The sequence below is a fragment of the Diospyros lotus genome, chromosome 9 (assembly GCF_014633365.1).
Source record: "Diospyros lotus cultivar Yz01 chromosome 9, ASM1463336v1, whole genome shotgun sequence".
Taxonomy (NCBI): Eukaryota; Viridiplantae; Streptophyta; class Magnoliopsida; order Ericales; family Ebenaceae; genus Diospyros; species Diospyros lotus.
In genome coordinates, this window is record NC_068346.1 from 13,588,593 (window position 1) to 13,722,015 (window position 133,423).

The 133,423-nt window shown below is 38.7% G+C and overlaps 4 protein-coding genes across 7 annotated transcripts; 3 read left to right on the top strand and 1 right to left on the bottom strand.

Moving 5' to 3' along the window:
• Positions 1 to 3,639: 3,639 nt before the first annotated feature.
• LOC127809572 (urease) lies at positions 3,640 to 61,515 on the top strand. The gene is made up of 19 exons (XM_052348449.1): positions 3,640 to 3,806; positions 3,927 to 4,072; positions 4,987 to 5,060; positions 18,895 to 18,940; positions 19,267 to 19,372; positions 21,431 to 21,573; positions 22,385 to 22,495; positions 23,476 to 23,639; positions 23,771 to 24,146; positions 24,242 to 24,350; positions 24,704 to 24,843; positions 32,110 to 32,247; positions 32,349 to 32,440; positions 33,369 to 33,498; positions 33,577 to 33,735; positions 39,021 to 39,188; positions 40,219 to 40,353; positions 60,923 to 60,994; positions 61,079 to 61,515. The coding sequence occupies exons 2-19, from the start codon at positions 3,947 to 3,949 to the stop codon at positions 61,298 to 61,300; spliced, it is 2,511 nt and encodes an 836-aa protein (XP_052204409.1). The 5' UTR covers positions 3,640 to 3,806; positions 3,927 to 3,946; the 3' UTR covers positions 61,301 to 61,515.
• A 755-nt stretch (positions 61,516 to 62,270) lies between these two features.
• Positions 62,271 to 68,206, top strand: LOC127809571 (lipoxygenase 6, chloroplastic). Of its 2 annotated transcripts, none has more exons than XM_052348447.1 (9): positions 62,271 to 63,015; positions 64,248 to 64,525; positions 64,628 to 64,865; positions 64,956 to 65,288; positions 65,440 to 65,573; positions 65,677 to 65,784; positions 66,325 to 66,623; positions 66,912 to 67,178; positions 67,310 to 68,206. In XM_052348447.1, the coding sequence occupies exons 1-9, from the start codon at positions 62,631 to 62,633 to the stop codon at positions 68,064 to 68,066; spliced, it is 2,799 nt and encodes a 932-aa protein (XP_052204407.1). In that variant the 5' UTR covers positions 62,271 to 62,630; the 3' UTR covers positions 68,067 to 68,206. The 2 variants fall into 2 exon arrangements, with proteins under 2 accessions (XP_052204407.1, XP_052204408.1); XM_052348448.1 differs by having other exon boundaries at positions 62,280 to 63,015; positions 65,488 to 65,573.
• Positions 68,207 to 95,109: 26,903 nt separating this feature from the next.
• On the top strand, positions 95,110 to 125,956 carry LOC127809981 (uncharacterized). Of its 3 annotated transcripts, XM_052349195.1 has the most exons (5): positions 95,116 to 95,865; positions 96,624 to 96,711; positions 96,793 to 97,055; positions 97,594 to 97,900; positions 124,509 to 125,233. In XM_052349195.1, exons 1-5 carry the CDS (start codon positions 95,413 to 95,415, stop codon positions 124,649 to 124,651), a joined length of 1,254 nt encoding a protein of 417 aa, XP_052205155.1. In that variant the 5' UTR covers positions 95,116 to 95,412; the 3' UTR covers positions 124,652 to 125,233. The 3 variants fall into 3 exon arrangements, with proteins under 3 accessions (XP_052205156.1, XP_052205155.1, XP_052205154.1); XM_052349196.1 differs by lacking the exon at positions 124,509 to 125,233 and adding an exon at positions 125,726 to 125,956 and having other exon boundaries at positions 95,110 to 95,865; positions 96,624 to 97,055; XM_052349194.1 differs by having other exon boundaries at positions 95,118 to 95,865; positions 96,624 to 97,055.
• A 2,649-nt stretch (positions 125,957 to 128,605) lies between these two features.
• On the bottom strand, positions 128,606 to 132,144 carry LOC127809216 (uncharacterized protein At3g61260). Its single transcript, XM_052347977.1, has 4 exons — positions 131,569 to 132,144; positions 130,451 to 131,412; positions 130,256 to 130,337; positions 128,606 to 128,998 (listed from the first exon to the last, which is right to left on the bottom strand). Exons 2-4 carry the CDS (start codon positions 131,224 to 131,226, stop codon positions 128,789 to 128,791), a joined length of 1,068 nt encoding a protein of 355 aa, XP_052203937.1. The 5' UTR covers positions 131,227 to 131,412; positions 131,569 to 132,144; the 3' UTR covers positions 128,606 to 128,788.
• Positions 132,145 to 133,423: the final 1,279 nt, after the last annotated feature.

A 133,423-nucleotide genomic window follows, 5' to 3' on the forward strand; every position in this document is an offset into this window, starting at 1 on the left:
TATATGCATGATACTTTTCTGGCTGAAATTTGTATAGCTGAACCATCTAAGTGCATATCCTCTTTGTTTGATAAATACATATGCAGGGACTTTTGTTATTTAGTTAAGCAGCTAAATGATCTGGACTTCTGTTATTTGTTTCACTATGTTAATTTTTGGTTTGATCTGAAATTGTTTATTAAATCCCAGATAAGAATATGAAGTTTCTGTGATAGAATGGCTGAACCAATCATTACCAGCCTTTATATCGTAGCATGTTTTGGCAGTGAGGCAATTTCATATTTGAGTTGAGTGGCTAGAGTCCTAAATTCCAACCCTGTCCAATTCATTTCACGTTGGTTGTACTTTTCTCTCCCCCTGTTTATAAGGAAAAAATTATAATTAAGTCTTTGACGTCATTCCATTTCCTTAGTCTTTTAGTCTTTTCATCATTTGAGGGAGGGGGCTGAAGATTGCTTAAGTAGGGGTTTTATGGTGTTTTTTTTTTCATTGAAACTAGATAATGATAAATAAATTATTTTATTTATTTGTTTTGTCTTACTTTGAGTTCCCATATCTACAGTGAGACCACATCAAAATTATGCAAGAGAAAAAAATATATGTTTAAAATTTTCTATCAATTTTCTTGTTGTTAATGTAGGTTTAATTCATACAATCCGACCAAACGTCATTGGTTTAGGGTTTAGTATACTCAAGATGTTACTAGCACTTGTCCAAATGCTAGTATTAGTGGTGCTAAAAGGTCGTATACAATGTCAATAGTGTCTTTCTCTGCGAAATAACAAAATGTGATGAGGGGAATGAGAGTCTTGTACAATAAAACTAATGGGGTCATGACATATAAGGTATACTATTTACATATATCAAATTTGTTGTTATTTGAAAATTTAAATAATTCATCGAATTGATTGTATATAGTATTTGTTTGTATATGATCATTAAATATCACTCCATTATTTATGCATGCCCCAAGGCAAGTAAAAAGCTTAGCAGTTGTCACAGGTGATCTTGGCTTTAAATCACCAAGGTTGAAATGGCAAGGAAGGAATACAATAACTGCCAACTAATTTAAGCAGCAAAAGGTCGACCAATTGTGAAGACAACGATAACAAATGGAGCCACCTCAACTCAAGGATCAAGTGCAACCAACCAACCAATAGGATAGAGACATGTTTCAAATATAAGTACTGAACAATATATGTAGACCGTTTAGGCCCAATCTCGACCCACCTTTCGAGCCCAATTTGGCCCTTTCTCAGCCTCTCCCTCATGGCCCGATTTCGGGCTATCCTGGTCTTGCGCCAGCCTACCGCAACATCATTGCAGCCTCTACTAGGTATTCGTGTGCCCGCTTAAATCTCATCATCAATAATGGCAAATCCCATCCACATTAATGAGGGTTTTTTCGACACTATGTTGCCACTTGGGAACCCCTCATCGGCGCTAGATATTTAGTTTCATCACCTGCAAATGCACGACGCATGCAGGACGTCTCCTTTTCCTATATCAACCAACTTTCTTCAGAGTTAAGGTATGTTCTGACATCTGACTTACGATATACTAATACACTGTCCTCTCTTTACTCTCTTATTCACTCGAGCGTCGGAGTGCTTGCAAGTGCCAACTGTCCTTCGGACAGACCCGTCGCCAGAGCCCGCGCCTTGCCGTTGCTATCCCGCCTCTGATCGTCCTCTTTTGGTCAGGAATTAACAATATGTAATTAAATAGTGTAATTAGCACTTAATGTTTATTTTTTTATTTAAATTATTAGGTAAATATTGAAGCCTAATGAGGGATACTTTGTGTTGAATGTTTGATTATGAAATGGACGCATGCCTGATACTTGGTATTGAGTTTGATGTAGAAATTGTTTTGAATTAGGAGTAATTTGTTTGACATATAGGTCTATGAGAAAACAAGGGACTAAATTTTTTCATCACATAATTCAATATGAATAAGTTCAACTTGATGTTTGCAATACATAATCAATTTCAACATTTGCATTCCAATAAATGTAGCTGATAGTAAGTAACAAGAAAAGACATAATGCCAATTTTTTCTCCAATCTCTCCCTCTCTTTCTCAAGCTCCTTCACTTTTTTCATTAGCCCATTAATAACATACCGTGCATAATCAGGCATGAGAGGATCATGCCACCGAAAAGAATTGCACGCTTCACCCCTATGTAACTCAAGCTCAAGAAACAAACCCAAACATTAGACAATAAGATATTACATTATTCAATATGGAAAATCAAATTAATTACCTCATATCGACAACAACCATAAAATTGTCTGTTGACATTCACTTTCATGTATGAAAATTCCAAAATTGCAAAAAGCCCACACGTGCTCCAACGGATTGCATCCTTGACTTTCCATGTCTACTCCTACAACGAATCAACATCAGTTGGGGTCGGCAATGAGGAAAAACGAGCCATAGTTGGTTGACAACAAGAAAAGTGATAGATTAGTTGGCGATAAGGAAGGTGATATGTCGGTTGATTGTGAGGGATGCAAGAAGTTGATCAGGTGATAGGGAAGTGAGAGGTTGGTCGGTGGTGAGCGAGGTGAGAGGACAGTGGGGTCGGTTGACATGATGAAGGAGGAAGCAAGCGAGAGGCCAGTCGGTTGACACAATGGAGGTGAAAGGTTGGTCTCACGGTGGCACAGGAAATGAGGAAACATGCGAGAGGTTGGTTGGTTAGTTAGTCTGTAGTTAACGTGAGGAAGAGGAAGTTCTGTCAATTGTCGATGGAAGGAAGAGGAAGCACGATTGATCGATCATCTTCCTTGCGCTTTTGAACTGTCGATCGTTGTTGACAACAAGGAGGAAGGAAAATAAATGACAGATTGTGCAAGTTTTAGCCATTGGAGCTTAAAATTGATTTTTTATGTTGGGCCTGTTTGTTGCAGCTTAAAAGTTGTAACTTTTAGCTTCTAGTTTTAAAAAAGTTGGGATGTAGTATTTGTTTCAACTTATGGAATTCTAACTTATAGCTTCTACTAGCTTTTAGAAGGGGTAGAAGCTGGCTTTTTCAAAGCTGGGATACCCCAGCTTTTACAACTTCTGCTTAAATAATTACATTTTTGTGACAATTTTGCCCTTATTTTTAACAAAGAATTACCCTCTTGTCTACGCAATCATGGATTTTTCTTCTCCACCGCCATCTCCATTTTCAAATCTCTTCCTCTCTCTCACCATCTTCCTCTCTCTCTATATTCTAATTAATTTTTTTATAATACTTAAAACTTATATATATACACTAATTAATTTTTAAATTATCATTCTATAACTACTAAGGGTATTATGGACAATTATACAAAAATAAGTTATTTTACAGCTTATGATATCAAACACCACAACTATTTAACTACAACTTCTAAGAAGTTGCAATAAACAGGTTCATAACTTATTCTAAGTTTTAAAAGCTATAATCTAAAAAGCTATAAGCTATAATTTTTTTAATTAATTTATAACAAACGGAGCCGTTGTTTAACTATTGGTGATTTCACAGAGTGCGTGGTTGATCCGAAATTGAAAGTTGAGGTGTGTTATTTGTTGCAAAATTAAAAATTCAAGATATGATACATCTATTTTAAAATCGAGGGCCAAATGGGTGCAAGTGCAGACCCGTTGGACATTCATGTGCCTTTTACCAAAAAGTTAATTTAAAATTAAATTGACCGTCTTCTTCTCAGTGCTCTTCCGCTCCATCACAGTACTCCGTGACCGTCTTCTTCTCCCTCGCCCTAATTTCAACTCTTCGTCACTCGGTATCACCCTCGCAGCCAGGGCTTTACAACTGTAATGCAAGCTTTTTTTTTTTTTTTTTTCCAATGATCGACATTGATGCCGTATTCTTTGTGATTTGGATTATTGGTAATCGCGTTTGATTTCAAGATGTTTGTTTGTCTTGCTCGGTAGTCGGATTGGGAATTCGCGAGATGAAGCTAACGCCGAGAGAGGTCGAGAAGGTTGCTCTCCATAACGCCGGGTTTCTCGCGCAGAAGCGCCTTGCTCGCGGACTCAGGCTCAATTACCCCGAGGCCGTGGCGCTTATAGCAACACAGGTACGTCCAGTGTCCGACACTGATATATAAGACTCATCCCGGATCTGTTCAAACTTGGGTACATGTTGTAGCTTCTTAAGTTAAAGTCTGTAAAACCTATTAGATCCACTTGAAGACGTTTAAACTACTAGCCCTTCATTAGGGATGTCAACTTTGTTCCTTTTTATGTGAATCTAACTTTCTTTTGTCTTCAAGGTTACTTAAGAATACTGAATAAGCTTATTCTGAGGGTGTTTGACTTACCTTTTTTCCTGGTTAAAGGGGGATTAAAAACTCCCTAAGCACAGTCGTCAAACTCTACGCTCATTTACGTAAAATGTATGCATGTTGGGATCCAGAATGCCCCTAACTACATGATGTGTTTGGTTTGAAACTTTTTGTTGTTTGAGCTGCACATATACACAAGTGAATGATATTCTGATCTGAAATTTTGTTTTTGTTGAGATAACTCTTGAAATTCTAGTTTGATTAAAATTGTTATCTTAACTAATAAGATTAATTTGATGGAGGAAATGTTTCTCAGATAATCTTTATCAAATGATGATTTTAATTAAGGGATTAGGATGGCGTTTGGGAAACCTAATCCCACTGCGATTGTGATTTGTTGCCTATAAATAGGCGTGACTAGTTTAGTTTAGTGTGTTCCATAGCTTGATAACCAGAGTCGCGGTATGTGGTGCGACTAGTTATCTGAAGCCGTGAGGTTAGTTTGCTTTGGGTAGTGGATTATCCCCTTGTGATGGAATTGTGGGGCGTAGGCTGTTGATCCAAATCTCTTTTAATTTTCTGTCATTGTTTTCTCATTTGATTTCTGTTTATTGTTTTTGGTTTGCTTGATTCGATCCTAGCAGTTTCTCGATGTCTGTTCTGGAAAATTATGTTTAATGTTACAGGTTCTGATTTCTTTTTTGTAGATTTTGGAATTTGTTCGTGATGGTGACAATACAGTAGCAGAGTTGATGGATATTGGGAAACAATTATTAGGATGGTATTCGGATTTATTCTTTTATTCATATGAACTGTTATTACTATTCTTAGACTATATAGGCTATCAATTTGGAAGGTAAACATTGGATCTACCTGAAAGATGAGTTTAGATTACACCAGATACAAGCTTTGTTGAGGGAAATTAAAAAATTAATCTTGAATGTTTCATGCTGTGAGATTCTCAGGGAAAAGAAGAATATTATTTAAAATGTTAAAATGGTAATATATAGATATATGTGTGTGTGAGTGTGTGTAAAGTACCATATGATGAAGAGAGTAAAGACCTCAATTATGTTTTGATAGAATAGATCTCTTAACAGTTAAAAATATTCAGCCAAGAATGATAAGAGCATGCTAGGAAACGGGACATGGTCCAGAAAAGTTTTTGTCAAAGCAAGAGAATAAAGAGTAGTGAACAACAGAAGATGGCTCTTGTGTTAAGTGAGATTTATGAAATTAATGCACAGGGGAATATAAATTTATTTTCAAAAAATGGATCTATTTTGACATTAATAGATCCTCCAAGATGCTAGTAATTAAATGTGGTAGCTTCCAGAAAATATTTTGTTTGTTTCTGTAGAGAAAACTGAATAATTGTATTCCAATGATTCATAATGTACATGGTGAGTTTCTCTTATAGAGGAGAAGAGAAACTACATATAGAAACTTACCATCTACAAAAAATACAGCATAAGGAAGAAATACATAGAGGATGCATATGCACACTATTAGGGAAGTTTCCTAAGTCTGACTTAGGAAACTTCTTATTCTAGATTTAGGAAGGAATCAATCTTCTAACAATATCTACTGCAATATATTACCATACACACATAGATTTCTTCGTGCGTCAATACTCCCCCTCAAGCTATTGAATGAATGTTTATCATTCTCAGCTTGCTTATTAGAGCCTCAAACCATTTGATCGCTAACCCTTTGGTAAGAATATCTGCCACTTGTTGGTCGGATGGCACATAGGAAAGCTGAAGGAGGTTGGAATCCAACTTTTCCTTAATGAAATGACAGTCAATTTCTACATGCATGGTCCTATCATGTTGGATAGGATTTTGGACAATACTAAGGGCTGATTGATTATCACACAACATTTGAACAGGTCTTTGCACCTTTACTTTCAAATCTTCTAGGATGATTTGTAGCCATAATAGCTCACACAACCCAAGGGCCATAGCCTTGAATTTTACCTTAGCACTTGATCGTGCCACAACTTCTTGCTTCTTGTTTCTCCAAGACACTAAGTTACCTCCTAAGAACACATAATAACTTGTTGTGGATCTCCTGTCAACTAGGGATCCTCCATAATCTGCATCTGTAAATCCATGTATCTTTAAATCAGTCCTTGGAGCAAAGAGAATACCTTTGCCCGGTATAGCTTTTAGGTAGTTCAAGATCCTCCTCACAGCATGCATGTGTTCCTCGATGGGACTGTGCATGAATTGACTGACTAGATTAACAACAAAGGCTATGTTAGGCCTAGTGTGAGAGAGAGAGAGATCAACTGCCCCACTAACTGTTAAAATCTTCCCTTATCTACGACCTTTCCAGTAGGATTCTCTTGCAACTTGGTGTTAGGGTCCACTGGTGTGCCAACACCTTTTCCCCCTATCAGACCTATTTCAGCTAGCAAATCAAGTACACACTTACGTTAAGACAAGAAAATCCCAACCTTAGAGTATGCCACTTCAATTCCCAAAAAATATTTTAGCACACTAAGGTCCTTAATTTCAAAGTCCTTGGCTAAATTCTGCTTGAGCAGTTGCTGTTCTTCTTCATTATTCCTTGTCACCACAATATCATCAAGATAAACGAGTAAGGCTGTTACTGTGCCTCCCAAGTGCTTGACAAAAGGAGTATGATCCCCTTTACTCTGATGGTATCCCATAGATTTGGCCTTAGAGAATCGGCCAAACCAGGCTCGTGGGGACTGCTTGAGCCCATACAAAGCCTTCTTAAGCCTGCAGGTTTTGCTTGCTCCTCCTTGCTGAAATCCTGGAGGTAACTCCATGAAGACCTCCTCCTCCAAATCTCCATGTAAGAAGTCATTTTTGACATCTAGTTGCTGTAACTTCCACCCAAAAGTAGCTGCTAGAGAGATAAGGATGCGGACTGTGGTCATTTTTGCCACAGGGGCAAAGTTCTCAAGGTAGTCTATGCCATAGGAGTGAATATAGCCCTTGGCCACCAACTGTACCTTGTATCTCTCTAGGGTGCCATCAGTCTTGCATTTTAGATTGAAGATCCACCTGTAACCCACTGGTTTGACCCCCTTTGGTCTAGACACTAATTTCCATGTCTGATTCTTATTTAGGGCTCTCATCTCCTCCAACATAGCCTCTTTCCATTTCAGATCTTTTAGAGCCTACTCCATGGATTTTGGAATAACAATAGCATCCAAAGATGTGAGGAAACTTTTATGGTTTTGGGAAAGGCGATGGTGGGATAGATAATTGGCTAGGGGCTGTTTGGTGTAGGTTCTGACCCATTTCCTTATAGCAATAGGTAGGTCCAAATCAATAGGCTCAGGGTTAGACAGTGTTGGAATGGAATTTGCTTGATGTGTTAATTCCAAACCAGGGTTAGGAGTTGATGGTGATGCTGGTTGAGGAGCCTCATTGGGCTGTCTTCTTTTGAAAACATACGGAGAGCCATTAAATCTCACTGGAGATGGCAGCTTTTAGTCTGCTTGTTCATTGTAGTTGATATTTTGAGGAGAGGAATTAGGGGAAGAGGTATGTTGAGGAGAAGGAACATAAATGAGGTTAGGGATTGCATCAATTTCATCAAGATGATTGGAGCTTGATGTTGTTGATTCCAGTGTAGGAAAGAAATGCCTAGGGTCTAGCTTGAAGAGAACCAAAAAATGGCTGAGACTCAACAAAGGTGACATCTTTGGAGACATAGAACTTGCGCAAGGTAGGATTGTAACATTTGTAGCCTTTTTGGGTAGGAGAGTACCCAAGAAGACACATTTATGAGCTCTAGGATCAAGTTTGTCCCAATGGGCTTTAGGAATGTGAACAAAACACACACACCCAAACATTTTAAGAGGTAGAGGAGAATGTAAACTCAGAAAGAAGCTAGACATTGGAAAGGACTTTGTTTGTTAAGGACCCTAGATAGAACCCTATTAATCACATATGTTGCTGTCAAAACAGCTTTCCCAAAAAATGTTTAGGGACATGGTGATGATGAAAAAGAGTTCGTGCCACATTGAGGAGATGTCTCATCTTCCGCTCAACTACTCTATTTTGTTGTGGAGTATCTATGCAGGAAGATTCATGGACTATCTCCTCTTGTTGGAAAAACTGATGCAAGTGATTGTTGAAATAATTGCTTGCATTATCAGTCCTAAATTTTTGGATGGGGGTGCCAAATTGAGTGGATATCATTTTGCAAAAATAGGACAAGACAGTCCCAATGGCAGCCTTATCTTTTCGCAGAAAAATTCAACACATGCAGGTACAATCATCTATAAAAGAAATAAATCATTTTGCCCCAGAACAGTTTGGTATCTTGGATGGTCCCCAAACATCTGAATCATTGTTGTTAAAATCCCGATTTTACGCGTACGATTTTATGATTTTACGATTCGAAGACCCCCAAACGATTCAAATCCCATGTAAAATCTAATTTGGGATAAAATCCTATAAAATCTCGATTTTACATGTAAGATTTTACGATTCAAAGATCCCCAAACGATTTTACGGTTCAAAGACCTCCATTGATTTAAGTTATAATTTATAGGATGCTTCCAATATCTCAATGTCACATAGCATCTAACATTGGAACTTATGCAATGAATTGTTATATTTTGCCTCTAAATTGGAACTTGATTTAATATTGATTGCATAAGTTCCAATATCACATAGCATCTAACATTAATTGCATAAGTTCCAATTTACTTGATTTAAATTATAATTTTTACTTGATTTAACATTGATTGCATAAGTAAATCAAGACAAACAAGTAATTAATTAATGGACCACCCAACTCCAAATCGGGATATTACTTGATTTAATCAATGTTAAATCAAGAAAAAATTACAATCTAAATCTAATGGAAGACGTTGGAAGCATACTCTAAAGAATTTTAAGCTATATTTTACCTCTAAATTACCTATATTTTACCTTTAAATTGCCTATACCAACCTGCTAGTTTTTGAGCTATATTTTAAAAGTATCATCTTTTGAATTATAATAAGGAATAATCAGGTTATTAAATGATATTAATTTATTTTCTACAAAATTATGTTATTATACACATATATTTACAAAAATTAAAGGGTATTTTTAATTATCTCTAAAATCTTACGATTTTACGATTCGATTTTATAGACCCTTTGTCGATCCCACTTAAAATCCCGATTTTAACAACCTTGATCTGAATGGATTAAATAAAATGGTTTTGATGAAAGTTTATTGCTAATCGGATAGGACACTCTATGGTGTTTAGCCATTACACACAAATCACTTTGAAAATTACTAGGGTCTAGGTTCTTGAACAAGGTAGGAAACATGCTTTTTAGCAAAACAAAGGAAACATGCTTTTTAGCAAAACAAAGGGAGGATGACCCAATCTAAAATGATGGAGCCAAATGGTGGAAAGGTCTGAAGTTGATTGGGATGAACAAGCAATCCTCAGTTGCCTCCTTTTAGGACAATTATGTCATGAACCTAGGGTTCATAACAGGTTTAAGAAGTAATTGGGGAGGAATTGAGAGAGTTATTGGGAATCAGAAGGATTCGATTGAAGTAAAATCAAGAACAGAAAAATGGGAGATGGAAATTGGACATAAATGGGGAAGAATTTAGAGAGAAATGAGGGAGAGCAGTAGAGAAAAACGAGAGGGAGATTTGAGAGAATTGTAGAGAGAGAATTAGAGTTTCATTTAATCAATTCAAGCATAATCCCCTCCTCTTACAGTAGCCCTTTTATAGGCAAATTTGACTTCTAACTGAATCATAACAGCACCTATGTGCTCCTAACAAATTGCAAATATCTCCTAACAAACTATTATAAGCCTATTACAATATTGTTGCTCCTAAGGTTATGACAAATTACTCTCCCCTTGTAAGACATACAGCCCATTTTATTCCTCAACCACACCAATCATCTTCCTCGTGTTCATGGCCTGAAATTTACACATATGTGGAGAGTAGATAGCTTTGCAGTGTAGGTCTTTAGTAAGCTGATGAATAGAAATAAGATTGGTAGCCAAATTAGGTACATGAAGTACCTGGTTGTCACAAATCGTAACCTTAGTACAACGATTTTGGTTTTTTAATGGCTGTAACTCTTTTTGTATTTCCTTTACTATTTGTAATTCCTGTAATTCCCTTTTACTACTGTAATTGGGGGAATATTTTAGTTAGAGAAATAGAGAGAGAGAGAGAGAGAGGCCACGTGCATGGGTTAGAATAGGACAAAGACGCCGGTTGCAACCGTCTGGGGAGTGATCTGTTGTGGCAGCATGCCTCTAAGGTCCTGTAAATACTTCCCAAGGCAATCTAGGTGAGCATCATCGAAAATTAAGAAAGAACTTTGAATTCTCTCTTCTCTCTACTCTGTTATACTCCTTTCTCCCTATTCTTCTTTCTATTTTTCCTCTTGTGGTTTCCTAATTGATTCACACTTAACCAGGAAGGCCACCATTGTCTCTGCTTGGCAGTGACAATTTTGGTATCAGAGCAATGGTCTTGGCCGGAGTTATTGGAGAATTCTTTGATGGCGGAAGGTACTCGCACGAATAACTTCGAGTCGTAGCTGCAGTAGTTCAGCTCGACCTTGTCCGAATTCCAGAGTCGGGTAGATCAGCTGGAGCTGGGTTTGGAACGCAACCACGAGGTGATCTTAGCTATGGATTGCAAGGTGGAGGAGCTCAATCGGGGGACTGGAGAGAAGGCTCGATGGTGCTCTATCTCAAATGCGGGAAGATAACGCACAAATGAGAGCAGAGTTGGGGGCTCAATTACAACAGTTTATGGTCATGTTTACTCGCCAAAACACGATAAGAATGGCTCTCGATTTTCCTCCTAGAGATAGAATAGAGCCTGTAATACCAGAAAATAGAAGAGACAGAGTAGTTGGGAATAATGGGATTGGAATTGAACCTAGGGGTGTACGTGGTGTGGTTTGGCCGGTTTGAACCATTTTCAGCACGCCAAACTGCTGGTGCGATTTTCCGACCAAACCACACCAAATCACATCGCATTTGCAGTCTGGTTTGGCGGTTTGAAAATTTGGTACAAGTGAGCCTTAAAACCACTAAAAATGCTATTTAAAAATGGTAAATAAAGACATAAATATTGGTAATTAAAGACAATCAAAGGTAAATAAATAGGAGCAGAAAATAAAGACAAAACAGTGTAATTCAACATACAACATTTCAACATTGAAAGCAGAAGATAACTTGTTTAGCAATGAATTATGCAATTAACCTGTTTAGAAAATAAACAAATTATCAAATTAACCTGTTTAGCAATGAATTATGAATTATGCAATCAAATTAACCTGTTTAGCAAGTTCTTGGATGGGGGAGGGGGTTGTTGGGGGTGGTTTATATAATAATATTTTTTTTATATTTTCTTGGGTGGTTCAGTTCAAAACTGAACCGCCAACTGTACAAACCGCGAACTATGTGGTTTGTATAGCATCCAAACCGTTGAACTGAATTGCCAACTGTACAAACCGCGAACCGTGTGGTTTGTATAGCATCCAAATCGTTTTCGTCCGCAAAAATAAAAAATCGATCTGTTCTGTCTGGCCAGTTTCTGCAGTGCATCGGTTTTTTTGAACACCCCTAATTGAACCAGAGGAAGATGTAGAGAATATGATGGAAGGGGGTAGAGAAGGACAGAATCACCCACAACAATTGGGATTCCCTATGCCCTGGTTGGAGATTTTGGTGTTTGATGGGAATAACCCTTGATGGTGGGTAAGGAAATGTGAGTGTATGGTTGATTGGTATAATGTGTTAGGGGGGAGAAGAGTAGCATTGGCCTTAGCCTACTTCGATGACCTGGTAAATGCTTGGTACCAGGGTGGACTAGGGTCAGGGATAACCCTACATGGGAAGAGTTTGCTGATAAGCTGTGTGAGAGATTTGGAGAGAGGAGTATGTCAGATATTAAAACAGGTGGGGGAGGTGAATACCTACTTGAGGAGGTTTGAGGAGTTGAGGTCCTTGATGATCAACAACAATCCCCATCTTTTAGAAGCTTATTTTGTGTCTAGCTTTTTGAGTGGGCTTAGTGATGCTTTGAGGCCTATGGTGAAATTGATTAGGCCTAGAACAGTGGAACAAGTGGCAGAAAGTGCAAGACTACAAGAAATGGTGGTGGAAGCCTTAATGAAGAAGCAAAGACAGTAGCATAAAACTTTAACTACGGGGACCTCGAGTTCAGGAGGGAAGAATTACAATCGAGAATGGAGGAGAGGCAACCAGGGGGTAAAAAATCCAGTAGGATTCAACTCTGGTGGGAAGTATAACGATACGAGGAGGCAACTTGGGCTTTGTTACAAGTGCGGGGATAAGTATTACCCCAGGCACTAGTGCAAACGCTAGTTACTTTTGTTAGAAGGAGATATCAGGGGTGAGCTGGAAGCAGAAGGAGACGAAATTGAAGAGAGTGGAGAATCTGGAGAAGAAGATAATGGGGAGATTTCATTACATGCATTGAAGGGAATGACTAATAACAAGATAATCAAGGTGGAGGGAAAGGTTAAGGAAAGTAACTTGTCAATTCTCATTGACATAGGAAGCACTCACAGCTTCCTAGACGAAGGTACTGCTAGGAAATTAAAGTGTCCACTTATAAGGACTCAACCCTTGAGTGTGACTGTGGCAAATGGGAGTAGGGTCTTGAGTAATTCAGCTTGCCCTGGTTTTTGTTGGGAAATGCAAGGAGAGAAGTTTGAGGTAGACCTTAGGTTGCTACAATTGAGAGGTTGCAGTGTGGTTCTAGGAGTTGATTGGTTGAAAGGGGTGAGTCCCATAAGCTTTGATTTCAATAGGATGGAATTGTCCTTCAATAAAGAAGGGAGGAGAATGACTCTTACTAGGGGAAGGGAGACAGGTACTTGCAAACTGATGACCGGGAAGAGGTTACACAAGCTATCCAGGAACAAGTGGTGCCAATTGGCACAACTATTTTCAATTGTGGCATTGGATGAAAGTCTTGAAAAGGTGATGCAAGGAGAGTTCCAACTCATTGTCAGCCGCCAACAAGGGAAGATTGAACAGGTACAACCTCAACACCTTGTTGATGAATTGTTGTTAGAATTTAAGGATCTTTTCACTAAGCCTACCACATTACCTCCTACCCCATCCTTGGACCACCCTATTAACCTTAAGCCTAACTCCGAACCTATAAACATTAGATCATACTGTTATTCACCAATTCAAAAAACAGAGATTGAAAAGATGGTGAAGGACATGCTCAACCAATCATTCATAAGACCTAGCCAAAGTCCTTTTGCCTCACCCGTCCTACTAGTCAAAAAGAAGGATGGATCATGATGCTTTTGTGTTGATTACCGACAATTAAACGCCTTGACTATCAAGGATAAATTTCCTATACCCCTAGTGGAAGACCTGATGGATGAATTACACAATGCCAAGTACTTTTCCAAACTTGACCTTCGCTCGGGCTACCATCAAATCAAAATGAAGCCCGATGACATCCATAAAATTGCCTTTAGAACGCACCATGAGCACTTTGAATTCTTGGTGATGCCCTTTGGACTCACTAATGCCCTTGTCACCTTTCAATCCCTAATGAACCAAATTTTTGAATCCTATTTAAGAAAATTCATACTTGTGTTTTTTGATGATATACTTGTGTATAGCCCCACCTTGGACCAACACATGACTCACTTAAGAACCACTTTTGAGGTCCTTAGAGCTAACCAACTTTTCATCAAAAGGTCAAAATGTGCATTTGTTCAAGGTTAGGTGGAGTACTTAGGACATTTGATCTCAGGAGAAGGAGTGAGCACTGATTCGAGAAAAGTGGAAGCCATGTTGGCTTGGCCCAAATCTACCACTGTGAGGGCATTGAGGGGTTTCCTTGGCTTGACAAGTTACTATCGCAGGTTTGTTAGGGGATATGGAGTCATTAGCAAGTCATTAACAGACCTCTTGAAGAAGGGGAATTTTAGTTGGGGAAAGGAAGTTGAGGAAGCCTTTGAAGGGTTAAAGAAAGCCACAAGTTGAGTGCCTATCCTGGGATTACCCGATTTTAGCCAACCTTTCATATTGGAGACTGATGCATGTGGGACAGGAATAAGTGCTGTATTGACGCAAGGAGGTAGGCCAATAGCATTTTTGAGTCAAGCCTCAAGTACAAGGCATCTCAGTCTTAGGATATATGAGAAGGAATTTTTGGTAGCTCTGATGGCAGTTGATAAATGGCGACACTACCTAGGGTTGGGGGGGGGGGGATTCATAATCGAGATTGATTATGAGAGTTTGAAATTTTTGCTACAACAAAAATTACATACTCAATTACAAAAGAAGGGATAGCCAAACTGATGGGTTTAGACTATTTGATACAGTACAAAAGGGGTAAAGAGAATGTGGCCACGGATGGCCTTTCGAGGTGCCATGAAGAAGGGAGTACTGCAGCCATAACCACAGTAATTCCGGAATGGTATCATGAGGTGATAAAGAGCTATGAAGAGGATGAACAAGTTAAAGGAATCTTAGAGAGGCTGGCTATTGACCCTAGGGGGGTAGAGGGATATACACTGGTGGAAGGGATGTTGAGGAACAACGAAAGAATTGTCATTGGGAACCATGAAGGACTCAAGAAGAGAATTTTACAAACCCTACATGAATCTCCTTTAGGGGGACATTCTGGAATTTAGAACACTTACAGCCGGATGAGGCAACTGTTCCATTAGCCAAAGCTAAAGGCAGAGGCGAGAGAGTTTGTGTTAGCTTGTGACATCTGCAAGAGGTGTAAGCATGAAGACGTGGCCTATCCCGATCTATTACAACCACTGCCCATACCTGATCAAGCTTGGAAAAGTGTATCTATGGATTTTATTGAAGGGCTACCCAAGTCAGAAGATAAGGACAACATTCTTGTTGTGGTTGATCATCTAACTAAGTTTGTCCATTTTATAGGGTTGGCTCATCCCTATATAGTCCAAGAAGTGGCCAGAGTATTCATGGATCAAGTGGTAGCAGTGCATGGAGTCCCAGAGACCATAATTTCTGATAGAGATAAGGTATTCACGAGCCTCTTTTGGCTGGAGCTTATGAAGACTTTAGGTACTAAATTGAAAATGTCGATTGCCTATCACCCCTAATCTGATGGGCAGACTGAGGGGATGAATCAAGTTTTGGCGACGTATCTAAGATGCATTTGTATTCTACAACCAAAGCGTTGGCATAGGTGGGTGGCCTTAGCCCAATGGTGGTATAACTCTAACCACCATTTCTCTTTGAAAATGTCCCCATTTGAAGCATTGTTCGGGTACAAACCTCCCCTTTTGCCAGCAATAGGAGGGCAACCTATTACAGCCTCGATTAAAGAGTATTTACAACAAAGGAGGGTGGTCCTACAACAACTCAAGCAAGAATTGGCATCAACCTAGAATAGGATGAAGCAATGCGCTGATAGGAGGAGAAGTGACAGGGAGTTTGAAGCGGGAGAGAAGGTATATCTAAAGCTAAAGTACTCTCACTTGAAATCCATTGCCCCAAGGTTAGTGTCTAAGCTCAACCCAAGGTATTTTGGGTTGTATCCTATAACAATTAAGGTGGGAAAGGTTGCCTATCGTCTACAATTACTTTAGGAAACACACATTCATCCGGTGTTCCATGTATCACTATTGAAGAAATCAGCAGGTGCTGAACAGGTGAGTCCAACCTTACCCTCACTTCCTAAAGAAAAGAATCAAGGCAATGAACCAAAGGCCATATTGGATAAAGGGTGGTCTACAATCAAGGGGCTCCCCTTATACAAGTTTTGGTGAAATGGCAAAATGGAGCTATGGGAAGCAGCACCTGGGAATACTTGCCTAGTCTCCTTCAGCAATTTTTGAGAGTTGCCAGCCTCCTCAGCATTTCTTGAGGACAAGAAGCTGCTAAGGGAGGGGGGAATTGTCACGAATTGTAACCTTAGTACAACGATTTCGGTTTTTTAATGGCTGTAACTCTTTTTGTATTTCCTTTACTATTTGTAATTCCCTTTTATTGCTGTAATGGGGGGAATATTTTAGTTAGAGAAATAGAGAAAGAGAGAGAGAGAGAGAGAGGCCACGTGCATGGGTTAGAATAGGACAAAGAAGGCGGTTGCAACTGTCTAGGGAGTGATCTGCTATGGCAGCATCCCCCTAAGATCCTGTAAATACTCCCCAAGGCACTCTGGGGGAGCATCATTGAAAATCAAGAAAGAACTTTGAATTCTCTCTCAAATTCTCTCTTCTCTCTACTCTGTTCTACTCCTTTCTCCCTATTCTTCTTTCTATTTTTCCTCTTGTGGTTTCCTGATTCACACCGAACCAGGAAGGCCACCATTTTCTTTGCTTGGCAGTGACACTGGTTAATAGATAAACAAGGGCTAAGGTTGACCTTGCCTTATCCTGTTTGGTGGTTTCAAGAGGCTCATATGTCTAAAAGCATGAAGGTTAGTGGTCATGTGATTAGTGGCTCCCAAATCAAGGATCCACATGTTATTCCTATCAGTTTTGGAGGTTGAAAAAGAACCAAAGTGCAGGGATTTATCTTGCTGTGCAAAATAACAAGATGCTGCTCCATCCTGGATAGTCCTCAGGAATGATTTTAGTTTGTTAATCTCCTCTGCATTTAACTGATTAAGATCAGTTCCAGATGCTTCTCCCTTGTCAATCACCTCCTCCTGCTCCTTGTTGAGAGGTAGGCCTGGTGCTTTATGTTCCTGAACCGTCCTACCTTATTCAAAACTGCCTCCTTCCCATGCGATTTAAAGTAAGTATCCCTCGTGTGTCGTGGTTTCTTGCAGTAGGAACACCACTGCCCTTCATGACTTGAGTTCTTGGTTTGAGCTTTTGACTTTCCCACTCTGAATCTTGCTCCCTCTTTGTTGCTAGTCATCAAGGCTGAACTTTCAGGACTGTGCTCATTGAGCATGCCAGCTCTTTTGTTTTCCTCACTCCTAACAATAGCAAATACTTCATTTAGAGTCTGGAGTTTATCCTTGCCAAGAATCTGAATTCTCACTTGATCGAATTCCGGGTTTAAGCTTGCCAAAAACTCAACAATCTTGTCCCTTTTGAAAATTTGATTGAGGGTGGCAGCATCAGCACTGCACACCATTTTTATATCTTAATAATGATCAAGCTCCAACCATAATCCCTTCATTTTTATTATAATAATTCGTAATAGTTAACTGACCTTGCTTAGTAGAACCAATTTTGGTCTTGATTTCAAAGATCACCGAGGCATCTTGAACCTTTGAATAGGTTTGCTGCACTGTTTCCCAGATCTCCCTTGCTGTGCTTAAGAACATGAAGTTCTTACTAATCTTAGGCTGCATTGCACTCCACAACTAAGACATTATGAGATAGTCATCAACATCCTATACTATGAAATTGGGATCCGAGTCTTTGGGTGGAGATCCAGTTAAGTGGCTGATCTTCCCCCGGCTTTTGAGGGAGGTCCTAATGAGTTGAGCCTACTGTAAGTAATTCCTACCATCTAGACGATAAGACTGATGAACACTAGGTTAGTCTCCAGTTCCAGTGGGTTGTTCAATTGGAGTAGATTCTCCAATTGTTAAGGTGGGAGCAACAACCTTGGAGAGTTTTGACATGTTCACCGAACAGATCGGTTGAACGAGAGAGAAGCAATGAAGGCTTTAGAGGAGCCAGAGGAAAAAACCGTGCAATGAAGGCACTAGGGTTCTAGGCCGATCAGGCCGTAATCGATGGCTCTGATACCATGTAGAGAAAACTGAATATTTGTATTCCAATGATTCATAATGTACACGGTGAGTTTCTCTTATAGAGGAGAAGAGAAACTACATATAGAAACTTACGATCTACAAAAAATACAGCATAAGAAAGAAATACACAGAGGATACATATGCACACTATTAGGGAAGTTTCTCTTCTAGATTTAGGAAGGAATCAATCTTCTAACAATATCTACTGCAATATATTACCATACACACATAGATTTCTTCGTGCGTCAATAGTTTCATGTCACTAAGGGTAATGCTAATGTTTAGCATTACCCTATCATTAATTATGGAAGTAGGAAACTTTGACTGAAAATATTTCCTGTGATTTTACTTTTTTAAATCAGAATTTTAAAGCCTAGCAAGGGGAGAGTGAGTTGAACCAATGACCTAAGAATCCAACATACCTCTGGGTTATGTAGCTCCTATTTTCCTGTAAAATTCTGTGACTAAGGAACTTGATTGATCTATGAATTCTGTGATGATGAAACAAACTTTCTTTACTTCTCTATGCCAAGACCAGGATTTTCAAAGGAAAAGAAAAATGGGAGAAAATAGAAGCTACTTATTGTTGGATAGTCAAACCAAAAAACAAAATTTTCTTTTGATAAATATCCATTTATTTTCCTCTCATTTTATAAGCCAACTGAAAAGTGAATAAATCTAACTCCAAATACTCTCATTTTCTTAGCCAAAAAAAGAAAGAAATAAATAAATAAAGAAGCGAATGAGTCTAGCTTCTACTCCGTCATTTTATTTTCCTATCTTCTCTCTTTATTCTTGGTTTAATTCTAAATCCTAGTTACAAACATAGAATAAGAGTTCTTCCCTTGGTGACAATTACAGGATCTGAAATTTTTCTTTTGTTAACAGGAGACAAGTTCTTCCAGCTGTTCCACATCTTTTGCATACTGTGCAGGTACAAAGAGTATTGATGTTTTGAATCTTACTAAATCTTCCTTTTTAAGTTATTATGGTACAATTCTAAGCAATTTCTCCAATTCGCACCTGCAATAAATGTGACAGTGATCAACACATGCTGAAAAATGTTCTTTCTTGTTCTTTGTTTTTATATATTTACCCTGAAGGCACTGTATCATCTGCTTTCTTTAAGGGAGTTTTTTTGTTTCTTTCCTTTCTTTCCCATTCTATTTTCTTTTGTTTTCTTGTTTATCTACATGTACAATTCAATTTTGTTTTAATTTTATTAATTAAACAAATATTAGCTGCTGATCCTACATTTAGGTTGAAGGGACCTTTCCAGATGGAACAAAGTTAATCACCATCCATGATGCAATAGCTAGTGAAAATGGAAATCTGGAGCTAGCTTTACATGGTTCTTTTCTTCCAGGTATGGGCTTGGGTTCCTGAGCATGACTATGTTGTGTTTGATTGTATCATCATGTTGCTGAGCAAAGGGCAAAAGGCTTTAATATCTGTGGTTCCTGTGCTTAGAAAAATGTTAATATGTATAGAATGAAACTTATTCACTTTATCCATGAAAAATCATTCTCATTATTAAACTATATGTGGTCAACTGACTCAAATCTTTTCCATCCGGTTACCCATTTTCTTTTGTTATTTTTCATGTGATGAAGCTGTTGTACATTCATTTTTCTTTATCTTCTTCTATTACTGGTCTATTTTCACCAAATAAATAAGCACTCTTTTCCACTTTCAGACTGGATTTCATTCTTCACCTGCTTCATTGTCTTTTCTTTTCTTTTTATATCAGCATAGCTCTCTTCTTATTTTTGTAACTTTTCTGGAAAGCTGTCTAAAGCAGTGAACTTAATAACGCTAGACTGTGGATACTCTGAAAAATAGTGATGTTACGGATTACTTCAAGTTCCATTGTTGCACTAGCTAAGATTTTGATTCAGATAATAGGTGTAAGAAGTTTGTCTGTTGTGATATGGGAGTTGAGTGTATTAACATAGCTTTTCTCCTCATTGTAACATTTCCCAAAGACCTGGCAAAGTGTCTACTGCTATTTACGAATAGTGCAGGAATTTGTAGGTGGATCAGATTGAGGCATGGAATTAACACTTGCCTTTTTGAAGAATTTATGAATAGTCCTGTAGTTATTTGTCACTTGAGGCTTACTGAAATTGATGCTGATTGCCCATCTCATGTAGGAAGGTTAATTTTCTCCATAGCTATCTTAGACTTCTTATCCATCTAATATGATATTTTAAATTCAGTCAATGGTTGATACCTTGAGGAGAGTAAGGAGCTGTTTAGTTGTGGAAAATGATTTCCAGTTTTCTATCTCCATTTTTCAATAAAATCTCTGTTTTGTGCTGACAGGCTGAGCCTGGCTCGACCTGTCTCTTTAGGGCCCATGGCTGAGCTTGGGCCATGTTGGCCCAACCTATTTGGCATCACTATATTCTACAATCTCATCTCACTCATGTCTCTCTATTTCTCTCCACGCTCTTTGCCATTGCAATGATGAACTTATCAATGGATCTGGTTCTGGTGTAGACTTGGACTGGATCTCATTAGGATATATGGACCTATTACTTCTAACCCGATTAGGATCCATAGATGGGCCTGCCATGATGTTGAAGATATATGCTGACTAGGCTTGCAAAAAAGCCTGCTAACAAGCAGAATAATGTACATGACTAGAATATTGTTCTATGTTTTTATACACACTGATAAAAAAGGGGCGATCCAGAATATATTGCTATCCCATGAGTGTTTGAAATGTCATGGGCCTGGGTATGACTATCCATATAAACATGTTTAAAGGGGGAAAACAAATATAGTTTAGTTAATCACTGAGATTGAGCAAGTCAGACAGAAGGTCAGTTGATGTTACCTTTGTTATCCTGAAGTTGTCGATCTTGCGAATAAACCTATTTGCTCTATTGGAAGTATGTGACCCTCCAACTTGAATTTTGTACAGACTTTAACCCGTTGTGAGTAGCTTTGGAGCTGAATCCTCAATATTTTAAATTTACCCCATTGTCCCTCTGGTTTGTGGAGGACTAGAGGTCATCTAAGGGAAATTTGAACGCTACAGCTGCATGTACATGTAAAGCTTAGGCAGTGGAAAATGTTTATGTACTTCCTTTATCCTATTTGTGGTGTGCCTTTTTGTTTCTCCAATATTTGCACATCCACTCCATTGTCCAACAAGTAAATATTCAACATCAACTGGTTTTCTAACAAACACAAATGGATTCGAGGGAATCCTTCTGTCCCTGTGACTTTATTCATAAATTTCAATTTGTAACCTTTGTTTGATGGTTTTGTATTCTACAGGATTTGTAATAGGTGTATGTTAAAGTTGGAAGAATATGCAACCTAGCTTCCTATAAATACTGAGTGAATTGAATTTTGTATGAATAATTCCATGTTAGTCTCTGATGGGCATTGATGGAAGAATTTTGTTCTGCAGTGCCTTCAATAGACAAATTTCCCGACATGCTAGATTGTAGAATTCCTGGTGAGCTAAGTCTTGGAAGCAAATCTATTACACTTAATCTTGGAAGGAAAGCAGTAACCCTCAAAGTCTGTAACAGAGGAGACAGGGCAATTCAGGTGCTTGCCTTGACCATATAATTCTTTATTTTTATGGCATCTTTACTTTCATTCTTTGCCCGGTTTGCATCTTGCATGGCAATGCTAGAATATTGCCACTTGATTGGCTTGTCAAAAGATGCACTCATTCACAATTAAGAATGGATTTCATTTCTGACCGAAGAACTTTGATATGCAGCATATGTGTGTTTTCTTTAAATATGCATTGCACTTTTATCATATTGGGCTCAAGTGCTTTCCGTATTTAATATATTTTTCTTGCTTGACAGCATCTCGGTGACTTAGAAACAATGATGTAGTTATTCTCTTCATTGCAGTTTATTAGGGTTTCATCAAAAAAGAGTAGTTGTATCTGTTGATGGAATAAGTAGACAGGCCTTGGAATATAGTCGCTTGTGCATGATGTGTTCAGAATAGGGATACAGTCTATTCATTTGCAGGGCAATGTTGCATGGAGCCAACATTATCCTATTACTGGTGGAGAAAGTCTAAACCATTTGAAATTATCTGTTTAGTCTCATCTTGGCCTATGCTAGTCACACAGAGGCAGGTCCAGAATGAGATGCTGAATAATTTTGCTGCAACTATCTTCTACTTCCCTTCCTTTTTTAGTTATTGGTGCAACATTCACATTTGAAGAAGTAAAAGCCTATTGAGTCAACCTATTTAAAGGAGTTCAATCAAGATTATAAATTTCTAATAATTTGTTTTTTCCAGCTTCTATCTAATAGTTGAACTAAGCAGCTGTTCATCTTGTTGTATTTAAGAGGAATTTGTTGTAAAGATGATGGTGATGTTGAAAATCATTCAGGTTGGCAGCCACTATCACTTTATTGAGGTGAACCCCTGCTTAGTTTTTGATCGGAGGAAAGCACTTGGCATGCGGTTGAATATACCAGCAGGCACAGCTACACGATTTGAGGTACTACCCTGTTAACCTCTTCTGTATTTTATCTGGAATTCACCTATGATCTTTATCGACAAATGCACTGACGCACATTAAAACTGAAAAATCAATTTTCATGTTGCCTCCTGATGCATGATTTTCTTTTTGCCTGAATAATTTTCTTGGCTTCCAAGACATGCCATGAGGACATTGCCAGGGGACGTTTTGATGTGGAGACACGTCTGTGTTGGAGTAATCCTAGGAAAGAAGAAAGGGAAAAATTAACTTTGAGTTCAGATAATAAAGAAAAATATGTAATATTGATAGAGTGAAATGGAAGAACAGATGCCCTTGCTAGTCTCAAGTAGTTGGAGAAAGGTTTTGTTGAGCTAAATGGAGTTGAATCTCTATGACAATTGAAATTTGAGGGATGACCGAGTAGAAAGATGAAGAATAATAAAACTAGAAACATGTCAAATTGAAGAGGTACAACAACACCCCCCCCCCCCCCCCCCCCCCCCAAACCAACCCCAAAAATGCAGGCATTATAGAGGAAATAGCGTACGATGATTCAGTCTTGCACACCCTGTATGTGCTAATGAGGGGGAGCTATATAGTTCCATTGGAAAGCTCTCTATGAACAGGATGAAGCCAAGTGAATACGTGTTGTGGTTATAAGGGGGAAGAAATGACATGCTATATATAGAGAGTTGTACTATATATTGATGCCAAAATCTATATGGATAGATTAAGGAGATGCTTACCCATTATTTAATATTGTTTTAGATCAGAGTGGCAGATTAAGACTTGTCTAGCTTCCAGATTTGTTTGATAGAACTCAATCAAGTTCCTTTTTTGATCTTCTCTATATTAGTATTACTTTTATGCATGTCTTTCAAAATTTAATTTTGTTTCTTTTCTTTATTATTGAGTGATTCGTCATCAAGTATCTTTGTTTGCTCTTTCATTTTTTTCCCCTTGTGGATCTCAGGCTCTAGGTTTTCTTTCTTTTCCAGCCAGGGGATACAAAACAAGTCACTCTTGTAAGTATTGGAGGTAATCAAGTGATGAGAGGAGGAAACAACATTGTTGATGGTCCTGTTAATGTTGCCAATATTGCATCAATAATGGATGGTGTAAAGACAAGAGGATGTCATCATTCTGAAGAACCACAAGCCAGGTTTAGAAAATTGGCCAGCAATCTTTTGTACTGCTTGTTCATGCTTCTTTTCCTATATTACTTAATTCTAGGTTAGCTGTCTGCCACAATGGTCATGGATAAAACTAAGATGCCTGGAAATGATTTTGCAGTGAAGGTTTTGTTTCAGAACGATCTTTTGCCTGCACAATTTCTCATGAGGCCTATGTTAACATGTATGGTCCTACCACTGGTGACAAGGTTCGGCTTGGTGACACAGACTTATTTGCAGAAATTGAAAGAGATTATGCATGTTATGGTGATGAATCTATATTTGGAGGTGGAAAAGTTGTAAGGGATGGAATGGGGCAGGCTTGTGGATATTCACAAGCTGACTGTCTAGATACTGTCATTACAAATGCTGTGATAATTGATTATACTGGAATTTTCAAGGCAGATATTGGTATTAAAGAAGGTCTTATAGTTTCACTTTGCAAAGTAGGCAACCCAGACATCATGGATGGTGTACCGTGCAACATGGCAATTGGGGTGAGAGCCCATATACAGTATGCTGTACTGACTATGGTTGATGTATGGCGAGTTCATTAGTCTGACACTGGCACTTCTCCTTTTCCCTCCATCAGGTTAACACTGAGGTTATTGCTGGTGAGGGAATGATTGTAACAGCAGGGGCCATAGACTGCCATGTGCACTTCATATGCCCTCAATTGGCATATGAAGCAATATCAAGTGGTGAGTTTCTACATGACTAAGAGTTAATTGCAAAATTTCTTTTGAATGTTTATCAACTTTATCTAACATTATGATCTATTCCTATTGACAAGAGCTCCATTTTCTTAAATAACTTATTCCAGAGTTTCATTGAAAACTCAACTTACAGTTTAATCACTTACACATTAATATCTGAGTCTTTTCTCCTGAAAATAAAAAAAGAATTAGTCCACGATCAAATAGACTTGAATTGCTTAAAAGTTGGGAAAACTTGGAACTTTGAGTTAACCATGCATATAAAACAGTAACATTTAAGTACAAAATTATTTCACAAGTTCCTTGAGTTTCTCTTCTGATGTTGATAACACATGTAGGCATCACAACATTAGTGGGAGGAGGAACAGGACCTGCTGATGGGACACGAGCAACTACTTGTACGTCAGCACCTTCACACATGAAGCTAATGCTACAATCTACCGATGACCTGCCACTAAATTTTGGTTTTACTGGCAAGGTATGCTTTATTCTTTGTGATGCTAATAGTTGTGCATGTGCCCTTGTTTCCCAACCTATTTATGGTCAAGCATCTGCCTGCTGTTCAAGACTGCATGACTGAAGTTCCCAATACTGAAAGCGCATTCTCTGTCCGGACATCACGCTGATAGTGTCCATAAGCATGAACTCAAAACTCGGTCTTGAATGCGAGTCCCAGAAGAGTAACCACAAGCCATAACTCTGATACCAAAGGTGTTGGGACTTGAGAGTCAGTCCTGAAAATTCCTGACCAACGATGCCCAAGTGGCCCACTTTATTGATCCAATTTTTGGCCCAAGTGCCACTATCCCAATCCATTAGTAGATTTTTTATGTAATTATCATAGGATTTATCAGACTAAGCCTTGGCTTAATTAAGCTCTCTAATAACCATTAATCACAAAGTGCGCACGATTGAAATATCAAGTTGTCCATCATGCTAATCAACACCCAAAACCATACTAGTCCCAGCTTAGATCCCCTAATATGTGCCCTCCTTATAGTTGGCCACTATGCTACATGGATTGGGGTGTTGGATATGGGTATGTACCCAGAGGTTGGACTTGTCAATTTCATGATTTTAGGATATAGGGATATGAGTCCAAACATAGGACATGATATATGGTATATGGCATAGAGAATAATAAATCTTACTACCCTACCTCTACACTTAAAAATCTTTGATCTTTTAGTTCTATAACTAAAAATTAAGGTATGTTACTTACACATATGTGATAAAATGGTAACTAGTTAGTAGGCAATTTGGTTGATCTCATACAAACGTATATTTTAAAAGGCTAAAATCAGATTAACATAAATAATAATTCAAAACAAATTGTCAATTTTTATTTTTTTTAAATTAAAGGTAAATTAAATACATAAAGAAGAAGAATTAACAAATAGATGAATTAATAGATGGACCTGAAAATGCAAAGTCTAACACATATCCCATACTAGTACTAGTGTCATGTCATGTTGACATCAGTAAAATGCCTGAAAATGCAAATTTGGTGTAACATAGTGTCATGGTCTATGCCTGACAATTGTCCCTCTTCCTATTCGGTATGAATGGGAAGATGTTTCTAAAGGAATCGAGTAATGAACAGAGGGAAGAATGAAGAAGAGATAAGAGAGAAAGAGATTGAGAGAGAAAGTAAGATCGAGAGAGAAGGGATAAAATGAGCCGATATTCTTCATTGAAAATTCAAGAAAATGGGTAGGGAACTATTTATACAGCCTGCCAAGGAAGATTCCTTATAGCTAGGTAGTTGTAACTGTCTCTGCCAGCTAAATCCACATGCACGTGGATTCGCTAGGCTAACAATGGAAATTACAGCAGTAAATAGAAATAACAGAAAGGAAATTACAAAAATAACAGAAACAAAAATTTAAGTAATCGAAATCTATTTCCTAAGGTCAGAGTCATAGCGTGACACATAGGTTGGCCATTTAAATGCCCAATTGATTTCCCATTTGCCCCATCTTAGTGATGTTAAGTGCTCAAATTAGTGGTTAAAACGATAGGGAAAATTGAGCTTTACTAATTCCTTAAGATTCCTTCTTAAGTGATACTATCAACACCTAATTGGCCCCAAATCAAGTCCCAAACAGTCGCCTAAGTCACCCATAAGACGATAATTAGTCCATAATCCAATCAATTAATTTCCTAATTTTATGCAAATATGGTCTTAAGTCTTCCATTTTTATGCAAACCATGTACTCGAACACGTAATCAAATTGCTAAGTGTTGGAAAAAGGAACCGATATTCCGTATTAGTTTTATTGATGTCAATAATAGAATTTATATAAGAAGGTTCCTAAGAATTCTCCTATATTTTAGGATTAGATTACATTCCTACTTTTTAGAACTAGATTACTTACCTTATATCCAGGACTAGATTACATCAATTTAAATACAACGAGGAGATAAAATACAAAAATAGATACAAAAGATAAAATAATAAAAACAACCTATCTCTATCTTGATCTTAGCCATAGCTTCTTATCTATCATGCGGGATAACTCTATCTTGAAGCCTCCTTGTTGTTTACTTCTTTTATAACTTGGACTTCTTCTCTATTATTCTCGGATATTTAACACTCCCCCTCAAGTTGGTGAGTGGATGTCTTCCATTCCTAGCTTGCTTACTAGTTCCTCAAATTGCCTAATAGGCAATCCTTTAGTGAGAAGATCTGCCACCTGTTGATTAGTTGAAACAAAGAAGATTTGCAGTAGCCTGGAGTCCAGTTTTTCTTTAATGAAATGCTTGTCAATCTCAATGTGCTTGATTCGGTCGTGTTGTACCGGATTATGAGCAATATTGATTGCTGATTGATTGTCGGATATAAGCTTAAGGGGATATTGTATTTGAATCTTCAAATCTTTCAGGATAATTTTCAGCCACAAGAGTTCACACACACCAAGATTCATAGCTCTAAATTCAGCCTCAACACTTGACCGTGCTACTACTCCTTGTTTCTTACTCCTCCAAGATACCAAATTTCCTCCTAAGAACATGCAGTACCCAGTTGTGGAACGTCTATCAACTAAAGAGCTTCCATAATCAGCATTCGTGTACCATTGAACTTTTAGAATAGCTCTCGGTGCAAAGAGAATGCCTTTGCTTGGTGTAGCTTTTAAATAATGAAGAATTTTCCTTACTGCTTGCATGTGTTCCTCATTGGGGCTATGCATGAATTGACTTACTAGGCTTACTCCAAACGCTATGTCCAGCCTAGTATGTGAGAGATATATTAGTTTTCCTACCAACCTTTGGAACTACCCTTTATCTATTGCTTCTCTAGAGTAATTTTCTTGTAGCCTGATGTTTGGATCTACTGGAACCTAAGCTCCCTTTCCTCCTAGCAGTCCAGTCTCAGTCAATAAGTCAAGAGTGTACTTACGCTGAGATAGGTAGATTCCTTTTTGAGAATAGGCCACCTCAATGCCTAAGAAATACTTTAACCTTCCAAGGTCTTTAATCTCAAATTCCTTAGCAAGATTTTGTTTTAGGCCTTCTTGCTCAGTTTCATCATTTCCTGTCACAACAATGTCATCAACATAAACTAGTAGAGCAGTTACCTTATCTTTTGTGTGTTTGATGAAGAGGGTGTGGTCCCCTCGGCTTTGTTGGTATCCCATATTATTCATTGCTGTAGAAAATCACCCAAACCATGCCCGTGGATATTGCTTAAGTCTATATAATGCCTTCTTCAATCTACACACTTGCCCTTCTTTGTTATGAGAAAATCCGGGAGGTAATTCCATGAATACTTCTTTCTCTAAATCCCCATGCATAATGCATTTTTAACATCTAGTTGTTGTAGTTTCCACCCCAAATTTGCTGCTAATGATATGAGAACTCGAACTATTGTCATCTTTGCTATTGGGGCTAAAGTTTCTAGATAATCATCTCATAGGATTGAGTGTAACCCTTGGCCACTAGCCTTGCCTTGTATCTCTCAAGAGTACCATCAGCTTTGTATTTTAAATTAAAGACCCATCTGCAGCCCACCGGTTTAATTCCCTTGAGTTGAGTCACTACCTCCCAAGTTTGATTATTGTGCAAGGCCCTCATCTCTTCTAACACGGCTTCTTTCCAATTTGGATCATTTAGTGTCTCCTCCACTGATTTTGGAATAACACTAGCATCTAGGGTTGTTAGGAAGCTTCTGTAGATAGGAGAAAGGCGATGATAGGATGGGAAATTTGCTGCGGGATGTTTGGTGCATGTTCGGTCCCCTTTCCGGATGACAATAGGAAGGTCCAGATTTGGGAATTTTGATTCTGTTTATGTGTTCTTCCACGCTTGAATTAGGGGCTGCAATTGGTGTAGGCTGTAGATCATCATTAGGTTGCCGTTTCTTGTACACATAGGGTGAGCCTTTGTATCGGTTGGTAGAAATCAGCTGCTGATTTGTTGGTTCAGTGTTATTTGATGGGAAAGGCTTAGGGAAATGGTGAACATAATCATTAGTTGAAGCAAAGGGTTTTGGAAAGAAATTATCCATACTAGTTTCCAATTGAGTATGCTCCTCCTCAGGCTGAGAATCAAAAAAAGATTGGGACTCAATGAAGGTGACATCCTTAGAAACATAGACTTTCCGAGAGATAGGATCATAGCACTTGTATCCTTTTTGGGTTGGAGAATACCCTATGAAGAGTGAAGACACATCTTTTTGCTCTAGGATCTAGCTTGTCTCGGTGGGCCTTGGGTATGTGAACAAAACATACACCTCCAAAAACTTTAAGAGGCAAGGGAGAATGCAGTTTTAGGTCTGGGAAGAACTTGGTTAGGCTTTGATTGTTAAGAATCTTGGATGGGACCCTATTAATGACATAAGTAGCTGTCAAGACTGTCTCCCCCCATAGATATTTAGGAATATTATGATAATGAAGAAGGGTTCGAGTGACATTAAGAAGATGCCTCATCTTCCTCTCGGCCACTCTATTTTGTTGTGGAGTGTTGATGGATGAAGATTCATGGACAATTCCTTCGTTTTGGAAGAAGAGATGTAAGTGAGCATTGAAATAATCCCTTGCACTATCTGTCCTAAATTTTTGAATTTAAGTTCCAAATTGTGTGTGAATCATTTTGCAAAAATAGGGGAGAACAGTCCCAATACTAGCCTTATCCTTTAATAAGAAAACCCAACACATCCTAGTGCAATCATCTATGAATGAGATGAACCACTTGGCCCCCGACTAATTTGAAATTCTTGAAGGACCCCAAGCATCTGAATGGATCAAAGCAAGAGGTCTAGATGATAGTTTATTGCTAATTGGATAAGAGGTTCTATGATGTTTGGCCATAACACACACATCACACTGAAAAATACTAGGATCAAGAGTTTTAAACAAAGTAGGAAACATTTCCCTCACTAAACTAAAAGGAGGATGACCTAGGTGAAGATGATGAAGCCAAATGGAAACTCGGTCAGAGGCTGTTTTCTGGGTTGAGTAGGCTGCCCTGCAGCTAATCTTTAGGCTTAGTGCTCCTCCCTTGTAAGATATACAATCCATGTTGCTCTTTAGCCACACCAATCGTCCTCCCCATGTCCATGTTCTGAAATTTACACACATATGGAGAGAAAACAACATTGCAATTGAGGTCTTGAGTGAGTTGTTTTATGGAGATAAGGTTGTACATAAAGTATTGGATTTATTGACAAATTTGGACCAAAGCTAACTTTGCCTTTTCCTTTAATGGGAATTGTGGTCCCATTGGCAATAGTGATTTGTTTGGATGATGTAAAAGGCTCATAAGTATCAAAAAACTGGAAATTGGGTGTCATATGGTTAGTAGCTCCTGAATCCAAGATCCATGTGTTATTCCTACCAGTTTTGGAGGCTAAAAAAGGAGTAAAACAGATTTGTTTACCTTGTTGAGCCATAGAGCAGGATGCTCCTCCATCTTGAATGGTCTTCAGGAACTCCTTCAGCCTATTAATCTCCTCTTTATTGAGTTGGTTAAAATCCATTCCAGCACCAGTTCCAACACCTGGTCTTTCTTCCTTTTTGCTTCTCTCTCTTGTTCTTTGTTTGAAATGTAGTTTTGAGGGTAGTTTTGTGGAGGACCTTGAGTTCTTATATTCCTGAATCCACCAAGTCGGCTGAGGATTGCTTCCTTCCCATGTAGCTTGAAGCAAGTCTCCTTAGTGTGCCTCGGCTTATTGTAGAAGGTGCACCACTGCCCTTCTCGTCCGAACTTGTTCCGATTTGTTGATTGCTTCCATGGTTTGTTGCTGGAAAGGAGTGTTGATCCTTCCATATTGGATCCACCAAGCATGGCTCTTCTCCTATTTTCTTCACTTCTAATAATAGCAAACACCTCATTTAGGCTAGGTAATTTATCCTTATCGAGAATTTGAACCCGTACCTGATCAAACTTGGGATTTAGGCCTGCTAGGAACTCTATTATCCGGTCTCTTTCAAGGATCTGATTGAGGGTAGTAGTATCCGCTTGGCACACCATCTTTATAGCTTGGTATTGATCAAGCTCTAACCATAGGCCTAGCATCAGATTATAGTAGTCGGTGACTGTTAATTGGCCTTGTTTTGAACCATTGATCTTTGTTTTGACATCAAAGATTACGGATACATCCTTAGCCTTTGAGTAAGTCTGATAAATAGTCTCCCAAACCTCTCGGGCAGTACTAAGGAACATAAAGTTCCTACTGATATCTGGTTGTATTGTGCTCCATAGCCACGACATGATACGGGAGTCTTCCACATCCCATGTACTGAAGCCTGGGTCAGTTTTTGGTGGAGGATTCCCAGTTGGGTGAGTGCTCTTTCCTCGGCCCTTAAGAAGGGTTTTGATCAGCTGTGACCATTGAAGAAAATTCCTACCATCTAGCCGGTAGGATTGGTGAACACTTGGTAGTTCGCCGGCAACAGAAGGTTGATCCACTGGAACTGTTTCTCCAGTGATGATAGTTGGCGAAGAAGACAGATTTACTGATATTTTTGATATGGTTATGAAGGAAGAACAAAAGGATGAATGGTTTAAATGGCTGGAACCCAAAAAACGGGTGCTATGAAGGCACAAGCAATGAAGGCACGAAGAAACAAGGATTGTGCAATGAAGGCACTGGTTATTGAAAGAAAAGGCTTGGATTGGCAAGCTCTGATACCATGTTGGAAAAAGAAACCGGTATTCTTTGTTAGTTTTATTGATGTCAATAATAGAATTTATACAAGAAGGTTCCTAAGAATTCTCCTATATTTTAGGACTAGATTACATTCCTACTTTTTATGACTAGATTACCTACCTTATATCTAGGACTAGATTACATCAATTTAAATACAACGAGGAGATAAAATACAAAAATAGATACAAAAGATAAAAGAATAAAAACAACCTATCTCTATCTTTATCTTGGTCATAGCTTCTCATCTATCATGCGAGATAACTCTATCTTGAAGCCTCCTTGTTGTTTACTCCTTTTATAACTTGGACTTCTTCTCTATTATTCTCGGATACTTTAACACTAAGTATAATTTCTACCCCAAATTCTTCCATCAAATTTAGGCAAAGTGTAATTAGAAAAAAATCCTCAAGTATGAAACCCCAAATTCAAATTGAAACATGTGGCAATGTACATCAAGTACCGTATAAGAAACTGCTCTCTCTCTCTCTCTCTCTCTCACACATGTTTGAGATCACCTGCTTTCTTTTTGAAGGAAATTGTTCGTGCATGCATGTGCTGCTCATGTGTCTGTTGTATAACCTTTTTCCATTTTAGGGAAATAGTGCCAAATCAGATGGGCTTCATGAAATAATTAGTGCTGGGGCAATGGGCCTGAAGCTCCATGAAGATTGGGGATCAACTCCTGCTGCAATAGACAACTGCTTGGCTGTTGCAGAACAATATGACATTCAGGTTTACTCTATCTTGTTTATTCACTTCTTCATGGGCAAAGAATCAATAGCTTTTTGTGATAACTTATGTTTTTCATCCATCAATTCTACAAAACTCAACAGGTTAATATCCACACCGACACATTGAATGAGTCTGGATTTGTGGAGCACACAATTGCTGCATTTAGGGATAGAACAATCCACACCTATCACAGGTACAAGCTGCATTCAGCCACCTCCATTCCTCTTTCCCCCAAATATAAATAAATAAAAATATTCACCTGGAAGGGAAAAAGCAAGGGATAAATTGAAGGTTTAACCTTTCTCTGTAGACTGTTTAGTAACTCACCATTTGTTTGTTCATGTTTGAATGGATTCATATAAGCTAAAGACTTTCACCTTTAGGTATGGTTGTTGAAAATCTTGCTTTCCATGGGTGATATGGCTCCACCCTCTGAAAGAAATAAATGAGATTCCATCATTAGAAGAGTGTTGAGTTATGCTTAAGATCTGACGGAATCTAGAATCAAACACATTTTAACTTTAACATTGAACAGTAGCAAATGTATTTTATATCTTTATTCTTGAAACTCCTGAAGCATATCCAATCTAAGAACTTTGGGCTTTCTTCAAATCAGGAAAAAGGTTTTTTAATTGATTACTGAACTTAGTTTCTAGAGTTTGGGTTTACTGTTTACAAGGCATATGATGCATTAGCGTGGACACATATCCTTTCTCCCTCGTCCTCTTCTCCAAGAAAACAGTCTCAGGTATTCAACTTGATGGTCCTATTGTTGGTTCTGATCTCTTGTTGGCTTTAATTTGTTACTGCAACATAGCAACCAGAGTCTTTAATCTCATCTATAATTGAACTTGTGATTTAATTAAGGCTGTAGTGAAATTAGTAAGGTACCTTTTTCTTATGTATCTTTTTTTCTTTCCACAGATGCATATATATGCATGTGGGATTTTACTCGTTTTTATGCCCTTCCTTTTTTCCTTCATGGCTTAAGGCTGTGTAATATGGGTCTTCTTTACATCATCAAATTTACAATTATCTGTTGTCAATGCTAGGCTCCATTTTTTATTGTTTACCTTACTTTTCTCTTTTATGTATGTCTGTTTCTTGCACTCTTTGACCAGTGAAGGGGCAGGTGGTGGTCATGCTCCAGATATAATAAAAGTTTGTGGGGTAAAAAATGTTCTGCCTTCATCAACAAACCCGACTCGTCCTTTCACTTCAAATACTGTAGATGAGCACCTTGACATGCTGGTATGAGAAGATAAAGTAGTATTTATATCTTACTCATAATGGATGGATATCCTGAAAACTGTTGTTGAATGCATACAGATGGTATGCCATCACCTTGATAAGGACATTCCAGAGGATGTAGCCTTTGCTGAATCACGAATACGGGCTGAAACGATTGCTGCAGAAGATATTTTGCATGATATGGGGGCAATTAGCATTATAGCTTCAGATTCACAGGCTATGGGTCGCATTGGAGAGGTTCCCTTCTTCATTTTTCTCATCTAGCTGAATATGCTTTCTTTAGAATTTGGAGAACTAGTCCACAAATATGTTCTAGAAGACTCTGTTCGTTACGGTATAATTGGGGCTCTTCTTAGGAAACTGTGTACTCCTCAAGTTACTTTTAATGTCAGTTCCTGAAAAATAATCTGGCTTCAATGACTCAAACTTTGGCATCAGCTTTAGGGAAATAAATGCAGATACTTTTTCGTTAGCATGGAGTGTGAATTGGTGTCTAATGGTGTAATTCAAAATATTTTTTAAACAGTGAACTATTACAAAGTATCTTACTGTTTCTTTCTTTAACCAATTCCTTGTTTTTAATAAAAGAAATTCTTCCTGAAGCTTTTACTTAAGTCTAATGAGAAGTTGTTGTGACCATCTACACCAGTTTGTATTCATGGCAATATAAATTAAGACAGTTGAAAACAGAATCTTCTAATCTATGTACTAAGATTTAAATAGAATCAATTTGATTTTGTTCTCCAAAACCAATTTCTTATGTTGAATATGCTGAGCCCTTTATTCTATCCTTGTTTAAATAGCCAGGAGGCAGGAGAAGTGCTTCAAAATAACTATCTGTGGGGAGGTATAGAATATGAATTCAGATTTTGTCTAGTTAGTTGGAACAATATCTGCTTTCCTCTAGCTCTGGGAACTTTAAAGATTAGGATGTTTGGGGTGTACAATAATGTCCTTTTGTGGAAATTAGTCTGGAGATTTGTGGCTTTGGTAGTGATAATTTGTGGAAAAGGGTTCTAGATGGTAACTATGGTAAGCTATGAGGTGGGCATTTCTTAGGTGGTATTGGTACTCCTCAAGGAATCAGGTGGAAAAGGGTTGTAGTCGATAAATATGGCAAGTAATGAGTTGGGTGTTCCTCAGGTGCTACTAGTACTCCTAATGGAGTCAGGTTGTGAAGTGGTTCACAATAATTTAGGCTGAGTTAGCTAAATTGACTATGTTCCACGTGATGCATGTGGCATGAGGATTTGGTTTGGCGCAAGGTCTGATCTAGGTCATGTAGATTTCTTAACGATCACCGCTGATTCATATAGTAGAGAATAAGTGGATATGGCGCATCAAAGGAGGTTTTGTCTTGATTTGGTCACTACATTTTGCCTTTTTGGCTATGGAAGTGTTGGTTTATCCATATGAAGATGTTAGATCCTAGATCTAACAGGAGAATTCTTAGTTATTTGAGAATGAATTTGGTGGGAAAAATGAGAGGGAGAGGGGTAGAATTAGAGAATTGAGAGGGAAGATTCAAGAGAGAGAGAGAGAATTTGAATTCTTTGATTGATCTTTCATGCTTTGGTATGGCTGGGTCAGATCATTTTATACTGATCCTTAACAACAGATTGGGCGCCCAAGCAGTTACCCATCTAATACAACTTGCACCACTTGCCATGTTGGAACAGTGCTCCAACTATGCAATATACTACTTTATTCATAAGGCCTAATAGGCTGGTAGTGTTGGGAAACTGCCTTAGGAGATCTGGCAAATATTCCCAAGTGTTATCCGAGTGGAAGGAAGACCATTTGACAAGCACTTGGGTGAGAGGAGCTCCCTGCCTGTAAACAACCTGTTTGTCTAGGATAGTTGTTGGTGCCTCCCCAAGGATAGGAGGAAGTGCTTTGGCTGGCTACTTGTGTTTCGGTAGCTTTCTTGAGTAGGGAGACGTGAAATACAGGATGGATTTGTGATCCTTCCGGTAATTGTAATCGGTAGGCCACTGGGCCTATCTTTTTAAGAATCGGAAAGGGCCCATAGAATTTGGGACTCAATTTAGATATTGGTTGGCAAGTTAGGGCTTTAAGACATGGGTGGCTTAATTTCAAGTAAACTTCCTCCCCTACTGAGAATTCCCTTTCACTTCGCCTCCTGTCTGTTATTTCTTCATCTTATTTTGTGTTGTAACTTGAATTGTACCACCATTGAGCCACTGATATCCACTTATGCCACCCCTTTGGCTGCAAGAAACATAGGCATCTCAAGTAGGATTCTAAGCACTGATTAACCCTTTCCGACTGACCATCTGTCTCCGGGTGATATGTGATGGACAAATGTAATTTAGTGCCCATAGATCATAGTAATTCTCTCCAAAATAGGTTGGTAAACACCTTGTTTTTGTCAGATACTATGGAGTGTGGTACCCCATGTAACTTCACCACATTATCCAAACTTCCTGTGCTATAAAGGGATGAGATAGGCTAAGGAAATAGCTAAACTTAGTAAATCAGTCAACCACCACCAGAATACAATCCCTCCCTTTAGATCTTGGTAGCCCCTCTACGAAATCTAGGGTCACATTAGTCCATGCATGTTCCGGAATGGCTAAGGGCTATAAGGGGCTTGGGTGAGCCACCATCTCATGTTTGCATCGTTTGCAAACTTCACAATTCATCACATAATCCCATGCATACTTCTTCAGTTGTGGCCAATAGAAAACTTGCTTCACCTTCCAATAAGTATTTTGTATGCCCGAGTGCCCTCCTAGCGATGATCCATGCAATGACTGAAGGATTCTGTACTTCAATACCTCACAATCCCCAATCACTAGCCTGCCCTTGTATCTTATCTACCCATTGATCAAAGCATAGTTTGGTCTGCTACTAGCATCAATGTTCAACTGCTCCAATAACTCCTTTGCCCACACTTCTCTTTGGGGGCAGAGCATTGGGTTCCACAAACAATTCTTGAAACTCAACTAGAAGCAAATCAAGAGAATCAAGTTCTTGTACATTCCATGGAGTTTGGGGCTGGTCCTTAGTAGCGAGCATCGGTTCTCCTCCTAGTTCTATTTCCTCCTCCATTTGTTCCATCGCATGGACTAAAAATAGTTGTGCTACTTGCAATAATTTGTTTTTGAAGATCTTTTGCAACTTCTTTCCGGTTATCATCTTGCACAACCTTGCCTTCGCACTACTAGTTAATGTCATTCTCCTGCCCTCTTTTTCAAATGTTACCTCCATTTTATTGAAATCAAAACAAATTGGGCTCACATTCTTCATCCAATCAACTTCCAGAACAATGTCACAACCCCCAATCTTTAGCAATCGTAGGTCCACTTCAAACTCCTTCTCGTGCATTTGCTAGTAGAATCCCACACAAGCTGATTTACAAATCACCCTTTGGCCATTAGCCACTGTCATTGAAAGGGGGTGTGTGCCTATAAGGTTACATTTCAGCTTCCTTGTAGTACTCTTGTCTAAGAAGATGTGGGTACTTCTGCTATCTATCAATATCATTAGCTTCTTGTCCAGGGCATTGCCCTCCACCTTGATTATTTTACTGTCGGCTAGCCCTTGTAATGTGTGCAGTGATATCTCCAACTTCTTCTCCCCTTCAATTTCCACATGATTGGTATCCTCTTCTTCCTCTGTCCCTATTTCTTCCTTACTTTCCAATAGTAGCAGTCGTCTCCTGCATTGGTGCCTCAAGCAATATTTATCTCCATAGCGAAAATAGAGGCTGGCTTGCCTCTGTTCTAGGATCCTTCTTGCTAAAGGTTGAGCAGGGGTGATAATTGTCATTCCCTTATTCCCTTGACTGATCTTGCCACTTTCCTTACCGAACCCCTTGTTTCCCTGTTTGGGTGAGCCTAAGTGCGTCACTCTTCCCATTCATCTTTATTCCCTCCACCATCTATTCTTGTAACTTAGCACATTCGGCTACATACTTAATAGTCTTAGGTTAAAACATCTTAACCGTAGGGCGTAGCTCTTCGCTCAAGCCACTAATAAAGCTTGAGACAAAGTATCCCTCTGTGAGCATGGGATTTTAAATTTTTATAAGCGATTTGAGCTCTTCAAATTTGAATTGATATGATTGCACAATCCTCTTCTGTTTAAGCATGTTGAACTCCTCTACCACGTCTAACATGCTTTGATCTCCAAAACTTTCACACAAGTCCTCCACAAACTCCACCCATAGACAACTCTCCTTCACCCTACTCCACCCTTGAAACTAGGCTTCCCTAGCATCATTAAGATAAGCAGCGGCTAAGGTTACCTTCTGTTGTTCAGCCTCGTTATAGATGCTAAACATACGTTCACATCGCCTAACCCACCAGCTTGGGTTTTGGCCATCGAATAAAGGAATCTCCATCTTTGACATTGGAAATCCAGTCTGATTAGGAATAGCTGGAGCTCCTTGCCTTCTCTCTACATTGTTCTCTCCTACCACTGGGGGTTCTACCTCAAATTCTGACGATCTCTCGGATCGGTGGGCCATTCCATGCTCGTAGTATCGGTTCAAATCTCTCTCTAGGTGGGAATTCAGGAGAGAGCCTTACTGGAATCTGGCTGGTGAACATTACCGTGAATTGTTGTATCTGATCTTGTAGTTGTTGATTCTGCTCGCGCATTTGGTCTTGCAGCCAATTGTGCTAATTACGACTCTCCTCGCGCCATCTTTCCATTGCTGCTTCTATCCTTCTTTCCGCCACTGATGTCTCCAGCGTTCCATTCGAATTTGCATATCCGCCACTGCTACTGTAACTTGTTGCAATTGTGATTCCATCTGCTTCATTTTTTTTCCTTTGGCCATGGTGACGGAGATAACATTCAAAGATTGCTGCCCTAAAGTGCTCTGATACCAATTTGTCAGACTCCGGTTTTAACGAAGGAATTCTCCTCTGGAACTGAGGAGAATTAGAGAGGTTTAGGAAGAGAATTGAGAGAATTGAGGGGGGGAAGAATGAGAGAAGAGTTGAGAGAGAAGATGAATGTGAGGCAGGAAAGAGAATTCAGTTTGTATTGATTGATGCCTTCTCTTTGAATGGGATCAGAGTTATATACTGATCCTCCACTGGAAATAAGCGCTAAATTCAAAATTAGCATAACTGCCTACTTCTAGGTTATTACAGTAAAGCCCCCACTATCTACACAACATACAATTATGCCCCCCTTGCCCTTATAACTTGCGGCCACATGACAATACACTTACCAAAAAAAGGAAAGATAACCATCCTATGGGTTGTGTAGATGCATGATGAATAGAGAAGTGTCAGTAACTAAATAAATAGAATGGCTGTTTTTACCTTCTAAAACACTTACAAATCAAATACAACGGCAGCTATGCTCTAATATTTCTGTTATTGGGTGCTCTTTTTTTTGCCTTGAACTGACAGTTCAGACTTGCATGGATTGCAGACTGGTCTATCAACTCTTTATGCAAATATAGTTCCAGCACTTTCTTCCTTTGCCCATACTTCAATTTTTGACACTTGATTCAGAGCTTTAACTTCTCTTCTTACCAGGTTATCATCAGAACTTGGCAAACTGCTCACAAGATGAAGTTAGTAAGAGGATCTGTTGAATCAAGTGGATTAGACAATGACAACCTCCGGATCAGACGATATATTGCGAAGTATACTATAAATCCAGCTATAGCTAATGGGTTTGCTGAATTTGTAGGTTCAATAGAGGTAAGCTAATTTGATGTTCTTATCCTTTTTCAACTTAATTCAGCTCTGATAGCATGAATAAAACTTTATAGTACCTTGAAAGTGGAAGCTGTTCCCCAGTGTCATGCTAGCATACGTTCGGTTGGAGTCAACTGTTCATATGGATTTCAGGAAATATCAGTTTAAGGAAATTTCATCCTGTTCCAATATGTCCCTGACCCTCCATTATTAACATTCCTGACCTTTTTTGCATCCTTGGTGAAACCATCTGAAGGAATTAAGTTTGTGATGATTTCTGACCCAAATATTTTTTAAGTGCATATTTTTTAAGTGGCTGCTGATGTTTGACTTGATACTTTTGCAGACAATATTAGAATTCCCTATGTTTAATTCTTTTTCTTATCAAAAGATAATAGTTTTTCATATTCATTTTCATGAAGCTGAGTAATTTATAATGTTTGCATAGAAGAAACATTATAAAGAAAAAGAAAAGTAGTGATATGAAGTTGGTTTACTGAAGATAGATGCACTTGTGAGGAGGGTGGATGGAATGACAGAAACTTGTAGCAAAAGAGGTAGAGGAATGCCAAAGAAAATTTGGTGGGTAACTCCCAATCATGACATGAAATATAATAGCTTTACAAAAACATATATTCATGAATTTTCAATTATTAGATGATTGACGAGTTTGAATCCATTTATCCAACCCCACCTAGTGGGATTAATGATTAGTGTGTTGTTCTTGTTTATGAAGTTGAAGCATTCATTAGTGTACTATTTTTCAATCATAATGTAACATGCTAACAACTATCCCACACTTGTTGATTTTGGTCATAGTTTTGCCCTTTCACTGATTCATGTTTACTTTTTAAAATATACTCGTCTTTTTGCAAATTTTTATCTCTTCTATTGTGAAAGACCGTCAAGGATTTGAGCAGTATAGAGTAAATATAACTAGTTTTTTGACTTCTCTTGTTGACAACAATTTGACTTGATGTAGACAACTAATATTATCTGTTATAAAATCTCAATTTTTATGAATTTGATGCAGGTGGGTAAGTTGGCTGATCTTGTTATTTGGAAACCAGCATTCTTTGGGGCAAAACCTGAAATGGTAATCAAAGGTGGCACAATTGCATGGGCTAACATGGGCGATCCAAATGCGAGCATACCAACTCCTGAACCGGTAACAATGATTTTTTTTCTTCATACATATATGTATGTATTTTTGCAAGTAAGCTTGTTAGCAGTGATGGCTTTCTTCTATTGATACTTCTGCTGATTGTGGTGCTAACAATATGTTGACAGTTATATCTCTAGTCCTTGAACAAACTTAGATGCTTAGGAAGAAATGCTCTAAGTGACAACGGGGTGAAGGGAAATAACTTCAATCACACTTTGCATTAGATCGTATGCTTCATCTATATATAGAAATTTCTATCAACTTTTCTCCTAGAATCTAGGAATTCAAAAATCAAATTTGAAAATACAATACAACAATAGATAAGATTGAATTTAAACTTGAAAGTTAGTTTGTTTCCTATCTTTATGGAATAGCTGTAAGCCTGTAACTTGTTTTCTTCTTTTGAATTCAACCTCTTCTTCTTATCCTCTTATCTCTTATTCAAAATTAACTGCTCTTATCATCAACCAACTATTCTTATCACCATTTCATTTCAGAATTCCACCCTAATCCGGAATTTTTTCCTCAACACTCCCCCTCAAGTTGGTGAATAAATGTCTCTCATTCCTAGCTTGTCTCTAGTTAGCTCAAACCCCTATTTATTCATGGCCTTGGTGAGAATATCAGCTCCTTATAAATCTCTAGAGATATATATAAGATGGATTCCACCATCCTCAATTTCCTACTTAATGAAATGTTGATTGATCCTCACATGTTTCATCCGGTCATGTTGGACCGGATTATTCAATATACTGATGGCTAATTTGCTGTCACAATACAACCTTGTAGGGATAGGTATTGGCATTTGCAAATCTTACATAAGCTTCCCGAGCCATATCATCTCACATATACCTTGAGCTATAGCTCAATATTTTGCCTTAGCACTGTTTCTAGCCACCAATCTTTGTTTCTTCCTTCTCCATGTCACAAGATTCCCCCGTACCTTAGTACAATATCCAGAAGTAAACTTACTGTTCTCAAAAGATCTAGCCCAATCAGCATCCACAAAGCCTTGTATTCCTCAATCCTCATTCTTTCTGAACATTAGCCCCTTTCCAGGAGTTCCTTTAAGGTATTTCAAGATATGATAAGTAGCATTAAGATGTCTGCTAATGGGTGAATGCATGGATTGACTACCACACACACTGCATATGTAATATCTAGTCGTGTAAGAGATAAATAGATTAATTTTTTCACTAACCTTTGGTATCTACCTTTTTCCATTGCTGTTTTTGTTCCATCCTCTTTAGCATTCTATTTAGGTTCCAATGGTGTGCTGGTTGGCTTACAACCAAGCTTACCTATCTCCTTCAGTAGATCTAACATATACTTTTTTTGGGAAATAAATATTCTCTCGTTAGTCATTGCTACTTCCATTCCTAGGAAATACCTTGTTGTCCTAGGTCTTTGACTTCAAATACCTGTTGTAACTGACCTTTAAGTGCCTTTATTTCCTGCATATTGTCACTAGTAATGAAAATATCATTCACATGAACTATTAGGATAGTTTTACGACCATGAGCTGCATGTTTAGTAAATAAAGTGTGATCAGACTTCCCTTGTTTATACCCTAGTTGGTTTAAAGTTGTACTAAATCTTTTAAACCATACCCTAGGGAATTGTTTAAGTCCATACAAGGACTTCTTTAACCTATAAACTTTTCCTTCCCTGCCTTCCATCTCAAATCCAAGGGGAATTCTCATATATATTTCTTCTTTTAGGTCACCATTGAGGAATGCATTTTTTATGTCTAATTGGTGTAATTCCCAATTCAAATTAGTGCAAGAGATAATAACACACGTATAGAATTGAGCTTTGCAGCTGGTGCAAAAGTCTCTTCATAATCTAAACCGTGTGTTTGGGTGAAGCCTTGGGCCACTAACCTGGCCTTGTACCTCTCAATACTCCCATCAAATTTATACTTAACAGTAAACACCCATTTAGTACCTACCACCTTCTTATCTTGAGGTAATTTTACCACTTTCCATGTGCCATTCTTCTCTAGTGCATCCATTTCCTCCATTACAACATTCTTTTAGTGCGGTGTTTGTAAAGCCGCATAGATATCTCTAAGAATTTATACTTCATCAACCCTTGTAGTAAATGCCCTGAATTGAGAAGACAATCGAGAATATGCCAAATGATTAGAAATTGGATATTTAGTACATGAGGATATTTAGTACATGATCTCACCCCTTTTCTCCAAGTTATTGGAATATCCAAATCATAGAAAACTGGTTCTGTATTTTCTGTCCTCTGTTCCTCCTCAATCGACATTGTTATTTTAGTTCCTTCAGATTCCAGTCTTCCATCCTCAATAGTCACCAAACCTTCTTCTGGGGTTAATGACTGGCCTTGCTTTGGTTCATAAGTCCTCCTTTGAGAGTACACCAGAGGTGGTGGTTGAGGAATTGGACTGGTTGCTCTCCCCCTTGATCAGTTACATAAGTAGGAGTAGGAGTAATCAAAGTGACTGCCTCAGGACAAAAAAAATCCTTACCTTGCTCTGCACTAGAAGTCTCCCTCTGTAGGGGTATGGTAGGATAATAATAGCGATCCTCGAGAAATGAGATATCACAAGACACACAAAATTCCTTAGTGTTAGGACAATAACATATGTAGCCTTGTTGTGTGGGAGAGTAGCCTACAAACACACACTTCAAAGATTTGGTTTCAATTTAGAGTGATAGTTATGCACAAACACTGTACACTCAAATACCTTTGGAGATAATGAATTAAGTATTTAGGTAAGGAGAGGATAGGCAGCCAGAAGAGTGCTCAAGGGTGTTTTGAACTTGAGAAATTCGGTAGGGAGTCTATTGATGAGATAGGCAGTAGTGAGTATGGATTCTCCCCAATAGGAAGTAGGGACTAAGATGGTAAACATTAAGGATCTAGTTGTTTCAAGCAAATGTCTATTCTTTCTTTCGGCCACTTCATTTTGTTGTGGATTATAGGGACATGTATTTTGATAAATAATTCCATTCTCATTGAGATAGGTTTCAAATTCGGTTGAAGAATATTCCCTTCTATTATCCGACTGAAGGATATGGATTGAGATTTGAAAAACATTATTATTTGATGGAATTTTCTGAACACAGCATACACCTCATATTTTTCCTTCAACAAAAACACCTAACACACTCTAGTATGATCATCTATGAAGGTGACAAACTAGCGAGTGTTAGTTAGGTTTGAAGTTTTTGTTGGTCCCCATACATCACTATGCACTAATTAGAATGGTTTTGTTCGTTGATAAGAGTGAATAGGATGTGAAGTTTTTGTTTGTTTAGCAAGAATACATTGCTCACAATCGAAAGACTCACTTTCTTTATTAACAAACAAATAAGGGTACAGAATCTTTAGGTATCTAAAGCTTGGATGGCCTAAACGCTTGTGCTACAATTGAATACTAGAATCTGAGACAACAAAAGATGAAAATGGATTGCCAATCATCTTCCCTGAAATTAGGTAACTTAGATAATGGTATTGGCAACACCATTAGCATAAATATAGGCCTTCTTTTCTCTCAGCATTGCCAATCATCTTCTCTCAAATTAGGTCTTGAAACACACAATGAGTTGGAGAGAAAGTCACTTTACAATTAATATCCTTAGTAATTTTACTGATTGACAACAGATTGCATTTCAATTTAGGCACATATAATACAAATTTCAAACATAAACCAACTATATATATTGAGCCTTCTCCCTTAGCATAAGAAATAGCCATTGTTACTCTAAACAAGATTGAGAAAATATAATTTTCTATTTCTTAGAATTATACAATGATTTCCCTTTTCTCTTTATAGAGGAAGAGAATAATACAAAAGGAAAATAACAAAAAGGAAATAGGAATATACATAGATTATACATAGAATCTAAGATATACAAAAAATATTCTATATTCAAAAAATACTTCTATTTCTACACTCCCCCTCAAGCTGGCTTGAAGATATCTTCCATGGCAAGCTTGCTTACAAGTTTCTCAAATTGAGTTCTATGTACTCCTTTTGTAAGAATGTCAACCACTTAATCAACTGTTGGAATGTAGGGCATACAAATTACTCCATTATCAATTTTTTCCTTAATAAAGTGTTTATCCACCTCTACATGCTTTGTCTTGTCATGGAGAACTGGATTATGAGCAATAGAGATTGCAGCTTTATTATCACAGTAAACTTTAGCTGGAAGGAAAGTGGAGACCCTCAAGTTTGATAGAAGCCTCTTTATCCACATGGGCAACTGCACGAAATTCAGCTTCAGCACTGCTTCTGGCCACCACATTTTGTTTCTTACTTCCCCAAGTAACAAGATTGCCTCCCACAAAAGTGCAGTACCCTAATGTAGATCTTTGGTCAGTTATACTGCCTGCCCAGTCCGTATCTGTATAAGCCTCTACATGAAGATGTCCACGTTTTCTAAAAAGTAGACCTTTCCTAGGGATTCCCTTTAGGTACTGCAGAATTCTGTAGGTAGCTTCAAAATGTTGTGAACTAGGTGAGTGCATAAATTGACTTACAACACTTACAGCAAAGGCTATGTTTGGTTGAGTATAAGAGAAATAGATAAGTCTACCCACAAGTCTTTGATATTTCTCCCTTTCTACCACATTTTTGGCCTCGGCAGGTTGAAGTTTTAAGTTGGGTTCAATGGGAGTTTCAGCAACCTTACACCCAAGCATTCCTGTTTCACTGAGTAAGTCTAGAATATACTTACGTTGGTTGACAAAGATCCCCTCCTTAGATCTTGCAAATTCCATCCCAAAAAAGTACTTTAGATGACCCAAGTCCTTGATCTCGAACTCATGAACTAATCTCCTCTTAAGCTCTTCAATCTCTCCATTGTCATCACCAGTCATTATTATATCATCCACATAGACAATTAAGATTGCTTTCTTACCGTCATTGGCGTGCTTGAAGAATAGTGTGTAGTCTGCTTGGCTCTGAATGTAACCATAGCTTTTCACCACCTTTCCAAATCTTTCAAACCACACTTTCGGAGACTGTTTTAGACCATACAATGATTTTTTTAAACGACATACCTTGTTTGTACCGAGGCTCTTTTCAAACCCTGGTGGAAGATCCATAAACACTTCTTCTAAATCACCATTTAGGAAGGCATTCTTTACATCAAATTGGTGGAGTGGCCAATCAAGATTCATTGCAAGGGAGAGGAGAACTCGAATAGAGTTTATTTTAGCTACTGGAGCAAATGTTTCTTGATAGTCGATGCCGTATGTTTGGGCGAAACCCTTAGCAACCAGCCTTGCTTTGTATCTTTCAATGCTCCCCCATTTGCCTTACATTTTATAGTAAATACCCACTTACAACCTACTGTTGCTTTGCCCTCTGGTTTGTTCACAATCTCCCAAGTTCCATTCTTTCTAAGAGCACTCATTTCCTCCTGGACTGCTAACTTCCAATCTGGGTCACCAAGGGCATCCTGAATTGTTGTTGGGACATGTATGTTAGAAATATTTGAAAGAAAGGCCTTATGATGATTGAACAATTTTTGGTATGACAGGTATTTAGCAATTGGGTGTTTGGTACAAGATCTCACTCATTTCCTAGTAGCAATAGGGACATAAAGATCAGACAAGTCAAATGAAGAATAATCTGTAGGAGTGAGTTTAGAGTTACCATGAGAAGAAGAAGAACTATCGGAAAGCCCATCACTCGAAGACGTCGATTGTTCAATTGTTAGAGGAATATTTAGATTGATAGTATTCTTCAGGGTTTGTCTTCTAGTATAAAACTGAAGCTCCAGTTTTGGAATATTTTGATCCGTTTGTGGTAATTCTCCCCCTAGTTCCAATCCCATCACGCTAGGCACTTGTGAACCAGACACACCCTGTTCCACAATATTTGGAACATTTATATCCTTGAGTTGTTTATCAGAGTGAAGGGGAGCACCAATCATGGTAGGACGAGGATCATAGAGTTTTAAGTAATTATACCCTCAACATTAGAATTCAAAAAATTATCTTTTTTCTCAATATGCTCTCCCTGAAGATGATTTTTGGGAAAGTAGGGTTGAGTTTCGAGGAAAAACACATCCATACTAATATAAGTTTTTTTGGTAACAGGATTAAAGCATTTGTACCCTTTTTTATTTGGTGCATAGCCCAGAAAGACACATTTTTCAGCTGTGGGATCCAATTTGGAACGAAAAATTTGAGGAACATAAACAAAGCAAGTGCATTCAAAAACTTTTAAGGGTAATTCAAAATATATACGACAGAGAGGGAAGAGTTGTTTTATAGAGTGTAAGGGGGTTTGAAACTGTATAACACGAGTAGGCATACGATTGATGAGATAGGAAGCGGTTAAAATTGCATCACCCTAGATGTATTTAGGGACATTCATAAAAAACATGATGGCCCTGGCAACCTCGAGTAGATGTCGATTTTTCTGTTCAGCAATACCATTTTGTTAGGGAGTTTCACGACAAGTGGATTGATGTTGCCATTATCAGATCGAAGAATACAGATTTTTGTGTTAAATTGAGCTTCAATCAAATGGAAAAAATCCTTGAAAATTCTAGGCACATCTGATTTCTTTGCAAGTAAGTAAACCCAACAAAGTCGAGTATGATCATCAATAAAAGTAACAAACCACTTTTTTTCAGACAAAGTAGAAACCTTAGAAGGGCCCCAAACATCACTATGTATTAAATAGAATGGTTTTGAAGGACAATAAGGTTTTTAAAGAAATTTAACACGATGATCTTTGGATAAATGACAACTCTTGCAGTGAAACATAGAAGGATCCATTCCTTTAAACAACGTAGGAAATAAATATTTCAAGTAAGGAAAACTGGGATGGCCTAGCCTAAGATGCCATTGCATTATTTGATTAGAAACAGAAGTAGAACTAATATCACTCAGCCCGTGAGCTTTTTTATTACGCAAGATAGCCCCATCCAAATAGTAGAGCCCGTTTATTTCTCTAGCACTGCCAATCGTCTTCCCCGAGTTTTGGGCCTGAAAAATGCAATAGGAATAAAAAAAGATAACACAACAGTTAGAATCTTTGGAGAGTTTACTAACAGAAAGAAGATTGCAGGCAAGTTTAGGAACATGGAGTACTGATTGAAGATCAATACGCTCATAAAGTTTAATGAGACATTTACCTGCAATAGGGGAAAGACTACCATCAGCTATTCTTATTTTTTCACTACCAGAACAGGGAATATATGAGTTGAAGAGATGTGATAAACTAGTCATGTGATCAGATACTTCTGAATCAATGATCCATGGAATAGATTGAAAAGAGCTAGATAGGGCAAAAGAGTTTCTACCTGAATAGGCCAAAGAACAATTGGGTGTACCAGAGGACAAATTAGGCTTTAGCAGTCGCAAAAGTTGATCAAGTTTCTCTTTGTTGAATGGTCCTGCATCAGCTTCATGAGCAGTAGGTTGGGATCGCTTCGATTTAGACTTCCAATTGGCCGGCTTGCCATGAAGCACCCAATAGGTCTCCCGAGTATGGCGTGGTTTATTGCAATGATCACATCAAATACGAGGTTTTTCTTCCGCCTTTCGTTGACTCGCAATATGTCGTCCACCAACATTAGCATCAGTAGTCACAAGTGCCATATTTTCAGATAACCCACTTTCTCCACTCTTTTTCTTGCCCAACATAACCAGTCTTCGGTTTTCTTCACGCCGAACTTCAGAGAAGGCTTCACTAAGAGACGGAAGTGGATTTCTACTTCATCATACTCAACATTGAGTCCAACGAGAAACTTAAATACCCGATTAGCATTGACCATTTTCTGATAATACTTGCAATCTTCTGTGTTTTTCCACTCATATGTATTGAAGAGATCCAAGTCCTGCCAAATGCACTTTAAAGAATTAAAATATAGGGTGACAATATCACTACCTTGTCGAATCTCACCAGGTTTCAAGTTGAGCTCGTAGATTTGGGATTGATTCCCCAAATCGGAATACATGGCAGTGACTTCATCCCATAGTTCTTTTGCTATAGAGAAGCACATATAGTTCGAACTTATCTCTTCCTCTATGGAGTTAACAAGCCACGTCATCACCATTGAATTCTCAGCATCCCAAATGTCATACAGCGGGTTTTTACTGTCTGGGGCTAATGTGGCGTCAGTTAAATAGCCAATCTTTCCCCGACCTCGAATGTACATACGAACAGATTGCGACCAACGCTGGAAATTGGTACCATTGAGATGAATGGTCGTAATCTGTACCGGATGTGAGTCGGAGGAGTTTCGAGGATCTCGAAATTGGTCTTGAGAAGACTGGGATTGCTGGGTCTGAGTGATTGAAGAAACGGATCGGGGCAACAGAAGTAAAGACCCACTAGCAGCTAGATCTGGATCTGTACAAATCTGGAGACCCTAGCAGAGATCCACAGATCTAAATACTTGGATCTGGGTACCTAGTTGCCCAATCTGAACAATAGAGGTCCAGAACGAGTAGCAGCACAAACCGCACGAACGAGGCACGAACGAAGCAGCAAGAACGAAGGATAGGGGCGACTCTGATGCGCGATGCAGAGTCGACCTTCGCGACAGCAACAGGTGCGAACATCCGATGCGTGATGGAGAAGCAGCACGAACGACGGATAGGAGCGGCTATGGAGTGCGATGCAACGCCAACCTTCGCAGCCAAGGATAGCGACAGGTGCGACTGATGAAAGCTGACCTTCATGAGAGACTAGGAGATCACGACCGTTCCAGAGGTGGGAACCCACTGGAGAACAACGACGACTGAAGATGCAGTAGCGGTCAGGATGGCCGGATCTCAAAGGCGACGACCGATGTAAGAGCGGCGGCAGCCGAAGGAAGGCCAGTGAAGAACGGCGGCACTTCTAGGGTATAGCAAAGGAATAGAGGAAATTAGGGTTTCACAGTTGAACAACTGTGATTTAATCCTAATTTCTGCTCTGATACCATCTAAACAAGATTGAGAAAATATAATTCTCTATTTCTTAGAATTATACAATGATTTCCCTTTTCTCTTTATAGAGGAAGAGAATAATACAAGAGGAAAATAACAAAAAAGGAAATAAGAATATACATAGAATCTAAGATATACAAAGAATATTCTATATTTAAAAAATACTTTTATTTCTACAGTTACTTTTATAGTTCTATTACACCTTTTATAATTTGACAATTCATGTAATGAACTAGTCATATGGTCTGAGGATCCTATATCTACAATCTAGTCATCTATTGATAGCAATTTAGAGAGATAACATTAATGGAAAGTACCTTGTTTAGCAAGGGAAACCATTGGGTTTGGGGTTTCCACCAAATCTAATGATTTTGTAAATTGTGTCTAGTTCAATACCTGTTGCAACACTTCCAATTGATCTATGGTTAAGGTAAAATTAGTCACTTTACCTTCTTTAGTATCAACTACATAGACTGTTTGAGGTTTTCTCTGGCCTTTTCCTTTCAAGTTTGCTGGTTTCCTTTCGAAGTGATGTGCCACTATGCTCATGTGGAATTTTGTTGGGAGATGCATGGATAGAAATTTGATGTAGACTTAAGGTTGCTTAAGTTAAGGGGTTGTGACATAATCCTCGGTGTGGACTGGATGAAGGGAGTTAGCCCTGTAAGTTTTGACTTCAACAAAATGGAAGTCACGTTCTAGAAGGAGGGCAGGAGGATGACCCTTACTGGCCCTGGAGATAGGGATATGTAAGATGATAACCGAGAGGAAGCTACAAAAAATTTTGAAGTCTAAATGGACTCAGGTGGCCCAACTTTTCTCAATCCATGTAGTGGAGCATGCAGAGGAAGAGCAGAATGGAAAAGAAGAAATCACCCTCGACAATCAACAATGGGAGGGACATGAACTAGATTTCCTTAACAAACTTATGCTTGAATTAGGGACCTATTTGAAGAACCCCATTCACTTCCACCCCATAGACATTATGACCATTCCATTGTTTTAAAACTCAACATTGAACCTATTAACATCACCCCCCTAAATAAAAAGCTGAGATTGAAAACCTGATTAAAGACACGCTGACAAGGTCAATCATTCAACCAAGTCAAAGCTCATATGCATCACCTATACTTCTGGTTAAAAAGAAGGATGGGAGCTGGCACTTTTACATTGATTTCCGCCAACTCAACACTCACATTGTGAAGAACAAATTTCCAATCCCTATAATAGAAGACCTCTTGGATGAGCTTAAGCATGTAGTTGTTTTCACTAAATTAGACCTTAGATCAGGGTATTGCCAGATCCATATGAACCTTGATGACATACCAAAAACTACTTTCACCACTCATCAAGGGCAATACAAATTCTTAGTAATGCCCTTTGGCCTTACAAATGCTCCTGCCACATTTTAAGTACTAATGAATCACATTTTTGAACCTTACCTCTGCAAATTTATACTTGTCTTTTTTGATGACATCCTTGTCTATAGTCCTTCATTCCACCAGCACATTGACCACCTAAAAATTACCTTTGAGGTCCTTAGAATCAATTAGTTGTTTATTAAGAAATCTAAGTGCCTTTGCACAACCACATGTGGAATACTTGGGACGTGATATCCAGTGCAGGGGTGAGCATTGATCCTAAGAAGGTGTATGCTATGCTAGCATAGCCAAGACCTACAATTGTGAAAGCCATGAGGGGATTCTTGGGCTTGACAAGGCAATACAGGCGGTTTGTGAGGGACTATGGGGTGATTAGCAAGCCCCTAACTAATCTACTGAAGAAGGAGGGGTTCTCTTGGGATGAGAAGGCAGAGAAGGCCTTTGTACAGCTCAAAAAAACAATGAGTGAAGTGCCTACTCTGGGGCTTCCTGTTTTTTCTAAACCATTCATCTTAGAGACTGACGCAAGTAACACAGGTGTGAGGGCAGTGCTTTCACAAGAGGGGAGGCCATTGGCTTTCATTCGCTAGGCCCCAAGCCCAAGGCATCAATTGTTGAGTGTGTACGATAAGAAATTGTTGGTAGTCTTGATTGCAGTTGGAAAATGGAGACATTACTTGGAAAGGGGGCAATTCATCATAGAAACGGATCATGAGAGTTTAAAATTCCTCCTACAACAGAGGATGCACACTGTTGGGATTCCAACAAATTATTTTGAAATTCTATTGAACTACTCAAATCCAATTGAAAAATTACACAGCTCAAGAAGGAAAAATAGAAAAAAAAAAAAAAAAAAAACAAGAACATCCACGGTGTTCAAGAGGCCCCAACTCTCCAGAATCCTTCTACAAAATTCCACCCCTTTCTCTCACTCTCTTTCTCTTATTATACCCCATCATACTCAGCATAATTGCCTCTGGCAGCACATGCTAGTTTGTTACACACAAACCAGTTATTTCCCTTACTACCCTCCACCCCAGCTTGCTGTTACGCAAGTCCCCCTCACTTTACCCCCCTTTGCCTCTACCCCTTGGGCCACCTCTGGTAGGTCCAATGGACCCGGCCTATCATTATCTCCCTCCCTCACTTTCACCTTGTCCTCAAGGTGGAAATTTGGAAACTATTGCTGAATGAAGTCAAATGGTTCCCATGTTGCTTCTAAAGGAGGCAGTCCCTTCCATTGAATTAAAACATCCCTGCCTTATAGATTAATTCTTGTTCCAGATCGAACCCCCAGAACTGCCTTAGGCTCCACCAATAGCTCTAGATCTACACTCAGCTGGCTGGGAACTTCCACACTAGCCTTCAACACCCTTCTTGCCTCACGTAATTAGGACACGTGGAAGACGGGGTGGATGTTGCAATGGGAGGGCAGTGACAATTTGTAAGCAACCGGTCCTACCTCCTCCTTAACTTCAAAAGGACCATAAAATCTAGGAGCTAATTTCTCATTGGAGCGACCAGCTAGCGATTTCCGACGATATGGCCTCAATTTCAAGTAGACAAAGTCCCCCACCTTGAATTTTACCTCTTCTCTTCCTGTCAGCTCCTCTCTTCATTACAGATTGAGCTCTCAGCAATTGTGTCTTCAAGTCATCCAAAATCTTATCCCGTTTAGCCAATTGCCATTCCACCATTGATACGGGCGTGGTACCTCTTTCAAACCTCACCAAGGTTGGAGGTTCTCTCCCATACACCACTTGAAACGGGGTCTTCCTTGAAGCTGTATGGTAGGCCGTGTTATACCATAGTTCAGCCCAAGGCAGCCACATGGACGATGATTTCGGTTGTGAGGAAGCAAAACAACGCAAGTATGTTTCCAAAGTTAGATTCAGTATCTCTGTTTGCCCTTTGGTTTGTGGGTGATAGGCGGTGCTTCGATTTAGTTTCGTACCTTGGAGGCGGAACAATTCCTCCCATAATCTACTCATGAAAATTTTGTCCCTATCTGATACAATAGACCTTGGGAGGCCATGTAACTTTACGATTTCCTTAACAAAATTTCCAGCCACTTACCCTGCACTAAAGGGATGTTTCAATCCGATAAAGTGCCCATATTTACTTAGTCGGTCTACTACAACCAATGTTGAATCTATTTTGCCCAACCTTGGTAACCCCTCAATGAAATCCACCACAATATCTTCCCAAACTTGATTAGGGATAGGAAGAGGCTGCACTAATCCTCCAGGTGTCAAAGCTGAATATTTGTTTTGTTGGCAAACGGAACAGCTACTCACATACTTATGGATGTCCTTCTTCATCCCTTGCCAATAGACACTAGCCGCCACTCGCTTGTAAGTCTTCAAGAACCCTGAATGACCCCCGAGACTGCCATCATGTCCCTCATGTAGAATCAATGGAATGAGAGAGGACCCTTTCGGTAAATATAACCTTCCTTTGTATAGCAGTTGGCTGCCCACCCACTGAAAATTGGGTTGGGAAGCAGGATCAGTTTACAGATCTTTGATAATTCGCTGCACCCTGTCATCTGCTTCCACTTCTCGAGCCAATTGATCCAGTTGGACCACTTTGGGTACTGTCAAAGCCATTAAGGCTGCTGTAAGGTTGATGCGTGATAACCCATCGGCTGCCTTATTCTCCAATCCCGGCCTATAATGTATCTCAAATTGAAATCCCATTAGTTTTACCATCCATCTCTGATACTCGGGGCTCACCAACCACTGTTCCATCAAGTATTTGAGGCTCTTTTGATCAGTCCAAAGCTCAAATTTCCTCCCTAAAAGATAATGTCTCCATTTTTGCACCGCAAAGACTATGGCCATCAATTTCCGCTCATAAACTGATTTCATCCTTCCTAATTGGCTGAAAGCCTGACTAAAATAAGCAATTGGTCGGTGATCCTGCATTAAAACAGCCCCCATGCCTTCCCCCGAGGCATCCGCCTTGACCAAAAAAGGTTTTCCAAAATTCGGCAAGGCTAGAACGGGCAGGGAAATCATCTTCGCCTTAAGCTGTTGGAAGGCTTGCTCGGCTGCCCCATCCCAATAAAAATTATTCTTCCTTAATCGTTCAGTTAAGGGTCTTGCCATCTTGCTGTAGTCTTTCACGAAGCGACGATAATATCCCGTGAGCCCCAAGAAACCTCTCAATTCCTTCATTGTTGTAGGAGTAGGCCACTCTACCATCGCTTGCACCTTAGCGCGATCAGCTGACACACCTTGTTGGGAAATGATGTGGCCTAAATATTCAACCTCTGACTGCCCGAACAAACACTTTTTCCTGTTAGCAAGAAGCTGATTTTCTGCCAACACTTTTAAAACACAACACAAGTGCTTTGCGTGTTGCTTTAAACTCCTACTGTATACCAATATATCATAAAAAAAAACCCAATATAAATCGCCTTAAATACTCCTTGAAAATATCATTCATCAGCGATTGAAAAGTTGCGGGTGCGTTTGTCAACCCGAACGGCATAACTAAGAACTCATAGTGGCCCTCATGTGTCCTGAAAGCTATTTTGGGAACATCTTTTGCCTTGACTCTAATCTGATGGTAACCAAATTTTAGGTCCAGCTTGGAAAAAACCATAGCCCCGTGTAGCTCGTCAAGCAGCTCTTCAATCACCGGTATAGGGAATTTGTCAGGAATGATTACTTTGTTCAAGGCCCTATAATCGACACAAAACCGCCATCCTCCATCCTTCTTCTTAACCAACAACACTGAGCTAGAAAATGGACTGCAACTTGGCTGAACAATCCTAGCCCCTAACATCTCACCCACCAGTTTTTCAATTTCATTTTTTTGCATGTACGGGTAACAGTAGGGCCTCACATGTATGGGTGTGGTTCTTAGAATCATGTTAATAGCATGGTCCTTTTTTCTGCATGGTGGCAGCCCCTCGGGATTAGAAAATACCCCTTCAAACTCTTCCAGCACCCCTTGCAACATCCTTAGGATTTCCCACTATTTTTCTTCAAATTCTGTTGTAATGGTCCCCAATTCCAGCAGCATCCCCTCCCCACTTCCCTTAAGAGCTTTCATCATAGCCTTCAAGGACACCATGGTTTTACTTAAGCTTGGGTCTCCCTATAGTGTTACAGCCATACCCCCCACTTGAAACTTCATTTTTAAAGCTTTCCAATCCACATTCATTTTCCCCACCGTGGCTAACCACTTCATCCCTAAGATCACATCCGAGCTACCCAACTCTAAAGGCAAAAAATCCTCCACAATTTTTAGGTTTTGTAGATGCAGTTTCACCCCCTTACAGATGTTGGCCTCTTGCACCGCCATTCCCGTTCCCATAATCACTCTATACCCGGCAGTTTCTATTCTTGGCAACCCCAACTGCTGCACCAGCTCGGCTGCTATAAAATTATGTGTCACCCTTCCATCAATAAGCACTATAACTGGCTGCCCTTCAATATCCCCTTTCAACTTCATTGTTTGCAGCGTTGTCAATCTAGCAACTGAATTCATTGAGAGTTCAATAACCTCGCTCCTTTGCCCCAATTCTTCTTCCCTCCCTTCCCTTGTTTCCGCCTCAACTCCTTCCTCTTCCATTTCAGCATAAATCATCATAACTTGCAACTCCTTGTTCTTACATCGGTGGCCTATAGAATATTTCTCATCACAACGAAAACATAGGCCCTTCTCCCTTTTGGATTTCCACTCGGCCTCGCTAAGTTGTTTAAAAGGGACATTGCTACCACTCCCAGCCACTGATAGCTTGATGCTCACTTGACTAACGACTCTCAAATGTGGAGTCGGACTTCTTGACTGTATGGGAGAGGGTCGATTTACGTGGGTTGTAGAATGGGTAGGAAAAATACTCCTCGCTGGCCCGAACGTCCTACTGCAACTGAGCATGGCTGCATTTTTATCCTCGATACATTGAGCCATCAACATGATTCGATCCAACCCCCTAGGTTGCAATACCCTGATCTCAACCCTTATTTTCGGTTTAAGGCCATTAATGAAATGGCCTTCCAAGAATGCCTTAGAAACTTCCGACACTGGCACAGCCAAAGTCTCGAACATCAACCTGTAATCCTTGATAGTCCCTCATTGTCGGAGAGCTAGGAACCTCTCCTCTAGCGACCCCTCTTGGGTTGGACGAAATCGGTTAAGAATCCCTTGCTTGAGTCCCTCCCAACTACGAATTCCCCTGCGCTTGGACTCCCACTGAAACCAAGTGAGGGCCCCTGCCTCAAAGCACAATGCAGAGGACTCGATCTTCTCATCATCGGACAACTAATTGATTGCAAAGTACCTCTCCGCCCGAAATATCCATTCGTCCAGATTGTCCCCTTCAAAGGTTAGCATCTCCAGCCGTCGACCTCTTTCTTCCTGTCGCCATCCCATGCCCACGCCACCCTCCATTCTCCGATTCATGCCGACTCCAAGGGTCACGTCGGAATCTTGGGTAACCTCCGTTGGCCACTCGCCTCCATGGGTCTTAGCCTTCCTCTCCTGTTCCTGTTCATCCCACCTTGTTCACATGATGGCGAACTGTTTGAGCATCTCTACTACGTTCCGGTCTATGGTTTGAATCTCTCCCCTCATAGTGTCGACCTTCTCCTCTAGGTCCCCCACTCTCTCGCTTAATTTTTCTTTCCTTATTGAGCTGTGTAATTTTCCAATCGAATTTGAATAGTTTAATGGAATTTCAGAACAATTCGTTGGAATCCCAACATTTTGGTATCAGAGTAGTTGTAGGGGGACTTGCTTAATAACAAGTGGTGATCCTTCTTTTGTAGAAGGATTCTGACAGCACATGCTGGTTTGTTACACACAAACCAACTATTTCCCTTACTACCCTCCACCTGCCCCTTGGGCTGCCTCTAGTAGGTCCAATGGACCGGGGGCCTATCACACACACACCTCCAAAGGAAAGGGATGGCAAGATTGATGGGATTGGATTATGTCATCCAATACTGGTAGGGAAGAGAGAATAAGGTAGCAGATGCCTTATCCAGATGTACAAAAGAAGGATCTGTAGCATCTATCACAATTGTTGTTCCTAATTGGTATTAGGAAGTCACCACCAGCTATGAACAGGATGATTGGACCAAGGAAGCTATGGAGCAACTAATTATAGACCCAATCAGTCAACCTTGGTTTACTATGGCGAGTGGGGTGCTGAGATATCATGGAAGATTGGTCATTGGGTACAGTGAGGCATTGAAGAGGAAAATCCTAGACACCCTACATGGATCACCACTTAGGCGCCACTTAGGGATGCAAAATACTTATCAGAGGGTTAAGCAACTATTCTACTAGCCAAAATTAAAGAAGTGGGTGGTTGATTATGTGATGAAATGTGACACTTGCAGGAGGTGTAAGTCTCAGATAGTAGCTACTCTCGGGCTACTGCAGCCACTTTCTATCCCTACTCAAGCTTGGTCTAACATATCCATGGACTTTGTGGAAGGGTTGCCAAAGTCTAAAGGGGAGGATTGCATCTTGGTTGTGGTAGATAGGTTCACCAAGTTCTCTCATTTTATTGGCTTGACTCACCCCTTCATAGCCTAAGAGATAGCCCGCGTATTCCTAGACAGAGTGGTGCAACTGCATGGAATTCCCTAATCAATAGTATCAGATAGAGACAAGGTTTTCACTAGTATCTTCTGGAAAGAATCGTTTAAGAACTTGGGAGCTAAACTACATATGTCCTCTGCATATCACCCGCAGTCAGATGGCCAAACTGAATAGGTGAACCAGTGCTTGGAAACCTATCTGAGATGTCTCTGTTTTCTATAGCCTAAAGGGTGGCATTGATGGTTATCCTTGGCTCAGTGGTGGTATAATTCTTGCCACCACAACTCCATTAAGATGACCCCTTTCGAGGCTTTATATGGGTATAAACCCCTTCTACTTCCTACTATTTCAAGGGAGACCACAGTGGCTACGGTGGACTCATACTTACAGTAGAGGCAGCAAGTACTTAAGGTACTACAGAAGGAGTTGGCCAATGCTCATAATAGAACCAAGCAATTTGCAGATTAGAGGAGTGATAGAGAGTTCACAGAAGGAGAAGAGGTTTACCTTAAGCTTAGACAAGCTCACTTGAAGGCTTTAGCCTCGGGCCAATACTCTAAACTCAACCCAAAGTACTATGGGCCCTATCCTATTGTAGCAAGGATAGGTAAGGTAGCTTACAAGCTCCAGCTACCCCTAAACTCTCAAATGCACCCAGTGTTCCATGTGTCACTGCTAAAAAAGTCAGCAAGAGTTAACTCAATGAGCACAACCCTACCTCTCCTACTTTCGAATCCTAATGAGGCCTTTGAACTTGTGGTAATCCTTGACAAAAGGATCATATACTGACTGGGAGCCCCTCTGACACAGGTACTGGTGAGATGGTCCAATCTCTACTTGAAGAATAGCACCTAGGAATATCTCCCTAACCTACTCAACCAGTTTCCTAAGGTGGCAGGACTACTTTGATCTTCTTGAGGACAAGAAGCTGTTGAAGGGAAGGGGAATTGTCACGGGATTACAGTTGTAATAACTGGGTGAGATTGTAACTAGTTGATTGTTTAAGCGGGCAGAGTAGTTAGGCCTAATTTTTAAATTCAAACTATCTTTGTAATTGATGATCAAGTGGGCCTTGACACCCAATATTAGGAGCCAGATCAATATATAAGAATACTAATACCACTCCACAAATTATTCAAATCATTATCAATACAAAATTCTCCCTCATTTCTTCTTCTTTCTCTCTAATTTTCATTTCCCCCTCACTTCTCTCTGTTCTTCCCCCTCACTTTTCCCAATTCTCCTCAATTCAATGAGAATTCACCCCCGTCAAAATTCGATTCTAACACAAGCCAACCCCACAAGCATAGGAGACCAAGTTGGTCCACGTCTAAGTAGCCACCAGAACCCTTCGCTGGACCCATGTGCTAAACAAGCTCGTATGAAGGTGACACAAGGTTGGGCTTTGGTTCTCAACACGGACTGTGACTGTCTCACAATTGTGGGATCAAAAGGGAGGAAACGGGAGCAAGAGAAAAAGGAGAACAATGAGCAAAGAAGGAAGAAGAACCGTGCAAGAAGCTGAAGTCAAGAGGCTCTCACATGTTTGGGATGGGGCATGATTGTATAGTTGAAGGAGAACTCTTCTCCTTTTCTTCTACCCTCCATCGTTTTTCTTCTCTCTCTCTTCATTAATGGAGAGGTGACACAGAATTAAATGCTTTGTCACTGAAAGCAATAGAAGACTGGCACAGGAGTAGAAAACTTGATTAGAGAAATTGTCGAATTGTTTCAAGCAAACTGTCGATTGTTCTAGATATTATGCCAAATCAGTCAACCGTTTTAGAAAACTGGTCAACCATTTGTCTTCTTCCATATACAACTTTCAACAAATTGCATCAAGGCCCGTTATTAAATCTTAATAGCCCTTCCACTAACTCTTAATGGAACTAGACCTCCCGTTTACTCTTAATGGTATGCTCGTTAACTCTTAACGATATTCATTAACTCTTAATGGTCTCCCACTGTTAACTCTTAACAGTTTATTAATCCCTTTGTTAACTCTTAACAACATCCATTATCATTAACTCTTAATGATGATTGAGAACACATGCATCGATGCATCACTAATCCAATGCTATGCCTAGTTTGTGTGTAACCCTTCTAGGTTCACAGCCATATAGCAATTAAGGCATATCAAACTCTTTGATGCCAATCGAACACTTTGATCTACTAAGAGAAACTCTCCATTTGCTCAAAGCACCTCGAAAGGTCTTGAGTGACCTTTAGCATAATGTCAGGACAATCCTAATGGCAATGAAATCAAAACTTCTTGTAAACCTATTTGGACTTTCGATTACCGTGTACTATAATTATTTCACTGATTAACATCTCGACTAAGTAAGAGCCATAAACTGATCAAACTTATAGGACTCGGTAACTATGCCAAAATCTAGTTTTGGGGTGATCGAGATAACACATCGGAATTCCTTCTGACATTGGAAACTCTTTTTCAATTATGCGTGCCTTGGCAAATGACTCCTACAATCACTAATCAACTGAGATTGCATAGAATGTTCACCTCATGCCGGAGATCAATGGATCTCATCAACAATCACCCGTCTTCATACACCATTGCACAGAGACCACACATAGAGCATTTTCACCACTCACACTGAATGATTCCGCTCAATGGCAAATCTCCAACATTGGCATACAAGACAACCATGTTGCCTTTGGTCTGAGGACCAGATACATAATCGAAAACCAGTAACAAATCATTAATCATCTTAGTCATATGATCTGTTACATGTGTTATATTCAATAGATGTTCAACCAACACCTATCCACATGTTTACTATCTACATCTCATGCAATATGGCATGTGACTCACCATCCTTTATTATTAGTATCTCATATTAATCGAAAATAATAGCCTATGTACTAGTCCATAATTGATTAATCAAACTCATTTTCTGAGAAATCTTAGGACTAAGAATTAGTTTAAGAAATCATGTGTTATAGATTTTTGTCTCATATTCTTAACATTTTAAGAATAAGATCATTAGGATATTTAGGAATTCATTCATATTATAAGTGGAGAGCTTTAAATGAAAATATGACCATTTAATGACATGCAAGATTATCATTTAGGTCCGATGCATATACTAAATGTCATCTAAATCTAACATTAGGACACTAACACCAACACCATTCTTGGTAAAAGTTCTAGCATAGGAACCAGCGCAAATGGGAGTGATTTAACTATAAAAGAAAGTTTTGATGATCTAGACATAACTTTAAGAACTATTATTTGAAGCAAAAAATGAATCTCATATATCTAAAAGTATGTTAGAAGAGTGCAGGCTTTCTTGCCAAGAAAGTGTCTTATTTTTTTGCCTCTTGTCATATAATTAACTTATACTGCTATTGATAGTTGTACAAATTAGGGATCCCGAGCTACCATTACTGGGTTAGAATCTCTAGATGCCTCTTAGTGTAGCTTCCAAATCCTGTACTTAGTGTTTGTGTGCTCAGTGGCTCAAGTTCAAAAATTGGGAGTTTTTCTTGAATTGCCCAACTACCAGGACCATGACCCTATAAGCAATATAGTTTGGTCTCTGTCAGGAAAAAGATCAAGAATGTTTTTCAAAAAAATTGCTTTTTGGACAATTGCTTCAGGGGCTTTCCATTTGGCTTCCTCCTACACATGAATTGATTAATATTTAGTTCTTGCTGAAATGCATGTTTTGCAGATGATTATGAGGCCCATGTTTGGAGCATTTGGCAAGGCCGCCGGTGGTAATTCAATTGCTTTTGTCAGCAAGGCATGGACTCTCTCTCTCTCTCTCTCTCTCTCTCTCAGTGCTTAGCCTTGTATAGTGCATTGAAATAAATCGTTTCTCAAACAGGCCGCAGTTGAAAAAGGGATAAAAGCCCAGTATGGGCTCAACAAGAGGGTTGAAGCTGTAGGCAATGTGAGGAGGCTCACCAAACTTGACATGAAGCTTAACGATGCCCTTCCAAACATCAAGGTAGATCCAGAGACATACACAGTGACAGCAGATGATGTGGTTCTGACCTGTAATGCAGCTACAACAGTTGCCCTTTCTCGAAACTATTTTCTCTTTTAGGCATCACCATATAGTGGCTCTGTTTCACTGACTTGTTCTGCCTGACCTGTGTTGTAACTCGTAACACTATCTTTCGTTGTCTGTTTTGATGTTTTGCTAATGTTTCTTTAGAATTAGAACACCTGTTGTTGTGTTGAACCTTTATGAGGATATTTCCACTAGAGCAGCTAGTTAAGAAATGCTGGGAATAAAGTGTAGTTATTTACCTTCTCATATTCTACCACTGTTATCTTCTTTTTGTGCAGTTACTAAGCTTTGGATGTGTAGTAAATGAACTGATTAGGCAGATGCGCAATAACTTATAAACTAGGCACATTGGTTAAACGCACATAAATTTGTGTTTTCCTGACCTTTGGAAGTGTGTATAAGTTTGGAATAATAGGAGTTTGGAATGCCAAGTCTGAGGGACGTTTTCGTGGCAACTATTTATGGGTGCAAGGACATCTATGTAATCCTGTCTTCTAAAATACAGATTTTGTAAGAGGAGGTTTATTTTACTTAAAATTTTTGAAAGGAACTTCTTGTCCGATGGTGCATGTCCTTTATCGTTCATTATACGGAGGGAAAAGAATCAGTTAAATCATATATATTATTAGCATCAACTTCTTAAAAAATTATGATAGTGATTCACGTGGGTACTGAACAGTCAAGGAGCAAGGTCTTGTTTATTTATTTTTCACAAACATGCATCTGTTTTGTTAATAATTTTATTTATTTCATCTGCAACCTGGAGATGTGCAGCTTCTAGGCTCCTTCTAATCTTTGATTATTTTGTCCCTTCTGTTGCAAGTGTGTACATGAATGATCCATTCACCATGCCATGAAGTAATAATATATATATATATACAGAGAGAGAGAGAGAGAGAGAGAGAGTGATATATATATATATATATGATTATCATCGTCTACCAAACATGGCTCCGTCAACTCTCCACGAGGATCATCCAGGGAGATCAACCACAAATTCTGTATCTAAAATCTAATCCCACTTAAGCCCCCTCCGCTCTAGTTGGCCTTTTTGCTGACATTATCATCATGGCCAGCCTTTTTTTTCTTTTTTTATAAATATATCCACATTATTTTAGGGTTTCAATGAGAATTTGTATAATGATCAACTAAACTATAGAGTATCAAAAATTACTTTTGACGTTCCATTTTCTTTCTTTTTTCATGTTGCTGATAAATTTGTGAAATCTACTAGTCCATCACTTAGCTTAGTTGGCCATCATCCATCTACAAACTACAGTACCAGACATCCTGACATCCGATTGAACATTGCATTCAGAACAGGGGACTGACTAGCTTTGGTTTTACAAAGTAGTTTCCAAAAATGTTCACCGCTCAACAAACGCCCACTTCCAAGTCAAACATCTACGCCACCGCCGCCCTGCCCAGGGCGGCGGTAGCCGGCAGCAGTCTCACCAGAATCACCCAGGTCAAGGTGAACAGAAGAGGATCTGTAATGGCAGTGATCAGTGGAGGAGACAACAAGACTGTTGAGGCTCCTAAAGTGGTGGAAACCTCCGAGAAGTATAATGGGTCGTTGCCATCTTCTTCAAGTGGTGGCGGGTTGGTTGATGTGAGGGCAGTGATCACCATCAGGAAGAAGATGAAGGAGAAGATCGCCGAGAAGCTGGATGAACACTGGGAGTCTTTCATTAATGGGATCGGTCAGGGCATCTTGATCCAGCTGATCAGTCAAGATCTTGATCCTGGTAAGTTCCTTTTTTACAATAGATCACAACCTGCAAGCAATCACTACGTTTTGTGTGTTTTTTTTTTGAAGAATGCGCGTACCGAGTAAATTCACCAGATATAATAATAGCCCATAAACCTTTGTTCATCAAGTAAGCAAATAGAAGAAATCTCAGTCCTGACTACTTTTTTGCAACCTTTGTTTTGTTTCTTTTGGCTACCTAAACATCCGTAAAAGTGGTGGTTTGTGCCTCCCAAATTTAGTAATTTTTTTGGTTCTGTCCTCTTTCTCCAAGACTACAAGTTTAATTGCAATTTTATTATTATTATTCTTATTATTATTATTATTATTTGAGTGGGTGGACTAATACAGCCTAACACAGTAGTAAATAGAAATTTGTTTCTCCCAGTTTGTTGATGATAAATTGATAATTCACATTCGTCAGTCTTTTTAATGAAGTTTTCTTATTAAACTAGTGTTTGTTAATCAAAATATGGGTTGCATAAAGTATGATATGGAAAGTATTTCGAAAAAATATATTTTTCATTGTATTTGTTAAATTTATCTGATAACCCACTGAAAAGAAGTCACCTAACTTATTTTCTGGGATTTTACAGATAAATTTCTGGTGGGGAATAAATTTATCTAGGATTTATTTATAAAAAAAAAATTATTTAGGATTTTACAAATAAGAAAAAATGAGTTATATGTCCCCCATTTCATAAAACCCTCACTCTCAGTGTATTCTAAAAAATTTAACAAATAATTTGATCGAAATCTTATAATGTTTTCTAGCATTATCTTGTCTATTCTATATTTTAGTTCGAAAAATATTTCAATCATATTTTGGTACAATCTTATTTTACTTATTTTAACAAAGGCCAACAAAAAATAAAAGTATTATTTTTTCCATAGTTGGCGGCAGATCATCTTCTTTCACTTTCTGCGAGTGTTTAAGAAAATGTTACTTTTCCTAGGCCATCCTTTTTTCTTTTTGTAAAGTTTTAGGAAGGGTTAGTTGGGGGCAGCAGCGAGTGGCTGGGTATCCTGGAATGGTTGTGTTCCTTCACATTGTTTCATTTGAAGTTTGCATTTTGTTCGTTTTAAGAGTTGAGGCATTATGACAGAGATGACTGGCGAGCCACAATTCATGTAGCCAACCCGACTGAATGTGATAACGGCTTGATATATTATTCTTTCTTTTTTTTTTTTTTTTTCTCCCAACGGGTCTAATACATGCTATTGCTGCAGTGACCAAGTCTGGAAAGATTGTTGAGTCTAGTGTCCGGGGCTGGTTGCCTACCCCATCGAGCCATCCTTATATAGTTGAGTATGCTGCTAACTTCAGGGTGCCGAACGACTTTGGACGTCCTGGGGCTGTCCTCATCACCAATTTCCATGGAAGGGAGTTCCACTTGATGGAGATTGTCATTCACGGTTTCAAGGATGGCCCGGTGTTTTTCCCTGCTAATACGTGGATTCATTCAAGGAAAGATAATCCTGAGAGCAGAATTATTTTCTCTAATCAGGTGAGAAACAAGAAAGGCATAACTTTGGATACTTCTCCTGAGAATTTTGCTATTGCAGCATGGATGGTTGATGTCAAGGAGTGTTGTCATTAACTTGAGCAGGCATATTTACCATCGCAAACACCAGCAGGAATTAAAGATCTTCGACGTGAGGACCTACTTAGTATTCAGGGAAATGGGAAAGGTGAGAGGAAGCCACATGACAGAATCTATGATTATGCCCCTTATAATGATTTGGGTAATCCCGACAAGTCTGAGGATTTAGTTAGGCCAGTCCTGGGCGATGAGGAGAGGCCTTATCCTAGGCGCTGTCGAACTGGACGACCTCCAACTAAGTCAGGTATTTGCTTTATTTCTTATCCTTTTTTCTCTTATAGTGCTGCAATTCTATAATTGCTTTTTATCTCTATATCAAATGGAATTTGTGCAGATCCATTCTCTGAGAGGAGAATAGAAAAGCCCCATCCCGTTTATGTTCCTCGTGATGAAACTTTCGAGGAGATTAAACAAAACACTTTCTCTGCTGGAAGACTGAAAGCTCTGTTACACAATCTGATACCATCTATTGCTTCTGCACTGTCGAGTTCGGACATACCTTTCGCGTGTTTTTCTGACATAGACAAGCTATACAATGATGGCGTTGTTTTGAAAGATGAAGAATGTAAAGAAGCAGTTGAAAATCAATCTGTCATCGACAAATTGAAACGGATAGTAACTAGTGGGCAAAGGTTGTTAAAGTATGAAATACCGGCCATAATTAGAAGTATGTTCTCTTTCCTTTTTCTATTCATTGTGCAAATTTGATATGAAAATACCTAGCTGAAAGAAAGAGTTTCAGATGGGGCATGTCCTCATTTGGTTATAATATGATTCTGCCCCATGTTTCAAGCCACTTCTAGTTAATTGATGGTTAGAGTTCCAATTTGGGAACCCTTCGCCACCCATTTTCTACATGTTTGCAGGGGATAGATTTGCATGGCTGCGGGACAACGAGTTTGCACGACAGACTTTAGCAGGGGTCAACCCCGTAAACATTGAATTACTGAGGGTAATATTCCATCCAGACTTTCAGTAACACCCCCCCCCCCCCCCCCCCCCCCCCCGCAGGAAAAAGATTTAAAAAAAAAATGATGCTTAGGTGTATTCTGCAGGAGTTTCCAATTCTGAGCAAATTAGATCCTACAGTTTATGGCCCGCTGGAGTCTGAAATAACAAAAGAGCTGATAGAGCAAGAACTGCACGGCATGAGTTTGGAAGAGGTATTAATTTTTGTGTGTAATGTTGATCAGTTCATATTCTCGTCATTTGTCTTCCAATCTAGTACTTCACTTTAGTATACAAAAATGTCGTATGAGAATCACCATGTCAAAGTAGAAAGTACGGTGCTTGGTAGTTGACCTTTGTGAACTTTTGTAAATGCTTGTTGCCAAAAGAAAATTTAGGCTAATTCTATCAAGAAGCACTAGTTTTTACACAGTTCTTATGTTTCCAAATTAGCTCCTCAGTTGCTTCCAGATTCTAAGTGACTTGTTAATACAGGAATTTTCTCTAATGGCCATCATCGAGCCACATTTTCAATTATGTATTTGTCAATTATTAGATAAGCCAACCCTAATACTTTGATTGTGTCTGTTACATATTTTAAGTTCTCTTTAGGTGAATCTGAATGATGCGCAGAAATTCTACTTTCCTGAAACTGTAAAAATTTATGGAGAAAAAACATGGAGTATTTGCGATGAAGAGCATTTAGTTTCTTTTCTTTGTAAATTTCTGACCAGTTCTAGGAAACTGTCTAACAGGCTATTGAGAATAAGAGGTTGTTTATACTTGACTACCATGACCTACTTTTGCCATTTATTGAGAAGATGAACTCCTTGCCTGGGAGAAAAGCTTATGCCTCAAGGACAATTTTCTTCTACACCCCTACTGGTTTCTTAAGGCCAATTGTCATAGAGCTTTCACTTCCTCCAATACCTTCTTCAAGCAACAAGCGCATTTACACTCATGGACATGATGCTACAACTCATTGGATTTGGAAGCTAGCCAAAGCTCATGTTTGTTCCAATGATGCTGGAATCCACCAACTAGTGAACCACTGGTGAGTTATAGATTTTAATTTCTACCAGTGTTTTCACTTTTTAAGTTCTGACTAAATACAAAAGACAACAATCTTTGACAATTAAAACTCGACAATAATTGTTACACAAAATCACCTTATGTTAACCAAGTTGTTGAGGTTTTTATTTGATTTAGTAACACATGACAGAAAGTGATGCGAAGCTGATCTCTGGGTATCTCATCAAAGACTGGGAGGTTGTTTTATTCACTGCAATCAACTAAATACTTGCACGTTCTAGTTATAGTGATTTGGAATTATTTTTTTCAGGTTGAGGACTCATGCTTGCATGGAACCTTACATACTTGCCACGCATAGGCAGCTTAGCTCAATGCACCCAGTTTACAAGTTGCTCCATCCCCATATGCGCTACACGCTAGAAATCAATGCACTTGCAAGACAAAGTTTAATCAATGGAGGAGGAATAATTGAGGCTTGTTTTAGCCCAGGAAAGTATTCCATGGAGATAAGCTCTGCAGCCTACAAGAGTATGTGGCGATTCGATATGGAGGCACTACCAGCAGATTTACTTCGGAGGTTAGGCTTCTCACTGCATTTCAAATGCCCCAAAATCAATTTTTCTCTATGCCTAGTCTGCTTCCTTGTCATTTAACATTCACACTTTTATATGAAATCATTGAAATTTAGTTGCTAGTAATGAATTTCAGGGGTATGGCCGTTGAGGATCCTACGATGCCCTGTGGTGTGAAACTTGTGATCGAAGACTACCCCTATGCATCCGATGGACTCCTCATATGGTCTGCTATTGAAGAACTGGTGGAATCCTACGTCGCATACTATTTTTCTGGGCCTAACTCAGTCACATCTGACACCGAGCTCCAAGCGTGGTGGAAAGAGATCAAAGACAAGGGCCACTACGACAAAAGGGGCGAGTCTTGGTGGCCTAAACTCAACACCGCCGAGGACTTATCCAGCATCCTGACCACAATGATCTGGATCGCTTCAGGCCAGCACGCAGCCATAAACTTCGGGCAGTACCCCTTTGGCGGGTACGTGCCTAACCGCCCCACACTCATGAGGAAACTGATCCCTCAAGAAGGCAATGAGTACGAGAAGCTGATCCACAATCCGCAGTATACGTTTCTGTCTTCTTTGCCAACTCAACTTCAGGCCACCAAAGTAATGGCTGTCCAGGACACACTCTCGACTCACTCTGCAGATAAAGAGTATCTGAACGTGTTGCACCATCTTCAGAGCCACCTGATCAGTGATCATGAAGTTGCAGAGATGTTCAAGAAGTTTGGGGCCAAGTTGGAGGAGTTAGAGAAGACGATAAATGGGAGAAATAAGGATGCCAGGCTGAAGAATCGTAATGGTGCTGGGGTTCCTCCATATGAGCTGCTTCTTCCGTCTTCAGGTCCAGGGGTCACTGGTCGAGGTATTCCCAATAGCATCTCTATTTGAGATATGTATATGTATATATGTAAGTGTGTCTGTCTGTCTTGACTTGACTTCAACCTTCTTTTTTTTATTTTTGTGTGTAGAGAAACAGATTTTGTATTTCGTATAGTAGGTTGATGAATGATAAGTGGTTGGAATGAGTAGCATGATTGTTTTTCCTAAATAAAATTCGTTCATCGCCAAATGAGATAGTCGAATGGTTGCACGTTAGTCTATACCTTCCCATCTATCCCTACCAAGTAAGACTCCTTGCTAAGCTTTTATTGATAGCACCATAGGCATCCATTTTGTTGAACTTGTGGTTTATATAATTAGGGTATCACCAAGACACATAAGATAGAGAGACTATTTAAGATGCTTGGAAAAAATTTCTCGAAAAACCAATTCAATTGTATTATTTAGGCAACTATGTTGGTGGACTATTTAGTCTCCCTTTTTTGTCATTGAAAAGGAAAAATTCAGGTGACTTAAGGGCATACAATCATAGTGTACTAATTCTTGTATAGCAAAGGTCAATACACTCACCATTTAAGACATTCAATAAAACTAGACTTTTTAATGAGTTGGGTTTCGCTTAAATCCAAATCAGACTAACCCATTAAATCAACTCCATTTTAAAGATTTGACTACCATCTAATCCACTTTTTAATGTGGTTCAAATCTAAAATGGGTCATTTCTTCTTAGTACGTACCGCATTTGAATTTGGTAACCCTTCATTAGATGAAGTAATCTCTTTTTTGCTCATGGCCTTCTTCAAATATGCCACTACCATCATCGGTTGAAAATAAGGGAGAGCCTTGCCAAATTTGCACTGAATTTGCCACAGCTAGAAAACACAATGAAGTAGCCCTGTCGCTGTACAACTCCTCTCTCTCTCCCCCCTCCCAAGCATTGCCCATTATTGAACAAAACCAATCTCTCACACCCCCCCCCCCCCCCCCCCCCCCCAACTGGCGCCTCACATCTGAATGTGGATAGATTGCTCAATTTGATCTTGGCGAGATTAAAGCCCACTTTTGGAGTTTTGTTGTTGTTGCTCCACTTTTAATGACAACTTGAAGTGTCCAATAGTGTTGAAGTTGGACAACAATAGAAATTTCATATTTTTGTCCTCCAAGGAATCTAGCAATTGTTTGCTAATCGGGTTCCATAATATCACACTTCATCATCAATTCTTCAAATTCAGCAACATATTCTTCAACAGTCAAATTTCATTGTCGAAAGTTATGGAATTTGATGGAGACATCTTGGTGATAATGATCTGGCAAGCATTTTCTCTTCAATTCTTTATGTATCTTCTCCCATGTTGTGATCTTGCTACGTCCCTCACGTTCTGGTTGGCATTTTAGGTTCTCGCACCAAAATGAAGCATTCTTCTTGAGTTTAATGGCTACTAATTTGACCTTGCTCATGAACTTCTTTGTAATTGAATACCTGTTCTACAGTATGCATCTATTGAATGAACTCATCCTGTTGCATCCTTCCTTCAAAGTCTGGGATATCAACTATGATTCCCGGATCTTTGTTTCTTTCTTTGGTCTGACGTGCACAAAGTCATGGTTGAACTTCTCGGGGCCGGAAGCCATATATGCGATAGTATAAGACCTCCAAAATTAGAAGGTCGCTAATTTAAAATTTTGTAATATATATGTATATATATATATTTTATTTTTTTAATAATAAATATTTTATTAAAAATTTAAATACAAGACACTATAAATATTTTTAACTTCCCTTCTCCATTTTTCAATTTTTTACCGTTGTTGCATATTGTTCCCAAATCCCATAATCCCAATATCCCATAAAACCCACTTTCCCTTCCCAATTTTTCCCTCTTCCCATAAAACATTATCTATTAAACATGATTTATTAAATAAACTTGATTATAGAGATTTAATAAATAATTTTGTATCTCAAAAGACAAGAAAATTTGATTTTATATAAAGGTAAATATAGTTCAACACATATTTGTAGAATGAAAAGTTGCTTATTATTGGTGAATTTTATCTTTTTAATGCTATTAGTTTAATGTTTTGTTTTGTTTCTTTCTATAAGAGAATAAAAAATGTATAGTTTTTTACTCGCAATAATCTTCTTAGAGTTTCAAGAAAAATTAGTTTTATTTTTTTATTTTTTTTGTTTATTGTAGTAAGTTGTTTAATTTTTTTTATTATCTCTGAGACATTATATTTTAGTTAAAAAATTATTATCATTAAGAGATTATTATATTTTGTAGTTGATTGAATTTTAATTTTTTTTCTTTTTTTATTTAATAAAATGATGAAATGCTTGTGCAAAAAGGTGTATTATTTATTTTTTTATAAAAAAAATTAACACTCTTAAGAAGGCATCGACAAATCTTTTAGCATAAGACCCCCAACTTCATTGGGCCAGATCTAGAACTTCTTGGTTAGATGAATCACTCTTATCATGATGGAAGGGGTTGATCTCCTCTTTTATGGCTTTATCAAGTAGCTCTTCATCTAATTCATTGTTATAATTCTCACATTGTCCATATTGTTCAAGATAATGTTGAAGTCGTTCAATCTCACATCATGTCTTCGAGAACTACATCATGAATAAGACATTTTTGGTTGTTGTCGTTTCTTCATGGAGACATCTTTAATACATAGGTTTAATACACTAGGATTTGCAATCTTGCTCTGATAATAATTTGACACCAGAACATGGATGGGTTACTCAATCTAATCTTGGCGCTATGAATGAACAAAGTTGATGTAGATGAACAGCCAAATTACCACCTTGGTAGGCCACACGAAGGATATAGTTACACTCTTATTCGTAGGAATCTACCAAAAGGAAAAAGATCAAATAAGAGAAATCTTTCTTTAAAGAAGACTTATTATTTCATTTAAATTGATCGATAAAATTACATAATATCCCTATTTATAGAAGGAATCCTAAACTAAAAAAGACAATAATTCTAATAGGCACAATAATCCTAAATTGTATCATTGCCCACCTTAGTTGTGGGATGGTAATGGTGTTATAATATCGAAGAAATTCAAAAAAAAAAAGAAGAAGTGAGCTTAATCTTTGGAAAAAAAGAGACATCTTCTATCATTCATTTTCAATAATATATACAGGACACATTTAAGTGCTTTACTATTCATTTAATACCAAACTCAATTAACACATCCTAACCTTACCAAGACAACATTCCTTAAAAAAGGGGTCTCCATTACTTTATAGCTAAACTTTTGACTTAATAAAAACAACTTTATAACAAAGCATACACCTAACTATTGCTAGTTAGAGGCCATAAAGGAACCAACCCTAACTACTACTATTCTCGCTCTCCAAAATTGCAATTGCCACTAATAGAGTCCCTTTATACTTTTTCGTACAACTGCATTCCATCAAGATTGATGACTAGTCGATAACACGTAAATTCATGTTTCGATGACTTAAATGTCCAAACAACAAGAGAAATCATGAATGTTAGGGTCCAAAGTGGGAAATATGTGCACTTCCCACATTAACTTAGGACTGGCCCTTCTCATAGCTAAAAGGAAAGGTTGTAACAAATTGTATAACTCCTCTCAGCTACCATATATAATGTCTACAACCTTTTGCTTCTCTTCCCAAACTTTCATGTAAGAGACTCAATATTGGTATAACTATACAATATGTTGCTGCAAAGTTTAGACGTGTACATTCATTTCCCTCGATCAAACCCTTAATTGCATGTGTTATAAAAGTTACATCCAATTGCTTATGATCTTTGTTAAGTGTGGTGACTTGAGAATTTATTCACACATTTATTAGTTATAATTGAATAATGTTTTAAGTATTTTATATGTATTTTATCTATAATTATTTAGCATTTTGAGTTTCTTTTATATATATTTAATTTTTAGTATTTTTTATTATTTTACATGAATGTTACTTTGTGTTTGGGTTAAAACAAAATAAAAATAAAAATAAAAAAGATATTATAAAGTTAATATTAGAAATTAATATTATAATATAAATAAAAAATAAATATTATAAATGATTATAATTAATAGTATATTAAATATTAATTATTATATTATATATTATATTATTTATATATATTATATATTATAGTGTGTGTATATATTAAATATTTTATGCCGTTCCATTGGTGAATATTTTATGCCGTTCCGTTGCCTTTTTCACCCTCACAGGAATTGTGAGGGTGAAGTTCACCCCGTTAAAGGGGTGAACAAAATCGCACTCAAGTTGGACTTAGGGAAGCATAGCCATATATGTTATATATTATTTTATTAAATTAAGGGGTGTGAATGTGAAGTCTTAGGGCTCTGGTTGAAGTTCATATATATATATATATATAATAAATAAGGAGGGATTTGGCAGAACTTGGGGAGACGGCGGAAACGGAAGGAACAAAAGGAAGCGGCTATTGGAGGATTTGAAGATTTAGCAGGGACTTTGGATGCGCAAGGACTTGGGCGGCAGAACAATGAAGCAGTGATGGAACTTAAAGGCTGCGCAAGCAAGGGACGCACGCAATCGTAGCCAGTGACACAGCGGATGCAGGCGGCAGAAGCTCCGGCACCCAGATCTGTTCCAGATCTGGGCATAGGAAATTTGTTTCTTCTTCTTTCATATTTAATTAATTCTCCTATGTTCCTAATGTCATTTTGGATTTTAATTAATTTTGTCATGAACTAATTTATTAAACTAAGGCCATGTATTGGCCAAAACTATGATGATGCATTTTTCATAAATTTATGTGATTGAATAAATTGTGTTATGTTGAGTTGTGTGGTATGGGATTTAATGTGTGTGAATAATTGACTACTATTTACATGATTTGATGCCTAATCTTGAGACCAAAATGAGATAGTTTAGGGATTGCATCGTAGGTACCATACACTATAAAGTAAAATCGACTAGAAATAGAATTCGGTTTCTTTGTGCGGCTTTTAGCGATATGCTAGGAATTTCACAAATTGTAATGCGTTTTCATTTAATTAAACTTTCATAGAAATATAAGAAGTTATTAAATGAGAATAGACTCGTTATAACCTATAAATAGGGTAACAAATGCATTAGGAGATTTCGCTGTCGCATACTCAATTTATCAATTCATTCGCATGAAAATATACGATTTGCATTGCATAGTTAGGTTCATAATGTGTCTTAGTTATTAAAATCCATTAATTTCTTTGATTCAAGTTTCCTTCGAAAATTAATTTTATTTTATTAATCTAATTAATTTATTATTTTTCCTGTTCTTTATTAAATCTAAAATTTTTATTATCTAAATAATAAAGAAAATTTATAAATTTGGTATTTGAAATCTTTTCTCGTGAGAACGATATTCTTACTTACTATTATATTACTTGTTCGACCCGTACACTTGCGGTATATTTTAGGGTGATCACGTGGCATTATAACAATTGTGAGGGCTACCAACCTAGCTAATAACCCATGTGTTGTGCTTCTTTACAAATTTTCCTCGTTACCTCCATGGGTAACTATCGGACAATTTACACTTAACATACTATAATTTAGTAATGGAACATATGACGACATATGCACAACGACCATGAATTGACAAGTATTTCCACTCGGACGAGTTCGCGTGTTTGGAATACGTAGCACCATATTAGTCCATACTATCTCATCAACCCAATAAGCATTTAGGAATTCTAGTGTTGGGGCTAGGACACATCAAACAAACACATCGCCAATATCTACATCAACACCATTTGATCCTTTATTGAGTCCATTCCCATCATCTAATTGACCATCAACATCACAATCCTTTTTTGTTGCGTGTGCTGCCTTAGTTACATCTATGTCATCTTTGTCTTTGTCATTGGTTTCATCAAATTCATCCTGATTGAGGGGTACAGCTCCTTAACCCACCACATCAGGTACTTCTTCCTGTTGCACTATTCTCTCAACCACGTAGTAATTTTTGTCAAAGTTATTACATGGTCTGCTAGGCTCCTAGTGATATATGAAAGGTGAAACCAACCTAACATTCTTTATTAGAGACCACAAATTGGATGGTTCATGTATCCTTAGGTTGTCCATTCTATCCCAGAGATTGTCTGTATAACACCCCACTTTCTCGAGTGTTTATAACTTAAGAAATTTTGGCTATTTTTTTTTTTAAATAACTCATCATGATATAACTCCAAAATTTTTCTACTACCTGTCTATCATTAGCTTACTTATACACTATATATGCTAGGCTAGGTATTCATCAAAAATGGAAGCAAGAATCGAACCTAAACATACATCGAGACATAACAACATTACATGACCATTCCTTAAACATCCTCAATATTACAAATTGATTCGCCGATGAAACATAAGTTCATATCATGATAGAAAATATAACATGACTGATACATGTTTGGATTTTCATACAGAAACCAAAATGCAAAAATAACTTTATTGCATCCATGACGCCTTGAGTCGTTACATTTCATCCATTTTTGTGCCCTTACTACAAATCTCATCTAGAACGTTTGAATGTTCCAGGGGCAAGACCCATATTAAATATTGAATTATCTAAGTAAGGGTACATCATTTAATGCACGTGTATGAATGCAATGCACATATCATTATTACTCTATGTTTGGGTCGGCCACACCCAACTGTTACCCGCCATTTTTACAGTCTCCCTGCCAGACCGAAGTGTATGGGTGCACTATTGGCAAAGCAACGGCGTCAGGCCCTAATCCCAAACTCATGCAATGTATAACTGTAAATTTCATTGTGCTCATACATATTTCATCATCAATACATGTAAATGGAATCTACATGACATGTTCACATCAAAACATGACAACATGATAAAACCATTTACATAAAATCAGATTTTTTGGTCGAACCACTTACCTTCTCAAGCTTATCGAGTTACCTCGATATTCGCATCTTGCCTCGAAATACGTGTTGACCTAAAAAAAAGTGCGAATCTCCAAATTCTATAGCCAAATATTCTCCTGATCAATAAATATTCCACCAAATCAACATTTTGGATTTTTCCTTTATTTATTCCTATTTTTCTAATTTTATTTATTTTTCTTCAAAATAATTCAAAATTAAATACTTTCACAACATTTTTCTCCAATTTTCCTTTGCGAAAATTCATAAGATTGCGTTCCTACTTTCCTAAAATTTTCTTGGAATTTTTCTCAAATTCCTCATATTTTTCCTATTTTCCCTATACCTTATTTCTCTTAAAATAAAAACTCCTCAACATTTTTTTTTCCCATTGTTTCTTCACAATAACTCATAAAAATATTATTCCTATTTTACTAATTTTTTTTGGAATTTTTTCAATTTTTTTCCTTTTTTTTTCATTTTTTTCTTTCTTTTTTTTTCTTTCTAGAAATCTCTTACTTCACGCGCCTAACGCGCGCATGCACCCCACGCATTTTTCTGGTGAGCCTACTCGCTGTCGGCGATTACCCAACCTCTTTTTTCCTCTAATTTCTTCTAACTTCTTGATTTCCTCAACCTATTGGACACAATGGCACGCCTTATATGTCGAAACGACTGACTGAGCACCCCTAAATGGCCGATTACAACCTCGGCTCCGGCGACTTGGCCTATTTTCCGGTGACCCCCAAAACCCCTCCAAATCACTTCAAAAACCCATGAAATTTACCAGAAATAATCCTTGCAACCTCAGGAACAAAATCCCTTTAACCATTCATCTCGATTCTTCCTAAAACCACCGATTTAGAAGTCCAATTTTTTTTTTACAAAACTCGGCCATAACCCGGTTATTTATAGTCGTTTCCAATCGATTTTTCAACCAATTAGGTCACCCCACGTCGTCGGACCTACTCCTAGGGTCATAAATCGACAATGGGACGCCAAATGACCGGCAGCCAACTGGCTTTCCCGATTTTCTGGCATGTGTTTCATGCCCAAATTGTAGTTTGGTCCTTCCTCTTTCACCTCCTATCACTTTTGTCCCTTTTCCCTCAAGTCCTTAGGGTTTTTTTGAAAATTATCCTTAGTCCCTTGACTATGAAAAATTACACTTTATTCCAAAATAATTACACTTAAACCCCTGAATTTATATTTAATCACAATTCCTTTTGTTTTTCTCCGAAACCATCTAAAGGGTTTTTCCTTACATAAAACTGGAGCCCCTTCAGGCTTTTGTTGACTTCTCGGAAGTTTCCTACGATAATTCGATTTTTTAGCCCGAAACTTAGCTGTACCTAAAATTCTCCGATTTGGTTTCTTTCAGTGTCAAAAATCCTACTTTAAATCACTTGCCATAGATATGCCTTTCTTTTTGGTGTTTATATCCCAGGTATTTCCCTCCATTGATTCGATTGACCAAAATTGACAATCTGTTTCCTAAATCTTTAAATACGACTATTCTAACGTTATGAAATAACAAAATATGTTATATATACTATTCATTTCAAATATGGGGTCTTATAGTCTGGCCTTAACATTATCAAATCCATTAGTGATGCGAGTAGGAAGTCATGCATTAGGTTGATTAGTAGTTTATTGGCTATAATGGGAGCCCATATATCCCTTAGTTTCATGGACAGCTAATGGCCTTGCTGAGGGACGTGTCATTGGTAATCTGAAACCTCATGTGTGCTATCTATTTCGTAACTTGGCCTTTAATTAGATATTATACTGGTTAATGTTAATTGTTGTTATATTATAGACCAAAGCCAAGAAATCATCTCCCCCGATCCACCTCAAACATTGCACTATCTTTATCATATCTGGAATTATCCCTAGAATTGACCCATTGCCAATCGACCTTAAATATTGCATTATCTCCATTGTACGTGGAATTATCCCCAGAACTGATCCACTCCTTGTTCTAGTAATATTGAATTGTAAGGGGTTGGTTGTCCATACCTATCCAAAAACCATGTACAGAGTAAGTATTGACAACTAATGATATATATGGTACCTAGTTTAAACGGTTATAAAATTATAAATATATCATATTTATGTCATATTTACAAAATAATCAACTAGATCCCTAATCAAATAGCTATAAATTGAATTCCCAAATCAAATAACCCCAAATCAAGAAACCCAAAAATAAAAAATCTAAATCAAATAACCTTAATTGCAAACCCTAAATCAAATACCCAAATTGGAAACCTTATATAAAACAACCGCAATGGCAAGCTCTAAATCAAAATCCCCCAATTGCAAAACCTTTCATCAATTTCCCTAAGTGCAAACCTTAAATCTAACTTTGGTAAAGCAAATGGGCTCAAAGGTACCTGACTTCAGCAACAACAAGGAATGACTCGTGGCTAGAAAGATGCTGACATGAAGCCCACATGGTTGCCGACGGGTGATGATGACGGAGCATCTATGCCATTGCAGTTCATCCAATTGTCATCGTTGTCATTTCCTTCCAATCATTGTTGTAAGGTCGTGCCTTCGGTTTAGTCGTCGACAAGGGGATTCACCAGCAAAAGCAAAGGCTACAACGCCAACAAGATGGAATAAGGCCTTTGCAATTGTCAATGATATTAAAGATGGAGAGACGTGAGATCGAGATTGAATTTGACCCTCAACCTTACAAGTTTAAATGCATGGGCAATGACATAACAGGATTAGTTTTTAAACTCACTACTTATCACAGCGGACTTAACTCACTACTCAAACTAGTGATTTATTAAGCCTCAATCTCAATAGGTCAAGTGTAAGTGGGAGAGAAAAACTCGCCATCTCCCAGTCATGAATTTTCCTTACCCAAGTGCCCCTAGTGACATGATAAGTTTGTAGCATTATCTTAAACAGTTTGAAATTAGTAACATTTTTAAATAATTTAAAAATATCATTCTTTTTAAAAATTTCTCTTTCTTTACAAATTATTAACTAGTTTTAAAAATTACACACTTTAAGAAATATAAAAATATTATTATTTAAAAAAATATTAAAAGTAAATAACGTCAACATGTAACATTATCAATATATATATATATATATATATATATAATAAAGCAAGGAGATAGTAAGCACATGCTTGAATCAAGTGATCTTATATGCACAACACAATTGCACATTTCAGGCAAGGCAAGAAAAGTTAGAAGTTGTACTCCTAAGTTTCAACTTTCGCTAAAAATACATTAAGAGAATCTAAGTCTAGAATCACATGTGATGCTCCCCCACATGATATTATCATATGCTCCTCTTCCAACCAATTCTAGCTATCAATACATTCAATATTTATACGATGGTAACATACATCATTTACTTGCTATTCTAATTTGCATGTCAAACCACCACTCCATCACCTACTAGTCATGCAACAATCCTTCAATCTGCAGTAGTCCCCAAATTTTGATTGTTTCATATATCTATCTATTTTGAATCTTTCTTGTTGTTATTAGTTTGTATTAAGTCAATCTAAGTCATGTGCAATAGCTTTGTCTATAGTTGATTATCTAATTGTATAAGTCATGTAATGCGTGTAGCTTGTTGTACAAGTGTGTGGAGCCTCAAGTAGTTAGTTAGAAAGTTTGTTATAACAGAATCTTGTAACTGCTTGAGTTCTTGTAAACCACCTATTAAGCTCAAGGATAGATAAATAAGATTTTGATGATAACAAAAATTAATATAAATTTATGTCAACTAAATTCTTGCAATGAGTTTTTTATTCATTGTATATATACATCTTCAATTGACTGATAATTTATCTAAGTTGATTGAAATGAGGAAATATATTTTTCTTTCGGAGATATGCCATTTAGGTCTACTGAAGTTATTTTTTGATTGACCGAAGTTGGCCAGAATGTTGGTCTCATGTCTTAGGTCGAGCTAAGCTCTGACCAAAGTTATGATTTTGGTCACTAGACAACTTCGGTCAACTAAAGTTATTCTTTCAGTCGACCAAAGGCTAACGGTTGTTTTTGAATGTCGTGTTTTTCGCATGTTTTTATATTATACACGAAGTGTATAATTTTTCAAATGTAATTTCATCTTGTTCTTGAAAGTCATAGATTTATTCTCTCTTACTAATTATATAATTTATTAGTAGAGAAAAATGATTCTTCAACCCTCACAAATTGATTTTTGTATTGAAATCTCTGATCTATTTTTAAGTTGTCAACAGATGCTAGCTAGAGATGAAGAATCTAAAGATTTCCTTGAAATTCAAATGTTGTTTCATCCTTTCTATGTAACAATTATTTTTTCTAATATTATGGATAAATAGAATGTGAGTATGAAGAAGAAGACATAGAGAAATACAATACAGTGAACAAACTTGACAAAAGCATTCAAACAATGGTGAGAAGGTTCGAGTGTTGTAGGTTTGCTTGCTAGTAGAATTCTCAAATTATTGGTAACTTGTTTGAGATTGTTTTTGCTATAAGTTTGTTATTGTTACTCACCTATTGTGAGGAGATTGTATTTGTTAGTTGTGTGTTAGTGATTATTGCTTAAGGCAAGAGATTATACGTTGGTTCTTGTTCCAATTAAAAGCTAGAATTGATTCTCCCTAGTGGAATCTCAAGCTAAATCTTGAGAGCCTCAAGCTTAGTCTTAAGAGAGAGAACTAAGTTCTTTGAAAAGTCGAACCTCTATAAAAAATTCTCTTATTCCTTGTGGTTGATTGTTTTAAATTTTCATATACTTACTAAATCACATTTTTTTTAGATTACAAAAATCAAGAGTTTTCAACAAGAGCAAAATTTATTAATTTTTGAAAAACCCAATTCATTCCCTCCCCCCCCCCCCTCCTTTTGGGTATTTATATGGGCAACACCACCGCTATGAGCTATATATAGTTGGTTGGCATTCATTCAGGCACAAACAAATTAAGCAAGATCTAAAGAGAAAAGTCTAGATTAGATAACACTTTGAAATCTCAGAGAAAAAACCTTTGTGGAGCCATTGTACTGATTCATTCAAGATAGTGAATTTGGCCCTCATTTCAATCTGGATGTAGGTTTATCAGTCGCTCTGATGTTCTAAACTAGGATAAATCTTAGCCTTCTATGTTCTATTCTTCTTACTCAAATTCTTTATTTCATAATCTTTTCTTGTGTGAATATTGTTGTGATCCATTCGAGATTCTCCTTGATCAACAATATGGTATTAGAGCTAAAGGTTATATAGCTGGGAAATCAAGAATCACCATCAAGGGACATCACCAAGGTTTTGATCTATAGAAATGGCATCATCATCATCCACGACCAAATATGACATTGAGAAATTCACTAGAAAAAATGATTTTATATGGTGGAAAATGAAGATGCGCACTTGCCTTGCTTGGGAATATTGGACTAGAGGAAGCTCTCAGATGGGAGGTCAAGATGCCTGCAGATTATACTATAAAAAAGAAGAAAGAGATAATAAAGAAAGCCTATAATATACTTTGATCCTAAGCTTAGGAGATAAAGTGTTGAGAGAGGTGTCAAAGATGAAGACTGTAGGGAAAATTTGGCTTAAACTGGAAAGCTTATATGTAGCATCCCCAAAAAATTGGAGACAAATAAGAATAATTAATTTGGGTGTTTGAGGATATTTTAGAATATTTGGAGATTTTTGAGAAAATACTTATTTATGATATTTTGAAGAAATAGGAAATTAAGGTGATTAATTTAATTAATTGAAAGTATTTATGAAAATAATAAAATAAAATATAGTAAAAATAAAAATAATAATGATAATAAAAGAGTTAATAAATTAAATTAAATTAATTAATATATATATATATATATTTGTATGTGTGTGTGCGTGGCCATTCTTGGCCATTTCATTTTGTGGCTTAAAAGCCACTTAAGTTGATATATATTAGGGAAGGCTTGGGAAGCAAGCATGGGTCTTTAAAGGCCTTAAATAAGAGTGTTCTTGAGCCTATGGGAGATGAAGAAATGGGAGAAAGATGGCAGAGGCGCTCAGCAGTGAGGACACGAGGAAATTTGAAGATTTTTAGAATTAATTCGTGATTAAAGTGATTAGGTAAGTGGGTAAAATTAATATAAATATTATATATTTAAATTATAAATTTTATATGATTATATTATACAGTTTACAAGGTTAGAATTAATTAATTTAAGTTGCGGTTGTATTAATTATTAGGAAATGTTTTACTTCACATCGGGAGCACAAAAGAGGCAGGAATCAGCCGATTTCAGGCAAGCTCATAACCCTCTCCTCATGTTCTTCATTTCCTGTAAGAGTCTTCGTTATTTTTCATATTTTAAACCCTCCCTCACCGTGACTCGGTTCTACGCATTAATAATAATAATCCGCATAATAACCACTTTATGACTTATATTTTATTAATGGGTTTATTGTTAATGGATTGAGTTAAACAGTGATGTTATAGTGTCGTTCATTTCGACCGTCATGGAGCCTTGAATGAATTAGCTTGTGAAAGATGAGATAACTGTTAGAATGAGGGCCTAGAATGAAGGTTCTTATAGAAGGAGTTAGACTCAGGGCAGCGACGACGAATGATAGTTCTTGAAGGACTACAACGAGACTGTGCAGTTTTCACCGGATGTACCCGTGTGAGGGTCGACGTATGATGTAGGAGTAAGCCTACCATGTGATAGGGGTGATAATGACAGCTGTGTGTTGGCTGACGAAAAGAGTAGTGCCTAAGAAAAACTAATTTAATGGTCGGGTGCCGATAGTCAACTGAATTTGAAAAACGAAATGTGAGAATTAGTGGATTCTCGATAAATAAGATTTCAGGTAGTGGAGCATGGCTAGTCTAAAACCTTGACAATGAATTGTGAGATGGAAGCCTCGACTCAAAGTAGAGTTCAGGTACCAAAGAATTGATAGGTCGTATCGACCGAAAAAAGGATGATGATGATGAGACCTAGTCACCAGAGGTTGTGATTACGTTTCAATGTGCCAAATGGACCTGTGGAATCAGGTAAAATTGTCGGGGGTCAACCCGGCAAAGAGGGCTTAAAGGCATCATGAATGGTAGATTGAGAGCCATGATGGCTAAGGAAATCGAGTTCTTGGAAGATAGTTAGAACTAGATATCATGATCTGATTCAAGATTTTCGAGGATAAATCAGTTTGAGATTCTTGAGGAATTTCTTGAAAGAATTGATTGAGGATCTAAGAAATCGTGAGGAAACTTTAGAATTTCGGGGAGAAATTCAGCGATGATTGGAGAACTGTAGGTGGCGTAAGTACCTACCTGTTTTAGTTGGTAGTATGGTTATGGATTGTCGTCTTGAAGATCGTGCGAATCTTTGATGTGACTGGAAAAAAATCAAGTAAGGGCAAATTTGCCAGAAAAACAAGTCGCAGTAAGGGAAGTTGTAGACCTAGATCGATTGAGGATCCGAGACTCTTGATTTTGGAGAATGAAACTCTTGTATGGATAGACGAATTGGGAGATGTATAGCTGGACAATCATTAAGATAATGTCAGCAAGTTATGAAAATAAATGAGCCTATGGATATGAGGTATAAGCACTTGCGGTCAGTGAAAGCCGTAAGAGAAATGGAAAATGACCAGGATATATTCTCGGAAGATTTAACGGGATTATTTCTTAATTATGAAATTGCCAATGATAGCTTGAGGTTATTGGATGTTTAGCGATGTGTGACTGATTAAGGATATGAATTATCAGGTGATAATTAAGAGCCGATATTTTTATCTCGATTTGATGAATTATTAAAATAGCTGCAAGAGGCTGAGGTAACTGACAATCAATATGCAATCGAGGGTAAGATAATGGAATGAAACGTTAAAGTATCCAAAAAGCATAATATTCATTCCATATGTTCAAACAGTTACAGGAAATCAAATCATACAATTACTCAAAGGAAAAAGGCAAAGCATAAAACTGATAATGATGCCAATGCTCAGTGAGGACGACGGTCGCCAAACACGACAGGTCCCAGCTCATCGATGTCATCTGGGGGTGGCATCTGGCTACTGCTGGCTTTACCAGGGTAAGGTGGAAGAGTAGCCTCTGAGAAACTAGGATGAGGGACATCCTCTAGGACGATAGGAAGATCGAAATTCCAGCTCGGGTTTTGATCAAATTGAGGAATAGGTTGGGGATACAAAGAATAATATGCGAATAATGAATCTTGCAAATAAGCTCGATAAGCCTGCAACTCACTAACCTGCTGCTAAAGGGCAAAAATGTGAGATACACAGCCATAGACAGGATCTTGAAGCCGGGCTTGAGCTTCAAAGAGGAGTGTATCAGAAGCCCAAAATCGGTCGCTGACCGGAAGCGAAGCTAGGATGTTGACGGCATTTCAGACAGTGAAAACATCACGGATGGCGACAAAACGAGCAATACCATCCTCATAACGGAAGTAAGGAGCAAAGATGTACTGTGAATTGCATCCTCTATTTAAAACTACACAGGCACCGCATCGAGACCGGGGCCTTGGTATGTTGCCCCATGGCATGTTGTGCCTCGGCATGATAAATTTGGATCTGGCTAAATCTAAACAAATCAGATATGGGTCAGAATAGATATGGGTCAGATCTAATGGGTTGAAATAGGGATGGGTCAAACCTGAAACGGGTCGAGTCGGGTCGGGTCAGGTCGAGTCGAGTCGGGTCGGATCGACCCGGATCTGGCAGCAACGGCAGGGACGATGACGGTCGTGGTGGCTGCCAAGGGAGGCTGAGCGATGGCCGGCAGCTGCGTGGTGGAGCAAGCGGCGACAGCGACGTGTAGGATTTGGCCGACGCGAGGGCCAATTGGGCCGGCGATAATGGCAGGGAGGAGCTGTGATCAGCGGTTAGGGCGTGGAGAAGCCGTATAGTGGCTCGTGGCCGATGGCGGAACAGGCGCTGGAGGCAGTTGCGGAGGGGGCAACGACGGTCGCCGGGGGTGGCAACGACGCTGGAAGGCGACGGCGGCGATTCGCGTGCAGGGTCGGTGCGTTGCAAAGGAATAAGAAAGAAAAAAAAATAAAAAAAGGGTAATTTTCTCTTTTTTATGGGAAAACGTGTTTTATTATTCCGGAGATTTTGGTAAAAAGAAAAAAATTATCCGGACACGCGAAAGTTGAGTTCAGGGATTTTCAGGTAATTATAGTCCCGACCCTATGTTCAGAAACATGAAGCAATGTAGGGTTCAAAATGAAATTTTTGGGAATCAGGTTTCGAAATAGAATGCTAAGATGTTTCGAAATAAGATGTTTCGGCAAGCTGTTGTCAGAAGGTAGTGATGGGACACTTTGTAATAATTATGTCCACAATAGGACTCATGAGAAGAGTCTAATAAGAATAACCTGCTAGGTGCAGTAAGAGTTTATGATAGCTCAAAGGATCGGATTGCGTGCAACATAACCAAATGATTACGTGTGGGTTACACCTAAGTACAAAGAAAACTACCTGGTGTATGACCTGGAGCTAGTAGATGTGGTATGTACTCTCGAGGTTATGGAGACACTACCAATATGGTGGAACATTTGATGTGCTCACGAACCACGAGGAGCCTGAGGTATGAGTTCTCATAGAAGGAGCTGAACGAGAGATAGCGATGATTGATGGAGTTCCTTAAGGACTACGACTGCACTACTTCGTATCACCGGGCGCGTGATAGAGAGGTGCCCAACACAGGACCTGGTGGATAGCTGTGAGTGTCAGATGAAGTTGGAGGCTTATTGGCCTGCCGACTATGATGGTAGTGCCAAAGAGATCGTTTATTTTTATGGCTAGCCTGGTCGTTTAGTTGGATCTGGTGAACGAGATACGGAAGGCATGTGTGGTTGACAAGTGTACTTGTCTATGGAATGATGAGATGGCCAGCCCAAGGTGTATGATTTTTTTTTTTTGAAATGCGAGAAAGCATTCTCAAAAGTTTCGGGGTAGAATGTGCATGCCTAAAATGATTGAAATATGTGTGGTCATCTAAAAAGAGCCACAACATGAAATTATGTGAATGACACGGTATGCTTGTAAGCATTAGACGTGTAAGGAATGCAAACCGAGGTGTTTGTCAAGGATCAAATAGATGTTTGATTTGAGATATTTAGGTAATGAGCTATGTTATGTCTTAGTTACCTTAACGGTTTGATGAAAATTTCGAGGACGAAATTTCTTTAAGAAAGGGTGAATGTAATACCTGAAAAATTCTAAAGGACTCAAGGGTAAATTATCTTGGGGATAAAAATGGAATTTAATGATAAATGAAGGTTATAACGGTAATTTATTACCGTATAGATGACCGAATTGACTGCCGAGAGTGACCTGGACCCGAGATGCCAAAAGAAAATGATGTGGCATTAACGAGCACTCCGAGATAGGATTTATGGTGTCGAAAGAAATCGAATCGGGAATAGTTTTTGGTACAGCAAAAATACAGCTGCCAATTAGGCTGCAATACCGAATTGTTATGGACGACTTCTCGGAAGTCAACAGAAGCTTGAGAGGGTTTCAGTTTTTCATAAGAAACAACCCTTCAGTGGTTTCAAGAAGAATTGAAAAGGTTTAGGGCCAAAACGAATATTCGGGCCTAAGTGTAGTTTTTTTTTTAAATTGCTAGAGGGAGGCCGAAATGATATTTTTTCGGAATTCTCAGGGGTCAAATTGATGTTTTAGGACTTGAGGGTCTTGAAAGCAATATTGGAAAGTTCAGGGGCTAAGAGAAAGGGGTCAAAAAGTAAAGGCCAAAAATTGAGGGGCCAAAGTGCAAAAAATGAAAAAAAGCTAGCAAAGGAAGACTGTCTAGCACATGGCTGGTCGGCCATGGCCGATTTTGGCCATCTAAAGCACTGGGCTAGTACGAGGGTGGCTCAGGGATCACGTGAGCGTGATCATCAGCCGACAAGGGCCATAGTGGTGGCCGAAATTTGAAGAAAAAACAGCCGAAAGTCAGCCAATTCGTAGCATACCTACAACCCACTTTTTTAATCACATGTTGATGCTTTTAGATCGATATGAGGAAGGTAAGATCTCTTAAGGCCATGGGTTGATCGATCTCATGCATTTGGAGGTCCGAAAATGCCTATAAATAGGCGTTCATGATGGCTAAAAATGGGGAGAGTGGGAGCTCAAAATCATGGTCGTTTTCGAATAAATTGAGAGTCGAAATTAAGGGGCTTTTGTTGCCCATAGTCTAAAGATCTATTCTGGAGATTTTTAGGCATTTTGGGGATGGTTTGAGGGGTAATCGATGTCGTCGGAGTTGAGAAGCAGTAGTGATGGCCGAGGCTTTAAGCCTTCGGTTGAGGCACCTCGGGTGCTCCTTTCCGTCCCAAAGGCATACCATCGTGATCGACTAAGTGAGAGGAAGAGGCCGGTAGAGTCAGCCCAAAACGCCGGCACGGCCGTCGCCGGAGAAGACGACCAGCGCGTGCCGGTCACGCGTTGCTCTCCACGCGCGCCCAGTCGCCCTAGCACATGCGGGCGCGTAGGCAGTCCAAAAATTTTGAAAAAATTTCTGAAAAATAGAAAAAAATATTTTATGCAAGTCCATGCAAAAAGTATTGAAGTTGGGATTCCCGATGCCTCGATTTTAGCATCAAAGAGCCTCGTTTTACGTGAAAACGTAACATCCAGGTAAGTTTAGTATTTTTCCCTTGAAGTTTATAGTCTATTATGAATTATTGTGGAGATAGATTTGAGGAAATGGTCCCGAGGTATTTATTGGGATTTTTAGAAGGAAAAAAGTAAATAAATGGAATATTGAGATATTTAGTAATAGAATATCATTTTTATATTTAAGGTAATCGAGATGATGTGATTGGTGCAACTTTTGAGAGTTGACATGAAAATCGAGGTGGGGTACGTATATCGAGGCCATGCACGTTTTTTGAGAAAATGCAAATTTATCTCAAAAGGTGAGTTTTCCTATCCTATATGAGATGATTGTTTATTATGCATGATATTTATGAAAGATATGATTGCTTATATATGCATAATATTTACGAAAGATATGATTCATTTTGTCATATTGCATAAAAAGTCGTGATAATTGCATGGCACGATATTATTGTCACGTTGATATTTGTGTATGGGAATAAAATGTCGCCCCCAGAGTGTAGCCGTAATTCTCCTAGGGCAATGATGGAATAACGTTAGGCTTATTCTGTAGAGATTCAAGATTTACCTAGGATTCTATGCTGGGCTGGTGGGCCTGGGAAATTACATTAAGGGCAAATGTTGTTCATGTTATTGCATCATGCATTTATATATATATATATATATGTTTTGGACCCTCACTAGAAGTTTCATCTTCTAATAAGTTATGCCCCTGGAACATTCCACGTTCCAGTTTAAACTTGCAGCGTAGACAAGGAACAGGTTGAGATGAGACGGCACGTGATGGCGTGGCCGATGGATTCAGCAAGCTGACTCGGATATGTTTTAACTGATACTTTATTGATGATTAGCCTTGTTAGAATATTATGGAATCTCTCTGTATTTATGTATTTCAATATTGAGCATATGATGTTAACTATGGTACAGACTCTTGATATGTGATTTTATGCACAATTAATTCGGGCAAGTTTACCCTAGTCAAATATGCAAATAGTGATAAAAAGATGTCGATCCCACGAGAACTAGATCACAATACCAAAACAATTTTAACTTAACCTAAGTTGAACTAATTAATTAATCGGATGAATAAAAATAAAAATAAAAATAATAAAAATAAAAATAAATGAAAAAACTGAATTCTTGTGAGAAAAAAATTAATTAATAAATACACTAGGGTTTGGATTTCATTTAATCTGGGTTATCTAATTATCTATTCAACTCGATTCAAAACCACAAATACATTTACAGTATTTTATAATTATTTACATGTGATGGTGGATTTCCCTCAATTAATTAATAAGCTTTCTCAAGTCATATTAATCCTTTATTAATTCAATTTCACTGTCAGATTTCTAAGCAGATATCAACGAAATAAATAAACATTAAATTCTTTGGAAACCTCTAATCTCGAAAGGGGATTTGACTCACTAAGCTTCCTCAATTCCCACACATAAGCTAATCATCTTTCGATCTCATAGTCAAGCATGTGATTTATATTGTCTATGGATTTAATTTATAACAATTCTTTAGTCAATCATGCATAAATCATTGAATCATTAAAAGGTGGCCAATCTTTTAAAGCATTAAACACAACAATATAAATTCCTCACGCAAATAATAATCGAATTTTGAATCGAACCAAACAAATATTCACATAATATCATAATTAAAACTCATCCAAAATCTAGTTAAAATAAATTAACTAGACATTATTAAAATAAAAACAAACGCTCAAATTAAAAAGAGAAGAAATTTCCCTTCCCAGATCTAAAATAGATCTGGGTGCGGCTAATGCGGGGCGCGAAACGTGCTCGTGCGGCCGCGTTGTCTTCTCCTCAATTTCTCCCTCACTGTGCACGTCAGAAGCTCCCCAATCTCTTCTTTTTCACTGCGCCGCAGAGATCTTCGATTCCTTATCCATTCTATGCGCCTCATCCTCTGCATTCTCCCCTTTGATTTCTTATATAATTTTATATATATACTCATGGCCCTAAGCTTCCAATTTGGACTCCGTGCGCTGCTTTAATTCTTCCTCAACATGGACATCACTTTTTTATTTTATAATAATAATATAATATTCTATATATAATATAATCAATATCTTATAATATATTATATATAAATATGCACATGACATGCCTTAGTACACGTTCACGCCACATTAGTATAATATAATATAATATAATATATTATTAATTATATTAATTTATAATATTAATTTTAAAATTAACTTTTTGTAATATCATTTTTTTTATCCAAATCTTCAATTAATGTCCTTTGCTGGGTTCCTACAAAAAATGATTAAAATAATATAAAATCCATATAAATACACATTTATGTAGAAAAATTAACACAAGGTTAAAATAAAAATTAGATAAAAATATGTAAACAATTAAGCCCTATCAACTCTTATGGTATAAAGTAAATTGATTATGTACTATATCAGGTTTCGATTATCACTTCTGCATTTTTAATGATTTGCTGGGGGTTTTGTTTGGAATTCGGTACTTAAGGTTAAGTTATGTACCGAAAAAGAAAAAAAAAATAATTTATGTATATTTTGAGCCCCTGCATGGTGATACGCTCGGTAAGAGAAAAACGGGGTGTTACATAGAGGCTATCCGGATGTGTTAAAAAGTTTTATATGAGTGACATCCGGATGGCCATTATTCATATCTGGATGGTCTTAGTGATATTTGGATGCCTTGTTTTCGTATTTGGATATGCTAGTATTGATTTGTGAGTGATATCCAGATATATCTTGCCGTATCCGGATGTGTCTATTATAAGTGATATTTGAATACATTGAGTCGTATCCGGATGTGTTCAATTTGATATCTGGATGCCTTTCTCATACATCCAAATGAGTCCAATTGATATCTGGATGCCTTGTTTCATATTCGAATGCCTCTCTCAACAGTTGGATTTCATATTCAAATAGTCTCCAGTTATATCTGAATACCGTGTGAGATATCCGAATGTCCTAGTTCATATCTGAATACATATCAGCATATCTGAATAGCTTCTAATTTGAACGCTAGTGTATTCGGATGAGCCCTCTTCATATACGGATGTCTTTCATCATATCCAGATTTCCTTCCTGATATCTGGATAGTCTTTCTAGAAAATCCAATTGAGCTTCCAGTGATATTTAATTCAAGTTTTTAATTAAATTAAATTATTCAATAAATCCAAATATTGAATTCTCACACCAAATATGATAAATCTAGTATGTCCGTACTCATAATTTATAGAATCTTTGTATTCTAACATAATTGATGATTTTTATATGACATGTTTAGCATTATTATGTGACATTATGTGCATACATTCTGGTATGAGCATGGAACATGACTTTTTATAAAGCATTATATATCGTGTGCCAGCATATATATGAGTATTGTATTATATTATACGCGTCAGATGACTAGTCCGCGGGGATGCCATAGTTTTAGTTACAATTTAGTTTATGAACTGCTCGTCTAGTGACAACCAAGGGGCTAGGGGCTTATTGCCCACAGTATATGTTTTTACAGTTTTTATGTATGCAGGATTCAGATCAGACATGTATGTTTTATAGTTATGTGGGCCTATGTGGCAAAGTTGCATACTTGCATTTAGTTTACAGTTTATGTGCATTATATTTTTGTGAATACAAATAGACACTGATTATACTCAGTACAAATTCAGTAAATAATTTATTAGTATCGATATTATTCGATTCAATTTCAATTATTCTTTCTAGTTTATTACTTGTTGAGTTTTGTACCTTACCTTGTACTCTTCACCATTCTAGGTCTTAGGGGGAGAGTACCAAATGCGGGGCCTAGCAATAGCGGTCAGTAGTATGCGTACGTGGAGCTGCTCAAGATCAAAGATGTCTGGGAGTTTTGTTAGTTTTACAGTGTATTGTTAGTTTATGATTAGTTTATATTTCAGTTGAGGGATTTTCTCCTCGACAGAGTTTATGGTTTTCAATTTATATTAACTTAGTTTTATTTCAGTTTGATTGATATGTTCTATTATGGTATCTGTAATACCCGGTATTACATGATATTGAAAATAAATAATTTTGATTATTTTGGACAGGACCTCAGGTGGTTCGGGAAGCCCAAGAGTCGGTTTCGATTAATTATTTATTAAGGTTTGCCGCGTCGGCAGCAGGGAGTACCTCGGGACTTGGATGTCCAGAGAAGAGGGCAAGAGATTGACGAGCGTCTCAAGATGAAATTAATGACACTGGAAGCAGTCCGATTGGGAATAATTTTCGGAATAAATTCTGTATAAGCCCGAGTGGGTGCCAATACCGAATAGTCGGAGGGGACCTCCTGGAAGCTGAGGAGACCCTAGGGGTGGTTCGGTTTTCTGAGTAAGGCAACCCTTAAGTATTTTCGGGTCGAATAAAGGTCCCGTGCAGGCGCAGGGACCAGGTCGGTATTCCCGAGTAACGGTCGGCTATTAATTTTTAATAAACCAAGATTTTGAGTGGCTTAATTATAATTAATTTAAGCATTGGGAGGGCCCAAGTGTAATTATAAAAATCTTCAAGAGCAATTATTAATTGCTTAATGGAATTTTAAGAAATTGGAGGGTTTATTGTGTAATTATATAAGTATATATAAATATATATATATATATGTAAATATATGTGGGCGTGAGCTTGGGGAGCAAGCTAGCTACAGTGCCAATTTTCTCTAAAAATTTAAACAGAGAGTGGGAGATGGAGAAGTCGAGGCAGAGCAGTGGGAGAGAGCTTGGGAAAGCAACCGAGAGATCACGAGAGCTTAAGAGCTTGCTAAAGAGAGCTCACGCGAGAGAGAAATGGACTGAAAGAGAGTGATGGCCGATCGGCCATGGCAGCAGCTGCCATGGTCGATGAGGAAGCTCGACAGTAGCGACCCATGCCAATCACTGGCCGGTTGCAGCGGCTTGTGGAAGAGAGCTCGCGAGAAGGAGAAATAGAGAGAGTGGAAGAGAAGGAGAGATCGGGAGAGGAGGCCGCGATGGCGGCCGGTTGCAGCAACCAGCAACGAAGGCTGCCATGGCCGAGCACGCAAAGGAAGGACAGAAGCGAAGGAGGCCGGGCGAGGCCGAAGCGACTGATGGCGGTGGTTCTGTGGTCAGAGGAAGCTTCAATGATGGTTTTGGAAACTGCAATGGCCGACAAGGGCTGTTGGTTGCAGCAAGGCAGGGGTGTCCATGGCGGGTGTCTTCATGCAGGGGGAAAACCAGCTGCGGCAATGGCGGCTGGTCGTCGGTCGCGTGGTGGTTCGGGAGCAGCGGGCGACGCAAGGGGCTGGCTAAGGCGGTGGCTGGCGGCGTTTGGCGATGGCTGTGCGTGGAGGTGCGGCTGTTCGCGAGGAAGAAGAAGATAAGCAGTAGCCGCGCGGGAGAGAGAAAGGCAGGAGAAGGAGAAGAATAAAAGAAAAAAAATAAAGAAATAAAGAAATTTTGGAAAGATGGGAAAAAAAAAAAAGAGAAAATCCTGAAAATTTCCAGAAAATGTGGGGAAAGTTCTGGAAATTAAATTGGGGCTTAAAGAGCATGTCAGAAGCTCGAAAATGAGATTTTGGGCGCAAATGGCAGCTCGAGAGGCAACGTCGATGCGAGCATTTTTCAAATTTCTCTCAAGATGAGTCGAGGTAAATTAATATTTCTTCCCCAAATTATTTGCATTAAGAGAGTTAATGTAGAATAATTAATTGTTGGATTAAACCCTATCTCGGGGTTGTTTGAAAAGTTGTTGATGTCTGGTTTATGCCGTGGTTGGTATTGTTTGTTGAGTTCTGATGGTGTGTGTGTGGCGAAGTTGAGGGCATTGGTTAAATGCCGGATGTTAATAGAGTTGGGGTTTTGTGTATTTGCCTCTAGGTTCGACCGGGAAGGCCATGATCTTAGAGGAACTCGAGGTGCAGGCTGGAGTTCGTGCCGAGACAGAGATGAGGCTTCGAACCAGGTAAGGGACGGCCTCATGTGGAGGTGGCCTTGCAAGTTGGTAAATATGCTTGATAATGTTTTTATGTTGCACTGGCATGTAGTGGTTATATCTTGTGTGATGCAAGAACTAGTGGACCTATGGCCATAAAGAGGACTAGTGGTGGGGGCTGATAGGTTGATGCCTCAAACCTCGGAGGGTTGTGAGGATGTGTGAGCCTAGCCTCATTTGCATGCATTGACATACATAAACATGATTATATTCATATTTACATGCATTTGCACCCTTATTGAGTCTTTATGACTCATGAGGTTTTTACCTCATGTGTAGATGATGCAAGTCCGGATGCAAGCAGGGATGGCGCCGGGAGGCCGTTGAGGCAACTAGCTGAGTTGCCCGAGTTATGTATTTTCAATATTGCTTGTATGTAGCCAGGGGGCGTGGTGTATGTATACCCTTGTGAGTAAATGTCCGTGTTATTGAGCTTAAATGTATTTAATTGTTGTAATCATCATAGTGTGATAGATGATCGTGAGATTGCTTGTTGAATGTGGCATAGTCGGTAAAGCCAAGTTTCAGACCGAGTCAGGATCAGCAAGGTATGTTCTCATAAATCCCCAATACTCAGCGAAGTGTCTGTATGCTAGCTTTGTGCCTGGGTCACCTCTGGCTTGCTATGGGGTGAGCTGAAGAGAGGTGAAGCTCACTCGGGTTTCGGGTCTTGGTCCGCTGGATTTTTCTTATTTGAGTTGGGACCGATTCCTGAGTGGAGCGAAGGGAAGGACGAAGCCTAGTTCCCACCTAGGGCGTTTCCTGTTGAAACATAGTCCAACCCTTCAGTTATGGTTTGTCGGGTGAGTAATCCGGTCGATTATTTACCGGTGGCGCCCGTAAGTGGGAGCGAATCGTTACAGTATCAAATTTCAGTTTATTAGTGAGATTTATTTATTTTATCTATTTTTTCCATAACACCTCTACTCGGGTAATTCTAAGAAATGGAGTGTTATAGATCATATGTGTAAGGAAGATTTCGAGGGGACAGATTATTATTTTTGATTAAACTGGACTTATGCAAATGGTGGATAATTGTTGTTATTAGTTTTCATTAAGTTAGTCTAAGTCATTTATAATAGCTTTGGCTATAGTTGATTATCTAATTGTATAAGTCATGTAATGCATGTAGCTTGTTGTACAAGTGTGTGGAGCCTCAAGTAGTTAGTTAGAAAGTTTGTTATAAGAAAATCTTGTAACTGTTTGAATTCTTGTAAACCACCACTGTGAACTATAAATAATTGGCTAGTATTGATTTAAGCGCAAGCAAATTAAGTGAGATTCGAAGAGAAAAGTCTAGATTAGATAACACTTTGAAATCTCAAAGAAAAAGTCTTGGCATAGCCATTATACTGATTCATTCAAAATAGTGAATTTTGTCATCCTTTCAGTCTCGATGTAGATTTATCAGTTGTTTTGATGTACTGAATCAGGATAAATCTTTGCCTTCTGTGTTCTATTTTTTTACTCAAATTCTTTATTTCATAATCTTTTTTTGTGTGATTAGTGTTGTGATCTATTCGAGTATATTTGATCAATATTTTTTATATGTATACAGAGTACCTTAGATTGCATTCTCTTTACTGTTTTCAAGTTATTTTTAGTTTTCAATTTTCTAAAATAATGAAAATGGGTTCTCTTTATTGTTTTTAAAAATGCATTTTTGAAAACAAAAAAACAATTGTAAAGAAAACTCAAAACAACAAAAAGTTGTTTTGAGTGTTTTCATCCAAAACAAACTCAAAACTCAAAACATATTTATTTATTTATTTATTCATATTTTATTATTATAATGAAAAAAATATTACAAAATTTATTAACTTTAAAATGTAGATATTTTTTTAATAATTTATAAATATTAAATATTTTTAATTTACTAAATAATCAAATTTATTGAATAAAATATCATAAAAAAATATTTTCAAAATTCCAAAGAGAACGCGTTTTCTAATTTTCTGTTTTTAAAAATAGTTTTTCAAAATAACAAAGAGTACATGTTTTCAATTTTCTAAAAACAGACTATCAAAATGAAAAACTAAAAATGAATTTAAAACTCAAAAGTAAAAATTAAAAAATAAAGAGTAATTAAGAAATTTGTCATTTGAACTAGTTGGGCCGAGAGAGATTTTTCTTTAACACACAAAAAAAAAAGAGTAGATTTTGAGATAACAGATTAAGTTCAATTATAAATAGATAATTAAGTTCATCTAATTACCTTCAACTATTATGATATTTTATTACAGAATAACTTACACCTGAGTTGCCTGCCTGATCCATCTTAGATTTTATTTCAGAATCTTGCCCGGGAGGACTATCAGACTACAATTTTATGGCCCCATTATGCTTAATTAATAATTCAATCAGGTGGGACAAATAGAATATCTTAAAAGGAGGCGGTGGCGTGCTTGGGAGTGTAGGTGTGGCTCAATGCGGATCATCTAGTGGTGCCACATGTCGAGCCCTAAGACTTTTGAGGATCTATGATATCAATAAATATTTTTATAATATGAATTTAGGATGAACAGAAAAGCATATTCATAATGCATATTGTGGCCTTTCTAGAAGCTAAATTAGTTTGGATTCACTCAACTGTTTCATGCCATTGATGAGGTTTTTTCTGGTTTATGAGCAAAAGTTCAAAGTATTATTACTATTATGAAGGGTTATTGGCAAATCACATAATTTTCCAATTCATTGAACAAAAGGAAAGATCAAATCAAATAATTTGTCTGACTATATATATATATATATATTGTTTATGCATGATTAGAGGCGAATCATTTTGATTAATTCACACTTGATTCGGCGATCAAATCGAGTCAATTCTCCGACTTTTCAAAGATCTCAACTTGGTGCCTTCTCTTCCCAGAGAGGCTCAACTCAAGCTTCCATCAATGGCTGATCCTCACCTTCTTCCCGACCCACCATTACAAACCCAAACCCCTCTGCTCAACAACGCCTCAGAGCCGAAGATTGAAGAAAATCCAGACCCAGATTTCGACATCCATCTCAACAAAATCCTCCAAATGCTCGAATCCTACCTCAATTTTATGGGTTTCGGCCAATCCTCCGCCCTCAGCCTGGCCTTGTCCTGGTTCACCTTCTTCCTGATCGGCGTCGCTCTTCCCGTCGCCGTCGTTGAGTTCTCCGGCTGCTCCGGCTGCGACAAGTACCAGGTCAAGGATTTTGAGCTCGACATCGTTGTTTCGCAGGCGTGCTTGGCTGCCGCGTCTCTGCTTTGCCTTTCTCACTATCTCCGTAAATATGGCCTTCGGAAGTTTCTCTTCGTCGATCGGTACGGCGGCCAAATGGCTCGGTTTCGGGAACAGTACATTCAGAAGATCTCGGTGAGCACTGCCCACTGCCCACTAAAGTTGTGTTTGCTAAGATTAAAGTCGGATTAAATTTGAATTGGGTTTATCCCTGTTCAGAACTTTTGAGTTTCGACTCCTGATTACATTACAACTCTCTCTATGAATAGCTCACACACACATATATATATATATATATATATTTCATTCAAAGCAATAAAATCTTTATTATTTTGAGTTTCGTGTTTCTTCAAACAAGTCTTTTGCATTCATGATAATTTGAAGTACCCTTTTCTTCAGCAATTTGTGTATGAACAAACATCATCTTCATATTAAAAAAAGGGAAGAACAAGGTAATGTAGTGAGCTAAAATTTACCTCTCCAGTATGCATTATTTGAAGTACTTGGAATTTTATGTGTTCTCCAAGCTATGAGTTCATTAACTGCACATTACATACCTGTAACTGTAAGGCTGGAATTTAGGCAACCGACTACTTGCTGATTTTCTATGCATGCCACTGCATATATTGGTTCATATGTTGATCCCACGAAAATTTTCCTGAATGCTATCTTTACCCCTATAAAAGGTCAAGTACTATTGCTGTTTCATGATACACCATGGGCTAGATATTTTACTCCTAAACTTATGATTTTTAGGTTGTCCAATAATAACTACTATTTTTCAACCCTAATCTATACTCTAAATCTTCAGTTCAGACTTTCATGGCTACCTTCCTGCTTGATGTAATAATAGGAAATTGGACGGTTTCTTCTTCTTCTTCTTCTTTTGGCAGGAGTGTTTCCGCTTGCTCATACTGTGGATACTGCCATGTTTCATTCTGAAGACTGCACGTGAAGTTGCCCACATTTTGTATGTGCCTCGTGAGTCATGGTGGCTGTCAGTTGCTACTTTATTAGCTTTGATCCTATCATGGACTTACGTGACTACAATCTATCTGTCAGCTTGCATTTTGTTCCATTTGGTTTGCAATTTGCAAATCATCCACTTTGATGATTATGGGAAGTCCTTTGAAAGAGAATATGATGTTATTGTATTTATAGAGGAGCACATCCGTCTGCGGTTTCATCTCTCAAAAATAAGCCATAGATTCCGAATATATCTTGTTCTAGTATTCCTGGTCGTCACTGCAAGCCAGTTTGTGACCCTACTCCAAACGACAGGATATAGCGGACAAATTACTTTGTTAAACAGTAGTGATTTTGGGGTAAGTGCTATATATTTCTCCATTTGCTCCAGCTAAATCATCTACATGGTTTTTCGTAGTTCTGAATTAGGAGCCACAACAATAGTTATCAAGCTTTGTGTGCTAGAACTTCTTCCCTAATTGCTTATTTGATGCTTTTTCTAAGAAGAAACAATCACTGGGAATGATGCTGAACTTTTACATTATGAGCCAACCCAATAGCTAAATTTTATTCTCCACACGTAGAGAAACCTTCAGCACCTAGTATCTTAAACTCAAGTTAATTAAGACTTTTCCCCAACTATCTTGAGGTCCACTACCTGGGCCCCTTTTTTATCCACCTAAATGTTTAGGTTAATGTCAAAGGGACGCAATATATCAATGGATTGGCCACTTAAGGTAGCTAGTTGTACATTGATGTATCTGATTGTACATATTTCACCAATAATATCTAGAACTGAACTTGAGCTTTTACCCTGGGTCTTGCACACTTCACTTAATTTTAGCTGTTTTTGGTTAAAGTTTTTCAGTCTTATATTCATTTGTTCCTGTCTCCCAGATATCATCAATTGTTCAGGTTGTGGGGATAATTCTTTGTTTAAATGCTGCTGCCAAAATTTCCCATAGGGCCCAGGGAATTGCATCACTAGCGAGTAGATGGCATGCTGTGGCAACATGCAGTTCTGCTGATGCATCCCAATTGAGACTTCCAAATATTGAGGGAAGCTTCAGAGCTGCTAGTACATTGGATGCACTGTATATGAATAGTTCAGGAAGTGATTTGGAAACACTGGATCACATCATGTTGCCTACAAATACACAATTGGCTTCTTATATGACCTCATACCACAAGCGACAAGCCTTAGGTATGTGAATTGAGATTTTTTTTTTCTTTATTCTCATGTGGCTGGCTGGCTGCCAAGAGATAATTTGCTGTTATCAATAATGTCTGTCAGTGAAAACCTGGAAGATATTCTTTTTCTCAACCTGTGGTAATCTTTCATCCTTTGCTGGGAATGAGTTGACATCCAAGCTTTATAGTTTATAGCATGAGCATATGTCACCTTATTACTCTAACCTGAAACTTAAGCATCAGTGGCCACATACGGAATAAAATTGAATGTCATTTAGATATCTCTTAACTAACAAGTCTTACTATTGCAGGAATGCACTTTTTCATTTTAACCATTATGCTTTAATATATGGGTAGCATCCTCACTAATCTATATATTATTGTTTTCTTTTTGACATACGTTCTCTTTTGCGTTTAATAGATAAACCAGTTGGGGATGTAATTCTAGCATCCAAATGAAAAGAAAGAGAGAGTAAAACCTCTGTACTTCATCTCTGGTCCTCTTGTAACTGTTATGTGAGCATAATTAGAAGTGGACTGCCATTAACAGTCATTGAGTGGCCTTGCTTAGTGTCATGTCCTCAGATCTGACAAGGTCAATTCTTTGCTAATTGAGAGAATTATGGCAGAATTTAGGGAGAAATGAGAAGAAGATTCGGAGAAAGAGAGGGAAACAGAAGTAGGCAAGAGAGAAAGCAAAGTTGAGAGAGAGAAATTGAGAGAGAGAAACAGAGAATTTCTGGAAATATGCTTTTTGATCCCTTGGATTCAGCTGGATTAGGTTTTTATACTAATCCAGATGGTTTAGTTTGGCGTCAACAAGGCTGCCAATACAAGGTTCAAAGTACAACTGAGCAGCTACAACTGCTGTAAAAATATCAATAAACCCTTACAAACATTAAGTACATGACAATTTACCCCCTTGTCCTCAAGAAATGGAGAAAAGGTAGGCAACTTGAGGAAATTGAGTAAGTAGATTGGGTAAATACTCTTAGGTATAATTATCAGGATGGTGGTGAGACTACCGAACCAAAACTTGTGTTAAGGGAGTCCCATCCTTGTAAATGACTCGTTTGTCCAAAATGAAAGCCAGTTCCACTATAGTTTTACGACTCAGGGGTTAGAAGTGTAATTAGGAAACTGTTGTAACTGTGTAACAAGCTAAGGGTTGGGTAGTTAGAACAAGCCTAACTAATTGGGCTGGCAGTTAGCTCTCCTAACTGTAAGAAGCTCCTTTAAGAAGGCTATTGTAAAAGGAAACGACATTGATTGAGAATAATAGAGTCCTTTCTCTCTTTCTCCTCTCAATTTCTTCCTCCATCTCTCTCGTTCTCTTCTCTTCCCTTCTCTCATTCTCTCTCTCTTCCTAAAATTTCTATCTTTTTCCAGAATTCTTCCTGGAATTCCGCAATTACCCAACCCTTAATCTGAGAGCTTGACAATTTGATATCAGAGTCGGTGATCTTCGGTAGCTCCCAGGCGCGATTCGAAGGCAATGGTAGATCGCGGTGGACGACAGAAGATTCCAACAGAACCGACAATCGGAAGGGGTTGGCAATCGACCTAACGGCATGGCGAAAGGCACCCAACTAAAGCAACTGGAGAATCGGATGGAGGATCTAGAATTCGACATGTCTCAGACGCAAGAGGCCATGATCCAAAGTTAGGAGGACATGGTAGCCATCAAAGAAAACATACGTGAATTGGAGAAGGGTCAGGAAAAGGCGGAGCACTATGGGCAAAAGATCAACAACACGTTTAACATGCTGGCTGCCCTACCCCTAGTTTCGTCTACTGCCCGATTTTCCTCCAAGAATGGGTCTCGACCCGATCTTGGACAAGGATGGCATTCTGCCCAGGCTGGATGGAGGGCTGGAAGTGGAAGATAGGCTTGTGTTGGAGTGGGAAAATCAGGTAAGGGGTACTACTTCCTCAATTTTTAGTCATACGCCTATGCCTCGATTGGAAATTCCAGTCTTTGAGAGTGTAAAACTAAGATGGTGGATCCGCCATTGTGAGATATTCTTTGAATTTTATTGGATTAGTGAGGAGCAGAAGGTAACCCTGGCGGTAGCCTATCTCAATGATACGGCTGACGCATGGTATCAAGGTTGGAGGCAAGCCAAGGGTGGGGTGGTGAATTGGCCTGAATTTTTAGAAGAATTGTGTGATCGGTTTGGAGAAAGGAGTATGGCAGACGTGGTTGAAGAATTTAACAAATTATGGCAAGGGGGCCAGTTGTAGATTACCAATTGAAGTTTGAAGAGTTGCGGGCATTACTATGGGTAACACAACCAAGCTTGACAGAACTCTATTTCACGTCAAGTTTTATTAGTGGATTGAAGGATGAGCTGCGATCGATGGTGAAGATGATGATGCCATCATCGGTGAAACAAGCAACGGAAAAAGCTCGGCTGCAGGAACTAACATTGGAGGTAATATTTGAGAAGAATAAGGTGTGGACAAAGCCCAACATGAATCAAAACCCACAATTTGGGGTAACTTCAAGGCTGCAACCTGGAGTGTAGGCTAAGGAGGGGCCAAGAATGCCATGGTTCAAGGGGCAAACAAGAATCAGACCATGGAGCAGAGGACACAATTGGGTCTATGTTTTAAATGTGGAGAGAAGTACAATCTAGGGCATCAATGTAGGAGGCAATTGCTGAAAATGGAAAGATCTGATGAAGAGGGTGAAGAAGAAGAGGAAAGAATGGAAGAGGAAGTAACTGAGGAAAATATAGAGGAGACACAAGGGGATGAATGAGGTGAGATTTCTTTTCATGCATTGAAGGGTGGTCCAATTGGGAAAATCATTAAAGTGAAACGACAGATAGGAAAAAGAAGATTGACAGTGCTGATAGACAGCAACAACACTCATAGCTTTTTGAATAAAGCTATTGCTGCAGGTCTCAAGTGTGAATTGATAAAAACGAACCCTCTATCGGTGATGGTGGCAAATGGAAATAGGATGTACAACTATCACAAGTGCCTTGATTTCAAGTGGTTGATGCGAGGGGTAGAGTTTGTGGCTAACTTGAGGGTATTGGAGTTAGGGGGATGTGACATTGTTTTGGGGGTCGACTGGATGAGAACCATAAATCCATTAACCTTTGACTTCAACAAGTTGGAGGTGTCAGTGGAAATTGAGGGGTGGGGAAAAAGTTGACCTTGGTGGGCAGCCTAGAATAGGGTGAGTGTAATATTTCTGGGAGAAAATTATAGAAGCTGATGCAAAAGAAAGGGGGACAGATCTCACAATTATATTCCATACAAGTAGTGGAATGTGAGGAATAAGGAGTGGAGATGGAGGACCAGCAAGCAAATGCCGAGCTAGCAATCATCCAACTCCTAACTAAGGTAAGCACTTGTGATAACTTGCACTTATTGATGGAACCCAAATCTTTACCACCTCAAAGACCTTTGACCATTCGATACACCTTAAACCTAATATTGAACCTGTGAATATCCGGTCTTACTGCTATGCACCTATAGAGAAAACTGAAATCGAAAAGCAAGTCAAGGAAATGTTAGCTAATTCCATCATTCAACCTAGCCAAAGTCCCTATGTCTCATAAGTGCCCTTTGTGAAAAAAAAAAAAAAAAAAGGATGGCACTTGGCGATTTTGTGTGGACTATAGACAACTCAATTCTATCACCATTAAGAACAAATTTCCCATACCTATTATTAAGGACTTGCTTGATGAGCTATTCGGTGCTACCATTTTTTCTAAACTAAACCTTAAAGCCGGATACCACCAAATAAGGATGAAACCCTCCGATATACCAAAAACAACATTCTGAACACACCAAGGGCTGTATGAGTTCACTGTTATGCCCTTCAAACTCACTAATGCCCCATTCACTTTTCAAGCCTTAATGAACCAAATTTTCAGTCCCTATCTATAGAAATTCATACTTGTTTTCTTTGACGATATACTTGTGTACAACCCAAACTTTGAGCAACACTTATACCACCTTCGAATAGCCTTTGAAGTCCTTAGATTTAATCAATTGTATTTCAAGTTGTCCAAGTATACTTTGCCAAAAGGGAGATAGAATATTTAGGCCATATCATTTCAGAAAAGGGAGTAAGCACTAACCCAAAGAAATAAAAGCTACGGTGAGTTGGCCTAGACCTACAACAGTTAAGGAGTTTAGGGGGTTCTTGGGATTGACTTGATATTATAGAAAATTTATTCAACATTACGAGGTGATAAGTAGGCTTTTGACTGAGCTTCTTAGGAAAGATAACTTCCATTGGAATCCCAAGGCGAAGGCAGCTTTCGGGGCCCTTAGGAAGGCCATAACCCAAGCCTCGATTTTGGCACTACTTGATTTTTCTAAGCCCTTCGTTGTGGAGATTGATGCTTGTGACAACGAAGTGGTAGTTGTACTTATGCAAGAAGGAAGACCTTTAGCTTACACCGGCCAAGGTTTGGCTCCTGAACACTTAGGGTTGAGTGTCTATGATAAAGAGCTTATTGATGTTTTGGTGGTTGTGGATAGGTGGTGACATTATTTAGAAAGCAACCTCTTTGTGATTAAGATAGACCATGAAAGTCTTCAATTCTTGCTTTAGCGGAGGCTTCATACTCATTTGCAAAGGAAACGGGTTTCTTAGCTATTGGAGTTGGATTACACGATCCAATACCAAAAGGGGAAGGAGAATTTGGTGGCAGATGCTCTATCTAGAAGGGAAGAAAAAGGCACTTGTCAAGCCATCATGGCTATAATATCAGATTGGGTCAAAGATGTTGTGGGAAGTTATGAGAAGATGGATTGGTTGTAGAGGTTGTTGGCTCAATTGGTTGTCCAGTCTATTAGCAAGGGTATACACTCTAATGGGGTGATCAGGTTTAAAGGGAGGTTAGTTGTGGGGGATGATGAGCAACTAAAGAATAAATGCAAGCACTGCATTATTCACCCTTGGGAGGGCATTCAAGGGTGCGAGCAACCTATTACAAAGTAAGACAACTCTTTTACTAGCCTGGATAGAAGAGGGAGGTGGTGAAATATGTGTTGGCATGTGAGATATGCCAGCACTGTAAACATGAACAGGTTGCTTCTCCAGGGTTTGCAGCCATTGCCTATACCAGATCAAGCATGGGAGAGAATCTCTATGAATTTTATAGAGGGTTTACCAAAATCAAAGGGCAAAGATGCAATCCTGGTAGTAGTGGATATGCTGACTAAATTCGCTCATTTTCTCAGCCTAACCCACCCCTTCTCAGCTCAAGAAGTGGCACGGTTGTTCCTAGATTTAGTGGTGAAGATTCATAGAGTCCCTAAGACTGTTGGTCGGATAGGGATAAAATTTTGACAAGTACCTTTTGGCAGGAATTGTTCAGGAGTTTGGGGGTTGGGCTGCACATGTCAACAGCATATCACCCAGAGACTGATGGCCAAACGGAACTAGTTAATCAATGCCTTGAGGCATACTTGTGGTGTGTGTGTTTTACTAAGCCTATGAGTTGGAATAAGTGGCTATCTTTAGCACAATGGTGGTACAATTCTAGCTACCATAGGGTTATTAAACATACTCCTTTCGAGGCAACATTTGGTTACACTCCACCCCTATTACCAGCCATCCCTAATTCCCCAACTATTGTGACCGAAGTGGAGCATTATCTACAGCAAAGACAAGAGGTTTTGATAGATTTAAAGAGGGAATTAGCTGCAGCCAGAAATCGGATGGTATAGATTGCCGATAAAAGGAGGAGTGCAAGGACATTTGTTGTGGGTGACAGTGTATTCCTAAAAGTTAAACGCTTCCTTTATCCTACAAATACCCCAGTGTTAAAGCTCAGTCCAAAATATTTTGGGCCTTATACCATACTTGCTAAAGTGGGAGAGGTGGCCTATAGGTTGCAGTTGCCTATATTCCATGTTTCATTGTTAAAGAAGTTTTTTTTTTTTTTTTAAGTACATTGTTAAAGAAGTTAGTTGGACCTGATACTGCCACCGGCTCAGTTTTGCCCCCCTATGGCAGAGGAACTTGAAGGTGTGGTTGAGCCTCAGGCCATTGTGGACAGGAGGGTCATTTACCAAGGCACAACACCCATTACTCAAGTTTTGGTGAGGTGGTCACACTTACAACCGGATCACACAATATGGGAGTATTTGCCAGATTTGCTGAAGCAGTTTCCTAGAGTAATCAACCTCCTCTAAATTCTTGAGGACAACCCGAGGGTTAGAAGTGTAATCTGGAAACTGTTGCAACTGTGTAACAAGCTAGGGGTTGGGTAGTTAGAACAAGCCTAGCTAATTGGGTTTGCAGTTAGCTCTCCTAACTGTAAGAAGCGCCTTTAAGAAGGCTGTTGTAGAAGGAAATGGCATTGATTGAGAATAACATATTCCTTTCTCTCTTTCTCTTCTCAATTTCTTCCTCCATCTCTCTCGTTCTTTTCCCTTCCCTTCTCTCATTCTCTCTCTCTTCCTAAAATTTCAATCTTTTCTGGAATTCTTCTTGGAATTCCACAATTGCCCAGGGCTTGACATGTAGGAGGAGCATCAAGAACAAATGATGGTAAAGAAAGATTAACCGACTGTGTTCACACTGATTTTTTAAGCAGCGAAACATGGAATACTAGATGAATTTGAGAGTCAAGAGGCAGTTGGAGCTTGTAAGCTATAGTTCCAAATTTAGCTACAATTGGAAATGGGCCATAGAATTTAGGACTTAGCTTAGAAATATGTCCATGAGTAAGAGCCCATTAATGGGATTCTTTCAACTTAAGATAAACCATATCTCCCACCGCAAACTCCCTTTCACATCGTCTTCAGTCAACCAACTGCTTCATCTTGTTTTGAGTAGTTTCTAGTTCCTTTCGCAGCACCAGTAATACATCTTGTCGCTACTGTAAATAAGTGTCAACAACAACTACTGATGTAGATCCCAAAGTGGCAGGTAAAAGGGGAGGTTTGTAACCATACAAAGCCTCAAAGGTAACATTTTAATGGAACTATGATAGCAAGAATTGTACCACCACTGGACCAAAGAAAGCCATTTAAGCCAAACCTTAGGCTGTAGAAAATAGAGACAATGAAGATAAGTCTCCAGACATTGATTTACTCTTTCCGTTTGGCTATTTGTTTCAGGGTGATAGGCAGTAGACATTTGCAATTTAGTGTCCAAAGATTTCAAAAGGTCCTGCCCCAGTAGACTTGTAAAAATCTTATCTCTGTCGGAAACTATGGATTTTGGAACTCCATACAACTTGACAACATGATCTAAGAATATCCTAGCCACTTCTTGAGTAGTAAAAGGATGTGAGAGACTTAGAAAATGGGTAAATTTAGTGAATCGATCCACCACTACCCAAATATAGTCTTTTCCCTCTGATTTAGGTAATCCCTCTACAAAATCCATAGATATACAAGTCCAAGCCTGCATAGGCGTTGCCAAGGGTTGTAATAAACCAAGAGCTGCCACTGTTTCATGCTTGCAATGTTGGCAAACATCACAAAATCCATCATGTTTCTCTTCAAATGTGGTTAATAAAATAATTGCTTCACTTTATGATAAGTATTCTGAATACCTGAATGTCCCAAAGGTGATCCATGGAAAGATTGCAGAATTTTTCCCTTGAGTTGTTCACAATCTCCTATCACTAATCTGCCATGGAACTGAATTAATCCATTAGCCATTGTATAACCTGGTCTACTAGAAGAATCAATAGTCAATTGCTCCAACAGTTCCTTAGACCAATCAGCTAACTCATAGCTAGCTATCACTTCCTGGAACCAATTAGGAACAATAGAAGTTATGGCTGCAGAAGTCCCTTCTTCAAAACAACAGGACAAGTGTCATGACCCAAGATTCCATAAAAAGGCATTATAGTAATAGATTTAACAAGTTGTTAGGAGATATTTTGTAATGCTGTTACAGCACATGGATGCTGTTATTTTTGTTAGAGGAAGTCTATATAAGGCTGTTGGTAGGAGAAGGGAAGGCAGATTGTTGAATGAATGAAAATCTTAATTCTATTTCTCTCTTAATTCTCCTTCCCCTCTCTTGTCTCTCCCGCTTGTTCTTCTTTCCCCTCTCTTCTGTTCTTCTGTTTCTTCCCCCTTTTTCTTCTGATTTTTTCCCCCTCATTCTTCTCATTTCCTCCCCCAAATCTGTCAATTCTTGGTTCTAAACCTATTGGAATCCTTTCGATTTCCGATCTAATCCTAGAGTAAACCCTAGGATCATGATAAATTGGTATCAGAGCATGTTCCTCGGCTGTGATTTCAATCTATTCTAGACGGAATTGAGGCAAATATAGTGATATGGGCGGTTTTCTTTGTTGATTAAATTTCGACGGATGCTGTCCGATGCGATGCAATTGAATCTTGGAATTTGATTTCGACGCACGAAAGAGTGACTCTCGGCTAAGAGTGGTGGTAACTCTATTCGGAATTGAAGACGAATGGTTCCAAAGGTAATTCTCACGATCTTAGTAGCACATTAGGACAGGCAGAACAAGACGACTAGGGACAAATCCGAACGAATTCCTAGTGACGGTCCCCCTACTGCTTTGTAATTTCCGACGCTAATTCACAGTTGCTACATGTCGAAGCTCTGCTGTGTTACGTGAATTTCAAACGCAAAGCAGGAGGATTGGCTTCCAGCTTGAGAATTTCGGGAAGTGTTGACCGAGCAAGGAAGGCGCTTGAGAATTTCGGGAAGTGTTGACCGAGCAAGGAAGGCGATCAGCCCCAACGATTCCCCTGGTGAATTCCGATCGATTATTTGTTGTCATTTTTGTTCGGAATTTGAAGGTGACTGGGCCAGGTGATTCCGACGAAGCTTCCAGCGACTCCTAGAGTAGTTTAGGTTGATCAGAAATTACAGTCGAAACAGATTTGGAGTGTTGGACGGTGATTGGGTGAAGCGGACGATGATTAGTGTTGGTTCTCGGTTGAGATTTCGACGAATACAATTCATTCGATCACTGTAAATTGGTCACGGGAAACGAATTCCAACAGTGTTTCTTGGCTGTTGAGAGGTTGTTCCAATCCGATTCAGAGCTGACACTTTAGTGAGTAAGGAATTAGTCTGGAAGTGATTGTTGCATCTTGACAATCGCTGTTAGAACTTAGAGCGATTTTTAGAGTTGCAACCGTCCAGCGATTATCGGAAGGGATTTTCTAGAAGCAAGGCGATTCCAGGCAAGATAGTGCGACTCAAGAGAGTGACCTCAGAAGCAGAGTTGCGCAGCAGGTTTCCAAAATCCACGGCGAGCAGCAATTCCGATTGAAGCTGCTAGAACAAGGTGATTTAGCGCATCTAACTCCAACGAGCCAGGTGATTGTCGGTGCTTTGGGCGATCCAAGAAGAGGACCCAGATCTGAGGTGCTGAAATTCAGATCTAGGAGTGCTGTTAGGGCTGCTGCATTGATTGGGAGGCGGCTCTCGGTTAGGTTCCGACGCTCCTTGACGGTTAATTTCTGATTATTCATAGGCTGATACTTCTCGACGGCTCTCGGTTCGAATTGGTGGAAAGGAAAAATAGATTGGGTAAAATTTGTAGTTGGTCAATCAACACAGCAATCGGATTCAAGCTGCCAATTGCTAAGTTAGAAGCGAGAAGTGTGAGGAATTATGATGGAAAGGGCTGCATTTTCTTGGCCTATTGCTTTTCCAGCCAGTGAGATTTCAGCTAAGAGGAGTAGTGCACGCACGAGGACATTGGAGTCTCAGTTGTAGCAGAAGGGTGCTGTATTTTTAGGGGGACGACCTGATCGTGAGGCCATTGGGAGCAGTGCATACATGGAGCAGATGAGCCCTAAATTGCAGCAAAATAATGCTTCATTTTCAGCTGGAATGGAGCTTTAATGGCAGCCAAAGAATGCTACATTTTCAGTTGACCAGAAGCATCAAATTTGGGAAAAGAAGTTTGAGAATGAGACTAGCCGAAGGGACAAAGGAACCAGCAGAGGGTTTGATGAAGAGAGCAAGGAATTTGGCCTTATGATACGCGAGAAGCTGCAAGAGTTCGCGATGATACTTATTAAGAAGTATCATTACAACTTTCCGGTGGAATATTTTGATGATTATCACGGAAGCTTTAACAAGGAGAAATTCCTTGGAATGGAGCAGCAGGAGGAGAAGCTGAAAGAAAGAGCAAACAAGGAAGCAAGGAGCATTGATCATTTTATGGAAGAGTTGGAGCATGAATCAAAAATGAAGGAAAGGCGGAATCAGAAAACAGTACTGCTGGGAGCTAACAAGAAATTGGGAGACTTGGACATGAATTTGACCACAACTGCTTTGCAACCAGCTCTGCAACAATGGAGAGAGTTAATGCCTCATCAGAACTGGTAGTTAAAAAATGAAGGATTATTGAAGGAAGAGGAAGCGAAGGATTTAGTTGATAAGCAAGCTATAAATCGTGTGGGAAAAGATGGAAAGGATGAAGTACATATGGCGCTGAGAAATCATTGGCAAGGATTAAAGTGGTAACAGATCCTAATTCTAAGGCTCACAGACAACCTAGGACTGCGTATCCAAGGCAGGTCTACAATTTCCCAATGCTATATGTACAGGGTGTGGGGGATATTGTTGAAATAGAGCAAGGCCATGGGATGAATGGGAATAGAGTAGAGGTTGCTATGGAGGTAGGTATGTCATCCTTCCTCGTATTGGATGGGGGGATTGAGTGTAATTGGACAGCCTTTGCAGGACTTGGGTGCATCGAACTTGAACTTGATAAAGTTTCTTTTGCTGGAGTCTTGCGCCAACTTAATCTTGGAATTAATCATGAGAACCTACAAACGAAGAAGAAGAAGCCTAGAAGAAGAAAGAAGGAAAGAGGCATGACAGGGATTGAGAAAGTTGGAATTGGTTAATAGCAGTGACCAATTGTTGAAGTTATTGGGGACAAGAACTCTCAAGGGGAGGGGAATTATCATGACCCAAGATTCCATAGAAGGGCATTATAGTAATAGATTTAACAAGTTGTTAGAAGATATTTTGTAATGCTGTTACAGCACATGGATGCTGTTATTTTTGTTAGAGGAAGCCTATATAAGGCTGTTGGTAGGAGAAGGGAAGGCAGATTGTTGAATGAATGAAAATCTTAATTCTGTCTCTCTCTTAATTCTCCTTCCCCTCTCCTGTCTCTCCCTCTCGTTCTTCTTTCCCCTCTCTTCTGTTCTTCTGTTTCTTCCCCCTTTTTCTTTTGATTTTTTCCCCCTCATTCTTCTCATTTCCTCCCCCAAAGCTGTCAATTCTTGGTTCTAAACCTATCGGAATCCTTTCGATTTCTGATCTAATCCTAGAGTAAACCCTAGGATCATGACAACAAGGCATCAGCAGCTAAGTTTTCCTTCCCTTTTCTATATATCAAGGCCCAACAGCTTAGTCTTCCCCTTCTTTTGTAGTTGGGTATGCAATTTCTGCTATAGTACTAGTAAGTATTTTAAGCTCTTGTGGTCAGTTCGAATAATAAACTGATTTGCCTTCCAAATAATGCCTCCATTTATCCACTAATATTAAAACAGCCAGCAATTTTGTTTATTGAAATCTGGTAAAGCCAAAACTGGAACTTCAATCATGGTCGTTTTCAATTTAACAAAAGCTTCTTCAGCCTGAGGATTCCATTTAAATTATCCTTCTTCAACAGTTCTATTAGGGGCTTACTAATAACTCCATAATTTTTGACAAATCTCTTGTAGTATCCAGTTAGTCCCAAAAATCCTCTCACAGTCTTTATATTAGTAGGTCTTGGCCAAGATAGCATTGCAGCCACTTTCTCAGGGTCAGTACTTACCCCAAGATCAGAAATGATATGCTCCAAGTACTCCACCTCCCTCTGAGTAAAAGCACACTTTGACTTCTTCACATATAATTGGTTAAGTCTAAGGACCTCAAATGTAGTTTTGAGGTGGTTAAGATGTTGAGCAAAGGTAGGGCTATATACAAGAATATCATCAAAGAATACTAAGATGAAATCTCATAAATAAGTTTCAAAAATCTGATTCATGAGAGTTTGAAAAGTGGCTACGGCATTAGTTGGCCCAAAAGGCATAACTTTAAATTCATAAGGCCCTTGGTGGGGGCGAATGGTTGTTTTAGGAATGTCTTCCAGTCTCATTCTAATTTGATGAAAACCAAATCTTAGGTCAAGTTTAGTAAAAATAATAGCATGTTTTAAGTTCATTCAAAAGGTCCTCAAAAATAGGAATGGGAAACTTGTTTTTGACAATTACGGTGTTTAATTGACAATAGTCAATGCAAAATCACCAAGAGCTATCTTTTTTCTTGACTAGTAACACTTGTGAATCAAAAGGACTATGGCTGAGTTGAATAATGGATTTCTGTAACATGTCTTTAACTAATTTTTCAATTTCGATCTTTTGAATTGATGGATAACTATATGACTGAATATTAATAGGTTTAGTATTAGGTTTAGGTGGGATGGCATGATCAAATGATCTTTTAGGTGGTAAAGATGTAGGTTCTATAAAAAGGTCCTCATACTCAACTAAAATCATATGCAAGGAGTCAAGTTCGTCTACCTGCCATTTTGGTTGGTCTGACTAGTAACAGTCACCAATAACTCACCAAATTGCTCTTGTGATCCTTCCATTTCATTAATGGCCTATAAGGAAAATAGATGTGCCACTTGTGCTAGCTTGTTCTTCAACATCTTCTTCTACAACTTTTTCCTTGTGATCATCTTGCAAAAGCCTGTATCAAGGCTGCCTGCAAGAGTCAGCTTATGTCGGAATCTCGAGTAAACATACGATTATTATGGAAAGGTTGACCTTAGTGGTGCAAGACTATAAATGGAAGATTCTTTGGAGGCAATCAAGGAAGACAACAAAGCAATCAAATCTAAAGAATCGTGAATATATATGAGTTGTAATTAGGATGATTCTTTTATAATCTTTCCTTTTGTATACTTTCCTTATGTATTATTTCCTTTCATTTAAGATTCCTAAGCTGTAAATTATGAGGTTATAAATAGAGAATAATCCAAAGGGGCAAGGTGTCTTTGCCTACAGTTTCAAAACCTAATTGTTGCTATTTTTACACGGTATTAGAGCCACAACTAGGCTAGGCATAGAAAAGACAATAGTTTGAGCAAAAATGTCCTAAGAGGAGGTTAGATACAGGGGCTGTGGTGCCTGCTGAGGGGCCTAAAACTACATTTCCTTTCGATAATCCATCCTTGCTTATTAGTCCAGTGAATCTAGATGGTAGTAACTATCTAGCATGGTCCTGCTTCGGCAAATTGTTCATCAAAGCCCAAGGATTGGAAGACTACATCACTAGCATGAAAACTCAAAAACTTGTCACTAGAGATGTACAAGCTCGACAATGGGGGATAGAGAACTTCCTTGTGATGTCTTGGTTGATCAATTCAATGCAACCAAACATTGCGAAGGGGTATCTATTGCTAGATACAATAGGGAAGATCTAGAATGCTACATCACAAACCTACTCTCAAGTCGGACATGAAGCACAAATTTACGAGATCTAAAAAAAGGTACATGAAACTAAATAAGGTGAGTGGTCAATTTCTCAATATTATGCTACATTAAATAGTCTATGGAAAGAGTTGGATTATTATCAAGATTTCCATGCAGAATGTTCTAATGATGCTTCTAAGATCCAAAAAAATGATTGATAAGGAGAGGGTATTTGATTTTTTAGCTGGGTTAAATATAGAGTTTGACCAAATAAGGGTTTAGATATTAGGAAAGGAGTTTGTGGAAATCTCGAATGATTTGAAGTGAATTTGGAGGAGATTGTGGTAGGAGATTGAGGCCATAATGAAATATGATATTTAGGCTGATTATTTGGGTTGACTTCTATGGTTTTCATATTTTTTTGGTTAACTTTGTACATGTTAAATAGGGACCGAGTATGTAAAGAATATAGTACAATTGAATAAAAGATTGATTCAACTTCCATATTCTTATTGTCTTCATGGTATCAGAGCTGTGGTTACTCTGAAAACCCTAGCAAGCCATGGTCGCAAGCCATGAGTCTACCCAGTCAGTAACTCAGGAAGAAGAATCAAAGATAATCCCCTCCATGGGTTTGGCTGACAGGTTTGAAAATTCCTCAATTCATCTTACTATAGAAAAGCTAAATGGTAAGAACTACCGAGAATGGGCTCAATCCATCAAGCTGGTCATCAACAGCAAAGGCAAACTAGGTTTCCTTATCGGCGAGACCAAACAACCACCTTCCAAGGACGTAGCAGCCTTCTAGAAATGGCGTTGTGAGAATTCCTTCATAACCTCCTGCTTGATCAACTCCATGCGACCAGCAATCGGCAACATACATGTTTCTGCCTACAACGAAAGACGTGTGGGAAGCTGTTCGCGAAACCTACTCTGACGTCGAGAATGTCTCTCAAATCTTCGAGATGAAGACTTGGCTGTGGCAGATGAAGTAGGGAGAAAGAGAGGTGACAGAATACTACACAGAGATGCTAGGTTTATGGCAGGAACTGGACCTCAGCTGTGAAGAATCTTGGGAGTGCAAGGGTGATAGTGTGCTATTCAAGAAGAGAATGGAGAACGAGAGAGTGTATGAGTTTCTGGCTGGGCTCAACAGAGAGCTCGACGATGTGAGGAGCTGAGTCTTGGTTCGCCAACTATTACCGTCCATTCGAGAGGTGTTCTTCGAAATTCGACGTGAAGAGAGTAGAAGAAAGGTGATGTTGAAGGAGAAAATAATGCCTGGGCCCGAAGCTTCTGCCCTTGTAACCCGTGGGCCTCCCACAAGATCCGGCCTAAGGCAAAATAAAAGGCCATTTTGTGACCATTGCAAAAAATCGGGCCATTCCAAAGATACCTGTTGGGCCTTACATGGCAAGCCTACTGATTGGAAGCCCAGATAGCCCAACAAATCCCACAGGTACCAGGCCTCAACTGAACAGCAGGCAAAAACAGGAGCTCCAGCCCATCACACTTAGTTGGCCTTTATTGGGGGTTTTAACCCCGAGCAACTTGAGAAGCTATATGCTTTTTTTTCAACCTTTCAAGCCTCGAGTCAGTCTCTACCCCTCTGCCATCGGGTTCCCTAGCCCACAAAGGTACTTCTTTGACTGCTCTTAGTCATAAGGTCACTCCCTGGATTATTGACTCTAGTGCATCTGACCATATGACTGATGCCCATCATTTATTTTCCACATATTCACCTTGTGATGGTAGCTTGAAAGTAAAAATTGCAGATGGTACTTTATCCCTAGTAGCTGTCAAGGGGAGTATCCGTATCTCTGAATTTATTACTTTGGAGTATGTCTTTCATGTTCCTAATCTCTCTTGCAATCTGTTGTCCGTTAGTTAGCTAACCAAACAATCTCACTGCTCAGCTACATTTTTGTCTTCTCATTGTGTCTTTTAGGACCTATCATCGGGGTAAACGATTGGCAGTGCTAAGGAATGCGAGGGGCTCTACTACTTTGATGACGCTCACATGAGTAAACAGTGTCATCCTTCTATTTGTAATTCTGCATCTAGTCCTAGGGATAGTGACCTTTTGTTATGGCACAAATAAATGGGCCATCCTAGTTTTCAATATTCAAAACATTTGTTTCCTTCACTTTGTTCGAATAAAACTCCCTTGGATTTACAATGTGAAGTTTGTGAACTTGCAAAACATAATCGTGCTACTTTTCCCTCATCTCCTTATCAACCATCACTGCCTGTTACCCTGATTCCCAGTGATCTTTAGGGGCCTTCACGGGTTCCCAATAGGACCTACAAAAAATGGTTTATTACCTTTATTAATGATCATTCTCATCTTTGTCGGGTGTATTTACTACACGATAAATCTGAGGTTAGTTTTGTATTTATGAACTTCTACACTATGATTTACACCCAAATTCTTCATACTGATAATGGCACTGAGTACTTCAATTGTTCTTTGGACTCCTATCTTCAAGACAAAGGTATTATTCACCAGAGTTCTTGCGTTCACACCCCCCAACAAAATGGGGTTGTTGAACGGAAAAACTAACATATTCTTGAGGTAGCTTGTGCTCTACTGTTCACCTCTCACATGAAAAATAAATTTTGGGGTGATGCCATTCTGACCTCTGCATTCCTCATCAATTGAATGCCTAGTTGAGTTCTCTCATTTGCAACCCCTCTCCAAAAGTTCCAGAAGACCTTCCTTGATTCTCGACTCAGTTCATCTCTCCCACTTCGTATTTTCGGGTCCATGGTGTTTGTCCACATTCACGCCTCCCAACATAATAAGTTGGATCCTAGAGCTCTCAAATGTGTCTTCCTTGGCTACTCTTCCACTCAAAAGGGTTACAAATGTTATGACCCTCTCTCACAGAAGTTATTTGTTAGTCTGGATGTCACATTTTTTGAGCATACTCCCTACTACTCGCTTCAAGGGGAGTCCTTGAGTGAAGCTCAACCCTCAAACACCGACTTTGATGTTGTGATCTTTGAATCTACCCCATACAATACACCCTCTTCTTCTTTGTCCAACACAAAAGGAATCTTGAACTCAAGGGGAAGTGTGGGAAAACAAATAGATAGGGATACACTTGTCTACTCAAGGAGACCTAAATCAAAGCTTGATGAGACTCTCGCATCCAAAGCACCAAAAGAGTCAGAACCGGTGGTAGCTTCGACTACTCATGAGCCAAAACCCAATCCTGACCAGGTAAAAAATCTTGATGACTTACCCATTGCTCTTAGAAAACAACCTCATTCATGTACTCTCCATCCTATCTCAAAATTTGTATCTTACAATGCTCTTTTTGCCAAATGTCGTGCTTTGCCCTAAAACAACCACTCTAGGGAAAATCAATGTTTACAAGGATTACAACAATTGCTAAGATGAGTATAAGCTAAAAACAATCAATCAGCCTATTCGAGAGGGCCTTCTCTCTCCCCACGATAGTTGTTCAGATTTTTCCCACACCTTCTCTCTCCTTTCCCCTCACCTTATATACCTTCTTATCATTTCGTTGCAGCCACGTGAAGGAATATTCTACCCCTACCCAACTTTGGACTCTTCTGCCCCTTAGTCAATTTCCTTGGCTACCCTTGATTTTCCCCCCTGATTCCCCCCTCCTTTTACGCCTCTAATAGGTATGTATAACTGGGGTCCTAACACCTTGTCAGAATCTAGATTCCTAAGAATTTTCAAGAAGCCTTGGAGATTCCAAAATGGAGAGAAGTAGTGATGGAAGAAATAAGGGCATTAGAAAAAAATGGAACTTGGGAGGTGATGACTTTGCCAAGGGGGAAGAAATCAGTGGGCTATAAGTGGGTGTTCACGGTGAAGTACAAGGTGGATGGCATAGTAGAACGGTACAAAGCCCGCCTAGTTACAAAGGGGTTCACTCAGACATACGGTATTGACTACACCGAGACATTTGTACCAGTAGCAAAACTGAATACTATACGGGTTCTCTTGTCCTTGGCAGCAAACCTGGACTAGCCACTCCATCAGTTTGACATAAAAAATGCTTTTCTGAATGGTGAACTAGAGGAAGAAGTGTTCATGACGCTACCACCAGGATTTTACAAGGAGAGAAAAGAAACCAAAATATGTAAGTTGAAGAAATCCTTGTATGGACTCAAACAATCATCGAGAGTTTGGTTTGATAGATTTGTGAAGGTGATAAAGAATCAAAGATACCAACAAGGACAGTCAAATCACACTATGTTCTTCAAACAATCCAATGATGGAAGGAAGACCATCATGATCGTGTGCGTCGACGACATCATTCCCACTGGAGATGACACAAGAGAGGTGGAAAGGTTGAAGAAGGTCTTAGCCACAAAGTTTGAGGAAAAAAACCTAGGTCAAATGCGATACTTTCTGGGAATGGAAGTTGCTAGATCAAGGAAGGGAATTAGTGTCTCCTAGAGAAAGTATATACTTGACCTTTTGACTGAGACTGGCAAGCCAAGTGATACTCCGATCGAGGCAGGAAAAAGAACGGAAGACGTTGGAAAGCCTGTGGATAGAGAAAGATATCAGAGACTAGTTGGTAGATTGATCTACCTATCTCACACTAGACCTGACATTGTTTTTGCTGTAAGTGTGGTCAGTCAGCACATGCATTCACCAAAGGAGAGTCACCTAGAAGCGATATATAAGATTCTCAGATATCTTAAAGGCTCTCCAGGGTGAGGTCTATTCTTTAAGAAGGGAGACAGTAAGAAGATAGAGATCTATACAAATATAGATTAGGCAGGATCGATAGAAGACAAAAGGTCTACTATCGGCTATTGTACCTATGTTTGGGAAAATCTAGTAACATGGAGGAGTAAGAAGCAGAGTGTGGTAGCCAGAAGTAGTTGCGAAGCTGAATTCAGAGCTGTTGCACAAGGGATGTGTGAAGGGCTATGGTTACCAAAGCTTTTGGAGGAACTACATATCATAGTAGAGTTCCCCATCAAACTCTACTGTGGCAACAAAGTTGCTATCAGTATTTCCCATCTGTTCAGCACGACAGGACTAAACATATAGAAGTTGACAGACATTTTATAAAGGAGAAAATTGAGAAAGGGACAATCTGCATGACCTATATCCCTACAAGAGAACAATTAGAAGATATATTCACTAAGGGATTACAGAGGTCCAGTTTTGAAGAGTTTATCTGCAAGTTGGACATGATCCACATCTATGATCCAACTTGAGGGGGAGTGTCAAAATCTCGAATGATTTGAAGGGAATTTGGAGGAGATTGAGGCCATAATGAGATCCGATATTTAGGCTGATTATTTGGGTTGACTTTTATGGTTTCCATATTTTTTCGGTTCTCTTTGTACATGTTAAATAGGGATCGAGTATGTAAAGAATATAGTACAATTGAATAAAAGATTGATTCAACATCCATATTCTCATCGTCTTCAGAGTCTTTTCCTACCTTGAAGCAAGCTTATTCCTTTGTTCATCAAGAAGAGAGTAGAAGGAGTGTTATGCTCTAGCCTGCTGCAACAAACAAATCAGCCATGATGGTGAAAGCATCACTTGATAGAACCCCTACCAGCCATGGAAGTATCAATAAGAATCAGCTAAGATGTGAATATTGTGGAAAACCTAGCCATACAAAGGAGACTTGTTGATCTTTACATGGTAGACCTACTAAGGGAAAAGATAAAAGGCAGGAGGGACGTCATCAAGGTCATCTGTCAAAAGCTGTCCAAACTGATGGGGGACCACAACAAAAACCTGAAAAAGACCAAAACCTGAAAAGGCTAGTTTCTCAAGGCAAGAACTAGTTTTCATACAGCAGTTGATGAATAAGATGAAGATGGACTCAAATAGCCCTTCTACATCACACTATGCTCAAGTAGGTACAGTTGGTAGTGCTCCTACTCAAGCTACTGTTATGTAATACCCCGAGGGCCCAGAGAAGTTAGAATATATCGAGGATAGTGTAAGAAAGGAAACAACACCAGCTGGATACCTTTTGGGCTGAATGTTGGCAAAGAATTCCCAAGTTAAGCGTGCTTGACCTGGGGTAATCCAGGGATGGGTGACCCCCCTGGGAAGTTCGTGTAGGCCCATTAGGGTAAGTTGTTCCGGTTCTTCCTATCGCTCGAGCGGGATGTTACAAATGGTATCAGAGCCGACCCTTGGCGAAGGCGGTCCGATGAGGGCGGGGAGTGGCGCCGGGGCTTGAGGGCCTGTACAAGGAGCGGCTTCTGGCAGGCTTCTAGGATGGCAGCCCCCAAGGGGAGAAGGTCTGGGACCAGTTGTAAGGTCGCATGACGAGGACGTCATGTGCTTAAGGGGGGGAGAATGTAATACCCCGAGGGCCCAGAGAAGTTAGAATATATCGAGGATAGTGTAAGAAAGGAAACAACACCAGCTGGATACCTTTTGGGCTGAATGTTGGCAAAGAATTCCCAAGTTAAGCGTGCTTGACCTGGGGTAATCCAGGGATGGGTGACCCCCCTGGGAAGTTCGTGTAGGCCCATTAGGGTAAGTTGTTCCGGTTCTTCCTATCGCTCGAGCGGGATGTTACATGTTACAACATTCTATTCCTCAAATTCTGTAAAACAACCAACTTGGATCATAGATTCTAGGGCTTCAGCCCACATGATTGGTTTATCTAATTCTTACTTGACCTACACCCCATGTTCCGACAAGGAAAAGGTTAGAATTACAGATGGTACTCTCTCTCCTATTTCTAGAAAAGGGGCTATTAATTGCAACAAAAACCTCAACCTGTCATATGTTCTTCATGTTCCTAATTTTGCAAATAACTTGTTATCTGTAAGTTCTATCACAAGTTCCCTAAACTGTAAAATTACCTTTTTCCCTACCCATTGTGTTTTCCAGGAGGTGAGCACAGGGAAAACGATTGGTTCTGGTAGGCTGGTTGATGGCTTGTACTTGTTGGACAGTTGGACAATAAATCATCCTCTCGGCTTGAAGATCAAGCCCTAAAGGTTAACCGACTAACCTCAGCTAAGAAGGAACTAATGCAATGGCATCAAAGATTAGGTCATAAGATTATTCCTAGTATGAGTAAACAATGTAGTAATACCAGTATATTTGTGAAGCTTGTGAGTTTGGTAAACACACAAGAAGTGCTTACCCTACACTTAATAAAAGGAGTCCTAAGCCTTTCATGATTGTCCATTTAGATGTTTGAGGACCTAGTAAGGTTAAAACACTTGTTGGATATAGGTGGTTCATTACCTTTATAGATTGTTTTAGTCGAACAACTTGGGTTTATCTTATGACACATAAAAGTGAGGCTGGTCATTATTTCAAGTCATTTCACAAGATGGTAACTACTCAGTTCAATACAAAAATCCAAGTTCTCAGAAGCAATAATGGCTTAGAATATAAGGATATTGCTTTCCAAGACTACCTTCGAGATCAAGGAATCATACACTAAACCAACTGTGTTGATACCCCTACCCAGAATGGTGTAACAAAAAGGAAAAATAAATATCTTTTGGAGGTTGTCAGGTCTATGCTCTTTACTATGCACGCTCCCAAAGTTTACTAGGGTGATGCAATTCTTACTATTGCCTATTTAATCAATAGGATACCACTTACAACTCTCAATTTCAAAACACCTTTGCAACTTCTAATAGGAGTTTCTTCCTATACTATCCCTCCCAAGGTGTTTGGCTACACTTGCTATGTACAAAACCGCTTTCCTATAATCAACAAATTAGACCCTTGAGTTCTCAAATGTATATTCATTGGGTATTTTGCTACACAGAAAGACTACAAGTGCTACCATTCACCTACCCGAAAGTTCTTTGTCAGTATGGATGTCACATTAGAGAGGATGAGAGTTATTGTTAGTCCAACCTCTCACCTCTTCAGGGGGGGAACATCAATCTCAAGGTACAGGAAGAGGTGTCCGTGTAGTGGATTGATACGACTGTTGATTTGAGGGCATAAGGTGGAGAAACTACTGATGATTTGAGGGCAAAATAAGGAGAGGTTGCTGATGGTTTTTATAATTCAACTAATCTTGATAAACCCTGGCAAGAGGAAGATCCAGAAAATGTTGATCAACAACAGGGACCAAACGGACCTAGGAATGGGGAGTGTTTGACTTATTTCTAGAGGAAACAAGCCCATTAACAAAGTCTACCTAGCCAAGAAGATTCCCAGGACCTCACTAATCTAGGTAAACACTCCACTGAATCTGAACAATTTCTAATTTCCACTCAATTTCTAGCAACTAACCCTAATCTTGCTAATCTTTGATCCTACAATTTCTTAAGCTAAACCTGTTTCTAACTCTTCATTTAAACTCTCTGATTTGTACCTTCCTATAGCTATCAGAAAAGGAGTTAGGAGCTGTACACAACATCCTATCTCCAAATCTGTTACTTATGATTTAGTTTGCCACCTATAAGAATTTTCTATCCTCTTTAGAATTTGTAACAGTACCCATAGATTGGAAGCATGCTATCAGTAAACCATGTTAAAAATATGCTATGGAAGAGGAAATGAGAGCCCTAATGAAGAATAATACGTGGGAAATCACTGAATTTCCACCTGATAAGAAATCAGTTGATTGTAAGTGGATTTTCACTATTAAGTACAAGGCAGATGGAACAATTGAAAGATACAAGGTAAGACTGGTGGCTAAAGGGTTCACTCAAACCTATGGAGTGGGTTAGGAAGAAACTTTTGCTAGGTAGCAAAAATGAACATAGCGCGAATTCTTCTATCATGTGCAACTATTCTAGACTGGGACTTACATTAGTTGGATGTAAAGAATACATTTCTACATGGAGAGCTAGAAGAAGAGGTATACATGGAAATCCCACTAGGTTTGAACAATTCAGAGAAGCAAGGGAGAGTTTGCAAGTTACAAAAGGCGCTATATGATCTTAAGCAATCTCCCAATGCTTGGTTTGATAAGTTTAGCAGGGTTGTTATAAGACTTAGCTACCAGCAAAATAATGCTAATCACACCATGTTCTTTTAAAAGAAAGGAACACAAGCTAACTATTCTTATTGTATATGTTGATGACATAGTAGTGATAGGGAATGACCATGAAGGAATACGCCAATTGAAGGAATACTTGGGGGAAGAACTTGAGATCAAGGATCTTAGGCAACAAGGTACTTCTTGGGAATTGAAGTAGCCAGATCAAATAAGAGCATCTTTATTTCCTAAAGAAAATATGTTTTAGATTTATTAACTGAAACATATATGGTAGGATGTAAGCCTACAAATTCACCCATTGAAGTAAATCACAGACTTAAAGTTGATGAAGGAGAGAAGGCTAACAAGAGTAGGTATCAAAGACTGGTCGAGAAACTAATATACTTGTCACATACAAGGCTAAATATTGTGTATGCAGTAGGAGTTGTAAGCCAATTCCTGCAAAATCCTAAGTTAATTCATATGAAGGCTGTCTACAGGATTTTAAGGTATCTGAAAACAGCTCTTGGGAAGGGTTTACTGTTTTCTAACCATATCCATCTAAATGTAGAGGGATACACGGATGCAGGCTAGATCCCTAGATGATAGAAGATCAATCTCAGGTTAATGCACCTTTGTTGGAGGTAATCTAATCATATGGAGGAATAAGAAACAATTAGTTGTGGCTAGGTCAAGTGCTGAAGCAGAGTATAGGGCAATGGCTCTAGGCGTATGTGAATTATTATGGGTGAATAAGGTTATGACAGAATTAGGATTGCCTAAAAGGGAGCCGCTCTTACTATATAGTGACAACAAAGCTACAACCAACATTGCTAACAATCCTATTCAATATGATAGGACTAAATACATTGAGATTGATAGACACTTCATAAAGGAGAAATTGGTCAATGGACAACTGTGCATCCCATTTGTTCAGTCAAGGCATCAGCTAGTAGATACTTTCACCAAGGATTTACACAAGAAGGACTTTATGACTACAACATCCAAGATGGGTTTGGAGGATATCCATACATCATCTTGGGGGGGAATGTTGGAATCTCAGGTAAATATATGGTTATTATGGAAAGGTTGACATTTGTGGTGCAAGACTGTAAATGGCAGATTCTATGGAGTCAATCAAGAAAGACAACAAAGCAATCAAATCTAATGAATCGTGAATATATATGAGTTGTAATTAGGATTATTCTTGTATATTCTTTCCTTTTGTATACTTTCCTTATGTATTCTTTCCTTTTGTTTAAGATTCCTAAATTATAAATTATGAGGTTATAAATAGAGAATAATCCAAAGGGGCAAGGTGTCTTTGCCTACAAATTCAAAACCTAGTTGCTGCTATTTTTACAACTTTCTTCCATCTTTCTCAAAAGTGACATCCAATTTATTGAAGTCAAAGCTGATTAGACTGACTGTTTTCATCCAATTCACTCCTAAAACTATATAACCACCACCAAGTTTCAGTAACCTCAAATCAGTTGCAAATCTCTCCCCATGCATTTCCCACTAAAAGTCAATACAAGAGAATTTGCTGATCACCTTGCTGTCATTGTCCACAGTCACTGATAATGGTTTGAGTGCTAGTAAGCCTGCAACCTAGTTTCTTGGCTATATTCTTGTCCAAGAAACTATTTGTACTTCCACTGTCAATCAACACCATCAATTTATGGTTGGGTACCTTCCCTTCCACTTTAATAATCTTGCTGTTAGCTAAGCCCCTTAAAGCATGCAGTGATATTTCTCCATTATCTGCTTCTTCAATCTCACTTTCAACTGCTGGAATTTCCTTCATATCCTCTGTTTCATCTTCTCCTTCCAACAATAGCAATTGTCTCTTGCATCGGTGTCCCGGTATATATTTATCTCCACATCTAAAACATAACCCGGCTTGCCTACATTGCTCCACAATGCCAAACTTTCCTCCTGTAGGCTGATTTGAGACAGCAATTGGTTGAACTGTTAAATTTCTGAAATTCTGACTGTTCTTGGCTGCTTCTATATTAAATCCACGATTTCCTTGTTGACTGACATTTGAACTTGTTCCTCTTGTATGCATTCTCTGCTTCTTCATCAAAGCTTCTACTGTAAGCTCCTGTAATCTCACACTTTTAGCTGCCTGTTTAACTGTCTCTGGCTGTTTCATCTTAACTGTAGGGCTCAATTCCTCACTCAAGCCACTAATGACACTTGAGACAAAATACACCCCAGTTAGGAAGGGATTCAAGTTAAGCATCAAGGATTTAAGCCCCTCAAAGCCTGAGCAGAGTTCTCCTGCCTCAATTTATTAAATTCCTCCACGACATCAGTCATGTTTTTATCACCAAATCTCTCGCAGAAATCCTCCACAAATTCTGTTCACTGACAATTATCTCTTAACCAGATCCATCCTTGGAACCAAGCATCCACCATATCATTCAAATAAGCATAGGCTAAGGTAACTCTCTGCTGATCCAGTATATTATACAGAGTAAAAAGTTTTTGACATCACCTAACCCACCACCTAGGGTTTCGGCAGTCAAACAGTGGAATTTCTAACTTAGGCAATGGAAAGTAAGGCTGATTAGATGCAGCTAGTACCTCCTGCCTCTTTTCAACTTCCCTTTCAACCACATTCTCTCCGACTATAGCAGGTTCAATTTCAAATTCAGAAGAACCAGTTGTTTTATGAACTACTTCATCTCCTTGAAGGATTGGATCTGATCTTTCCTTAGGAGGAAACTAGGAAGACTTACCTGAGGCAATTTAGAGAACATTAACATAAATCCATCCAGCCTTCTTACTAAACCTTCCATAGACGTTTCAAACTTCCTATCCAATGAGAGGATTGCATCGTGATTTCTGCTGGATCCAGCTTCCAGAGAGTCAACACGAGCCTGAAGATCGGAAACAGTTGCATTCACCTGCTGCAACTGAGCTTCGAACTGCTTCGTGCGTGTTCCATCAGTCATGGCGGAATTGCACAAGAAACTGAATTCAATGGCCTAGGAGTGGCTCTGATACCAAAATGTTAGATCCTCAGATCTGACAAGGTCAATTCCCTGCTAATTGAGAGAATTAGGGCAGAATTTAGGGAGAAATGAGAATGAGATTCAGAGAAAGAGAGGGAAACAAAAGTAGGCAAGAGAGAGAGCAAAGTCGAGAGAGAGAAACAGAGAATTTCTGAAAATATGCTTTTTGATCCCTTGCATTCAGCTAGATTAAGTTTTTATACTAATCTAGGCAGTTTAATTTGGTGCCAACAAGGCTGCCAATACAAGGTTCAAAGTACAACTGAGCAGCTAGCTACAGTACAACTGCTGTAAAAGGCATTTTATTCAGATGCACTTCCTACAATGCAAGAATTGGTATTTGTAGAAAAATAATGTCAATGCAAAAACTTGAGCACCTTGTATGTTGCCAATATGATAAATAACTGAAATGGAACTCATAGATACATTTGCTTGAACCACATAACATATTTACTGTTAATAGTCGCTGCAACATCTCCAATACCTAGTAATGTTTCTGATTCAGCTATATTGCGATCTGATCTATAGATCTTACTTCTTTGAAATAATTCTGTGTCAACTCGCTGATTGACTTGTATTTTCTTGATATAATGCCTAAATGGTGTTGTTGCATAAGGTGCATAGACAACACAACATGAAAAGCCGGACTTTAAACTATTTTGTTCTCCCAATAGAACCAACTTAAATTTAATTAGTAAGAGAATTGAAATATGAATCCAAAAATGGATGTCAAACATATACTAAGGACAAGCTGAACTTGTGGTATTGCATTGTCAATTCATCCGCGTACTATGTGACCCTTATTTTACTGATTCTTCTAAATTCAGGAAAATGCTTTCAAAAAAACTTGTGGTGTAAGTTCAGACTTCATTTATCGTGTTATCCTTGACATGTTATGGGTGTTACAACTTGAGCTTCAAGAAATGGCTACACATGCAATAAAAGCAAACAGTAATAAAATTCTTATGGAACTACTTATGCTAGTTGAGCTTCAATCTTGTTGAAACTATTATAGTTTATTGTGGTTCTCTCTCTCTCTCTCTCTATATATATATATATATATATGTATGCATATATATACATATATACATACACTTTAAGGAAGGTTAAATCATCTGATTTTTCAATTTCAAGTAGGATTCTGTTTAGGAAGTCCCCCAACAGATCTATCTCCTGCTATCAACTTCCATGCTTTTTCCAATTTCTTTTGTTGTAAAAGTGGACTGTCTTGTCTCATGCAACATCTTCAATGGCTATGTAGTGATGTACCTGCAGACCAATCCTGGCGGTATCACAATATTTGGATGGACAGTTGACCGAGGTCTTATCAGTACAATCTTCTTCATTGAGCTCTCATTAGTACTCTTTCTACTTGGGAAGACCATAGTCATTGCTTCGGAGTGATATACCATACTCTCATCTCTGCTGCAGCGCATTTGTATCAGATCAGGTCACAAGGCGATCTTATAGCTTCTTCCATGTAATTGTTCGTGATTTGGGTGAACACTTAGCAAGATCATTGCTAGGCAAGAGGCAATTAGGCAAATCCCTGCATTACCAAATTACTTCACAAACAACCATGGGAGCAGATAGCCATCTTTGATAATGAAAAGCCTGCTCAAGTCCAAGTAATGATTGTGAAAACAAGTAGCTGATCACTTGGGTCACTGTTTCCTGTTTGGTAACTTCCCGCGAGAAAAGAGGCATGTGCCAAAAGTGCACATACCCCCTCCATCCACATTTCACACACAAACGTGTAGATAGAGAGTAGAAGGCTGTTACAAGCTCGAGGATGGGTTGACCTATCGAGCACAATTCATATGTTGTATTATATTTCTATCTTTGCCACACGAAATGCATTAAGATATTTACCGAAAAAAACGAAAAGAAATGCATCAAGGAACTCTCTCTCTCACACAGAGTAGTCCTACCTTCTCTTGAGATGGTAGCTGTAAATAATCTTACTACAGGAATTGTTCATCCTCTTTGTTCTCTCTTGATAATCCTCTGCAACCACACTCCTCACTCACCACACAGATTTACTATGGATAGTACATGCCACCAAGATATGTCTAGGCATAAATATAAATTACTTTTGATTGATATCATTTTGTCCTCTTTTTGTGTTTGGTTTCTTGAGAGATCAGCTGTGGTCAATCGTATGACTGAACTGTTTCACTGCAACATTTCTGCTTTTCTGTTCTTCTATGTTTTCATTTTGTAGATGTGACAAGTACCATAGTCTTCTATGGTCATGTTAGGGAGATGGAAGTCAAGTGAAAGTAAGACCACCTCTCTTTGGCTTTATATGAAGATGATTTGGCTTGTATTTTAACCTAATATCAACTGAGCTGGCTGTTCTAAAATCAATGAAGTGTTTTGGTTATTTGAAATGTTGCCTTTTTATCCAGAATCCTGCCTTTTTAGGTTCTGTTTTTAGTGAAATACATGTAAACATTTTGTAGTTCTATTTTGCAGATGCATTACTAACATGAATGAGGGCAATGTTTATCTTAAGTTTGCAAGAGATGTCCAGACCAAGGCAGCAGCAATATGAAAAACCCACCCTCCAGCTACAACGCCTTTTTTAGATGAAAAGTTTATTCTCATAACATACATACATACGTATATAGATATAGATATAGATATATATAAACTTCTATTGATTATTCCATGAAAGAAAAAAACTAATATTTGTTTAACCTAAATGGCCAATAAATAACATTAGCCTTTCATCGGTCTCTCAATTTTTCTTTAGTTTAAAGCAATGATATATCAACATAGTTAATATTCACTTCTAAATGATTATACTACATTAGTTTCATTCTGATGGTTATTCAAAGTAAGATTTGGCATTGGAAAGTGGATGCGGACAATTTGATGGTTTACCACCCTTGTGGAAGTATACAACCTTATGATAATCAGTTAGAAAAATTGCACAAAATATGCCCCTTGGAAGGATCTGTTAGGAACCTAGGGGTATAAGGGACAAATGGGGCTATAACTAACAAAGGGTTGTGTTGTAAGCAGTTAGGGGGTTAGGAGTTAGCTGAATGATTGTTAGGGAGTTAGGAGAAAGCCTATAAGAAGGCTTGTGTAATAGCTGAAGGGATTATCGAATAATACATGAATGTTTTCCATATTCGCTCTCTCGAGTCTATCTTTCTCCAATTCTCCATACATCTCTCTTTATTCTTTTCTCTCTCTCTCGTTCTCCCTCTTTCTGTTATGTTTCCCTCCCTATTCTATTCTTCTTCTTCTTCTAAATTCCTATTCAAACCCTAAAAAACCCTAGGATCTTAACAAATGGTATCAAAGCCAGTGTTCTTGGCAGCTGGCAAGGTGGGTCAAGTACGCAAGTCCGATGGAAGCAACACGGCCAGACTAAGGGTACGAGGCTAAGTATGGAAGTCCGACGATGGATTTTGGTTGCAATTGAATTCCAACACTCTTGGGGGTTAGTGCGTCCAACGATTTTGGGTCGGAATTGGAGTAGGAGTTCAATAGAAATTGGAAGGCGAATTTCGGTTGGGAGTCAGGCGGTCAGTGAAGGTTCAAGATTCAGTCTTGATTGAATCTTAAGACCGATGCTTCTTGTCTGAGAAGTTCGGCCATTTCTGAAGCAAAGTCCGACTTGGGTTGGAATTGAACGCGAAATTGGAACACAAATTTCCACAAGTGGAGCTGAACTCAAGCCAACAGTGGCGGGCGGAAGCCATTGCGGTGTTGGGCTTCTTGGAATTTGTGGCAATCGAAAATTGAAGGACAATGGTCAGTGATTGGGTGGTCGATGTTGGGTTTCTTGAACCAATAGTGATCAGAAATTGAAGGCGAATTCAAGCGATCAAGAATTGAAGCTGGAGCAGACCCAGATTGCGACCAATTCCATTGCGGACAATTGGCCGACTTGGGAGGCTAGCAACGACTCTCGGTCAAGTCCAGGAATCTTGAAGCCGCAAAGAACCGCATGCTGAGCAGGAGGTAATCTCTGGGAAGCGAAGTAGGAGGTACTCTCGCAGCCTGGAATTTCGTTAATTCTCAGTTCAGATTGGGGATTCAAGAAGCAATTTCCGACGAATTCAATACGGAACTGTTCAATGCGAGTGACAGGTTGCTGTTTCAGAAGCAAATTTTCAAGGATGAGGATTGGGGAGATGGAGAAAGGATTCAAGGGCAAAGGTGATATTCTTAGTCAAAAATTAGATGCATTAATGATGTTGATTTCATTAAAATTTCATATCCCTTTACCAAAGGAATTTTTTTCAAGATCTACAGTGAAAATGAACTACTTGCAAAGGATTGGATAGGAATCGAGAGTTGCAATGAAGAATTCAATACTTTTAATTTGCAGCAAAAAGTTGATAAATCAGCTGAAGAGAATCAAGCAAGTCCAAATGCCAAGGAAGGAATGGTATATACTGGAGACAACAATGTGACACCCTTAAAAGAGGTAAGTGTGGTAGAAGAACCTGCGATTGATGCCAGAAATTTAGAAGCCGAAAAGGTAGCGAAGTCAGATTTTGAAGATGTTAAATATGTCGCTCTTCAAGCAACAGGACTAGAAAACATTGATTCCTTAGAAAAAGTAAATGCGACACCAATGACGGAGAAGTTTGCTGAAGAAGAACTATTGGTGAATGATAGCAAGCAAAAAAAAGCTACGGATGAGCAAAGGAAACAATTGAAGCAAGTCTACACTGCTCAATTGTTGCATCTGGGGGAAATTACTAATATTGTGGTAGTGGAACTAGTCTTAGTAGAGGTTAAGGAAATTACTGGAACTAACAAATCAAGAGAAGAAGAGATACTTTGCATGGAGATCTTAGATGTATACATTTTATGTTTGCAGAAAAAAAACAAAAGAAAAAGAAGGTCAGAGGGAGGAGGAAAAGGTTAAAGAGGAAAAAGAAAGAAAAAAAAATGAAACAACTAGTGAAAGCTGGGATTGGATGACAAACAGGGCAAGTCAATGTGAGTTCTTGAGGACAAGAACTCTCTGAAGGGGTGGGGATTGTTAGGAACCTTGGGGTATAAGGGACAAATGGTGCTATAACTAACAAAGGGTTGTGTTGTAAGCAGTTAGGGGGTTAGGAGTTAGTTGAATGATTGTTAGGGAGTTAGGAGAGAGCCTATAAGAAGGCTTGTGTAATAGCTGAAAGGATTATCGAATAATACATGAATGTTTTCCATATTCGCTCTCTCGAGTCTATCTTTCTCCAATTCTCCATACATCTCTCTCTATTTTTTTCTCTCTCTCGTTCTCCCTCTTTCTGTTCTGTTTCCCTCCTCATTCTGTTCTTCTTCTTCTTCTAAATTCTTATTCAAACCCTAGAGTCTTAACAGGATCTTAACCAAAACTTTAATCATCACACATTAAGTTTATTTAGGATGGAGAATTCAGAATTCACTGGAGGAACTATAGCCCCAGGATTGCAACATCAACAATTAAACACTTGCCATGTGAATCCACATGCAGAGGTCCAACAAATAAACAAGAATTACCATAAAATATATATGTGGGGTCAAACTAACTACAAGTAGCTACCAGCAGAAAGAAGGGAGCTTGAAAGAGAAGGAAGATGGCAGATGACCGGTTCTCCTTATATAATCTGCACGCTCTGATGTCCTAACAGCCTTATCATTTAGTTTCGCTTCTGCATTTGCACGTTTCTCTTCCGCTATTCTCCTCGTCGCAACAAGTTTGTTCTCTAACTTCTCTTGTGCTCGAGCTTTAAATCTCTCAGCCTTGACCTGTAAGGATACTCAGAGATTAGGCCATTGAAGAACAACACACAAGCTTCGATTATAAGAATTTTAGCTGATTAGTCCTTTTTACCTATAGTTTTATGTCTACACTAATATCAGATATTACGACATTGAGGCTGTTTGGCTTACCCTTTTTTTTAAGGGCTTATAAGCCTTTTTACTTTTAAATTGTGTAAAGCTTAAAAATTTGATAATATTTAAGTTGATAACGTATTTGAATAAATATACTTAAGTTATCAGTTAATAGTTATGTGTTTAATTTAAAAAAATTGATAAGTTATTAAAGTTGTCAAAAAGACAAAAATAAATATATTGTTGAATAATATAAATAAAATTTATAAAAATATTAATATTTAATAAAAATAAATTATAAATTAATGTTTAACTGATAAAATTATTACAATTACGTATCTATAAATTATACATAATTATTAAAAAATATATTAATATAATATATATTACATATATATGCATATATATATACAAAGAGGCAACCAATGGAGGAGGAAGCGGTGGATGATGTAGGTGGCGCAAGCAGTGGACGACAACGACGGACATGGAAGAGGCGACGATGGTTGATGGGGATGAGTCTGAAGGCGACAGCCCACGAGGTTAGGGAAGGGTATGGAGGCGGCAGTTGATGGCAAGGAGGAGTTGAAGGAGACGAGGAACTTGTGCAAGAGCAAATTTGTCATTTATTTTATCAATGCAAAAAATTCTAAAGAGCTTATTTGGAAAAGCACGCGCGCGCGCGCGCGGGGGGGGGGGGGGGGGGGGGGGGGGGGGGCAACATGGTTAAGATAGCTTATCGTTTAGCTCTTAAATGTGGTCAAATGTGTTAAAAAAATAAGTTATATAGCTTATAAGCTAATTCAGTAGCTTATAAGTGGTCAAACTGGTAAGCCAAATACGTTGACTGACTACAAAAGCTTACTACTTATCCTCCCAAAACCCCTCGGTGAACCAAGCTCATGCATTAAGTAGATCCATTCATCTGTGAAAGGGATCTAAACCTGATGCATGTTCTGTGGGGCTGATCAATAAGTAGATGTTACCCTCTACAAACATATATATCACATAGCAAGCTCAAATGGCTCTTAGTTTTAGCCATTGTACTTTGAAGTTGCAGCCACAGACTGTACAAACACGTATATGTTAATATAATGTGCATTATCTTGTCTTGTGTGGCTGTTTCTATGTACATAATAAATATATTACCAATTGCTGAAGAATTTCAAGTACCTCAATTCTCTTCATTTCCATTTCAGCTTTCCTCTTCTCGTGATTTTCCCATGCTTGTATCTTCACCTCTTCACGCCTATACCTGCAGATAAACAATACAATCATTTCAGATCGCCTCTTTTCTCAGGAAATTAATGAATCATTCAAACTAACAACAGACATGTCTATGGTGTAGCTTTGATCAATGTGCATCACCTTGCCATGTACTTGGTACGTTCAGCCTCATCCCAAGCCATTGCTCGGGTTTCTAGAGGATTGAGCTTCTTAGCTTGATCCGAATAGTTGCTCTCGGCTACCTTGCCAGAGCCAGATTCTTCCAAGTCGCGGTTGCTGACTCTATTGGCGCCACCTCTGCTTTCTGGCAATGCCCGATAATTCTCTAGGCCCTGCACCCTCTGTTGCCCCCTCACCGGGGTCGAGGACCCCGAAGAAATCGGGCTCCTAGCCGCCGGCGTCGTGGCTCTAATTGGAGTTGCCGTTCTTGATGGCTCCTGGCTAGCAATTGGGGTCATCTCCGTTCCCATATCCCTCACGGAAATTGATCGAACAGCTGATGTGCAATTCTGTGAGGGCTTATTGATCCGCCAAACGGACTCCTCACAGTCCACATTCTTCGTCTGCACTTCATACTGGATCACCGAATTCGCACCATTTTCCTCGGCTTCTTGTTCATACTCGCCGCTCGAACAGTCATCCTCCTTTGCAACCGGAGCTATCAATCTCCGGTCATCGGCATTCGAATTCCGGGGCTTGGTTTTGGACTGATTCTTCTCTCCCCCTCTGGACAAGTTCACCAGCCACTTCTGTGCATCGTCCCACTTGGATGGCGTCGGTTTGCCTAAGGCCGTTCGATGGTGAGGAGTTCGATTTAGCCCGTTTCCTCTCTGGAACTCAAAATTAATGGCGTTGCTAGTTGCAATATCCTGAGCTGGTCCATGGCTCAAACACCCCTTATCCTCAATGGATCTCATTTTCACTCCTCTCTGATGCTAAACTCAGTGTTATATATGAAAAATGCAATGCCCACAAGGTGTTAGACGCAAATCCCAAGATAGAAAATAGGACCCGGATCTTGAATTGAAATGGGAGCAGAGCGGTGACAGATCTGGCAAATGGAAAGCTATCATGGGTTTATGCCCACTGCAACGCTTCCTTTTCTGCAAAAACCAATTTACTACACACTGTGAAGAGGACTAAGAAGAAGAAGTAGTAATGATGATGATGAAGGGAAACAGAAAAAAACAAAAAGTACAAGAAGCCATAATGCTGAATCGGGATTGTGGTGAATTCCATGGATCTACTCACTCACTCACCATAAAGAGAAAAGCTGCAGCCTGGCTTTCCGAGTGACCGCCACCTCCATTGCCATGTTTGTTGAGTGAAACAAAAATCAATGGACCAACCAATTCAAGCCACCAAGGGAAGGAAGAACAATGAATGATTGGCCAAAGCTAACGAAAAACAAGTAGCTCCACCCGGAAACTCGGCATCTTCAGGGTTAGGAACACCTTGTCAAGAAATAGCAAATGGCGATCGAGAATGGCAAAAGGGAAGAGCCGAGAAACCACTCTCTTTTTGAACGTTGGAAATGGCAAGAGTTTAGAGCTTAAAATGGGGAGACTTGGGTAGAAGGAAAGGGAAGTAGGCTGGCCGGCTGGCTACTTCTTTCATTTAATTTACAGTGGATTCTTGGGAAGCGTTTGTGTGTGTAAATATACAAATATATATATATATATATGTGGTACTGCACTGGCCCTGCTCCCCATGAATGTGATCTATATACAATTTGCTAATATTATAATATATATGCAGCAACGTAGATATACTCTCATCTCTCCTCTCTCATCTCATGGTCATGGATTGATTACTTTACTTGTAGCCAGATCTGCCCTGCAGGAATAAGCATTAAGCTGCTGCTGATGCTGCGGTAATTATTATTATTATATTATTATTATTAGTTAGTTTTGCCATATAAATCATAATGAAGGCTGCTTATATATTCGTAAAAAGTACCCAACAGTAGATGCATGCGAATTAGGAGATGAAAAATCAATACGAAGCGAAGGTGAAGAAAGAAACGGGTTAGAGATGAGAGAGACACGATGCGGATGAGGGGGAGGGGGTGGTGGTGGAAGGGTACCGCGTTGTAACGGTCCAGTGAGGAGGAGTGACACGTGGACGGCTGGGATAAGAAAAGGTGGGTGGGCCCCACTCCCACGTTGATATCTCTGTAAAAAAATTATTAAGGTTCTGAGAATTTTCACGTGGCTAAGATGCGTTAATGTCTGTCTCGACTCTTCTTTCTTGCCTGCCTGCCTGCCGCTGCTTGCTTGCTCGCTCATATGAATGTGACATTGAATGAAAGGTACAATTGAATTGAAGTCTTTTGTTCATTCGTTCGTTCCTTCATTCATTATTGATAATTTTTGACAGTCAGCACTGAGCAGTGGTGTGTTCGGATTGGAATGGAGCCCTGATGATCTGCCCACTGTTCCATCTGCCCACTTCACTGTCAAAACACTTATATTAATTGCTCAACTCAGATGCCCTCTTCCTCCTACTTCACTTCACAGTCTATATTTCATAAACGATATCTAATAAATATGCATTATCTAAAATTTTATAGGTTTATCTAATGCTTCTTTAACTATTGCTATTGCTCTAAGGGCCATTAGCATTATCCAAAGAACAAAAAAGATGCATCAGATCAAATGATTAAAAAGGGTTTTGTTAATGGGTGCATTAAAGTATTTTTTAATACTTATTTATTTATATTAGTTAATATGAAGTATTTATTATTAATTAATTAATAAAAATATTAAAATAAAAGACATATATTAAATGCAATTTGCTTAGCAAAACCCAATTAAGAATCAGATTGGCAAAAAAATAATTGAGAATGAAAGTGATTAATTTGCCTGATAGAAAAAGCCTTTTATGACATTTGTACCCTTCAATTTATTTATTGCAAGACATGTATGTTCTTGTTCTTATTCTTATTCATGGTGTAAAACAATGTTAGGTGTGACAACTCCATCCATGAGTAATAATATATAATAATAATATGTCACAATCATAATTCATATAAGAGTTTTGAATTAATATATAAAAATCTATGAATCCCATTTCAACCTGCAACTTAAAAAGGCACACTCACACTAATAATAA

Excerpts from the sequence above, each read along its gene's own strand:
- LOC127809572 (XM_052348449.1), top strand. The coding sequence starts at position 3,947 with ATGAAGCTAACGCCGAGAGAGGTCGAGAAGGTTGCTCTCCATAACGCC. Across the intron at positions 22,496-23,475 it reads GCACAGCTACACGATTTGAG|CCAGGGGATACAAAACAAGT; the intron begins GTACTACCCTGT and ends TTTCTTTTCCAG. Across the intron at positions 33,736-39,020 it reads CTATGGGTCGCATTGGAGAG|GTTATCATCAGAACTTGGCA; the intron begins GTTCCCTTCTTC and ends TCTTCTTACCAG.
- LOC127809571 (XM_052348447.1), top strand. The coding sequence starts at position 62,631 with ATGTTCACCGCTCAACAAACGCCCACTTCCAAGTCAAACATCTACGCC. Across the intron at positions 64,526-64,627 it reads GAATTATTTTCTCTAATCAG|GCATATTTACCATCGCAAAC; the intron begins GTGAGAAACAAG and ends TAACTTGAGCAG. Across the intron at positions 66,624-66,911 it reads CACCAACTAGTGAACCACTG|GTTGAGGACTCATGCTTGCA; the intron begins GTGAGTTATAGA and ends TATTTTTTTCAG.
- LOC127809981 (XM_052349194.1), top strand. The coding sequence starts at position 95,413 with ATGGCTGATCCTCACCTTCTTCCCGACCCACCATTACAAACCCAAACC. Across the intron at positions 97,056-97,593 it reads TAAACAGTAGTGATTTTGGG|ATATCATCAATTGTTCAGGT; the intron begins GTAAGTGCTATA and ends CCTGTCTCCCAG. Across the intron at positions 97,901-124,508 it reads CCACAAGCGACAAGCCTTAG|TGATGTACCTGCAGACCAAT; the intron begins GTATGTGAATTG and ends ATGGCTATGTAG.
- LOC127809216 (XM_052347977.1), bottom strand. The coding sequence starts at position 131,226 with ATGAGATCCATTGAGGATAAGGGGTGTTTGAGCCATGGACCAGCTCAG. Across the intron at positions 130,338-130,450 it reads CGTACCAAGTACATGGCAAG|GTATAGGCGTGAAGAGGTGA; the intron begins GTGATGCACATT and ends GTTTATCTGCAG. Across the intron at positions 128,999-130,255 it reads TGGAAATGAAGAGAATTGAG|GTCAAGGCTGAGAGATTTAA; the intron begins GTACTTGAAATT and ends GTATCCTTACAG.